A 144,179-nucleotide genomic window follows, 5' to 3' on the forward strand; every position below is an offset into this window, starting at 1 on the left:
TTCATTACTCTACTCATTGCTGCATTAATTTCCTAATTAGCTGGTGCCTATTGCTCTATGAATTGATTGACCCGTTATTGGCCAGTGCTGTTTTGCAGTATTCATTAGTAACCTCTCATTGTTGTCAGTGGTTTGTTATAAAAGTATTGTTTTCTGTGAGTAGGTGGCAGTCGGACGAGAGGGTTGTGGCTGGCGAGGTGACCAGGGTCAGGGACCTGCTCGATGGCGGAGGAGCGGGCTGGATGGCGCCAGACATGCTGACACGGCGCCTAAATTCGGCCACCGCACAGCTGATGCCATCGAGTCGCTAAAAACAGCTCTGGGCCCTGACTCCGTTAGGTGTGTGGAGGAGGCTCAAGCACGTGGGGAGATCCTGTCTGAACTGACCCCCGTCCGGACGGAATTCCTCATCGGCGCCAAACCCCGGAACCTCTCTCGGGAGCCGGTGCCTCACAACTTGAGCCGCCTCGGGGAAATCCCCTCCGTGCCTTTCAGTTCTGGCGTGGAGGGGTTTCCTGTACGGGCTGCTCCTGCACACTCTCAACCTTGCCATCCTCGTCTGCCGTCCGGACACGCCATGGCGTACCATCTTGCCGTCCGGAGGAGGCGGGGGTCCCCGATGGAGCGCACTCCATGCGGGAGTCCTCCCACTATTTATCGGGGACTTGGCCTGGAGGGTGGTGCATGGAGCAGTCCCGTGCAACAAATTTTTAAGCCGGTTCACGGGCTCCCAGGCCACCTGCAATTTCTGCGGTCTGGAGGAGTCCGTGTTCCATGTTTTTATTGAATGCACAAGGTTGCAGCCCCTGTTCCATTATTTAAAGGGGCTGCTCCTCAATTTCTGGCTGCACTTCAATCCCCTGATCTTTGGGCACCCTGTGTGGAGGGGAGCGGGTAGGTCCGAGGGCCTCCTTGTAGGACTGCTCATGGGCACGGCCAAGGGTGCCATCAGCCAGTCCAGGCAGCGGGCGGTCAAGGGGGTCATTCAGCCTGACTGCCTGCTTCTCTTCCGTGCTTACATCCGGGCCAGGGTGTCCCTAGAGATGGAGCACGCGGTGTCCACTGGTACGCTCGCGGCCTTCCGCGAGAGGTGGGCGCCGGAGGGACTGGAGTGCATTATCACCCCCGGCAACCAAATTTTAATTTGATTTTACATGTTTTAAAGTTTAATTTGTTTTAATTGCTGGGTTTTTAGTGTCCCCCTCCCCTTTTATAGGGGGCACTTGTAAAATATATAATTTTAATGCCCCCCAAAAAATCACAAAAAAACCCACAAAAAAACCCCAAAAATATTTAAAAAGAGGGCAGTTAAAAGTGTCTGGAGTGTCCCCCAGATCTAATGTTTATTTTGTTCCCCCTCCCCCCCAAAAAGAGTTGTTTTCTGTGAGTTGGGTTTTCTTCTTGTAATTATATAGTATCAAAAAAACAATAGCATCTTTTGTTGTAATTTAAGTTCTCAAGTTTATGCGATTCACTTTATTTTTATACAGTTGCTTTTGTTGCCCACTGTTTTAAGGTCTATGATCATCATACTCTTTGGGAACATCAAAATCAAACTTTCTAACACTGTACAAGTCATGTGCAATACTAGTGTGTAATTTTCACAGAATAACGGACGGAGTCAAAAAATTCAAACTCCAAAGCACTGCTAAAAATCTCAGAACATCATGTATTAAAAATGGGATTTGACAGATGGCCTAGCACAACGCCCTGAACCAGCTCTGGGCCTGGAAGGCCCAGCTGCTGACAGCCTCGCCTGAGAATGGATGGCAGCAGTGTGGGATGGCTGGGGTGCAGACCTCGGCAGGTGCAAAGACGAATGGCAGTGTTGGGAGACTGAAAGATGTCCTCCTGAGAGAGGAAGTCACATGTCATCTCGACCGACAGCCTGCCACACCCCAGGGCAGAACCTCAGCAGCCAGAGCAATCTGGGGTAGTACAGCTTGCTGGCCTACTTCGGCACCGTTAGCTCCCCGTTGGACTGATGGGGCCCCAGACACGATGGCAGCAATCAGTGCTTGTGTGGCATCAAGTTAACCCTGCTTTCCAGGTCCAGAGCTGGTTCAGGGCGCCGTGCTAGGCCATCTGTCCTGTCTCCCTCAGACACACAGCAGTTCTCAAGCGGCCTTGCTGCAGGCACTGAGGACCCATTGAGGAAGAGCAGTAGGCGAGGGAGGGAGAGTGGTGAGGAAGGCGGGTGGGAAATGCCTACGTAAGACCTATTGATGAAAGGTGTGGCCATGGGCCCTATGTAGAAAAGGTGTAAATGTTTTTCATCTGTTGTGTTATTTGAAGGGGCAGGTCCCCCTTTGAGGGGGGTGGGGTTTTGAGGATTGTTTGTGGGATGTGTTTCCAATAAAATGTAATATTGAATGTTTCTTTCAGCCTCTGGTGTATGACTGTTGACTTGTAACAGAGAGGTGGCATTATCGTGTCACAATACGCACTCATTATTAGCTGCAACCTCAGCTCACCACATTTAAGCGAAGCATTCCCTTATGAGACACTGAATCGCCCTCCCGCCGCCAACATTGGCACGCTGCCTCCTCCGTGGATGCCGCTGATCCTCGTCGTGTTGCTGTTCATTTGGGGCATTGGCAGGCTCCTGGTGCTTCTCCTCCTCCTCCTCCTCCTCCTCCCCCTCCTCCTTGTCCTCCTGAGGTGGGCCTGCGATTCCCCACTGGTAAGGCCTGGGCCCTCATGATGGCCAAGTTGTGCAGCATGCAGCACACCACAATGAATCAATGAATAGTGAGACCTATTGAGAGGAGTATTGAAGGCTGCCTCCAGAGTGGTCCAGCCATCGGAATCGCTGCTTCAGCAGCCCTCTTGTCTGCTCTATGATGTTGAGGGTGGCGGCATGGTTCTCATTGTAGCGTTCCTCCGGTTCTGGTAAGGCTGGGGGGGGGTGGGGAGGGTCATTAGCCAGGTGGCCAGGCCATATCCTTGTCCCTGAGCAGCCAGCCTCGGCCTTCCCGTGGTGGCTGAAACAGTCGTGGCACAGTGCTCTTCCGAAGGATAAATGCATCATGTGCGCTTTCAGGAGAGCATGCATTGACTGCGAGGATGCACTGCATGTGGTCGCACACCAGCTTCACATTAAGGGAGTTGTATCCCTTTCTGTTTCTGAATACCTCTGCATTCTGGAATGGTGCTCACAAGGCCACATGCGTGCAGTCAATTGCTCCTTGCACCCTCGGGAAGCCTGCTATCCTGGCAAACCCACATGCGCGCTTATCCTGTTTCTCCCTGGTCATCGGGAAGGTAATGAAGTCCATTCAACAGGTGTAGAGAGCCTGTGTAATGTCGTGGAAGCAGCAATGTGCTGCGAATTGTGAGATGCTGTATATGTCCCCTGATGCGGCCTGGAAGGAGCCAGAGGCATAGAAGGTGAGTGCCACCGTGACCTTCACTGCGATGGGCAGCGCAGTCCTGGTGCCGATGTGAGGCTGCAGGTCTTCCTGCTGGAGATGGCATATCTCTGTTACGACCTTCTTTCGGAAGCGCAGCCTTCTGACACACTGCTCCTCGGACAGTACGAGCATTGCCGTCAGTAAAGCCATGGGGGATAAGGCCTCCTGCCCTGACATCTAGGGGCTCTCCTCCTTCGGCTGCCAACATGGCCAACAGCCCTTTTCTCTTCACAACACCTTGCTAGAGCATGTAGAATGCGATGCTGGCGAACTACTAATGCCCCCATTAATGTTTTACAAATTACTTTCTCTCAATCTCAATTGGTATGTCTGTCTGCCGCTGCAAACTTGGAGGCTCACCACTGTGCTGAGTGTAAACGTTGCACTGCCTGTGACCTCTGAGGGAAATGCTTCCTCATACCTTTAAGTAGCCACCAGTTAACGACTCTATAAGCCTGTACCGAATGTTTTTCCAGACGTTTATCTTGGCCGTCGCTAAATGAGGCGGCCGCACCTAATTTACCGACTGGGGCGCAAGCGTGGGCGTTGCACCAGGACTGATGTTAGGATCGCACTGATTGTCAGAAGCCAGGCACTAATGGTTTGTGCCCCCGGCGAGCTTCGAATGAATTTCCTGTCAGGGCGCTGCGCTGCGCGCCCGGTCGATAGCCTCACGCTCCCATTAACACCCCCTCTGGCCGCTAACTGAAGCATTAGATGACCAAAAATCTAGCCCCAGGAGTTCTGCTAGTTATATTATTAAAATGATATTTTTAGACCTTTTCCTGTTTAGACTTGCCACACTTAAAGATTGCACTCAAATTTCTGTCACACTTCAAAAATGTATAAAGAAGCATGAGAACCACAAAATACCAATGCCAGAATGCCTGTAGCCTCTGTGGATCTCATTGAGTGTTTATTTAATCATCATAGGCAGTCCCTCGGGATTGAGGAAGATTTGCTTCCACTCTTAGCATGAGTTCTTACATGACTGTACAGTCCAATACAAGAACCACAGTTTTTGTCACAGGTGGGACAGATAGTCGTTGAGGGAAAGGGTGGGCAGGGAGCCTGGTTTGTTGCACGCTCCTTCCATTGCCTGCGCTGGATTTCTGCAAGCTCTTTGAAGTTTATTTAATAGGCCTAAAGGGAAGCACACCTACATTTCTGTAGCAGAATGATACATTGCGGTTTCCATCATATGATGTTCCTGTCCTTATAAAGTATCCTTTGACTCATCATGAGCAACACCATGGGAGATTTGCCAATAGTATTTTAAAAATGGCATATCTGGTTTGCATATGTCAAACTTGAATTATCACTCTCAAATTTAATTTAAAAAAATGTATAATGCAACAAAGGGAGTCATTTGACACAAGCATCAGAGGGGGCAAGAATGGACCTTGTCACGACCATTTTGTGGGCAGGAAATGGGTGCCTGAAATACATCTAACGCCTTTTTGATTCGGGTAATATTGAGGCATCCCTGTCGGCCACCTTAAACAGGCATTAATCCTCCATATGCCAATGAGGTACCAAAAGCCTGTTTAAGGACCCCTCTCAGAAACTGGTCAATGCTGCTCTGCTCAGGTTTCCTGTTCTTGCTGAGACCGCTGCAGGCCACCGACAAAAAGGTAACTTTCTTAATTTTAACTTACCTTTTATATAGAGCCAAGAGGAACACTGACAGCGTTAAGAATAGCAAGGGCACAAAATGTACTCCATATGGGGGACTTCACTGTCCATCACCAAGAATGGCTCAGTGGTACTATTACTGTTTGAGCTAGCCAAATCCTGGAGGTCATAGCTGTCAGACTGGGCTGAATCAACATAAGGGAATAACCTACTTGACTTCAACCTCACCAATCTACATGTTACAGATGCGTCTGTCCATGACAACATTGCTCAAAGTGATGATTGCACAGTCATTGTGGAGACCAAGTCCTGCTTTCACACTGAGGACGCCTCCATTGTATCATAGAATCATAGAACCATGGAAATTTACAGCACGAAAGGAAACCATTTCGGTCCATCAGGTTCAAGGCAGCCGACATAAAGCTATCCCCCCCCGAATCCCATTTCCAGCTCTTGGTCCGTAGCCTTGTAGGTTACGGTACTTCAAGTGCCCATCCAAGTACTTTTCAAAAGTGGTGAGGGTTTCTGCCTCTACCACCCTTTCAGGCAGTGAGTTCCAGACCCCCACCATCCTCTGGGTGAAAAAAATTCCCCTCAAATCCCCTCTAAACCTCCCACCAATTACTTTAAATCTACGTCCCTTGGTTGTTGACCCCTCTGCTAAGGGAAATAGGTCTAGCCTATCCACTCTATCTAGGCCCCTCATAATTTTATACACCTCACTTAGGTCTCCCCTCAGCCTCCTCTGTTCCAAAGAAAACAAACCCAGCCTATCCAATCTTTCCCCATATCTAAAATTCTCCAGTCCAGGCAACATCCTCGTAAATCTCCACTGTACCCTCTTTAGTGCAATCACATCTTTCCTGTAATATGGTGACCAGAACTGCACGAAGTATTCTAGCTGTGGCCTAATTAGTGTTTTATACAGTTCAAGCATAACCTCCCTGCTCTTGTATTCTAAGTCTTGACTAATAAAGGCAAATATCCTGCATGCCTTCTTAACCACCTTATCTACCTGGCCTGCTACCTTTAGGGATCTGTCCAGGGGTGGATTAACCATCGGGCGCATGGGGCTGCAGCCCCAGGCCCAACAAAGAACATAGGCCCACCAAATAAATGTAAGAAACAAAATATAAGACCTCCCAAATAGGCTGAATAGAATAGACAAAACAGATACACCGTTTTGGGTACTGTTGGGGGGGGGGGGGGGATGACTCATCAAGGAAGGGCAGCAGCAGCCAAGTTCATGGCACCATTGGTGACTCTGCTGCACAGGAGGGCAAGAAAAAGAGTGGGAGAGCTATAGTAGTAGGGGATTCTACTGCAAGGGGAATAGATAGGCGTTTCTGCGGTCGCAACCAAGACTCCAGGATGGTATGTTGCCTCCCTGGTGCAAGAGTCAAGGATGTCTCAGAGCAGCTGCAGGACATTTTGGAGGGGAAGGGTGAACAGCCAGTTGTCGTGGTGCATATAGGTACCAACGATATAGGTAAAAAACAGGATGAGGTCCCACAAGCTGAATTTAGGGAGCTAGGACTTAAATTAAAAAGCAGGACCTCAAAGGTAGTAATCTCAGGATTGCTACCAGTGCCACATGCTAGTCAGAGTAGGACTAGCAGGATAGCTAAGATGAATACGTGGCTTGAGGAGTGGTGCAGGAGGGAGGGATTCAAATTCCTGGGGCATTAGAACCGGTTCTGGGGGAGGTTGAACCAGTACAAATCGGATGGTCTGCACCTGGGCTGGACTGGAACCATTGTCCTCGGGGGAGTGTTTGCTAGTGCTGTTGGGGAGGATTTAAACCAATATGGCAGGGGGATGGGAACCTATGCAGGGAGACAGAGGGAAGTAAAATGGAGGCAGAAGCAAAAAATAGAAAGATGAAAAGTAAAAGTGGAGGGCAGAGAAACCCAAGGCAAAAATAAAAAAGGGCCACATTACAGCAAAAGTCTAAAGGGACAAAGTGTGTTTAAAAAAACAAGCCTGAAGGCTCTGTGCCTCAATGCGAGGAGTATTCGTAATAAGGTGGATGAATTAACTGCGCAGGCAGCTATTAACGAATATGATGTAATTGGGATTACGGAGACATGGCTGCAGGGTGATCAAGGCTGGGAACTCAAATCCAGAGATATTCAACATTCAGGAAGGATAGACAGAAAGGAAAAGGAGGTGGGGTAGCATTGCTGGTTAAAGAGGAAATTAATGTAATAGTAAAGAAGGACATTAGCTTGGATACTGTGGAATCTGTATGGGTAGAGCAGCAGAATACTAAAGAGCAGAAAATGCTAGTGGGAGTTGTATACAGATCACCAAACAGTAGTAGTGAGGTTGGGGACAGCATCAAACAAGAAATTAGGGATGCGTGCAATAAAGGTACAGCAGTTATCATGGGTGACTTTAATCTAGATATAGATTGGACTAACCAAACTGGTAGCAATACGGTGGAGGATGATTTCCTGGAGTGTATTAGGGATGGATTTCTAGACCAATATGTTGAGGAACCAACTAGAGGGCTGGCCATCCTAGACTGTGTGATGTGTAATGAGGAAAGACTAATTAGCAATCTTTTTGTGCGAGGCCTTTTGGGGAAGAGTGACTATAATATAGTAGAATTCTTTATTAAGATAAAGAGTGACACAGTTAATTCAGAGACTAGGATCCTGAACTTAAGGAAAGGTAACTTCGATGGTATGAAACTTAAATTGGCTAGAATAGACTGGCGAATGATATTTAAAGGGTTGACGGTGGATATGCAATGGCAAACATTAAAAGATCACATGGATGAACTTCAACAATTGTACATCCCTGTCTGAAGTAAAAATAAAATGGGAAAGGTGGCTCAACCGTGGCTTACAAGGGAAATTAGGGATAGTGTTACATCCAAGGAAGAGGCATATAAATTGGCCAGAAAAAGTAGCAAACCTGAGGACTGGGAGAAATTTAGAATCCAGCAGAGGAGGACAAAGTGTTTAATTAGGAGGGGGAAAATAGAGTACGAGAGGAAGCTTGCTGGGAACATAAAGACTGACTGCAAAAGCTTCTATAGATATGTGAATAGAAAAAGATTATTGAAGACAAACATAGGCCCCTTGCAGTCAGAATCAGGTGAATTTATAATGGGGAACAGAGAAATGGTGGACCAATTGAACAAATACTTTGGTTCTGTCTTCACAAAGGAAGACACGAATAACCTTTCAGAAATACTATGGGACCAAGGATCTAACGAGAAGGAGGAACTGAGAAAATCCTTATTAGTCAGGAAATTGTATTCGGGAAATTGATGGGATTGAAGGCCGATAAATCACCAGGACCTGATAGTCTGCATCCCAGAGTACTTAAGGAAGTGGCCCTAGAAATAGTGGATGCATTGGTGATCATTTTCCAACAGTCTATCGACTCTGGATCAGTTCCTATGGACTGGAGGGTAGCTAATGTAACACCACTTTTTAAAAAAGATGGGAGAGAGAAAATGGGTAATTATAGACTGGTTAGCCTGACATCAGTAGTGGTGAAAATGTTGGAATCAATTATTAAAGATGAAATAGCAACATATTTGGAAAGCAGTGACAGAATCGGTCCAAGTCAGCATGGATTTATGAAAGGGAAATCATGCTTGACAAATCTTCTAGAATTTTTTGAGGATGTAACTAGTAAAGTGGACAAGAGAGAGCCAGTGGATGTGGTGTATTTGGTCTTTCAAAAAGCTTTTGACAAGGTCCCACACAAGAGATTGTTGTGCAAAATTAAAACACATGGTATTGGGGGAAATATATTGACGTGGATAGAGAACTGGTTGGCAGATAGGAAGCAGAGAGTCGAGATAAACGGGTCCTTTTCAGAATGGCAGGTTAGATGCAGGAAGAATGTTCCCAATGTTGGGGAAGTCCAGAACCAGGGGTCACAGTCTAAGGACAAGGGTTAAGCCATTTAGGTCTGAAATGAGGAGAAACTTCTTCACTCAGAGAATTGTGAACCTGTGGAATTCTCAACCGCAGAGAGTTGTTGATGCCAGTTCGTTAGATATACTCAAAAGGAAGTTAGATATGGCCCTTATGGCTAAAGGGATCAAAGGGTATGGAGAGAAAGCAGGAAAGGGGTACTGAGGTGAATGATCAGCCATGATCTTATTGAATGGTGGTGCAGGCTCAAAGGACCGAATGGCCTACTACTGCACCTATTTTCTATGTTTCTATGTTTCTATGAGAGGAAAAACAAGACCTATATACACAAAAGGTTCCTACATACAGATCAGAATATGTACTAGCCTGTTTTATTTCACATGTTATTGAGAGAAATTTGCATATATGTATAGGAGTCTCGTATTGCAATGTTACCAGAACCAGAATATATACCTACTTGATACAGAATATATGCTTTCATTATTGAATATACTGGCCTATGTTTTCATACTCAGAATTAGAATCATATACATAATGTAATGAACATGAACAAGCAGAACTATAGGCCCATTTGGGTCAGTTTGCCCCAGGCCCATCAGGCCTTTAATCTGGCCCTGGATGTGTGGACATACATGCCAAGGTCCCTTTATTCCTTTACACTTCTCAGTGTGGTACCATTTAATGTGTATTCCCTTGCCTTGTTAGCCCTCCCCAAATGCATTACCTTACACTTCTCCACATTGAATTCCATTTGCCACTGTTCTGACCACTTGACCAGTACATTGATATCTTTCTGCAGTCTACAGTTTTCTTCTTCATTATCAACCACACAGCCAAATTGTGTATCATCTGCAAATTTCTTAATCATAACACCTCATCCATCATAGGCATTCCCTCGGAATCGAGGAAGACTTGCTTCCACTCCTAAGGTGAGTCCTTTGGTGGTTGAGCAGTCCAATACGAGAGCCACAGATCCTGTCACAGGTGGGACAATCATTCGTTGGGGGAAGGGGGGATGGGACTGATTTGTCGCACGCTCCTTCCGCTGCCTGCACCTGACCTCTTCTCGCTCGCAGCGTTGAGATTCGAAGAGCTCAACGCCCTCCCGGATGCACTTTCTCCACCTAGGGCGGTCTTCGGCCAGGAACTCCAGGTGTCAGTGGTGATGTCGCACTTTGCCAGGGAGGCTTTGAGGATGTCCTTATAATGTTTCCGCTGCCCACCTTTGGCTCGTTTGTCGTTACCACTTACATACAAGTCTAAATCATTGATAAGTCATGTAGCAGTACCACTGTGATAAGTAGCATAGATTAAGAACAAATCTAGCAGCTCAAAACTAGAGGAGCTGTCATCAGCAGCTGAATTTCATCCAACATAATCTCTAACCTCATAGCTTGGCATATCTCCCACCATCAAGCCAAGTGATCAACCCTGGTTCAATGAGGAGTGTAGAAAAGCATAAGAACATAAGAATTAGGAGCAGGAGTAGGCCATATGCCACTCAAGCCTGCTCTGCCATTCAATCAGATCATGGCTGATCTTCAACCTCAACTCCACTTTTCTGCCCAATCCCTATACCCCTTCATTTCCCCAGAGTCCAAAAATCTATCTATCTCAGCCTTGAATATACAGGTTCGACTTCCCAAATCCAGAAACAACATTTTGTTCACAATCTTAATCGGTTCGTTACATTGCCATGCATTCAATATCTCTTTAAGTTCAGTTGGTTGCAGGTCTCCTTTAAGAGAACCCTGCTGGCTTTACCCCAATCAAATCCTTTGTTAGACACCACGTGTTGGTCCCTCAGCGTTGCACCTCGTGATATGGCCGCGGCCATCTTTTTTTCAGCCACACTACACCTCGCTGCAGCAGGGATGCCATCTTGCCTCTATCCTCGCGGTCGACTGCCTTGATCCTTCTCTCCCGCAATTCTGTCACAAAAGCTGGAAGAGTGCCTGTGAATTCGATCTTCCTCCCCAGGAGTCCTGCCACTGGAGCCGGGAAGGTACTTTTAGGTTGTTCCAGTCGGATCATTGCCACGCAGTCATGATGGACGGTCTGTGCCTCAGGTGCTGCGCTGGTCTGTTCTCTCATGCCTGGCCCAAGCGAAGGTGAGGTTTTGCTCTGCCTCTGAGCATGGGGGACATTGATTGCTGGAGTGAAGAGGTCTTCCCATTTCCACTGGATCTTCTCCATCCACCTTCTTCCGAGTAGTGTTGGATCATCAACTACAACAATCCACAGAGGTAACTTGTGCACCAAGCCATTGTAAATTACACTTGCATCCGCAATACCAAGGACTGGGATCAGCTCCTTGGTGTAGATGCGCAACTTTTCCTGTACTGGAAAAGTTCAGGTTGTTTTTCATTCCATGGCCTTTCAAAGGCATCCTGGCTCATCATTAACTGGCTCGCTCCTGTGTCCATTTCCATGAAGACTGGAACGTCGTTTATCTCGACTTCAATCTTCACTGGAGGACAATCGGTGGTGCAGGTATACACTCCATACACTTTTTCTTGGGGCTGAGCTGCCTCTCTGGCCAAATCATCATACTCCCTGCTGGATTCAAAGTCATCTACCAACTCTTCTGCTAGACGGTGAGTCGTATTTCTTTTACACATATGCTGGAGGTGGCCCTTCGTGTTACAGGCTTTGTATATGTACTCAGCAAATCGACACTGGTGAGCCCTATGGTTTCCTCCGCAATGCCAGCATGGTGCTACTCGATTAGCACCCCTCGGCGGACTCTGAGTTCTGAAACCCTGAGGTCTTTCTTCTCTGCCCTGGGCAGAACCACGTTCTACAGTCTTGCCTGTGAAAGGCACCATTGTGTGTACAGTATTTGACGGATTTGAGTCCACAGGATGAATAATTTGCTTGGTGCTGCAGGTCAAGGTCATGAACGCATCATTGATGCTGATGGCCTTCTGCAGGTTAACTGTGGTGTCGGCAGATAATAGCTTGTGAAGGAGGCCCTCGTGGCCAATTTCCATAACGAAAATGTCTCGCAATGCTTTGTTGAGGTACGTGCCAAAATCACACGGTGCTGAAAGTCTCCTGAGGTCGACAGCATATTTTGCAATCTCCTGGCCCTCAGGTCTGCAGTGAGTGTAGAATCTTTGCCTGGCCGTAAGGATGATCTGTTTTGGTTTTAGTTGACCGCGAATTAGTTCAATCAGCTCATCGTATGTCTTATCCTTGGCCTTCGTGGGTGCCAGTAAGTCCCTGACGAGGCGATAGACCTCGGGCCCACAACTGGTCAGCAATATAGCCTTGCGCTTCTCTGCCAATATGTCCATCTCCCCTGCCGGGTCGTTTGCCACAAAATATTGCTCGAGCCTTTCCGTGAAGGCATCCCAATCATCACCCTCTGCGAAGTCTTTTAGTGTGCCAAAGGTAGCCATAATCGCATGAAAGTCCGTATTCTCATCGCCAGTTGTTATGTCTGTAATGCACTTACGAATGACTCCATGAGGCGATGTGTTGTACTCAAACTATAGTGACCTTGGTCCTTTATTCGTAACTCCAGAGTGAGGCACAAGCATGGTGGGCAGCCTTTTATACTGGGCCCTGCACACCCATGCAGGTGACCCTCAGGTCTCCCACCACAGTGCCCGCTAATGGACACCCAGGTCTCCACTAGTTGCGCCCTTTTGTGGTGCCAGCATAGTATATACACAGTGTAAACCTTATTGACAGTACATCAGGTAACATGTCTCCATCTTATGCAACTATACGGTGACTACACAGAGAGTATATCTATAATCTGCACATATAACATCATGGAGGTAGATCGCTGAGGAGGTCTCTGCCTCAGTTACAGTAATAATGACTGAAACACAGTGCAGGAAAAAGTTTCATGATCTTTCAAGTGTCATTAGAGTGAGTACAATTTTTATTCATGCATTCTTTTATTACTTAAATTATAAATCACACACACTATTCGTTCTGATGCTGTTGCTGTCTCTGAGCCCTCTGTGGATTGCCTCCTAAAATGCATGACACATAGGTAAACTTAGAGTGGCACCCTATTTGACATGAATGATCTTTACAAATTATTAAGATTGCTTTCTGAGATCTCAAAAGATGTTTCCGCACTTTGATGTGCTCCTGATGAACCATGTGCAACTTCCAAGGCCATTAAACAGAAGACTCTATTACATTCAGACAGTATGGTATAAGTGCTTTGGTGGCTGTGTGTGCCACAAGAGCAGATGGACCCTCTGGTAACCATCCCAATTGTTATCTTTGCAGGGAAAGAAGTCTCACAACCACCGGGAACAGCGGATGACAGGTGGCGGCCCGCCTCAGGCACTACCACTTACGGACCTGGAAGAGCGAGTGGCAGGCCTCATCGGGATCTCAGGTCGGGCAACTGCCACTGGTGGCGCTGACCCCCGCTTGCATCCTGAGGGTAAGTCCCGCACACTCCCTGGGCTGGGTTGGGGCAATGTGATGCAGTGTTTGTCGAATAGGGTTGGGGCAATGTGATGCAGTATCTCTGGACTAGATATAATGTAGTCACGGCGGTCCTTCAAATGAGTCTGTGCTAAGTGACCTTCCTCATGTCACCCTGCCCCCTCCCTTGCTGCTAACCACTCGTCTATTGCTTTCTACTTCCAGATGACCAGTCAGAGGTGCTGAATCCTTAGGATCAAGCCTCCACATCAGCCCAACATGTGGAGGAGGAGGACTTTGACGGAAAACAGTTGATGGAGACCAATCAGCTAACTGCGGGGGGTGGGGAGGGGAGTTGCAAATGTAGTCTACACCTCTTTTAACACTGGTAAAAGCGTCGTTCGAGGATGATCGAACATTTCCAAGCTTTGACATCTCTGAGGCGCCTGGGACTAGTAGTGTGCAGCAACGCAGTTCTGGGGTCGAATCGTGTAAATCGTCTCTCCGGAGGGTGAGTCGGCAAAGCCGGTCTCCTGACAGACAGACAGACAGATGCACAACTGGACAAGGGAGAGCATCAGGCTCACCTGTCAGCCTCTTGAAGTCCTGGGTAGGATTCCCGTGAGCGTTGACAGTCTGAAAGCGACCATAACGGAGGTAGGGTCACAAGAACACAAGAAATAGGAGCAGGAGTAGGCCATTTGACCCCTTGAGCCTGATCCGCCATTTAATAAATCATGGCTGATCTGATCATGGACTCAGTTCCACTTCCCTGCCCGCTCCCCATACCCTTATCGCTCAAAAATCTGTCTATCTCAGCCTTAAATATATTCAAGGACCCAGCCTCCACAACTCTCTGGGGCAGAGAATTCCACAGATTTACAAGTCCCTGAGAGAAGAAATTCCTCCTCATCTCAGTCCTAAATGGGTTAATCCTTATTCTGAAACTATGCCCCCTACTTCTAGTGGAAATATCCTCTCTACATCTACCTTGTCGAACCCCCTCATTATCTTATATGTTTCAATAAGATCACCTCTCATTCTTCTGAACTCCAATGAGTATAGTCCTAAACTACTCAACCTATCTTCATAAGTCAATCCCCTCATCTCCGGAATCAACCTAGTAAACTTTCTCTGAACAGCCTCCAATGCAAGTATATCCTTCCTTAAATACAGAGTCCAAAACTGTACGCAGTACTCCATGTGTGGCCTCACCAATACCCTGTACAGTTATAGCAGGACTTCTCTGCTTTTATATTCTATCTCCCTTGCAATAAAGGCCAACAATCCATTTTCCTTCCTGATTACTTGCTGTACCTGCAAACTAACTTTTTGTGTTTCATGCATAACAACCCCCAGGTCCCTCTGTACTGAAGCACTTTACAATTTTTCACCATTTAAATTATAATTTGCTTTTCTATTTTTTCTGCCAAAGTGGATAACCTCACATTTTCCTGCATTATATTCCATCTGCCAAATTTTTGCCTGGTTATATTCCTTTGCAGATTTTTTGTGTCCTCCTCATAATTTTCTTTCCCACCCATTTTGTATCATCAGCAAACTTGGCTACATTACATTCGGTCCCTTCATCCAAGTCATTAATATAGATTGTAAATAGTTGAGGCCCCAGCACCGATCCCCGTGGCATCCCATTAGTTAACTTTTGCAAACCGGAAAATGACCCATTTATCCCGACTCTCTGTTTTCTGTTAGTTAGCCAATTACCCACAACCCCGTGAACTTTTATCTTGTGCAATAACCTTTTATGTGGCACCTTATCGAGTGCCTTCTGGAAATCCAAATACACTACATCCACTGGTTCCCCCTTATTAACCCTACTCGTTACATCCTCAAAGAACTCCAGAAAATTTGTCAAACATGATTTCCCTTTTATAAAACCATGCTGACTCTGCTTGATTGAACTATGCTTTTCCAAATGTCCTGCTACTGCTTCCTTAATAATGGACTCCAGCATTTTCCCAACAACAGATGTTAGGCTAACCGGTCTATAGTTTCCTGCTTTCTGTCTGCCTCCTTTTTTAAATAGGGGCATTACATTTGTGGTTTTCCAATCCACTGGGACCTCCCCAGAGCCCAGGGAATTTTGTTAGATTACAACCAATGCATATACTATCTCTGCAGCCATTTGTTGGTGCGAGCCACGAAACCTGTGAGGCCATCAATGCCCACACGAGGCTGGTGGCCTCCACCAGTCACATTGGAGTCCCGGAAAGTGTTGGGAGCAGCCTTTCCGAGTTCCCCAGTGTGACATCCAGACACACCCCCACACCACCTGTGACTGACGACGCCGATTAAGACGCTTGCCAGTCACAAGCCAAGCATCCACGTCATGAGCTGGTCCAGTGTCTCCCCATGAGGAATCTCCAATGTCTCTCCCTCCAACACAGGCTTTTGCAGCGGTGAAATTTCCACAATTCCTCCCCTGTGGTTGTGGTGGGGGTGGTGGTGCCGCTGGTAGGCTATAGGTCTGCCTTTATAAGCTGGCATATCTCTGTGACCACCTCGCCTTCTAACGCACTGTGCCTCAGAGAGCTGCAGGTATGAGCGCTGTTCCCTGTAAAGCCATTGGTGGTAAGGCCTCCTCCCCATACACCTGCGAGCTCTTTGATTATGTTCAAAATGATCATCAATAAGCCTTCTTGCTGCTCGACGCCATAATAAATATAGCAGCCAGGAATAATGGCTGACATAGTAAAGGCCCCATCTTTTAAAATGTCCTTAAATCGCCTTTAAAACGAAATATAAACTCACATAAAACTTCAGACTGAAAAACGCAACCTACTTCTCTCAATCCTTTTATGCACTGAACTTCTGCTCCGTTTTCAAAATGGCGGCGTTAGCGCCGGGTGCGCCCTGGGTCCGACGTGGGTGCGATTACTTTTTGCTAGCGGGTTCCCGGGTGGCTGCTAAATCGGGCGATATAGCTGTAAGTTCCGTCCAGGGCGCTAGCGCAGCATTGCACGTGAATTGACGTCATCCAAACGATAAAAACATCGGCGGGAGCTAAGTTTTAGCATCACCGCAAAACCACTGCTGAAAGTTCCGCCCAGGCGCAAAATCTTGTGTGCCTCATTTCGCACTTAAAAAAACATTTTTGCGCGGCACCCAGGCGTTAAACGGGCACAAATTAGCTAAAAATCCAGCCCTTTGATTCCAAAGTCTAAATAGTTAATATAAATTGTGAACAACAGTGGTCCCAGCACTGATCCTTGTGGAACATCACTACCCACCTTCTGCCACTGTGAAAAGCTACCCTTTACCCCTCCTCTCTGCTTTATGTCTTGAAGCCAGCTAGCTATCCATTCTGCTATATGTCCCCTGACTCCGCATTTTCTGACCTTATTCATTAGGTACCTTATTGAAGGCCTTCGGAAAATCTAGATAAATTAATCTACAGCATTACTCTTGTCTAGTCTCTCTGTTACCTCTTCAAAAAATTCAATGAGGTTGGTCAAGCAAGACTTTCCCTTTTAAAATCCATGCTGACTATTGATTATGATATTTTTTGCTTCTAGATGTTCTTCTATTTTCTCCTTTAGTTGTGGTTCCATTATTTTTCCTACCACCGATGTTAAGCTGAGTGGTCCAAAGTTCACTGGATGTGTTCGAAGTTCCTTCTTAAATATAGAAGGGAGATATAACATGTCCAACAAACTATAGACCAGTGGTACGTTATTGAATGCCTTTTGGAAATAAGCATGCCAAGAGCAGCACCAGGTAAATCCAAAAATAAGGTGCCAAACCGGTGAAGCAACAACATAGGACAACATGCATGCTAAAAGCGGAAGCAACATGCTATAGAGAGAGTTAAGTGATCAACAACAATGGATCAGGTCAAAACTCTGCCTATCACATCCAGTCATGAATGGTGCTTGAGAATTAAGTAACTAAAGGGGCGGAGGATGGAGATGGCTGCCTCCCCCCTCAATGTTGTTGCAGCCTGTTATGTCAAAGGTGAATGCAAAAGATAAACTATAAGGGGATAAGGGGTTATGGGGAACAGGTGGGAAAGTGGAGCTGAGTACATGATCAGATCAGCCATCATCTTGTTGACTGGTGGAGCAGGCTCCAGGGACCGTATGGCCTACTCCTGTTCCTGTTTCTTATGTTCTTATAAATTTGTAGCTGTTGAAACCATCTTCAGCCAGAAGGGCCAAGTGGATAATTCTTCTTGGACTCCTCCTGAGTTCACCAACATCAGTGCGATTCACCCCATGTGACATCGAGAAACAGGTGAGTGCACTGGATATAGCAAAGGCTACAGGCCCCGATAATATTCCGGGTGTAGTACTGAAACCTGTGCTCAAGAAATAGCTGCACCTCTAGCCAAGCTGTTCCAGTACAGCTACAACACTAGTATCTACCCAACAATGTGGAAAATTTCCCAGGTATGTCCTGTCCCAAAAAAACAGGAGAATTCCAATCCGGCTAATTACCATTTAATCAGTCTACTCTCAATCATCATCAAAGTGATGGAAGATGTTATGTATGCAACACCATGTAACCAGCATTCTACCACCACCAGAGGGTGTATCTGTTGGAGTCCCAAGGGATCCCAGCATCCCTTGGGAGTACTGTATATAAGCAGGCCTCCCATGCTGTACTAGTACTCTGGAGTTAGAATAAAGAGACTAAGGTCACACTTACTCAGAAGGTCACACTTATGCAGAAGATAGAGGTACGCGGAGTCAGAGGAAATGTATTAGCATGGATAGAGAATTGGCTGGCGAACAGAAAGCAGAGAGTCTGGATAAATGGGTCCTTTTCGGGTTGGAAATCAGTGGTTAGTGGTGTGCCACAGGGATCGGTGCTGGGACCACAACTGATTACAATATACACAGATGACTTGGAAGAGGTGACAGAGTGTAGTGTAACAAAATTTGCAGATGACACAAAGATTAGTGGGAAAGCGGGTTGTGTAGAGGACACAGAGAGGCTGCAAAGAGATTTGGATAGGTTAAGCAAATGGACGAAGGTTTGGCAGATGGAATACAATGTCGGAAAGTGTGAGGTCATCTACCTTGGGAAAAAAAACAGTAAAAGGGAATATTATTTGAATGGGGAGAAATTACAACATTCTGCGGTGCAGAGGGACCTGGGGGTCCTTGTGCATGAATCCCAAAAAGTTAGTTTGCAGGTGCAGCAGGTAATCAGGAAGGCGAATGGAATGTTGGCCTTCATTGCGAGAGGGATGGAGTACAAAAGCAGGGAGGTCCTGCTGCAACTGTATAGGGTACTGGTAAGGCCGCACCTGGAGTACTGCATGCAGTTTTGGTCACCTTACTTAAGGAAGGATATACTAGCTTTGGAGGGGGTACAGAGACAATTCACTAGGCTGATTCCGGAGATGAGGGGGTTACCTTATGATGATAGATTGAGTAGACTGGGTCTTTACTTGTTGGAGTTCAGAAGGATGAGGGGTGATCTTATAGAAACATTTAAAATCATGAAAGGGATGGACAAGATAGAGGCAGAGAGGTTGTTTCCACTGGTAGGGAAGACTAGAACTAGGGGGCACAGCCTCAAAATACAGGGGAGCCAATTTAAAACCGAGTTGAGAAGGAATTTCTTCTCCCAGAGGGTTGTGAATCTGTGGAATTCTCTGCCCAAGGAAGCAGTTGAGGCTAGCTCATTGAATGTATTCAAGTCACAGATAGATAGATTTTTAACCAATAAGAGAATTAAGGGTTATGGGGAGAGGGCGGGTAAGTGGAGCTGAGTCCACAGCCAGATCAGCCATGATCTTATTGAATGGCGGAGCAGGCTCGGGGGGCTAGATGGCCTACTCCTGTTCCTAATTCTTATGTTCTTATGTTCTTATTACTCACGTCTACAGTACTCAGTCATATTGCTTTATTAGAGACATAACAGAAGGTGTCATCAGCAGTGCTATCAAGTGGCACTTACTCACCAATAACCTGCTCAGTTTGGGTTCTGCCAGGCCCACTTGGCTCGAAACTTCATTACAGGACAACATGACACAAGAGCTGAGTTCTAGAGTTGAGGTGAGAATGACTGCCCTTGACATCAACAACAACAACTTGCATTTATATAGCACCTTTAACGTAGTCAAGGTGCTTCACAGGAGCATTATCAAACAAAATTTGACTCCAAGCCACATAAGGAGATATTAGGACAGATGACCAAAAGCTTATTCAAAGAGGTAGGTATTAAGATGTGACTTAAAGGAGGAGAGAGAGCTAGATGGAGAGGCTTAGGGAAGGAATTCCAAAGCTTAGGGCCTTGGTAGCTGAAGGCACGGCCACCAATGGTGGATTGATGAACATCGGGGATGCATTCAAGGCAGCATTCGACTGAGTGTAGAACCATGGAGCCCTAGACAAACTTAAGTCAATGGAGATCAGAAGGAAAACTCTGAAGTGGTTGGTCATACCTGTACAAAGCAAGATAGTTGTGGTTGTTGGAGGCAAATTAATTCAGCCCCAGCTGCAAGAGTTCCTCAGTGCAACGTCTTCAGCCCATTTGTCTTCACTGCTGCATCAATGATCTTCCATCTGTCATTAAGTCAGAAGTGGGGTTGTCTCGTGATGATTGCATAGTGTTCATATCCATTCATAATTCTTCAGAATATGAAGCAGTCTGTGCCTGTATGCAGTAAAACCTGGACAACATCCAGGCTTGGGCTGATAAGTGGCAACTAACATTTGCGCCACATAAGTGCCAGGCAATGACCATCTTCAATAACAGGAAGTCTATCACCTCAACATTCGATGGCAGCTCGGTTTCTGCCTCTGTCACATTGCTCCAATCCCCATCTCTCTTCCATTCACATAATACCAGTTTCCCACCACTCTCTCCCACTGTTGCTTCCATGTAGCTCCAGTAACCCATTTCACTCCTGTTGCTCTTTACACCTTCTTCAACAGCACCCTAAAAAATACATTGCTAAAAATAGAAATACAATATATAGAATGCTACATATAAATCATGTAAAATAGTATATAGAAAGTATATAAAGGTATAAACTACTTTCCATAAGTAACAATATATAAATGCATTTTAAGGTATTTTAATTAATATATTTTAACCAATATTCCCTTTATTTGTAAACCTGTAAAGTTATACTTTAAATACAATGGAAAATAATGTTTCAATATTTTTTATTCCACGATTAATTCAATTTCAATTCATATACCATTTCTAAAAAACAATTTCATTTATTTATTTTTACTCTTCATTCATACTATTACCAACGGCATCAAAAGTATAACATCATGATAATACATTCTCCATTACATACCCTATCCTTATGAAAAGCCAGAAAACCTTTCCAATCACTCGGGCTGGCGATACAGGAGTGGAAATGTCCTGAGGGCCTGGAAAATCTGATTCTGCTCCGGAAAGTCAGATGTGCATCAAGCATGGTTTTCCTGACTGTTTTTGTTCTGCCTTCTGTTATTAATTTTTGTGGCAATTTTATGAAATATTATTTGACATTTATTTAAGTTTTCAAGTTTTTTTGTTCTCTCCCCTAACAGTACCTTATGCCTGTATGAAACATAAAATAGCCAAATATTAAGCTGTTAATTCACCAACAGACCAATTGTAATTAAAACATTTCCAAATCTTGAGCAGAACAGAAACAGTTGGAATAAAGGAAGAAACAAGAAAAAGGATTATAAACATTATAAACAGGAGCTCGGGGAATAACAAGGCATCTCAGTGGAATCTCGCATCAGTTGGGAAGTCAAGTTAAAATTAACCATGGTTTTGAAGAACACTCTTTCATAGTTGAAGTGATACACGGTGACAAAATACAGCCAGGGAGATCAGCAGGTACCAGAACCATACTTTCTGCACGCACCATTAAGCCATTAACCATGGCAAACTTAAGTGGCAATGATCATGTTGAACTAGCTCTGCAAGTTTCAGATTAGATGATGTCAATCAGATTTGTTTCATCTGAACTAAGGACATGTGTATCTAACCTATATCATTTGGGCAGTGCTGCTGGTCAATGTTCCCTCTAAGCTACGTTTTGTTCAGCGCAAACTGTTTCTTTCAATGCGCAGTCCCTTTAAATTTCTGTGCATGTGTCACATTTCCAATGTAAAAGCTTGTGAGCGGCCTGCGCCGGACCTTGCAGATTACTGTGCGGCCGCGCACATGCACAGCTGGTGAGAGTCAAAAACACCTCCTCCCCCAACCATTTTTGCTTCCCACCTCCTTCCAGGGATAATCTGCAGTATCGATCAATTTCCTAATCACAAATGCATCAAACTTGTGACTGATGTATAGGTTAACATAGTGTATACGTTCATCTCCATATGCATGATAACAGGAGCTTGGGGAATAACAAGGCATCTCAGTGGAATCTTGCATCAGTTGGGAAGTAAAGTTAAAATTGACCATGGTTTTGAAGTACAATCTTTCATAGTTGAAGCGATACATGGTGAAAAAATACAGCCAGGGAGATCAGCAGGTACGAGAACCATACTTTCTGCATGCACCATTAAGCCACTAACCATGGCAAACTTCTGTGGCAATGATCATGTTGAGCTAGTTCTGCAAGTTTCAGATCAGATGATGTCAATCAGATTTATTTCATCTGAACTAAGGACATGTGTATCTAACCTATATCATTTGATGACACAGGTACTCAAAGCCATTGACTGCTATATTTCCCAAAGTCACGGTGTCAGCGGTGTGGCAAATAGTCAACAATTTTTAACCCCACATGTGGATATTTACCTTTAAGTGACCACATGCCATTAAATTTTAGGAGGGTTGCTGTTGCATGCTATTTCCCACCCCTTGTTGGTGAGTTTCCAAACAAACCCAATTAGAATTTATTATCTGATTTATTATCTGAATGACGGCAGATTAGGAAAAGGGGAGGTGCAACGAGACCAGGGTGTCATGGTACATCAGTCACTGAAAGTGGGCACGCAGGTACAGCAGGCAGTAAAGAAGGCAAATGGTATGTTGGCCTTCATAGCTAGGGGATTTGAATATAGAAGCAGGGAGGTCTTACTGCAGTTGTACAGGGCCTTGGTGAGGCCTCACCTGGAATATTATGTTCAGTTTTGGTCTCCTAGTCTGAGGAAGGACGTTCTTGCTATTGAGGGAGTGTAGCGAAGGTTCACCAGACTGATTCCAGGGATGGCTGGGCTGTCATATGAGGAGAGACTAGATCAACTAGGCCTGTATTCACTGGAGTTTAGAAGGATGAGAGGGGATCTCATAGAAACATATAAGATTCTGACGGGACTGGACAGGTTAAATGCGGGAAGAATGTTCCTGATGTTGGGGAAGTCCAGAACCAGGGGACATTTAGGACTGAGATGAGGAGAAACTTCTTCACTCAGAGAGTTGTTAACCTGTGGAATTCCTTGCCGCAGAGAGTTGTTGATGCCAGTTCATTGGATATATTCAAGAGGGAGTTAGATATGGCTCTTACGGTTAAGGGGATCAAGGGGTGTGGAGAGAAAGCAGGAAAGGGGTGCTGAAGGAATGATCAGCCATGATCTTATTGAATGGCGGTGCAGGCTCGAAGGGCCGAATGGCCTACTCCTGCACCTACTTTTCTATGTTTCAATGGTTCGAGAATGACTGCAGAAATTCTTGGGATATCAATCTAGTGAGAAGCTTAACATTGGGACTGGAAAATATATCTTACCATTCCCTCTGAATTCCTGTGAGCAATGCTGTGGTAGATTCACTCATATTTTAAATTAAAAAAGGTTGCAATTTCAGTAGTCTTGTTCTGTATGATTGAAGAACATATTTGTACACACAAAATAGTTTTAGGCTAACAATGCACATGTTGAATAAATAATATTTTTTCTGTGTAATACATGGAATTTATTTCCTTTTTCTTGTCAAATAACGTGCCAAATTAAAAATGTTGCCTAGTCAGAATTTCATAAATATTTGAATGGCCTCTCATTCTGATTTATTTTTCTTCTTTCTGCTGTGTATTCTCTCTTCAGTCTTATGTTCTATAAGGATGAATCCCAACAGCTTGCCAAAACTTTTCATTCACAGGTTGACACAAGACCAGACATCATAACATGGAGCAATATTTGTGTAATGTATGCACCTGTGAGTATGTTCACAGATTTGTAGAGCTGCTGTGATTTACTCGGCCACATCCTCCATCAGGATCAACTGGGAGAAATGTGCCGGACTCCTGGTGGGTCAGTGGCGGGTGGACTCCCTGCCAGAGGAGCTCAGGCCTTTAGCCTGGAGCATGACCCATTTTCTCCATCTGGGAGTCTACCTTAGCCCAGATGAGGAAGCCTGGCCGGCGAACTGGCAGGAGCAGGAGGCCAAAGTCGCTGCTTGCCTAGGGCGCTGGACAAGACTGCTCCGAGGGTTCGAGTGCTAGTCATAAACCAGCTGGTGGCCGCTATGCTGTGGGTACCGGCTGGTCACTTTGATCCCACCCCCTGCGTTTGCTGCCAAGATACAGAAGAAGCTGGTGGACTTCTTCTGGAACAACAGGAAGCACTGGATCTCTGCAGCTGTTTTGAGTCTCCCGCTTAGGGAGGGCGGTTAGTCGTTGGTGTGCGTCAGCACCCAGCATGCGACTTTCCGTCTTCAGACCCTGCAGAGATACCTCTACGTCGAGACCCCTCCTAGGTGGTGTGCGCTGATGACGTATTTCTTCTGCCTGCAGTACAGCCTCAATTACGACACGCAGCTCCTGTTTGTGAGCCTGGGGGACGACAGGACCGCCGTGCGGGGGCTGCCTGTCTTTTACCAGGAACTCATCAGGGTCTGGAACAGAGTCCCACCAAGCACAGCTCTCCACCGTCTGGAGTGGCGGCTGTCCTGCAGGAGCTGCTGCTCAGGATTCCGTACCTCCACAACCACGGTTTTAGATGGCAGGCGGACGAGAGGGCTGTGGCTGGCAAGGTGACCAGGGTCAGGGACCTGCTCGATGGCGCCAGACGTGCTGGCACAGTGCCTAAACTGGGCCGACGTCTGCCGCGCGGCCGATGCCATCGAGTCGCTAAAAACAGCTCTGGGCGCTGACTCCACTAGGTGTGTCGAGGAGGCTCAAGCACGTGGGGAGATCCCGTCCGAACTGACCCCCATCCGGACGGAATTCCTTATCGGTGCCAAGCCCTGAACTCTCCCTCGCGAGCCGGCGCCTCACTACTTGAGCCGCCTCGGGGAAATCCCCTCCGTGCCTTTCAGTTCTGCGCGGAGGGATTTCCTGTACGGGCTGCTCCTGCACACTCTCCACCTTGCCATCCTCGTCTGTCGTCCGGACACGCCATGGCGCACCATCTTGCCGTCTGGAGGAGGCAGGGGTCCCCGATGGAGTGAACTCTATGCGGAGTCCTCCCACTATTTATTGGGGACTTGGCCTGGAGGGTGGTGCACGGAGCAGTCCCGTGCAACAAATTTTTAAGTCGGTTCACGGGCTCCCAGGCCGCTTGCAATTTCTGCGGTCTGGAAGAGTCCGTGTTCCATGTTTTTATTGAATGTGCGAGGTTGCAGCCCCTGTTCCACTATTTAAAGGGGCTGCTCCTCAAATTCTGGTTGTCCTTTAGTCCCACACTCCTGATCTTTGGGCACCCTGTGCGGAGGGGAGCAGGTAGGTCTGAAGGCCTCCTCGTAGGACTGCTCCTGGGCACAGCCAAGGGTGCCATCAGCCGGTCCAGGCAATGGGAGTTCGAGGGGGTCGTTCAGCCTGCCTGCCTGCCTCCCTTCCGCGCTTACATCCGGGCCAGGGTGTCCTTGGAGATGGAGCACGCGGTGTCCACCGGTACGCTCGTGGCCTTCCTCGTGAGGTGGGCGCCGGAGGGACTGGAGTGCATCATCACCCCCGGCAACCAAATTTTTATTTGATTTTATATGTTTTAAAGTTTAATTTGTTTTATTGCCGGGTTTTAATGTTCCCCTCCCATTTTAGCCAAGGGTCACTTGCATAATTTGTGGTTTTAGTGCCCCCAAAAAAAAACAAAAAATCACCAAAAAAATATCAAAAAAGGGCACGTAAACTGTTTGGAGTGTCCCCCCCCCGACCCCGGCCCTTTAATAAGGAGACACTTGATTTAATGTTTATTTTTGTTCTGCAACTAAAGAGTTGTAGAGCTGTTGTGATTTACTCGGCCGCATCCTCCGTCAGGATCAACTGGACGAAATGTTCCGGACTCCTGGTGGGTCAGTGGCGGGTGAACTCCCTGCCAGAGGAGCTCAGGCCTTTTGCCTGGAGCATGACCCATTTCCTCTATCTGGGAGTCTACCTTAGCACAGATGAGGAAGCCTGGCCGGCGAACTGGCAGGAGCGGGAGGCCAAAGTCGCTGCTCGCCTCGGGTGCTGGACAGGACTGCTCCGAGTGCTGTCCTACAAGGGTCGAGTGCTAGTCATAAACCAGCTGGTGGCCGCTATGCTGTGGTACCGGCTGGTCACTTTGACCCCTCCCCCTGCGTTTGTCGCCAAGATACAGAAGAAGCTGGTGGACTTCTTCTGGAACAACAGGAAGCACTGGGTCTCTGCCGCGGTCTTGAGTCTCCTGCTTAGGGAGGGCGGTCAGGCGTTGGTGCGCGTCAGCACCCAGCTAGCGACTTTCCGTCTTCAGACCCTGCAGAGATACCTTTACGTCAAGCCCCCTCCTAGGTGGGTTGCGCTGACGACGTATTTCTTCCGCCAGCAGTACAGCCTCAATTACGACACGCAGCTCCTGTTTGTGAACTTGGGGGGTGTCAGGACCGCCCTCCGGGAGCTGCCTGTCTTTTACCAGGAACTCATCAGGGTCTGGAACAGAGTCGCCACCAAGCGCAGCTCTTCCCCGTCTGGTGTGGCGGCTGTCCTGCAGGAGCCGCTGCTCAGGAATCCGTACCTCCACGACCGCGGTTTTAGGTGGCAGGCGGACGAGAAGGCTGTGGCTGGCGAGGTGACCTGGGTCAGGGACCTAGTCAATAGCGGAGGAGCGGGCTGGATGGAGCCAGACATGCTGGCACGGCGCCTATCCTGGGTCGACGTCCGGCGCGCGGCCAATGCCATCAAGTCGCTAAAAACAGCGCTGGGCCCTGACTCCGTTAGGTGTGTCGAGGAGGCTCAAGCACGTGGGGAGATCCCGTCCGAACTGACCCCTGTCCGGACGGAATTCCTCATCAGCGGCAAGCCCCAAAACCTCACTCGGGAGCCTGCGCCTCACAACTTGAGCCTCCTCGGAGAAATCCCCTCCATGCCTTTCAGTTCCGCACGGAGGGGATTCCTGTATGGGCTGCTCTTGCACACTCTCCATGTTGCCATCCTCGTCTGCCGTCCGGACACGCCATGTCGCACCATCTTGCCGTCCGGAAGAGGCGGTGGTCGCCAATGGAGTGCTCTCTATGCAGGAGTCCTCCACTTATTTATCGGGGCCGTGGCCTGGAGGGTGTTGCTCAGAGCAGTCCTGTGCAACAAGTTTTTAAGTCGGCTCACGGACTCCCAGGCCGCCTGCAATTTCTGCGGTCTAGAGGAATCTGTGTTCCACGTTTTTATTGAATGTGCGAGGTTGCAGCCCCTCTTCCAATGTTTGAAGGGGCTGTTCCTCAAATTCTGGTTGCACTTCAGTTCCACACTCCTGATCTTTGGGCAACCTGTACGGAGGGGAGCGGGCAGGTCGGAAGGCCTCCTCGTAGGACTGCTCCTGGACATGGCCAAGAGGGCCATCAGCCGGTCCAGGCAGCGGGTGGTCAAGGGAGTTGTTCAGCCCAACTGGCTGCCTCTCTTCTGCGGTTACATCTGGGCCAGGGTGACCCTGGAGATGGAGCACACGGTGTCCACCGGTACACTCGCGGCCTTCCGCGAGAGGTGGGTGCCGGAGGGACTGGAGTGCATCATCACCCCCGGCAACCAAATTTTAATTTGATTTTAATGTCTAAAGTTTAATTTGTTTAAGTTGTTGGTTTTAGTGCCCGCGCCCCCCCAAAAAAAACAAGGGGACACTTGAAAATGTTTTGGAGTGTGCCCCCCACCCCCCTTTAATTAGGGGGCACTTGATTACTGATACAACTCAAAATAGTTGTCGAGCTGTTGAGATTTACTCAGCCACATCCTCTGCCAGGATCAACTGGGAGAAATGATCCGGACTCCTGGTGGGTCAGTGGTGGGCAGACTCGCTGCCGGAGGAGCTCAGCCCTTTTGCCTGGAGCACGACCCATCTCCTCTACTTGGGAGTCTACCTTAGCCCTGATGAGGAAGCCTGGCCTGCGAATTGGCAGGAGCTGAAGGCCAAAGTCACAGCTCGCCTAGGGCGCTGGACAGGACTGCCCCGAGTTCTGTCCTACAGGGGTCGAGCGCTAGTTATAAACCAGCTGGTGGCCGCTATGCTGTGGTACCGGCTGGTCACTTTGACCCCTCCCCCTGTTGCCAAGATACAGAAGAAGCTGGTGGACTTCTTCTGGAACAACAGGAAGCACTGGGTCTCTGCTGCAGTTCTGAGTTCCGTTTAGTGAGGCCGGTCAGCACCCAGTATCAGGTATCCTACATGGCTACTCTTAGTACTATCACAAGGTATGCCACCAGAGGGCACAGCAGTGGGAGACTTGCAGGTTACCTGTACAGGTGTGCCTGGCCTAGTATAAAAGGCAGGCCACCAGATGTGGTCCTCACTCTGAAGTTAACAAATAAAGGACTAAGGTCACTACAGTTCAAGTACAACACATTGCCTCATGTAGTCATTACTAGAGCATCTAAGGACACAACAATTGGCGACGAGATTACGAACTTTCACCCGAAAATGGCTACCCTTGGTACGTTGCAGCAGTTCGCCGATAGTGATGATTGGGATGCCTTTGTGGAGAGGCTAGAACATTTCTTCACAGCAAACGACCTGGCAGGAGATGACCCGGCCACACTGACTGATAAGTGCAGAACTATCTTGCTAACCAGTTGTAGGCCCACCGTCTATGGCCTCGTCAGGGACTTGCTGGCACCAGTGAAGACAACGACCAAGATGTACAAGGAGCTCATAAACCTGATCCATGAGCAACTCAAGCCCAAGGAGAGCATCCTCACAGCCAGACATCGATTTTATACCCACCGATGGCTCGAAGGCCAGGGAATCGTGAATACGCCGCAGACCTCAGGAGGCTGGCGGCACCATGTGAGTTCGGCAACCAGCTCAAAGAAGCGCTGCAGGAAACTTTTGTCATAGGAATTGGCCATGAGGGCCTTCTTCACAAGCTACTGTCGGCGGATACCACAGTCACACTGCAGAAGGCCATCTCTGTGAGCCAGGCATTCAGGGACACTTCTGGTGTCCCTGACGACTACATGTCCGGGAAGTGTATCCGCCTCCAGCTCCTGACGGACCGCGTTGCGGATTTGGAGCTGAGGGTGGATTCACTCTGGAGCATCCACGATGCTGAGAATGACATGAGTAGCACGTGTAGCGAGTTGGTCTTACCGCAGGTGAAGGGTCCACAGCCAGCTAGGGAATGGAAGACCAGCAGGCAGAGCAGTGCAAGGAAGGTAGTGCAGGGGCCATCTGCGGTCATCCCCCTGCAAAACAGATACACTGCTTTGAGTACTGTTGAGGGGGATGACTCATCAGGGGAGGGCAGCAGCAGCCAAGTTCATGGCACCGTAGCTGGCTCTGTTGCATAGGGGGGCAGGAAAAAGAGTGGGAGAGCGATAGTGAAAGGGGATTCAATTGTAAGGGGAATAGATAGGCAACCGAGACTCCAGGATGGTATGTTGCCTCCCTGGTGCAAGGGTCAAGGATGTCTCGGAGCGGGTGCAGGACATTCTAAAAAGGGAGGGAAAACAGCCAATTGTCGTGGTGCACATTGGTACCAACGACATAGGTTAAAAAAAGGGATGAGGTCCTACGAGATTAATTTAAGGAGTTAGGAGCTAAATTAAAAAGTAGGACCTCAAAAGTAGTAATCTCGGGATTGCTACCAGTGCCACGTGCTAGTCAGAGTAAGAATCGCAGGATATCGCAGATGAATACGTGGCTTGAGCAGTGGTGCAGCAGGGAGGGATTCAAATTCCTGGGGCATTGGAACCGTTTCTGGGGGAGGTGGGACCAGTACGAACCGGACGGTCTGCACCTGGGCGGGACCGGAACCAATGTCTTAGGGGGAGTGTTTGCTAGTGCTGTTGGGGAGGAGTTAAACTAATATGGCAGGGGGATGGGAACCAATGCAGAGAGACAGAGGGAATCAAAATGGAGACAGAAGCAAAAGACAGAACGGAGATGAGTAAAAGTGGAGGGCAGAGAAACCCAAGGCAAAAAACAAAAAGGGCTAATGTACAGCAAAATTCTAAAGGGTCAAAGTGTAATAAAAAGGCAAGCCTGAAAGCTCGGTGCCTCAATGCGAGGCGTATTCGGAACCCAGGAGAGGGCTCTGAGCTAGTTAGAGTAGGTGAGAACGCAGATGAACAGGACCCCAAGAAAGAATGCAAAAGGCAGGAGGCAACAGAGCAGAGTAGCACTGGGGTAAGTGTAAACCACAAGGTGATAGGAAGGGACAATATGTATGAATATAAAAGGGCTGCAGGAGGGGTCAAAACTAAAAATCATGGTTTAAAAACTGGTATTAAAACACTCTACCTAAATGCACGCAGCATTCGAAATAAAGTAAATGAGTTGACGGTACAAATCATTACAAATGGATATGATTTGGTGGCCATTACAGAAACGTGGTTGCAGGGTGGCCAAGACTGAGAATTAAACATACAGGGGTATCTGATGATTTGGAAGGATAGACAAGAAGGCAAAGGAGGTGGGGTAGCTCTGTTAATAAAGGATGATATCAGGGCAGTTGTGAGAGATGATATTGGCTCTAATGAACAAAATGTTGAATCATTGTGGGTGGAGATTAGAGAGAGTAAGGGGAAAAAGTCACTGGTGGGCGTAGTTTATAGGCCCCCAAATAATAACGGTGGGGCGGACAATAATCAAGGGAATAATAGAGGCATGTGAAAAAGGAATGGCAGTAATCATGGGGGATTTTAACCTACATATCGATTGGTCAAATCAAATCGCACGGGGTAGCCTGGAGGAGGAATTCATAGAATGCATACGGGATTGTTTCTTAGAACAGTATGTTACAGAACCTACAAGGGAGCAAGCGATCTTAGATCTGGTCCTGTGTAATGAGACAGGAATAATAAACGATCTCCTAGTAAAAGATCCTCTCGGAATGAGTGATCACAGTATGGTTGAATTTGTAATACAGATTGAGGCTGAGGAAGTCGTGTCTCAAACGAGCGTACTATGCTTAAACAAAGGGGACTACAGTGGGATGAGGGCAGAGTTGGCTAAAGTAGACTGGGAACACAGACTAAACGGTGGCACAATTGAGGAACTTTTAAGGAGCTCTTTCATAGTGCTCAACAAAAATATATTCCAGTGAAAAAGAAGGGCTGTAAGAGAAGGGATAACCAGCCGTGAATAACCAAGGAAATAAAGGAGAGTATCAAATTAAAAACCAATGCGTATAAGGTGGCCAAGGTTAGTGGGAAACTAGAAGATTGGGAAAATTTTAAACGACAGCAAAGAATGACTAAGAAAGCAATAAAGAAAGGAAAGATAGATTACAAAAGTAAACTTGCACAAAACATAAAAACCGATAGTAAAAGCTTTTACCGATATATAAAACGGAAGAGAGTGACTAAAGTAAATGTTGGTCCCTTAGAAGATGAGAAGGGGGATTTAATAATGGGAAATGTGGAAATGGCTGAGACCTTAAACAATTATTTTGCTTCGGTCTTCACAGTGGAAGACACAAAAACCATGCCAAAAATTGCTGGTCACGGGAATGTGGAAAGGGAGGACCTTGAGACAATCACTATCACTAGTGGGGTAGTGCTGGACAGGCTAATGGGACTCAAGGTAGACAAGTCCCCTGGTCCTGATGAAATGCATCCCAGGGTATTAAAAGAGATGGCGGAAGTTATAGCAGATGCATTCGTTATAATCTACCAAAATTCTCTGGGGAGGTACCATCGGATTGGAAAGCAGTTAATGCAACGCCTCTGTTTAAAAAAGGGGGCAGACAAAAGGCAGGTAACTATAGGCCGGTTAGTTTAACATCTATAATGGGGAAAATGCTTGAAGCTATCATTAAGGAAGAAATAGCGGGACATCTACATAGGAATAGTGCAATCAAACAGACGCAACATGGATTCATGAAGGGGAAATCATGTTTAACTAATTTACTGGAATTCTTTGAGGATATAACGAGCATGGTGGATAGAGGTGTACCGATGGATGTGGTGTATTTAGATTTCCAAAAGGCATTCGATAAGGTGCCACACAAAAGGTTACTGCAGAAGATAAAGGTATGCGGAGTCAGAGGAAATGTATTAACATGGATCGAGAATTGGGTGGCGAACAGAAAGCAGAGTCGGGATAAATGGGTCCTTTTCGGGTTGGAAATTGGTGGTTAGTGGTGTGCCACAGGAATCGGTGCTGGGACCACAACTGTTTGCAATATACATAGATGATTTGGAGGAGGGCACAGAGTGTAGTGTAACAAAATTTGCAGATGACACAGTGCGAAAGCGGGTTGTGTAGAGGACACAGAGAGGCTGCAAAAAGATTTAGATAGGTTAAGCAAATGGGCTAAGGTTTGGCAGATGGAATACAATGTTGGAAAATGTGAGGTCATCCACCTTGGAAAAAACCCAGTAAAAGGGAATATTACTTGAATGGGGAGAAATTACAACGGTGCAGAGGGACCTGGGGGTCCTTGTGCATGAATCCCAAAAAGTTAGTTTGCAGGTGCAGCAGGTAATCAGGAAGGCGAATGGAATGTTGGCCTTCATTGCGAGAGGGATGGAGTACAAAAGCAGGGAGGTCCTGCTGCAACTGTACAGGGTATTGGTGAGGCCGCACCTGGAGTACTGCGTGCAGTTTTGGTCACCTTACTTAAGGAAGGATATACTAGCTTTGGAGGGGGTACAGAGACAATTCACTAGGCTGATTCCGGAGATGAGGGGGTTACCTTATGATGATAGATTGAGTAGACTGAGTCTTTACTCGTTGGAGTTCAGAAGGATGAGGGGTAATCTTATAGAAACATTTAAAATAATGAAAGGGATAGACAAGATAGAGGCAGAGAGGTTGTTTCCACTGGTCGGGGAGACTAGAACGAGGGGGCACAGCCTCAAAATACGGGGGAGCCAATTTAAAACCGAGTTGAGAAGGAATTTCTTCTCCCAGAGGGTTGTGAATCTGTGGAATTCTCTGCCCAAGGAAGCAGTTGAGGCTAGCTCATTGAATGTATTCAAATCACAGATAGATTTTTAACCAATAAGGGAATTAAGGGTTATGGGGAGCGGGCGGGTAAGTGGAGCTGATTCCACGGCCAGATCAGCCATGATCTTTTTGAATGGCGGAGCAGGCTCGAGGGACTAGATGGCCTACTCCTGTTCTTAATTCTTATGTTCTTATGTTCTAATGAACTAGACCTGCGGCTCAAAGCAGATGACTCACCGTCAGGACTCAAACCCGGCAGGTACTGTGTGGTGTATGTAGCACACAAATCACTGACTCCACACGGTCTGGTGTAAGTCTAACTGCTGTGACCTTCGTCCTTTATTGTTCAGCTCCAGAGTGCCTCCCAGGTGTGGTGGTCAGCCTTATATAGTCCTTGTTACAGGTGCTACCAGGGTTTCCCACCACAGCGCCCTCTGTGGTGTGGCATAGTACTTACATTACATTTAAGGTACTGGGACGATACACACATCATTACATAACATCACCTTCCCCCCCCCCCCCACCACTTGGACGCAGGACAACGATACACACATCATTACATAACATCACACTTGTCCAACGGAAGGCAGGTGGGCATAGAAGTGTGTTAGTATGGTACATATTATCTGGTACATTAACTGGTTATTGACTGGTAGCGGAACCTTGACTTCCTTGTTAGCCGTTATCATTAATTGTACTTCATCCATTATTTTACACAAATACAATGGCCATTCAGCATAAAAAAGGTAATTCTTATTATAAATTCACTATCTCACATTAACATAGCTCATTTTGGACTCGCTCTGCCACACAGAAGTCCTTTGTGGGGACCACCTCTTTGTAAGGCCCTTTTAAGACTCCCAGGTGCATTTCCTCTTTAAGGCGCCATCTTTGATGCAGGAGGATTCCACGAGGCTTCTCCTTGGGCGCCGCCATCTTGGATGCTCTGCAGCTCTGACATGATGCCGCCGCCATCTTCTTCTCCGCCGCTCCGAATGCCCTCCGCCGTCGCAGCCTCTGCTCCCCTCCGTGACTTGCCGCCTCTCCTGCGGCCGTCGTGGCCTCTCCAGCGGCCGCACTTGCCGCGTCCCCCATGGCCTCTGTAGCGGCCTCCCCTGCGGCTGCCATGGCCGCCCGCCGCTAACAGCTCCTCGGCGGGGCCCGCCCAACGGCCTCTTCCTCTGCGGGGCTCTTCCGAACCGCCGGTCCCTGGATCCCTCAGCACCCCGCCCGCAGCGCCCTGCTGGCTCAACCCCCACCCCCCACTAGGCCCCTCTGTGCAGGGCTGCTTGCCTGTGGGGGCTGGGGCTGCAGGGTCTCTGTGTGAGATCCGGGCCTGGGACTTGCCTGTGGGGGCTGGGGCTGCAGGGTCTCTGTGTGAGATCCGGGCCTGGGACTTGCCTGTGGGGGCTGGGGCTGCAGGGTCTCTGTGTGAGATCCGGGCCTGGGACTTGCCTGTGGGGGCTGGGGCTGCAGGGTCTCTGTGTGAGATCCGGGCCTGGGGCTTGCCTGTGGGTGGATTGAGGCTGCAGCTCCAGCTCGGTCGGTGCTGCTCTCTGGGGACCCGGGGCACGGCAGCACCCTGGGGAGCAGCAGCCTGTGGAGGAATGAAGTCTTCCCAGCTCCCACGGACCTTCCCCATCCACCTCCGGCCGAGGAGTGTCGGCCCATCGCCTGCAATGATCCACAGAGGTAAAGCGTGCATCTCGTCCCCGTGGGATACCTGCACCATCGCTCTGCCAAGAACAGGTATCAGTTCCCTGGTGTAGGTATGCAGCTTCGCCGTGACCAGGACCAGCTTGGGTCGTGCAGCTGGGTTAATCCACAGTTTATCAAAAGTTCTCCGACTCATCAACGACGGACCCGAGCCCGTGTCCACTTCCATACTCACTGGGACTCCGTTGATTTTTACTTCACTTATCACTGGGGGCGAATCGTCGGTGCATGTATACAGTCCAAGCACCTCATCTTCTTCAACCTGCTCCTCGCTGAACAGTGGATCATCCCCCATCTCCTCAGCCACATGGTGAGTCTGATTTCTTTTACACATACGCTGAAGGTGGCCTTTAACGTGGCAGGTATTGCACGTGTACTCCGCAAACCTGCACCGGTGAGCCCCATGGCTTCCTCCACAGCGCCAGCATGGTGCTGCTTGATTGGCCCCCCTCGGTGGACTCTGAGTTCCAGGACCCCGAGGTCCGTGCTCTCTGCCCCGGGCAGAGCCACGTTCTGCAGTTTTGTCCGTGGTGGGCGCTATCCTGTGGACAGTGCCTGTCGGGTTCGAGATTGTGTGGATCATTTGCTTGGTGCTGCAAGTCGAGGTCATATGTGCCCGGCTGATGGTGATGGCCTTTGTCAGAGTGACTGTGAGTTCTGTGGCTAACAGCTTGTGAAGGAGGCCCTCATGGCCAATCCCCATAACGAAAGCGTCCCGTAACGCCTCGTCAAGGTGTGCGCCAAAATCACACAGCGCCGCGAGTCTCCTGAGGTGACATCCTGGCCCTCAGATCTGCAGTGATGGTAAAATTTGTATCTGGCCGTGATGATGCTCTCCTTCGGTTTCAACTGGTCACGAATGAGTTCAGTCAGCTCCTCGTATGACTTGTCCCTGGCGCTCCCAGGTGCCAGCAAATCCCTGACGAGACAGTAAACCTCATCTCCACAACTGGAGAGCAATATCGCCTTACGCTTCTCTCTCATTGCGTATGTGTCCTCCGTCAGGTCATTTGCTGTGAAGTAGTACTCGAGCCTTTCCGTAAAGGCCTCCCAATCATTGCCCACGGTAAAATCCTTTAGCGAGCCCAGAGTAGCCATGGTTGCGTGGAGTTCATCCGCTTCCTCGTTGCCAATGTGGTGTATGTAGCACACAAATCACTGACTCCACACGGTCTGGTGTAAGTCTAACTGCTGTGACCTTCGTCCTTTATTGTTCAGCTCCAGAGTGCCTCCCAGGTGTGGTGGTCACCCTTATATAGTTCTTGTTACAGGCACTACCAGGGTTTCCCACCGCAGCGCCCTCTGTGGTGTGGCATAGTACTTACATTACATTTAAGATACTGGGACAATACACACATCATTACATAACATACTGTGCACAGAGTGGTGCTGTTTAGAGGCTGGACTTTGGAGCGCGAACCCTCTCGGGGAAGAGAGAACAGGCCCACGAGTCCCTTAACTCAGTGTCCGCCGAGGGGGGCTAAACGAGTAGCACCATGCTGGCATTGTGGACGGAATCACAGGGCTCACCAGTGCCGTTTTAAAGACTATGTATGTAAAGGCTGCAGCACAAAGGACCACCTCCAGTGAACGTGTAAGAGAAATATGACTCACTATGTCGATGAAGAGTCTGTAGATGGCCATGAATCCAGCACGGATTATGAAACCATAGGCAGAGAGGCCACCCAGCCCCACGATGAGGTACATAGCATCTTTACCTGCACCACTGAGTGTTCCCCGCTGAAGATGGAAGTCGAGATAGATGGCGTTCCAGTCTTCATGGAAGTGGACACGGGGGTGAGCCAGTCAGTGATGAATCAAGAAGCCTTAGAGAGGCTATGGGACAATCAAGCTGAACGACCCAAGTTGGTCCTGGTTCAGGCAAAGCTGCGCACCTACGCTCATGAACTTATCCCAGTCGTTGGTAGCACGAATGTAAAGATACTCCATGATGGCCCGGTGCACAAGTTACCTCTGTGGATTGTTGTAGGTGATGAACCAACGCTGCTCGGCAGAAGGTGGATGGAGAAGATCCATTGGAGCTGGGAAGACTTCATCCCTTCAGTGATCGACATCCTCCGCGCTCAGAGGCAAAGCAAGCCCTCACTTGCGGGTGGACCCGGCACCGGAGAGCAGACCAGCACAGCACCCGAGACACAGACCGCTCAGTATGACTGCGTGGAGATGATCCAGCTGAGACGACCCGAACGCACCTCCCAGGCTCCAGTGGCAGGACTCAGGAGGAAGAAAATCAGATCAAAAGGCCACTTCCCAGCTTCGGTGGCAGAACCCAGGGAGAAGAGGATCACTGCAGTCGACATCGTGGATGGAAGAAAGATGGCACCCAAACCACGAGGTGAGACGCTGAAGAAAAAGATGGCCGCAGCCAGACCACGAGGTGCAGCGCTGATGGAGCAACACATGGCACCAAACATCATCCCCGGCAACCAAATTTTAATTTGATTTTAATGTCTAAAATTTAAATTGTTTAAGTTGTTGGTTTTAGTGCCACCCCCCACTCCTCCCTTTTAGCCAGGGGGCACTTGTATAATTTGTGTTTTAGTGCCCTCAAAAAAAAAAGGGGCACTTGAAATGTTTTTATAGTGTGCCCCCCCCCGCCCCCCCCACTTCAATCAGGGGGACACGATTACTGATACAGCTCAAAATAGTTGTAGAGTTGTTCAATTATGAGTGGTTTAGCCAGTCACGTGATGTTAACAAGAGTCAATAAAACCCCAGTCAGTTGGGTCTAGGTCATCCACGATGAGGTGTGCAGTTGTGAGCCTAGTGGATGAACTGGTAATGTGTAATGCGATTGTTAAGCCTTTGTTAATAAACCAACTACTTCTTAATAGCAATGTGTTCTCATGAATTCTTAAACAAAGAATCCATGAAGCAAATATATTACACTTGGGGTCCTTGGTTTCATGGTATTAGCTATTCCCATCCTAATGCTGGGCATTTGCTCACTGTATTTATGTGTAGGTTCCTGATGTAGCCAAGTATAGGCACTTTCACCTTCTGTACAGCTTTCAGCACTGCTGGCCTGAAATTGGCCCTATTTGGAATAGATGATGTGGAGAACTCAGCATGTGGCAACCATATGAAAAAGAAACATATGTTTGATCTTGAAGCATTTCAACAAGATTCACTGCTGTGCTTTCAGTCAGCCAAAAGTGGCCTCTGCCACCAACCTTGCACTGTGCAGATGATTGTTGAATGCTTCTTCATTGGCGAAGGAATATGTTAAAATCCCCTTGGGAAAGAGTTTAATCAGCCAGGGCAGTAATGGATAGGCAATATCATCAATCAGGAAAACACAAAAGGAAAAGTATGGAAATAATGAAATCACATATTTTGCTAAGTAGTAAAGAAATACAATATGCGAAATGTGTCTCAAATACATAAACTTGTGATATTAATTGAATGCAGGATACAGTTTGTGGCACATTTGGACTTTGTAAACACAAAGTAGCATTTTGGAAACCTATGGTTAATGAAAGCCTTAAATCCTATATGCACTTGCAGCACTATGAAGCCCGCCAAACTGGACCTTTTGGCGGGCTTCATAGTGCTGCAAGTGCATATAGGATTTAAGGCTTTCATTAACCATAGGTTTCCAAAATACCTGAAAAACGGGCACAATGCGATCAAATTTCTAAGCCATACTGTGTGTCACTTCCCTGATACATGTGTGAAATGGAGACTACGCTATGTGACAGATGTCTCCAAGAATGGCTTGAAGGATCTGATAGCATGATAGCTTCATGTTTGGCAAACCTCTATCAGAAGAGCCATCAAGATCACAAGAGAGGTAGGGATGAGGAAGACTATTTGGCCCATCTAAGATCCTAAAATCCACCCATTGCAGCATCCAATTGTTTCTTAAATCATGCCGGGTGTTATGTCTCAAATAAAGCAATGTGACTGAGTACAGTAGACTTGAGTAAGTGTGACTTTAGTCTCTTTATCCTGACTCCAGAGTGCTGGCACAGCATGGGAGGCCTGCTTATATGCAGTGCTCCCAAGGGATGCTGGGATCCCTTGGGACTCCAACAGATGCGCACTCTGATGGCGATAGAATGCAGGTTACAAGGTGTTGCATACATAACATCACTCCCCCTTAAAGTCAATAGTACACTTATTTACAGGGTGAGACGATCTGGGGCTTTCCGCTCCCTAGTCGATCGTCTCGGTACAAACACAGGTGCAGGTGAGTTGGTTGGGCCTTCGCTGGGCTGCTGCACAGCTGGCCTTGCTGGGCTGCTGGGGATGATGAGTTCAGCTTCGTGGTCAACCGTGATGTCGGTTACCACTTGTGTGTGTATCGGAGGGTTGAAGTTGGTGGTGTCCTCTTCAGGTTGCTCGTGGCTGTCTGTGAATTGCAGTTTGGTTTGGTCCAAATGCTTTCTGCAAGTTAGTCCATTTGCAAGTTTGACCTCAAACACCCTACTCCCTTCTTTGGCTATGACAGTGCCAGCAAGCCATTTGGGACCATGTCCATAGCTGAGTACAAATACAGGGTCATTGACTTCAATAGCGTGTGACAAATTTGCGCGATCATGGTACATGCTTTGTTGATGCCGCCTGCCCTCGACATGATCATGGAGATCAGGGTGGACTAGAGAGAGCCTTGTTTTGTGTGCCCTTTTCATGAGCAGTTTGGCAGGGGAAACCCCGGTGAGCGAGTGGGGTCTGGTGCAGTAGCTGAGCAGGACTCGGGACAGGCGGGTCTGCAGGGAGCCTTCCGACACGTGTTTCAAGCTTTGCTTGATGGTTTGGACTGCCCGTTCTGCCTGGCCACTAGATGCGGGCTTGAACGGGGCAGATGTGACGTGTTGATACCATTGCGGGTCATGAATTCCTTGAATTCAGCGCTGGTGAAGCATGGCCCATTGTCGCTGACAAGGACAGCAGGCAGGCCAAGCGTGGCAAACATGGCTCATAGGCTTTCGATGGTGGCAGTGGACGTGCTTACAGACATTATTACACATGCAATCCATTTTGAATAAGCATCCACAACAACCAAAAACATTTTGCCTAGAAAAGAAAAGGACCAGCGAAGTCACCGTGGATACTAGACCATGGTTTGGAGGGCCATGACAACAAACTTAGCAGTGCCACCCTAGGTGCATTGCTCAGTTGAGAGCAAGTGTTGCATTGGCGCACGCATGACTCCAAATCTGAGTCGATGCCGGGCCACCACACATGGGATCTGGCTATAGCTTTCATCATTACTATGTCTGAGTGGGTACTGTGTAGGTCACGTATGAACGTTTTCCTGCCTTTCTTAGGCAAAACCATGTGATTACCCTTCAAAAGACAGTCCGACTGTATGGACATTTCATCTTTGCGCCGTGCCTCTCATCACATCACCATCACTCTGCCTTCCCTACTCTACTCCTGCTCATCCTTACTCACACCAACTTACCTTGGATCTCCACCCAGCCCTCCCTATAAATGTTTTCACATCCCCATCGAAAAAGCGACCCCTCACACTCATCCTCATCCTAGTGCAATCATACCAACCAACAACACACAAGGATAGGCACTTGAGTGTTTTGTGCAATGTTCATATAAGATTTCTGTTAATGTGGTGTCAAACATTGAAACCTTTATTTTCAACACTTTTGCGTTCTTAGACAGATTTGTGTGCACCTTTGGAAGTGGCTTAGTGAGTTGCAGTGAATGGTGAGACATAGAGGTGCCCCCCACAATGGTGATGAGTGTGAAATAAATGGCTTGGGAATTGTAGGGATGCTTTATGGTGTTGGTGTGGGGTAGTGCCAACCTGGCGCATCATGTGAAAGCCAGGGTGTACAGCGTCAAGAGAAGTAAATGTGGCCATGGTGAGGCCATCTCTGGCCTTCTAGACAGAAATGTGGTCGAGTGTTAATATCCTGTGTCCTCTGCAGCATCAGTTGATTGTGGAGAAGGTTGGTGTTGTTGGTGCTGCTGGTGTGCCTGGTGCTACTGGTGTTGGGGCTGATCATGGTGGAATTCTGAGGACCAAGATGTGAGAGCTTCACAGGCACCCATGTTGATGGAATAGATGGCAGGTGAAGTAGAGATGACTGAAGTGACCTGTCAATGGTAGGAGAGGTAATGAGATCAGACTGGATGGAGACTTGTATAAAGACATACAGCATCCTGAATCTGTAGTGGAAATGCAGTTTAGAGAAATTCGTGGTTAAGAGAACATGTCTCAATAAGCTGGAGCTTTGACATTTGAAGCTGTCAGCTGATTCAATGGCCATTGACCTTCTGCCTCAGCTTCACAGACGAGGTCTAGGCACAGCAGAAAACTGGTTAGCGACCTGTCAAATCCAAAAAACTGGCAAAAAAACATTGATAAGTGGCTGTAAACAAGCCTCTAATGATTTTAATTGCTTCCCCTGCCACTGCACAATGGGTCTGCTCAATGCTGACAGACACGACAGTTCGTAAAGGCGTATGGTGGTGGGTTCACAGTTGGGTCCCGACGGGCTGAGGGAAAAAAAATACACTTTCCTACCCAATCTGCCACCAATCACACCCACTGACCCCCCCGCAAAATCCAGCCCAACGTTTCAGGTCGCTATTCTGAAATCCATCCCACATTTCAAAAGCGACTGCACTTCAAAAGTACTTCCTCGGCTGTGAAGCTCTTTAGGTTGTCCTGAGGTTGTATAGATGTTATATAAATGCAAGTTGTTTCTTTCATTTTACTGTTCTTTAGTCCATCCAATATTTGGTTCCAATCCTCTGAATGCTTCCAATTTCTCTCATGCTTGTCACCTAGCCAGAATACAGCATGAAGAACAAGAGATTGAGAACAAGTTCCTCCAGAACTTTGCTAAGCCGTTTCTCTGACCCCAAATTCAGTGTTTTATAACCACTTATTTTTCTATTACTGAGACATTTCAACTCAATTAGCTAGTCATGAATTGTATAAAGATTGTATTCTTAAAGAATAGCCTGTATTTTTTGTTTGTACCGTGATTGAATCTGTGAAGTAAAATATTAAATCTCCAAAGTTATCCTCAAATATAATTTTTCATCATTACTGTTAAAGAACTGAACACAGAATGATTTTAATTTGACACAGTTTTACCACTGGAATTATTTTGAACATTAGGAATTGTATTAATTCTTTCTGCCAAGAAGATTTTGAAAAACATGTAAGTATATCAGTCACTATATTTCCATCCATTCTTTCTCACGCTATATTTGTTAAGGGACTTTCTTCAAATATATCAGGATTCCCAAATATACTTTTGGCAGATCATAGTGAAAACACTTTTTGAGGCTGCTTCGGCTGGATTAGAACTTCCTAGATTGAAATCTGTGTTGCAGATGGAGGCAAAGTTTAAATATTCTAAGTAGCATCGTTAATCAAGCCCGACCGGCAGGAATGAGGCAGGTGGGGGGTTAAATTCGCATCTGGGGGCTGTCTGCATTCTTTCTGCAGTATTCTCGCCCTACCATTTTAACTCACCAGTGTCTGGCTGTGCAGCAGGCGAGGAAATAATTGGACGCTCAAAGTCGTGCTCCGATTATGTCCTCCTGTCCCCACTATATTTTAGCACCAAATTACGGATCTCCAGCCCAATTTCAGACCCACCAACAGGATTGGTGTCTGAGTATCCTGAAGCAATGTAAAAACAACTGGGAGGATCACAGGATCTTTTGCTGTCTAGTTTTCCAGGAGAGTTTCCAGCTTCCAGATCATTACTTGTGCACTTTTGTAATCTTATAACCCTTCAGCCAGCTTTTTATATGTATTATGGGAGCTATTCTTGTTTCTTTGTTCTGCATGGAGTAAGACCTGGAGGAGGAGCAGCAGCAGCAGAAGTAGCCTCAAAAACCACTACCACCACCACTTGGGTCTATCAGAAGACAATAGGTGATGAAGTGGGCTGTGTGTAGGAGGCCGTACCCAACACACAGGGTCGACAGGCCTTCTTGGACCTATCTGAGAAGCAGTGCAAGAGGAGGCTGCGCTTCTCTAGCCAGGTTATCGCAAACCTCTTCAACCAACAAACCTTCCATAGCTGTTGAGTGAAAAATGCAAGCATCGCCACTTTAAGTGCAGTTGGGAAATGCACTGGAAATTACATTGATTATATGGATTTTGTACGCAATGGGGAGGACAGACCAACCGTCAAATTTTAATGAGGCCTGGGAAGTTTTTTAATTCATTCACGGAATGTAGTGAAGTTACTCCCACAGTTGTGTTAGGTGGGGAGTTCCAGGATTTTGACAACAACGACGATGAAGGAATGGCGATATACGTCCAAGTCAGGATCGTGTGTGACTAGAAGGGGAACTTGCAAGTGCTGTTTACCCATGCACCTGTTGCTCTTGTCCTTCTAGGTCGTAGAGGTTGCGGGTTTGGGAGGTGCTGTCGAAGAAGCCTTGGCTAGTTGTTGTAGTGCATCTTGTACACACTGCTGCCACAGTGCGCCGGTGGTGGAGGGAGTGAATGTTTAAGGTGGTGGATGGGTTGCCAATCAAGCGGGCTTCTTTTTTCCTGTATGGTGTTTAAAGCTTTTTACATAGACACATTTAAAATAGTTGCAGGAGTAGGCCATTCGGCCCTTCGAACCTGCACCACCATTCAATATGATCATGGCTGATCATTCCTTCAGTACCCCTTTCCTGCTTTCTCTCCATACCCCTTGATCCCTTTAGCCGTAAGGGCCATATTTAACTCCCTCTTGAATATATCCAATGAACTGGCATCAACAACTCTCTACGGTAGGGAATTCCACAGGTTAACAACTCTCTGAATGAAGAAGTTTCTCCTCATTTCAGTCCTAAATGGCCTACCCTTTATCCTAAGACTGTGTCCCCTGGTTCTGGACTTCCCCATCATCGGGAACATTCTTCCCGCATCTAACCTGTCCAGTCCCGTCAGAATCTTGTAAGTTTCTATGAGAGCCCCTCTCATCCTTCTAAACTCCAGTGTATAAAGGCCCAGTTGATCCAGTCTCTCCTCATATGTCAGTCCTGCCATCCCGGGAATCAGTCTGGTGAACCTTCGCTGCACTCCCTCAATAGCAAGAACGTACTTCCTCAGATAAGGAGACCAAAACCGAACACAATATTCCAGGTGAGGCCTCACCAAGGCCCTGTACAACTGCAGTAAGACCTCCCTGCTCCTATACTCAAATCCCTTACCTATGAAGGCCAACATACCATTTGCCTTCTTCACCGCCTGCTGTACCTGCATGCCAGCTTTCAAGGACTGATGAACCATGACACCCAGGTCTTGTTGTACCTCCCCCTATCCTAATCTGCCGCCATTCAGATAATATGCTGCCTTCCTGTTTTTGCCCCCAAAGTGGATAACCTCACATTTATCCACATTATACTGCATCTGCCATGCAATTGCCCACTCACCTAACCTGTCCAAGGCACCCTGCAGCCTCTTAACATCCTCCTCACAGCTCACACTGCCACCCAGTTTAATGTCATCTGCAAACTTGGAGATGTTACACTCAATTCCTTTATCTAAATCATTAATGTATATTGTAAAGAGCTGGGGTCCCAGTACTGAACCCTGCGGTACTCCACTGCACTGTCTAACAAGGCTAACAAGGGAAATTAAGGATAGTGTTAAATCCAAGGAAGAGGCATATAAATTGGCCAGAAAAAGCAGCAAACCTGAAGATTGGGAGAATTGGGAGAAAGGGCACTGCCTGCCATTCTGAAAAGGACCCGTTTATCCTGACTCTCTGTTTCCTGTCTGTCAACCAGTTCTCCATCCACGTCAGTACATTACCCCCAATACCATGTGCTTTGATTTTGCATACCAATCTCTTGTGTGGGACTTTGTCAAAAGCCTTTTGAAAGTCCAAATACACCACATCCACTGGTTCTCCCTTGTCCACTCTACTAGTTACATCCTCAAAAAATTCCAAAAGATTTGTCAAGCATGATTTCCCTTTCATAAATCCATGGTGACTTGGACCGATCCTGTCACTGCTTTCCAAATGCGCTGCTATTTCATTTTAATAATTGATTCCAACATTTTCCCCACGACTGATGTCAGGCTAACCAGTCTATAATTACCTGTTTTCTCTCTCCCTTTTGTAAACAGTGGTGTTACATTAGCTACCCTCCAGTCCATAGGAGCTGATCCAGAGTCGATAGACTGTTGGAAAATGATCACCAATGCATCCACTATTTCTATGGCCACTTTCTTAAGTACTCTGGGATGCAGACTATCAGGGCCCGGGGATTCATTGGCCTTCAATCCCATCAATTTCCCTAACACAATTTCCCGCTTTATAAGGATATCCTTCAGTTCCTCCTTCTCACTAGACCCTCGGTCCCCTAGTATTTCCGGAAGGTTATTTATGCCTTCCTTCGTGAAAACAGAATCAAAGTATTTGTTTAACTGGTTTGCCATTTCTTTATTCCCCATTATAAATTCACCTGAATCTGACTGCAAGGGACCTACGTTTGTTTTCACTAATCTTTTTCTCTTCACATATCTATAGAAGCTTTTGCAGTCAGTTTTTATGTTCCCAGTAAGCTTCCCCTCATACTCTATTTTCCCCTTCCTAATTAAACCCTTTGTCCTCCTCTGGTGTATTACAAAATTCTCCCAATCCTCAGGTTTGCTGCTTTTTCTGGCCAATTTATATGCCTCTTCCTTGGATTTAACACTATCCTTAATTTCCCTTGTTAGCCATGGTTGAGCCACCTTCCCCATTTTATTTTTACTCCAACAGGGATGTACAATTGTTGAAGTTCATCCATGTGATCCTTAAATGTTTGCCATTGCCTATCCACCATCAACCCTTTAAGTATCACTCGCCAGTCTATTCCAGCCAATTCACATCTCATACCATCGAAGTTACCTTTCCCCAAGTTCAGGACCCTAGTCTCTAAATTAACTCTGTCACTCTCCATCTTAATAAAGAATTCTACTATATTATGGCCTCGCACAACAAGATTTTTAATTAGTCCTTTCTCATTACACATCACCCAGTCTAGGATGGCCAGCCCTCTAGTTGGTTCCTTGACATTTTGGTCCAGAAAACCATCCCTAATACACTCCAAGAAATCCTCCTCCACCGCATTGCTACCAGTTTGATTAGCCCAGTCAATATGTAGATTAAAGTCTCCCATGATAACTGCTGTCCCTTTTATTGCACGCATCCCTAATTTCTTGTTTGATGCTGTCCCCATCCTCATTACTACTGGTTGGTGTTCTGTACACAGCTGTTGGAGTTGCACTCATTCAGGCAAGTGGAGAATATTCCATCACACTCCTGAATTGTGCCTTGTCGAGGATGGAACGGCTTTGGAGAGTCAGGAAGTGAGAACTCACCACAGAATACCCAGCCTCTGACTATTCTTGTAGCCACAATCGACAATCAGCCTTCATGTCGACAACATCCAGGTGGGTTGCCGTTCATCCATCACATGAATCGTACCTCAAGTTAAAATCAAGGCTATACAATTTACTAGGCTATATTTTTAGGCATATATAAAATTTCAACTGCTATACTGAATTATGGATGTGTATTTGCAATATATTCAACAAAATACATGAGAATTCATAATATATGTTGACAAAATATGTATCAAGTGACTTTGCTTTTTGATAATAGTTATAATAAATTTCAATATTTTGAGCAATTTTTATTTTAGGCTATCGTCAAAACTACTTGAGAATACAAACTTGTAAATTCATTAACAATGTGCGCTCATGCACGGAAAATCAATAAGGGTCTCTGGCCGAGTAAGATATTCTTAAATTTGATATATTCTAATTTGAGAACATGTAAGTGGTATAAAGATGTCTTTTTAAAAGTTTCATTGAATTAGTTAATTTCTATGTTGTAAAGGCAAATTTGGTTGGTAGTAAAGGAAGTTGTTTTTGAATCTTCTCAAATACAGCATAAATGTTGTCAGCATTTCTTATATAACCAGCAACGTTCAACAAAAATTACAATGCTAAAAACAATCTGCACATAATTATAAATTGAGTAGATCAAAAATATATTACCATTGGCCATATATGGTTAAGATTAAGTCGAAACATTTTTTCATTTGTTCAGCCATATTTCAAAAGACACTTGAAGCATTTAGGATACACTTTTTAGCATGAATCCAGATAAGCTTGTCAAACATTTCTAGCAACTGCTAAAAATGTGATGCAAAAGTAATTTTGCATTTATAGGCCAATGAAATATTATCAATCACTGCTTTCAAAAATACTGAATTGTTTCCAAAAAAATTCCCAGGGAACAGCTGGGCTGTAGATTGGAATAAATTCTCAGTTCCCTCCATTTATTTAAAGAATTCCAGTGCATGATTCAAATTGAAGGGATAAAGGAAATGATTTTGAAAAGAAGGTGTACCGATATTATACATTAGTCACATCATGATAAGTGTTGGTGTTCCTTAGGCAATTAAATGAGCATCATTATAATAACTATGGAAACTTTTAAGAGCAATTACAGATTGAGTAATATCAATTAATATATAACCTTGTCTGTAAAATAAAATATATGGTTGATGTAATCTATACAGGGATAAAGGAAATTGCCAGAAAAGTAATTGAAATAAAGACTTGGATTTATATAGCACCTTTCACAATCACCGGACGTCTCAAAGCGTTTTACAGCCAATGAAGTACTTTCGGAGTGTAGTCACTGTTGTAATGTGGGAAACACGGCAGCCAATTTGCGCACAAGCATGACGATGAACGGCACATTTGATCATTGCGTATCCCCACTATGTTGACTATTTCCAATTCTGTGAATAAAATGAGACACTACCTAAGTTTGGTTTAGTTGAAAAAAATAACGTAAATAATTTTGGTTTAGTTGAAAATATAATGTAAATAATTTTGTTTTAGTTGAAAAAATAATGTATATAATTTTGGTTTCGTTGAAAAAATAATTTGCAGTTTATTAAATATTTGTACACTTGGCACTTAACTTTAATTTAAAAAATTATATTAAACTTTAAACTTTTCAGTTAACATCACTTAAATAACAATAAAAGAACAAAAGAAGAGCAAAGCAACAACAACAACAACAACAGCAGCAGCAAACTTCAGCTGCAGCCATCTCTCCCACCCCCTTATTTAAACACCGCCGTGCCCCCGCTGTCCTTCTTGTCCCTTAGCCCTATTCCCGGTGATCCCAAGGTTTTTGATAGTGGCCCTGAAATTCCAGCCTCCCGGCTCCGTACGGAGTGTGTACAGACCTGGGACGGCATCGCAAAAGCTGTTTTTTGGCGCGCAATGTTAATGCACCGAAAACTAGCTTTTCCGATCTGTCAGAGTTCGGGAGAAGGACATTCACATGGGCGAGATTGAGCTATTTGCCCATCTCTTGCACAGTGAATGTCCTTCAAACTCTTGCGCCTGGTAAAAGCAGGTGCATAGCCTACTTTTACCGGCATAAGTTTTAAAACCTATAAAAAACATATAAAAATAAAATTTAAAAACACATTTTTATGTTAAAACCCTATCTACGAAGGTAAGTTTATTTTAAACCCTAATTACAACACTTAGAAAAAAAACATTTTTTGGGATTTTTTTTAACATATTTCATTAACTTTAATTTAAACTAATGTTAAATATGTGAGGTGTTTTTTAAAAATGTTTTACAATTGTTTGGGTGTTTGGCGGGGGGACTTCTCATTCATAATAATGAGAACTCGTACATACGGAGTTCTCATTATTATGAATGAGAATACTATACCTTCATTGGCTGTCCAGTGCCACGTGACTCCAGCTTCTCCCTCCGCAGCTCCAAGACGTGAATGCGCTCCGATGTGCAGGAAGAGGCGGCCTCCGACGGGAATCGCTAGAAGGCGCAGGGGCAAAAGGTAGGTGCGAATCTTTTTTCTTATTTTCAGGCGAGCACCCGCGGGAAGCCCAGAATCGGGATTTCAGGCCCATTGTCTTGAGTAGGGCGCTGCACTTGTTGGGGGGGGGGGGGGGGAAGAGGGGATAGACCCAGGAGATGGCAATGGAAACCCTTGAAAACCTGTGGCTGTGCAAGGCCCAGCTTGGGACTCCTCAGCCTGTAGATCAACCTGCACACTGACACTGACTGTTGAGGTTGGTCTGGGGACTGGAGTGGAAGTGACATCACTTGATGCCGTCAATTGCCGCTGGGCAATGATAGCCTGGGTGTACTCTCACATTGCAGCAGCCATCTCCGACATGCCCTCCCTAATCTGTGTAGATATTGCTGCTATTCCCTCCGACATGCCCTCCCTAATCTGTGTAGATATTGCTGCTATTCCCTCCGACATGTCCTCCCTAATGTCAGCAGAGTTTGCTGCCATTCCTCCAGACAGTGCTGCTATTTTTCCCTAAATCTCACTCATGGCCTCCAAGAGCAATCTGGTAAGCTCAACGCTCTCCCCACTCGTTCCCATGAGCTCTAATACTTCCCGTGTAGCCTCCATTTCAGGAGAGCACTGTTCAGGTCTCCTCCTCCTTCTCCTCACCTGTGCAGACTGGCCTGCTGCTGCCGCCCTGGGTGTGCTTTGCTGCAACCCATTCGGACCTGCCGCGATCTCAGATGGTCATCATCATCATCATAGGCGGTCCCTCGAAACGAGGATGACTTGCTTCCATGCCAAAAAAAGGACGAGTTCACAGGTGTTTCAATGAAGGACCCGAACTACATCCTGAAGGGTGGAAGATGGCTGTGCGTGCAGTTTTGAAAGGGGAGTGGCCGTTGCACACCAGCCACCGCACGGGCTTGACAGTCTTAGCCCAGTGGCAAGGATTACCCAAGGCAACTGGAGACCAGCTCTGCTGCATGGACCTAGTGCGCACATATCACAGTGTGGGCTGGTCCGTGCTGCCCCTGGCCCCAAACTCGCGCCATAAAATGTCCCCTTGTACGTACAGCTGCCAAAAGTGCTTGGCACACGCGTGTCGTGCACCACCTCCAATTGCAATGTTACCGTCTCATCCTCCTCCCACAACCCCAACCCACCGCCCTCCTCGACCCCCACCACGCCCGCCCCCCCGCCCCCCGCCCCCCATCCCGGAATAAAAATATTTTTGTCTTCCAGCTCCTCCTCATTGTCCTCCTTGACCTGATTGGCTGCCTTTATAACTTCTTCAGTATAGCTGAAGTCGGCAAGCTCATCCAATTCTGGTAGTGTCAGGGTAGCAGGGCCCGCTGCTTCATTATTGGATGTCTGTGCAATATCTGCAAAATATAACAGAACAGACGAATGAGTAGCAGCAGCGGAGGGGGCAGGGTGACATGAGGATGCTCACATAGTGCAGGCTCATTTGAAGGACCACGACGAATGATAGTATGTTGCATAAACCGAAGCGTGGCCGACGGACAGTACATCGCATAAACCGAAGCGTAGCAGCACTTAACATTGAGCCAACCCAGACTGTGGATTTTGCAGGACTTACCCTCTCTCTGTAACATGGGCCCAGCTTCTGCATGGGTGGTCAATCTTCTGGCGGGACCAATAATACTTGCGATCCTCATTTCCAGGGGTATTAGTGGCTGCAGTCTTGCCGGACCTCCACCAGTTTTCATCCGCTCTCGGTGGTTGTCGAACAACTTCTTCTGCAAAGAGGGCAATAGAATTTTTTAAGAGAGAGACCTTCTGCTGTCGTGGCACACACAGATAATCATATTTACAATTCAAGTAATTGTAGTGCATAAATAAAAATATTATTTGCTCCAACTATTTGGCAAAAGTCCTGCCACTTCTTCCGGCGCTGCTTGCCGTCCCTCTGAATGGACCCCACTGCTGAAACATGTTCTGCAACATGATCCCAAGTGTTGTGTTCCTAACACAGATGAGGCTGCACACAGGGAGGTTAAAGTAACAGTGACCTCAGTCTTTATTAAGACACTCCAGAGTGAGTGACAGGCCTTAGGGGCCGGCTTATGGACAGTTCTCCCAAGGGATGCTGGGATCCCTTGGGACTTCAGGGGATGTGCACCCTGGTGGCGGAACATGGGAGTGCATGCTTTACAGATACACAACATCATTCCCCCTCCCAAAGTCAAAGTGAAAACTATTTACAAGGTGAGGCGGTCGGGAGCCTTTCTTTCCCTGATGGACCACCTCGGCACAAATGTCTGTTCTGGTGTGTTGGCTGTGCCCTCGCTGGGCTGGCATGTTGTTGGCCCTGCAGGGCTGCTGTGTGAGCCTGGCCTTGCTGGGCTGTTGAGTGTGATGGGTTCGATTTCCTGGTCCGGGGTGGTGTCGTTGATCCTTTGGGTGTGTGTTGTGGGCTCAAAAAAGGTGGTGTCTGTTGTGGGTTGTTCAGGGCAGTCTGTGAACCGCAGCCTCGTTTGGTCCAGGTGCTTTCTGCAAATTTGTCCATTGTCTAGTTTGACTACAAACACCCTATTCCCTTCTTTAGCTATCACCGTGCCCGCAATCCACTTAGGACCATGTCCATAGTTTAGCACATAAACAGGGTCATTCAGATCAATTTCCTGTAACACAGTGGTGCGACCATCGTTTACATTTTGTTGCTGCCGCCTGCTCTCTACCTGATCATGCAGGTTGGGGTGAACCAGCGAGACTCTGGTTTTAAGTGTTCTTTTCATGAATAGCTCAGCCGGGGGCACCCCTGTGAGCGAGTGGAGTCTCGTGCGGTAGCTGAGCAGTACTCGGGACAGGCGGGTTTGGAGTGAGCCTTCTGTGACTCGTTTAAGGCTCTGTTTGATGGTTTGCACTGCCCGCTCTGCCTGCCCATTGGAGGCTGGTTTAAACAGGGCTGAGGTGACATGTTTGATCCCATTGCGGGTCATGAATTCTTTAAATTCGGCACTGGTGAAACATGGCCCGTTGTCACTGACCAGTATGTCAGGCAGGCCGTGGGTGGCAAACATGGCCCTCAGGCTTTCAATGGTGGCAGTGCCACTGCTTCCCGACATTATTTCACATTCAATCCATTTTGAAAAAGCATCCACCACCACCAGGAACATTTTACCGAGAAATGGGCCCCCATAGTCGACATGGATCCTCGACCATGGCCTGGAGGGCCAGGACCACAAACTTAGTGGTGCCTCTCTGGGCGCATTGCTCAACTGAGCACATATGTGGCATTGCCGTACACAGGACTCTAAGTCAGAGCCGAAACCAGGCCCCCACACGTGGGATCTGGCTATCGCTTTCATCATTACTATACGCGAGTGTGTGCTGTGGAGATCCGAGATGAACGTCTCCCTGCCTTTTTTGGGTAGCACTACGCGGTTACCCCACAACAGGCAGTCTGCCTGAATGGACAGCTCGTCCTTTCGCCGCTGGAACGGCTTGATTAGCTCTTGCATTTCAACGGGGATGCTGGCCCAGCTCCCATGCAGTATACAGTTTTTTACTAGGGACAGCAGAGGATCTTGGCTGGTCCAAGTCCTAATCTGGCGGGCCGTGACAGGTGATTTATCATTTTCAAACACTTCCATGACCATCAACATATCTGCGGGCTGCGCCACCATCAACAAGTTTGCAGGCTGCACCATTTCCATCCCCGTGGTGGGCAATGGTAGCCGACTGAGAGCATCCACATAGTTCTCGGTGCCTGGCCTGTGGCGGATGGTATAGTTATACGCTGATAGCGCGAGTGCCCACCTTTGTATGCGGGATGAGGCATTAGTATTTATCCCCTTGTTTTCAGCGAACAGGGATATGAGGGGCTTGCGATCGGTTTCCAGCTCAAATTTGAGGCCAAACAGGTACTGATGCATGTTCTTTACCCCGAACACACACGCTAATGCCTCTTTCTCAATCATGCTGTAGGCCCTCTTGGCCTTAGTCAAGATCCTGGAAGCATAGGCAACAGGTTGCAACTTCCCCTCAAAGTTAGCTTGTTGTAATACACACCTGACTCCGTACGACGACGCATCACATGCTAGCACAAGTCTTTTACACGGGTTATACAATACAAGCAGCTTGTTGGAGCATAAAATGTTTCTGGCTTTCTCAAAAGCAATTACTTGTTTTTTTCCCCATACCCAGTTCTCACCTTTGCGCAATAACACATGTGGGGGCTCTAAGAGGGTGCTTAATCCCGGTAGGAAGTTACCAAAATAGTTGAGGAGTCCCAGGAACAACTGCTGCTCTGTGACATTCTGTGGCCTGGGCGTGTTCCTGATAGCCTCTGTCTTGGCGTCTGTGGGCCGAATGCCGTCCGCCGCGATCTTTCTCTCCAAAAACTCCACTTCTGTTGCCATGAAGACGCATTTCGACCTCTTCAGCCGCAGTCCTACGCGATCCAGTCGCTGGAGGACTTCCTCCAGGTATTGTAGGTGCTCGACGGTGTCCCAACCTGTGACCAATATGTCGTCCTGAAAAACCACTGTGCATGGTACCGACTTGAGTAGGCTTTCCATGTTTCTCTGGAAGATCGCTGCAGCCGACTGAATTCCAAACGGGCATCTGTTGTAGATGAACAGTCCCTTGTGCGTGTTGATGCAGGTGAGGCCCTTCGAAGACTCCTCCAGCACCTGCGTCATGTAGGCCGAAGTCAGGTCGAGCTTGATAAACATCTTGCCTCCTGCCAGCGTCGCAAATAGATCGTCTGCCTTAGGTAGCGGGTATTGGTTCTGTAGCAAGAAACGATTAATAGTTATTTATAATCGCCACAAATCCTGACCATGCCATCACCTTTGAGTACTGGAACAATCGGGCTGGCCCACTCGCTGAATTCCACTGGGGAGATGATGCCCTCACTTTGCAGCCTGTCCAGCTCGATTTCCACTCTTTCCCTCATCATGTGAGGTACCACTCGCGCCTTGTGGTGAATGGGTCATGCCTCTGGGACCAAGTGGATCAGCACCTTCGCCCCGGAAATGTTTTCAATGCCTGGTTCAAAAAGGGAAGGAAATTTGTTAAGAACCTGGGTACATGAGGCCTCATCGACATGTGATAGCGCTCGGATGTCATCCCAGTTCCAGCGGATTTTGCCCAGCCAGCTCCTTCCAAGCAGTGTGGGGCCATCGCCCGGGACAATCCAGAGTGGCAGTTCATGCACCATGCCCTCGTAGGTGACCTTGACCATGGCGCTGCCCGGGACAGTGATAAGCTCTTTGGTGTACGTTCTCAGTTTCATGTGGATGGGGCTCAGGGCTGGTCTGAATGCCTTGTTGCACCACGTCTCTCAAACATCTTTTTACTCATGATGGATTGGCTTGTGCCAGTGTCCAGTTCCATGGGTACAGGTAAACCATTCAATTTTACATTTAGCATTATAAGTCGACATTTCGTCGAAAATATGTGCACACCGTGTACTTCAGCATCTGCCTCCTCTCTCTGAGGCTCGAAATTGCTTTAGTCCACCATGGACCGATTTTCCTCTGCAGGTTTTGCAGAAACTTGGTTCTTATTTTTTCTGCATTAACAAAATCAGCCATTACTCGGAAATAGTGCCAAAAAATTGAGCTATTTTTCAATGTGGAAGTTCTAGCCCTAAAATCGGCCATGTGGTTGATAATGAAGAAAGCTGTAGATGGCAGGAAGATATCAATGAACTGATCAGGTGGGCAGAACAGTGGCAAATGGAATTCAGTTGGAGAAGTGTGAGGGCTAACAAGGCAAGCAAATACACATTAAATGGTAGGACACTAAGAAATGTAGAGAAATAAAGGGACCATGGAGTGCAGGTCCACAGATCCCTGACAGTAGCAGGCCAGGTAGATAAGCTGGTAAAGAAGGCATACGGAATACTTGTCTTTATTAGCCAAGGCATAGAATACAATAGCAGGGAGATTATGCTTGAACTGTATAAAACACTAGTTAGGCCGCAGCTGGAGTACTGCATGCAGTTCTGGTCAACACATTACAGGAAAATGTGATTGTACTAAAGAGAGTAGAGGAGATTTACGAGGATGTTGCCTGGACTGGAGAATTTTAGCTATGAGGAAAGATTGGATAGGCTGTGTTTGTTTTCTTTGGAACAGAGGAGGCTGATGGGCGACCTTATTGAGGTGTATAAAATTATCAGGGGCCGAGATAGAGTTGATAGGACGGACTTATTTCCCTTAGTAGAGGCGTCAACAACCAGGGGGCATAGATTTAAATTAATTGGTAGGAGGTTTAGAGGAGATATGAGGGGAAATTTCTTCACCCAGAGGGTGGTGGGGGACTGGAACTCACTGCCTGAAAGGGTGGTAGAGTCAGAAACACTCACCACATTTAAAAAGTACTTGGATGTGCACTTGAAATGCCGTAACCTACAGGGTTATGGACCAAGAGCTGGAAAGTGGGATTAGGGGAGATAGCTCTTTGTCGGCCGCCACAGACACGATAGGCTGAAATGGTCTCCTGTGCTGTAAAGTTAAAGCACATGGGATTGAGGGTAGTGTGCTGACGTGGATTGAGAACTGGTTGGCAGTCAGGAAGCTATGGCCCCAAGTTTCCACATGATTTGCTCCTGATTTTTAGGAGCAACTGGTGTAGAACGGAGTATCTTAGAAATCGGAATTCTCCACATTTAGTTTTCTGCAGTTCTAGTCAGGTAGAACAGTTTCACTTTGGAACTGAATTTTTTTTTCAAAAGGGGGCATGTCTGGCCACTGACGCCTGATTTCAAAGTTTCCACAGTGAAAACGTACTCCAAACTAACTTAGAATGGAGCAAGTGAAGATTTGAAAAACCTTGTCTACACTTTAAAAAATCAGGCGCAGGTTACAAATTAGGCGTCGGGAACGAGGTGGGGGGGGGGAGGGGGGGAAGGGAAGTCATTAAATTCTACAATCAATCCTTAGTTATACTGATACAAATATTATACAAATAAATCCAACCTGAATAAACATTTACAAGCAAAGAAAAGATTAAATAAACCATGTTCCTACCTGTGTGAAAGTGCTTCCGGCAGGCCTTTCAGGCAGCGGTGTGACGTCGGTCTCGGGGGCAGGGGCAGGCAGCAAGCAGCCTTGGTGCTTGAGGCAGGCCTTCATTCCCCGCGAAGATGCAGCACCCGGACGGACTTGAGGCCATTCGGCCATGGGATTGCAGCGGCGTCAGTGGCTGGTCGGGAGCAGCAGCAGCCTTCGAGCTGTGAGGGGGACAGACTGCTAAAAGCACTCCCTCACACACAGAAATATCAAGAAAATTAAAATGCAAGCCTTTGCAAGGGTTCAATAAACAAATTTTCACTTTTTCTGCAGCACTTTTAAAAATGGCCGAGTGCCAATGTTTACTTCAGAATGCGCGTGCGCGAACGCTCCGACGCGCACGCGCAGGGTTACCGGCACCAAAAAAACTCATTTAAATTGTACCCGCCCCCTCCTACTTACAAAATCGGCGCGAGTGGTAGGCTCCGCCCCCTGTGCGCCGCGCCAAGCAGACATCGAGCTGCAAGGAGCTCGAGAATACCGCGTTTCTTTTCAGGCGCCGTTTTCGGCGCGAAAAACAGGCGCCCAGCTCTGAGGGGCGCCTTTTTCGCCGCGTGTGGAAACTTGGGGCCAGAGAGTAGGAGTAAATGGGTACTTTTCAGAATGGCAGGCAGTGACTAGTGGGGTACCACAAGGTTCTGTGCTGGGGCCCCAGCTGTTTACATTGTACATTAATGATTTAGACGAGGGGATTAAATGTAGTATCTCCAAATTTGCGGATGACACTAAGTTGGGTGGCAGTGTGAGCTGCGAGGAGGATGCTATGAGGCTGCAGAGTGACTTGGATAGGTTAGGTGAGTGGGCAAATGCATGACCGATGAAGTATAATGTGGATAAATGTGAGGTTATCCACTTTGGTGGTAAAAACAGAGAGACAGACTATTATCTGAATGGTGACAGATTAGGAAAAGGGGAGTTGCAACGAGACCTGGGTGTTATGGTACATCAGTCATTGAAGGTTGGTATGCAGGTACAGCAGGTGGTTTGGAAAGCAAATGGCATGTTGGCCTTCATAGCGAGAGGATTTGAGTACAGGGGCAGGGCGGTGTTATTACAGTTGTACAGGGCCCTGGTGAGGCCACACCTGGAGTATTGTGTACAGTTTTTGGTCTCCTAACTTGAGGAAGGACATTCTTGCTATTGAGGGAGTGCAGCGAAGATTCACCAGACTGATTCCCGGGATGGCGGGACTGACATATCAAGAAAGACTGGATCAACTGGGCTTGTATTCACTGGAGTTCAGAAGAATGAGAGGGGATCTCATAGAAACGTTTAAAATTCTGACGGGTTTAGACATGTTAGATGCAGGAAGAATTTCCCCAATGTTGTGGAATTCCAGAACCAGGGGTCACAGTCTCAGGATAAGGGATAAGCCATTTAGGACCGAGATGAGGAGAAACTTCTTCACCCAGAGAGTGGTGAACCTTTGGAATTCTCTACTTCAGAAAGTTCACTAAATATATTCAAAAAGGAGTTAGATGTAGTCCTTACTACTAGGGGGGGATCAAGGGGTATGGCGAGAAAGCAGGAATGGGGTACTGAAGTTGCATGTTCTGCCATGAACTTATTGAATGGCAGTGCAGGCTCGATGGGCCGAATGGCCTACTCCTGCACCTATTTTCTATGTTTCTATGTTTCTATGTAAATTTCTATGATTCTATGGAAACATTCTCCTGCTGCTTGCACTCGCATAATGCTCTCACCGGCTAATGCTCTCAAAACTGGCACAAACATTATTCTGCTTTTATTTGGTTAGGACTTGGATTAATTCTCACATTTCTGTTAAGGTCTATAACTCTTCACACTGCATATACTTTATTTCATCCAATGACATCCACACTCACTTCTTCCTCTCAGTGTATGCACTATGCTAAGCTGCCTCACGCATCTCCAGCTGTCTCACGCATTTCCACACTGCCACTGTTCTTGGAGGAGAAATTGGCACACAACAGAAAGGAGTATGAAAGAACCGGCAAAGCTGCAGCCACATTCCAAACTCTCAGTCCTGTGGATGATGCTACTATTGATATCATTGGCAGAGAGGAGTAAACACATTGTTAGAGGTGACGAGCCTGGAAGTGTAAGGGGTGGTCCCGGAGGTCAGGTTCAGCTCTGACCTACTTGAGCGGTTCGAATCGTTCCAACTCCCTTGGGTACTAGACTCTGGATTTATTTTGGGGGGTGTGATAAAGTGTAAAAGACCACTGGTTTGGTGCAAAAGAACTTGGATTTTATTAAGGATCAGAAAATACAATGTCACACTTATAATTACACGAATAAAGAACAGTACATCACACATTCAAAGGGGTTGCAGTGAAAATTACACTTCCCACCTCCCAAATACCTAATGCTGGCTAGATTAGACTCCAGGGCAGACAGGAACTATGCTTACCAATCCTTTCTGGTCAGTTAGCAGTAGTTCGCGATTTCGGGGTTCGTTGGATTCTGTACGTTCTGCTTGCCGTACCTCGAGCATTGGAGAGGACTTCTTACTGTGCAATCTCCAGCTGGGTTGAGTCCGCTGATGCGGTAGGGCGCGTTTTGGATTTGTGGGGTAAGTATCTGTTTTCTTTCGTTAGAAATAGGTTTCAAAAGTCCTTTTAGGTAACATTTTCACCTGTTGGTAGTCAGGCCTAGATTGTAGAGTGGAAACTTTCGATTCTTCGGTTTCTTCCTTGTGAAGTTTTGTTTCGAGGTTGGTCGATCGCGGTGGTTTTAGTGGTACCACGCTGGCTGTGGTCGGTTGCTGCCATGATGGTGATGTTCTTCCTTCCTTTTTGATTTCAGGACGTCAAGGCTGGAGAAATTAGTTTACAACTGTCGTATTGGTTCTCTCCCTTCTTGATAGCATAGGCGTAGTATGGCACTAGCACTAGCACAAGCAGTGTCTCTTGAGGCAGTAGCATAAGCAGCAGCATACCCTTTGTTAAAACAGGGCCCAGTTATACTGTAGGAGCTGTCCTAATCTTCGCGTCAAATCAGACCAAAATTCTTTGTTTAATTTTGACAGGCTCGACATTTCTTTGTAATATTTTGGCAGGCTTGTTAAAAGTTAATATGTCATGGTTGGGTTGATCTTCTAATTCTGTTTCTTGATGGAAATATTAGCTTGGTAATCGCAATGTTCTTTGTGCTTGGTTTTTGCATGCAGGCTGTAGTGGGCCTTTTGTTTTTATGCATAGGCTGAAAATGGCTTTCCAGGTTCAGGTTGATGGCTGGCCATCTCTGAGTTAATTGTTGCAATGTTAATGTCTTTTGTGGAGCAGGGTTTTTGAGTATCCATTTTCCAGACAATTTACTTTAGTCTCAATGCCCCAGGCAGTTTCAATAATCAAACTGGCTTCTTTGAGTGATAGTTCGCCCTGCCCACGCAGGTTCAATCTGCTTTGTAAAATCCCAAATTCGATTAAAGTTCATAGTTTCTTCCATGTGCACTTTAGGATTTCGAACTTTCTGATGGATAGTTCCAAATTAAATTTCCTTTCCAATGAGCCCAAACACGGGGGTGGGGGTGTTCCCATGAATTTTGACCTTCTACAGAAGCTACACCACATGGCTGGGTGTTTGATCAATTTCCCTTCATTTACTTTTGCAACTTAACACTCTATTGCTACCATTCATTTGCCATTGCTTATCCTTGTCATTGCATTCTAATCTTCACCCCTCCACCCTCCGCACCAGCACAGTGACCAGTGTGCATGGAATATATAATGAGATGTCTGCACAGGGTGCACACAAGTGAGCAGGAGCAGTGGGAAGTAGAAAGGACAGCCCAGGAAACAGCTCACTGGAGGACAAACCTAGCCCTATGAAAGAGGATAACAATGCAGACTTTAGGGACCTGGGGCCTAGAAATTCTGGTATTATGCACCATTCACATGAAATAGCGAAGCAATGGTGGCCGGCACGCTTCCGTCAGCTGGTGGTGGGTCCCGAGGCAGCTGTCATTTTTGGGAGGTTGGCAGCGCTGCCGTTGCCTGCTATCAGCGAGAGTATTTTAATGAGGTGGAGTGTGTTGTAAATCAGCGAGCAAGGCTGAGTTGACGCCAACTCATCCATTTTGAAATTCTCCGCTCACATTGCCGCCCACACTAGATCACGCCATTGAATGCTGCCCCTATAAGATCTTTCATCAGCATTAATGCCCATTAGGAATCTGGCAGGCCTTACGAAGATGTTCGGAGGAGCTTCAAATGCCTCCTTTTCCAAGGCTCTTCTTTTAAACTTTCATTTTTTGCCCATCAGTGGCGGGGTTGACGGGGGTGATTGCATTTTCTGGCTACTTTCCGGGAGGCCTACATTGTTTGTGTGTCAGTAAATCAATGGGTGAGTTCCATTGCAATGATTGAATATGATCTGCGATAAGATCTCTTTTATCTGCATTCATGTCATAAACAAACTAAAAATCACCAAACATCGGATGGCAGCTAATATTTTTGGAGCACAGGCAGCAAATGTTCAGGTCGCTCCTTCCTTCCCCGCCCCCCTACACTGCGAGCGAGAGACTGAGGCGACCTTTGGCCTCCTTCTGAGATCAGCGCTGCAAAGAGCGCATTGCAGTAGAAAATCACTGCCGCGCTGATGATAATGAGCAGGCAGTATCTGTCTGCGCTCTCTTGGCCGACGGGCGTTATCCTTGGCCGCCAATGTTAACGGCAAGTTTTCCGCGTTCCCCATTTTCCAAACCCCAGTTTTTGTTTTCTGTGCACCAGCAATTGCTCAATGTATTGGACAGCCTGCCATGGAGCTACCGCCATATGTCAAAGATTGTGGAAGGAGCCCACTTCCAACTTACGCAGGTTTTAATTAGGGCTGCCAATTAATCCTAGTTAATGTCTGCAATTAGAACATTCATTCTTTTGGAGTTCTGGGATTTTGGAGAATTTTTTAACATGGTAATCATGGAAGTTACGCAGAACGTACTAATTACTGGTAAGTATTAGCTGAAGTAGCGGAATTGTATTATGTTTTGAACATACTGTAATTAACAATTCTAGGTAGAAAATCCATTTTCAAAAAGGGGAAAACTAAATATTCCACAAACAGAGGCTTTATTTAGCCTTGGTGTTTTCAATGTAGTCCATTGTTTGCACCAAGGACTCTTGCAGATGGAAATCTCTAAGTTTGCCTGGTAAAAGTCCAAGTTATGATTAGTGTCTCATTTATGTGAAGCCAACAATTCTAATATTAAGTCACAATCATGTGTCATGGCATTTACTGCTGGGCAGTCCACATAAAGCTGTCAATGATCACAGCACAAGAGCAAATTCGTTACATAGAAAAATGAAACTATATTGGTAACTTCAACAAGAACACAGAATTTTCCATGTCAATTCACTAACATTCTGTTCGACTGGTAAAAGACAGGTTTTCCTGGCAATTATCAAGGGTATGTACACAAGGCAATGAATAGAGACAAAGCAGAGAGATTTCAGAGAGTGACTCAACGTGTAGCTTTTATCAATGGCTATAAAAGGGATTAAGGAAGAGACCATATGGGGCTAATCTTTTGCATTCTTATTGTTCAATTACCACCCAATTTAGTGCCCGCTTTAGCGTTTTCATTGCCTTACCGCCTGATTTTAGAGCGATATGCAAATTTTCGTCCATACATCGCCCGATTACTGGTAGCGGTATTTTTGGGTTCAAATGATCCAGCCTCCTGCCCAGTAGATGCCATCAATTTTCCCTCCTGGATGTCGTGCACCGTCAGTTTACCGCCCGCAAGACCGCCCAGCGCTATTTTCAGACTTTTTAAACAAAATGGTCCAGAATACTGCCCGCTATCAATACGCTATGAAAAGGTGCACTTAAGTGCCCTGGCCCAGCGATGTGGACGCCATTTTGTAATCGGAGCTACAGCTGGATTAAATTGCAGGTTAAACTTAAATCGTTTTTTAGAGCATTTTATTGTTGTTTTACAGGAATACTTTTAATTTCAGGGCGTTTTTAAAAATATATGCTTTCATTTGAGGAGAGATTATTGACATTTGATTAATTTTTGAACAATTTACAGTAAATTTACCTTTAAAAAAAAATGGGACCTGTAATTTCTCAACCAATGCTGGCTACTAATTACATGCTGCAGAGTGCAGCTGGAAGAAGGTTTATGCCCATTCAAAGAGGTGGCAGACTGCTGAGGAGGAGGAGACCTTACCCACAGCGCATTTACAGGGATAAGCGATCATACCTGGACTTATCTGAGAACACGTGCATTAGAAGGCTGCGCTTCCGAAAGGAGACTGTCAGTGAGTTATGCCAGTTCATTAAGGGAGACCTGCAGCCTACCAGCACCATCAAAACCGCACTACCTGTTGAGGTTAAGGTAACTGCAGCACTTTCCTTCTACGCATCGGGCTCCTTTCAGGTATCAGCTGGCGACATATGCTGCATCTGTCAGCAATCCACACATTGCTGCAATCGGCAGGTGACACAAGCATTTTACGCACAAAGTTTTGACTGTATAAACTTCCCTATGACCAGGGAGGCACAGAGTGAAAGGACTGTTGGATTCTCAAGAATAGCAAACTTCCCTAAAGTCGGGTGCAATAGACTGTATGCACATTGCCCTGCGAGCACCCTTCGAGGATGCAGAGATGTATCGTAACCGAAAGGGATTCCACTCCCTGAGCGTGCGGGGAATGTGGAGAGGCGGTAGGGTCTGACGACCCGTCCTCGGAGTCAGAAGAATCGGCATTCTCCTGACTCCCATATGCTGTAGGCATGATTAGTACGACACCTTGGGGTTCAGTGTCGTTCCCCGATTCCACTGGCCGCCTCAAGGCATCCACGGAATCAGCTATTCGCTGCATCACCGCAGTCCGTGCCGCCACCTCCTCTGAATGGCGCGCTGATTGCGATGCTACCACTTGTCTCGAGGAGCTGTCGACCTACGTCGACGTTTACCCTAGTCAGCGCAACCATGTCCATCTCTGCGTCTGCTTGTCTTGCAGCACGGATCTCATTCCGAAGCAGCCTCCTCGGATTATGCACGGGGACTACGACACTCGGTGTGCACTGCTGCACAACGCTTGGTCCGGCCACTTCTTCAGAGCCGAATCCGTGAAAAATGGATTTGACTGAGGAAGAGGACATCGCAGGCATGATTGCAGCACCACCTCAAGTTCTGCGGTGGGTCGAGCATTAGCTGTACTTGAACAAGTTCATCCTCCTGCTCCTGCTCCTCTGTAAACACTACGTGCTCCTCTTCAGCTATAAAACAAGACAGAATAGGTAAGCAGAAGGGCGAGGAAGTGAAGGAAGGAGGGGTGGGATGGGGAGAAGGAGGATGAAGGTTACATTTTATAGCTTACATTGTGCATGAATATGAGGAGGCGCAACATTACAGCATTATATTGCACCAAGATACACTACTTGAAATGAACATGTACAGAATTTACTGAGATTACATGGCATTCTCATAATATTTCATAATGGTGCTAGCTTTACAGTACAGTATAATTTATGCATTATGCACATCCCAGGGATTATGCGTTACTCACGTAGCACCAGCACTGGATCAGTACCACCACGAGTGGCCAAGTGATCAAGCGCCACAGTGAGGGCTGCGGCCTGCTCCTCTAGGTCGCTCAGCTCCTGCAGCTCTGCTGGCCCTTCCCCAGTACGGCGACATTCGCCTCGGTTGAAAGCGATTTTTTTTCTGAAAATACGACAAAACCATGGTTTAATATAATTGCACAAGTACTAGTAAGCACCCCCAATGCTGTTCAACAATGTCTCATTAATACACCATCACCTTCCAAGTTATGCATGATGAACACATCTTATTAAGTAAAGCAAGACAATATAAAAACATCGTTTATAGTAACTCCAAATTTAGCGATATTAAGAAATGTACGGTATGGCACTTTCACATTTTAACTAATGAATCATTGAATGATTAAATTTATTAGAGTTTTTACTTACTCTTGTGACCAAAACAATATCTGCACTGGACTGGCCCCCGACTGATCTGGGCAACTGAGGACACTGCCTCGGCAATTTCTGCCCATATTCACTGATATACTTGCGGGCTGGGCTTGCCACAACAACCCCAGGTAAATCGTTCCCAGTGTGCTTCCACCTTGTGGACCAGAACAGCTTACGCTTCCATTGAAAAACGTTTAGCCCTTTTCCTCCCTCACATGTTCGCCTCGGGCTCCACCTCCATCGCAACTGTTAAATCTTCTTCCATTTTATTTTTAGTTAGAATAATTGTCAATTGTACTCAACTTTCCTACTCTCTCTTTTTCCTTACCCCTCCCTTACTCAATTGCACATGCGTGGGATGACCCCTGACTCCCGAAACATGGCTAAAAAAAATATCCATTGCGCATACACGAAAAAAACGCGCATGCGCATTGTGGGGGGGGGGGCGGATTAAAAAAATGCACATGCGCATTGTGGGTTGGGGGGGAATTAAAAAATCACACATGCGCATAAAGAGAGGGAAAAAAACTTTGCTCATGCTCAGTAAAGCTGGTCTGGATCAAGCCGGCCTTACACGAGGACTATGACCGCCCGCTGTCGCAGACTGCCGCCCCCGCCAGTGTAGGGATATTTTCAGGTGAAAATTAAGGCATTAATTCTCGGCACTGATCAGGCGGTATGGATGAATCCTAACTGCGCAAGTACCGCCGAGATATGGGCGGTGGTGACGCAAAGTGCAAAGTCTAGTCCCATTTGTCCATTTTCAGAATTTGAAAAAAAGAATACTTTTATTAGAAAATGGAAAATTACCAAAACCCTGTAAGATGCTCAGAAAGACTCAAAAAAGTAAAATCGACCAAAGAATACTGAAGGAACGGTCATTTTTATTTATATATGTGTGCGTATGTTTGTTCGTGTGTGGATATATTTGCGTGCACTTCTGCTTCCTTTGAAGTGCATATACTTAGGGCTCTTTTCTTCAACCACTGTGACAGAGATTGTAATTCCTGTATTGGACTGTACAGTCACCTGAGAACTCACTTTTAGAGTGGAAGCAAGTCTTCCTCAATTTCGAGGGATTGCCTATGATGATGACTGAGGGCTCTAACCAACTTTTTCAAATTCGATGACAGCACTGAAATTGGATTCTCCTGAGCCTTACAAAGCTCTGAAACCTGTCCTATACATTCCTCATGAATTAAATCCAGTCTGTTCCTTTCTGATTACTCCTGTGGGCCTGCAGAAGATCCATATACCCCGTGACAACTCAAAGAACCAGCTTCAGAGCCCCTGGGATCCGAAATGCCCCTGGGAAGCATACAATCAGAGCCCCAATCACTTTACTACTGGTTCAAATCACCTATAATTGAATAAATTTTTGATCAATACAAGCAGTCTTGTTCCTGTATATGAGCTAACACTAGATGTAGCCTTGAAGCCTTGAAAAGGCACAGACTACACTTTGAAATTTTGAGCTGCTATTGTTTTTAAATCTCTTGGTTAGACTGAATACAAAACTATCCTGGCTGAGCTGAAGATAACCATTGACATTAGGCTAAAATGCAATCTTAAATACAAAATGTCTGGCCTAGTAGGTATGCCACAGACTGCACCCACATAATCTTAAATAGTTTTATGCTAAACCATCCTCACAATTAACAGAATTAAATCCTGTGCAGCACTGTTACGAGAAATAGCTCACTGCATGCTTCCATTGCAGCATGAGAGAAGTCCAAGTAGTAACTTATTACTCAAGTTATAAGCACCCAGAAATCTTAAAGGGCTTGATACAAGACATCTTCGTAAATCCACCTAGCTGCATGCTCACATGACAATATAGCATATAACAAAAGGGAACAGAGCAGAACTAGAAGGGATCTGTAGCATAACTAGCACTTGATTCCATTTGAGGAGGCCTCACTGGACATCATAGCATCAAGGGAGTAGAGGAGGGTAAAACCAGATGACTCCTCAAAGTTCAGAGCTAGTACCATAATATTCTTATTATATCTTGTCCCCCTTACTCAATCACTGACACACAGGCATACACTGAACCTCAAAAATATCTCATCATCATCATAGGCAGTCCCTCGGAATCGAGGAAGACTTGCTTCCACTCTTAGCATGAGTTCTTAGATGGCTGTACAGTCCAATATGAGAACCACAGCCTCTGTCACAGGTGGGACAGACAGTGGTTGAGGGGAAGGGTGGGCGGGGAGCCTGGTTTGCCGCACGCTCCTTCCGCTGCCTGCGCTTGATTTCTGCATGCTCTCGGCGACGATACTTGAGGAGATCAGCGCCCTCCTGGATGCACTTCCTCCACTTAGGGCGGTCTTTGGCCCCAGGGACTCCCAGGTGTCAGTGGGGACTGAACACACTTGATCAGCTCTGCTGGGCAGGCCACTTTATCAGGGAGGCTTTGAGGGTGTCCTTGAAATGTTTCCTCTGTTCACCTTTGGCTCGTTTGCCGTGGATGAGTTCCGAGTAGAGAGCTTACTTTGGGAGTCTCGTGTCTGGCATGCGAATTATGTGGCCTGCCCAGCGGAGCTGATCAAGTGTGGTCAGTGCTTCAATGTCGCACTTTATCAAGGAAGCTTTGAGGGTGTCCTTGTAACGTTTCCGCTGCCCACCTTTAGCTCGTTTGCCATGGACGAGTCCGAGTAGAGCGCTTGCTTTGGGAGTCTCGTGTCTGGCATGCGAACTATGTGGCCTGTCCAGCAGAGCTAATCAAGTGTGGTCAGTGCTTCAATGCTGGGGATGTTGGCCTGGACGAGGATATTAATGTTGGTGCGTCTGTCCTCCCACTGGGATTTATAGGATCTTGTGGAGATATCGCTGGTGGTTTTTCTCCAGCGACTTGAGGTGTCTACTGTACATGGTCCACGTCTCTGAGCCATACAGGAGGGTGGGTATTACTGTGGCCCTGTAGACCATGAACTTGGTGACAGTTTTGAGGGCCTGGTCTTCAAACATTCTTTTCCTCAGGCTGCCGAAGGCTGCACTGGCGCACTGGAGGCGGTGTTGGATCTCGTCGTCAATGCCTTGTTGATAGGAGGCTCCCGAGATTAGGGAAGTGGTCCACGTGGTCCAGGGCTGCGCCGTGGATCTTGATGTCTGGGGGGCAGTGCTGTGCGGCGAGGACAGGTTGGTGGAGGACCTTTGTCTTACTGATGTTTAGCGTCAGGCCCATGCTTTCATACGCCTCGGTAAATACGTCGACCATGTCCTGGAGTTCAGCCTTTGTGTGTGCACAGACACAGGCGTCATCCGCGTACTGTAGCTCGACGACAGAGGTTGGAGTGGTCTTGGACCTGGCCTGGAGACGGCGAAGGTTGAACAGCTTCCCACTGGTTCTGTAGTTTAGTTCCAATCCAGCGAGGAGTTTGTTGACTGTGAGGTGGAGCATGGCAGCGAGGAAGATTGAGAAGAAGGTTGGGGCTATGATGCAGCCCTGCTTGACCCTGATCCGGACGTGGATTGGGTCTGTGATGGATCCATTGGTAAGAATCATGGCCTGCATGTCGTCGTGGAGCAGGCGGAGGATGGTGACATAGTTTTGGGGGCATCCGAAACGGAGGATGACGGTCCATGGACCCTTGCGGTTGACAGTATCAAAGGCCTTTGTAAGGTGGAAGAAGGCCATGTATAAGGGCTGGCACTGCTCCCTGCATATTTCCTGCAGCTATCGTGCTGAAAAAATATCTACCACATTAATGGAAAGACTACTTGAAGACAGTTCTTGCTGCATTTTGATAAAGATTGCTCTTCTATTTTAATAGACCAGAATAAACATACTAATGGCACAACCAATGTCCATAAGCAACCCAGCACCTCACACACCAATGCCATTCTGGAGGATTTTCTTTTAGGCATGGGTATTAAGGGTAGACGGAGTTAAGAAAAAGATCCACCATGATCTCATTGAATGGCGGAACAGGTTCAAGGGGCTGAATGATCTAATCCTGTTCCTATATTTCTCGGTTCCTAAGTAGTTAGCTTGAGGAAGTAGCAATGGGTCAGCCTTAGTACTGTACTGAGAAGGATTAAGCTGAATAATAAGCAGTTGTTGCTGGAAGACCAGAAACACTCATGCCTCTTCTGCATCACCTAGGGATTCTGACTTCACTGGGCCTGCTTATGAACGAGAATGCTGACTGAGCAGGATCATCCACAGGCGTCACTCGAATTTGTGCAAAATCCATGCAAGGTATGGTGAAGTATACGGAAGTCACAACTAGCAGTCTACAATCGGGCATTTACCAACTCCAGAGGCATCTGTAGTGAAGCTCCCAGTGGTACAGGCCTTAAATAAAATCTCTCATGAATGCTCACATTGCTCCTAAATTTGCATTAAATGTTCTACTACTGAGCTACACCCACTGACGAATGCTGGAGCAGGAAGTACACACTGACTCAGAGAATGCAGCTCCTGAAACACCAGTGCAGCTGGAAGACTGGTACACCAGGTGCTCATGAACAATGTGTCATGTATGTATGCTTGAGGTTACTAGCCACCAGGTGGCGCCACTGTCGGAGGTCATTGGGCTGTACGCACGTGTGTGCGGCCCAGGTATACATGACGACGGACAAAAACTTAAAGCAGATATCATCGAAAAATTGGAACTCGGCAAGTACTTGTAAACAAAATTGTATCGCCGTTTGGCAGAGCTGCATATGGCAGGCCTACTCGACTGCAAAAACGAAATCTGTGGCTGCCCAAAGTCTGCCAACAGAAATTAATCTGATTTCACCGTGTTGGCGTTGTGGGGGCAATCATCAGCCTCATCGGTGTCAGTTTAAACAGTACATTTTTAAAGGCTGTTTGAGACTGGGGCATCTCCAGCGCATGTGTCAGCAACTGAACAAGCGTGCTGCGACACACCATGTGGAGGATGATGACCAGTATAGCGCGGATCCGGATATGCAATCCGAGATACCAGAGGAGGAAGTGTATGGACTGTATTCGTTCCTAACAAAGAGCCAACCGATAATGATTAATGTGAAACTTAACGGTGTGCCGGTACCAATGGAATTGGACACGGGTGCAAGTCAATCAATAATGAGCCAGAGGACATTCGACAAGCTGTGGGATACTAAGGCTGTTAGGCCCAAGCTGAGTCCAGTCAATGCCAAGTTGCGTACGTACACTAAAGAACTCATAACGGTGATTGGCAGTGCGTAGTCAAGGTGTCATATGATGGTGCGGTTCATGATTTACCATTGTGGATTGTTCCAGGCAATGGTCCAACGCTGTTCGGCAGGAATTGGCTAGAAAAAATCAAATGGAATTGGAACAATATCAAAGCATTGTCGGAGGAGGATGATGCTCAAGTGCTGAGCAAGTTCCCCTGGCTGTTTGAACCAGGCATTGGCAATTTCACCGGAGCCAAGGTGCAGATCCACGTGGACTCAAATCATAAAGTTTGGGCGGTTCCGTACATGATGAGGGAGAGGGTCAAAATCGAACTGGACAGACTCCAGCATGAAGGGGTCATATCACCGGTCGAATTTAATGAATGGGCCAGCCCCATTGTACCTGTGTTGAAAAGTGATGGCATTGTCAGGATTTGTGGAGACTACAAGGTTACGATCAACCGAGTTTCGAAACAGGATCAATACCCATTACCGAAGACTGATGACCTGTTTGCAACGCTAGCCGGGGGGGGGGGGGGGGGGGAGTCGTTCACTAAGTTGGATCTGACGTCAGCCTACATGACATAGGAGCTGATCGAGACGTCGAAGAAACTTACTTGCATCAACACTCATAAACGATTGTTTATCTACAACAGGTGTCCTTTTGGAATTTGCTCGGTGGCAGCCATATTTCAGAGGAACATGGAGATTCTACTGAAGTCTGTCCTTAAAACCATCGTGTTCCAAGATGACATCCTGGTCACAGGTCGTGACACCGCCGAACATCTGAACAACCTCGAAGAGGTTCTACATCGTCTGGACAAAGTGGGACTCAGACTGAAATGCTCGAAGTGTGTCTCCATGACACTGGAAATCGAATTCCTGAGGAGGAAAATTGCTGCTGATGGCATCAGGCCTACGGACTCAAAAACCAAGACCATCAAAAATGCACCCAAGCCTCAGAATGTGACAGAGCTGCGTTCGTTCCATGGTCTACTCAACTACTTCGGTAATTTCCTACCTAGATTGAGCACTTCATTAGAGCCACTGCACATGCTGCTAAGAAAAGGCGACAACTGGGTTTGGGATGCGTCTCAAGATAGAGCTTTTGAGAAAGCTACAAATCTGCTTTGCTCTAACAAGCTGCTGGTACATTATGATCCGTGTAAGCGTCTAATATTGGCCTATGATGCTTCGTCATATGGAGTTGGCTGCGTGCTCCAACAAGCTAATGAAGTCGGGTAAACTACAACCTGTTGTGTATGCTTCTAAAAATTTGTCAAAGGCGGAAAGAGCCAATAGCATGGTAGAGAAAGAAGCATTAGCCTGCGGCTATGGATTAAAAAGATGCATCAGTACATGTTTGGTCTTCGGTTTGAACTGGAAACAGATCACAAACCACTCATTTCATTGTTTTCCGAAAACAAAGATATAAATACCAATGTATCGTCCCGCATCCAGAGTTGGGCGCTGACATTACCTGCCTATGATTATGTCATTTGCCATAGAACAGGCACCGAGAATTGTGCGGATGCACTGAGCCGTCTGCCGTTGCCCACACCGGAGGTGGAAACGCCACAACCTGCATACCTACTGTTAGTTATGGATGCTTTTGAAAATGAAGGCACCCCTGTCACGGCTCAACAAGCTAAGACCTGGACCAGCCAGGACCCGATATTATCGGTTGTGAAACATTGTGTCCTGAGTGGTGATTGGTCTGCCATACCCAAGCAAATGGGTGATAAGACCAAACCTTACATCCGTCGCAAAGACAAACTATCCATTCAATCAGATTGTTTACTGTGGGGTAATCGTGTTGTTATGCCTAAGAAAGGCAGAGAGAAATTTGTTCATGATGGACATAGCACTCATCCTGGATGAAAGCCATTGCCAGATCTCATGTATGGTGGCCTGGAATTGACTCTGATCTGGAATCATGTGTGCAGCAGTGCAACGCTTGCATGCAGCTAAGTAAAGCACCAGCGGAATCACCGGTGAGTCTATGGTCGTGGCCATCTAAACCATGGTCCAGGATCCATATCGACTTTGCAGGTCCCTTCCTGGGAAAGATGTTTTTAGTTGTGGTGGATGCATATTCCAAGTGGGTAGAGTGTATAATCATGTCATCCAGCACATCCACAGCTACCATTGAGAGCCTTCGTGTCATGTTTGCCACTCATGGTCTGTCTGACATCGTTGTAAGCGACAACAGACCTTGCTTCATTAGTCTGGAGTTTCAAGAGTTCATGAAACTCAATGGTATCAATCCTGTGAGGTCAGCACCATTCAAACCCGCATCTAATGGTCAAGCAGAGTGTGCTGTTCAAACCATCAAGCAATGTATGAAGCGTGTAACTCAAGGTTTACTGCAGACTCGCTTGTCATGCATATTGCTTAGTTACAGGTCAAGACCCCACATGCTTGCCGGGGTCCCCCATGCTGAACTATTGATGAAGAGAGGTCTCAAGACACCCTGACTTCAACTATCATGTTGAATACAGATGTCAAAGTCAGCAGTGGTATCATGATCGTGCTGCTGTGTCACGTGACATTTCTGATAACGATCCTGTGTATGTACTAAATTATGGTCAAGGTCCCAAGTGGATCGCTGGTACTGTTACGGTCAAGGAGGGTAACAGAGTGTTTATCTTCAAGTTCAAGAATTGGCAAACATGCAGGAAACATGTTGAACAGATAAAGCTGTGGCACAGGGATGAACCGGAACAGTCTGAAGAAGACACAATCAGTGACCAACTAACCTACCCTCAGTCATCAGAGGACTCCGCTGCCATCGGTGAATCTGGACTTTCAATCCCTGACATGGTCATTGCCACTCCCATCAGATCGGCTACCCAACCCCCGGTTATAACAGACTCAGAACGCTCGCCCAAGGCTGGAGTTGAACTGAGACGATCAATTTGGGAACGGAAAGCCCCAGACCATCTCAATTTGTAAAAAGACTGTTACTAATATCTTAAAGGGGGATAATGCCATGTATGTATGCTTGGGGTTACTAGCCACCAGGTGGCGCCACTGTCGGAGGTCATTGAAACATAGAAAATAGGTGCAGGAGTAGGCCATTCGGCCCTTCGAGCCTGCACCACCATTCAATATGATCATGGCTGATCATTCACCTCTGTACCCCTTTCCTGCTTTCTCTCCATACCCTTTGATCCCTTTAGCCATAAGGGCCATATCTAACTCCCTCTTGAATATATCCAGTGAACTGGCATCAACAACGCTCTGCGGCAGGGAATTCCACAGGTTAACAACTCTCTGAGTGAAGAAGTTTCTCCTCATCTCAGTCCTAAATGGCCTACCCTTTATCCTAAGACTGTGTCCCCTGGTTCTGGACTTCCCCAACATTCTTCCCGCATCTAACCTGTCCCGTCCCGTCAGAATCTTATACGTTTCTATGAGATCCCCTCTCATCCTTCTAAACCCCAGTGAATAAAGGTCCAGTTGATCCAGTCTCTCCTCATATGCCAGTCCAGCCATCCCTGGAATCAGTCTGGTGAACCTTCGCTGCACTCCCTCAATAGCAAGAACGTCCTTCCTCAGATTAGGAGACCAAAACTGGACACAATATTCCAGGTGAGACCTCACCAAGGCCCTGTACAATTGCAGTAAGACCTCCCTGCTCCTATACTCAAATCCCCAAGCTATGAAGGCCAACATGCCATTTGCCTTCTTCACTGCCTGCTGTACCTGCATGCCAACTTTCAGTGACTGATGAACCATGACACCCAGGTCTCGTTGCACCTCCCCTTTACCTAATCTGCAGACATTCAGATAATATTCGTGTTTTTGCCACCAAAATGGATAATCTCACATTTATCCACATTATACTGCATCTGGAATGCATTTGCCCACTCACCTAACCTGTCCAAATCACCCTGCAGCCTCTTAGCATCCTCCTCACAGCTCACACCGCCACCCACTTTAGTGTCATCTGCAAGCTTGGAGATATTACACTCAATTCCTTCATCCAAATCATTAATGTATATTGTAAAGAGCTGGGGTCCAGGCACTGAGCCCTGCGGTACTCCACTAGTCACTTTCTGAAAAGGATCCATTTATCCCGACTCTCTGCTTCTTGCCTGTCAACCAATTCTCTATCCACGCCAGTACATTACCCCCAATACCATGTGCCTTGATCTTGCACACCAATCTCTTATGTGGGACCTTGTCAAAGGCCATTTGAAAGTTCAAATACACCACATCCACTGGTTCTCCCTTGTCCACTCTACTAGTTACATCCTCAAAAAATTCCAGAAGATTGGTCAAGCATGATTTCCCTTTCATAAATCCATGCTGACTCGGTCCGATCCTGTCACCACTTTCCAAATGTGCTGCTATTTCATCTTTAATAATTGATTCCAACATTTTCCCCACTACTAATGTCAGGCTAACCAGTCTATAATTACCCGTTTTCTCTCTCCCTCATTTTTTTAAAAGTGGTGTTACATTAGCTACCCTCCAGTCCATAGGAACTGACCCAGAGTCGATAGACTGTTGGAAAATGATCACCAATGCATCCACTATTTCTAGGGCCACCTCCTTAAGTACTCTGGGATGCAGACAATCAGGCCCCAGGGATTTATCGGCCTTCAATCCCATCAATTTCCCCAACACAGTTTCCCGCCTAATAAGGATATCCTTCAGTTCCTCCTTCTCACTAGACCCTCGGTCCCCTAGTACATCTGGAAGGTCATTTGTGTCTTCCTTCGTGAAGACAGAACCAAAGTATTTGTTCAATTGGTCTGCCATTTTTTTGTTCCCCATTATTAATTCACCTGAGTCCGACTGCAAGGGATCTACGTTTGTCTTCATTAATCTTTTTCTCTTCACATAGCTATAAAAGCTTTTGCAGTTAGTTTTTATGTTCCCAGCAAGCTTCCTCTCATACTCTATTTTCCCCCTCCTAATTAAACCCTTTGTCCTCCTCTGCTGAATTCTAAATTTCTCCCAGTCCTCAGGTTTGCGGCTTTTTCTGGCCAGTTTATATGCCTCTTCCTTGGATCGAACACTATCCTAAATTTCACTTGTTAGGCACGGTTGAGCCACCTTCACTGTTTTATTTTTACTCCAGACAGGGATGTACAACTGTTGAAGTTCATCCATGTGATCTATAAATGTTTGCCATTGCCTATCCACCGTCAACCCTTTAAGTATCATTTGCCAGTCTATTCTAGCCAATTCACGCGTCAACGCACGCAGCATTCGAAATAAAGTAAATGAATTGACGGCACAAATCATTACAAATGGGTATGATTTGGTGGCCATTACAGAAACGTGGTTGCAGGGTGGCCAAGACTAGGAATTAAACATACAGGGGTATCTGACGATTCGGAAAGATAGACAAGAAGGGAAAGGAGGTAGGGTAGCTCTGTTAATAAAGGATGATATCAGGGCAGTTGTGAGAGACCATATTGGCTCTAATGAACAAAATGTTGAATCATTGTGGGTGGAGATTAGAGATAGTTAGGGGAAAAAGTCACTGGTGGGCGTAGTTTATAGGCCCCCAAATAATAACTTCACGGTGGGGCGGGCAATAATCAAGGGAATAATGGAGGCATGTGAAAAAGGAACGGCAGTAATCATGGGGGATTTTAACCTACATATCGATTGGTCAAATCAAATCGCACGGGGTAGCCTGGAGGAGGAATTCATAGAATGCATACGGGATTGTTTCTTAGAACAGTATGTTACAGAACCTACAAGGGAGCAAGCTATCTTAGATCTGGTCCTGTGTAATGAGACAGGAATAATAAACAATCTCCGAGTAAAAGATCCTCTCGGAATGAGTGATCACAGTATGGTTGAATTTGTAATACAGATTGAGGCTGAGGAAGTAGTGTCTCAAACGAGCGTACTATGCTTAAACAAAGGGGACTACAGTGGGATGAGGGCAGAGTTGGCTAAAGTAGACTGGAAACACAGACTAAACGGTGGCACAATTGAGGAACAGTGGAGGACTTTTAAGGAGCTCTTTCAGAGTGCTCAACAAAAATATATTCCAGTGAAAAAGAAGGGCGGTAAGAGAAAGGATAACCAGCCGTGGATAACCAAGGAAATAAAGGAGAGTATCAAATTAAAAACTAATGCGTATAAGGTGGCCAAGGTTAGTGGGAAAATTTTAAATGACAGCAAAGAATGACTAAGAAAGCAATAAAGAAAGGAAAGGAAAGATAGATTACGAAGGTAAACTTGCGCAAAACATAAAAACGGATAGTAAAAGCTTTTACAGATATATAAAACGGAAAAGAGTGACTAAAGTAAATGTTGGTCCCTTAGAAGATGAGAAGGGGAAATGTGGAAGACACAAAAACCATGCCAAAAATTGCTGGTCACAGGAATGTGGGAGGGGAGGACCTTGAGACAATCACTATCACTAGGGGGGTAGTGCTGGACAGGCTAATGGGACGCAAGGTAGACAAGTCCCCTGGTCCTGATGAAATGCATCCCAGGGTATTAAAAGAGATGGTGGAAGTTATAGCAGATGCATTCGTTATAATCTACGAAAATTCTCTGGACTCTGTGGAGGTACCAGCGGATTGGAAAGCAGCTAATGTAACGCCTCTGTTTAAAAAAGGGGGCAGACAAAAGGCAGGTAACTATAGGCCGGTTAGTTTAACATCTGAAGTGGGGAAAATGCTTGAAACTATCATTAAGGAAGAAATAGCGGGACATCTAGATAGGAATAGTGCAATCAAGCAGACGCAGCATGGATTCATGAAGGGGAAATCATGTTTAACTAATTTACTGGAATTCTTTGAGGATATAACGAGCATGGTGGATAGAGGTGTACCGATGGATGTGGTGTATTTAGATTTCCAAAAGGCATTCGATAAGGTGCCACACAAAAGGTTACTGCAGAAGATAAAGGTACGCAGAGTCAGAGGAAATGTATTAGCATGGATCGAGAATTGGCTGGCTAACAGAAAGCAGAGAGTCGGGATAAATGGGTCCTTTTCGGGTTGGAAAACGGTGGTTAGTGGTGTGCCACAGGGATCGGTGCTGGGACCACAACTGTTTACAATATACATAGATGACCTGGAAGAGGGGACAGACTGTAGTGTAACAAAATTTGCAGATGACACAAAGATTAGTGGGAAAGCGGGTTGTGTAGAGGACACAGGGAGGCTGCAAAGAGATCGAGATAGGTTAAGCAAATGGGCTAAGGTTTGGCAGATGGAATACAATGTAGGAAAGTGTGAGGTCATTCACATTGGGAAAAAAAACAGTAAAAGGGAATATTATTTGAATGGGGAGAAATTACAACATGCTGCGGTGCAGAGGGACCTGGGGGTCCTTGTGCATGAATATCAAAAAGTTAGTTTGCAGGTGCAGCAGGTAATCAGGAAGGCGAATGGAATGTTGGCCTTCATTGCGAGAGGGATGGAGTACAAAAGCAGGGAGGTCCTTCTGCAACTGTATAGGGTATTGGTGAGGCCGCACCTGGAGTACTGCATGCAGTTTTGGTCACCTTACTTAAGGAAGGATATACTGGCTTTGGAGGGGGTACAGAGACGATTCACAAGGCTGATTCCAGAGATGAGGGGGTTACCTTATGATGATAGATTGAGTAGACTGGGTCTTTACTCGTTGGAGTTCAGAAGGATGAGGGGTGATCTTATAGAAACATTTAAAATAATGAAAGGGATAGACAAGATAGAGGCAGAGAGGTTGTTTCCACTGGTCGGGGAGACTAGAACTAGGGGGCACAGCCTCAAAATACGGGGGAGCCAATTTAAAACCGAGTTGAGAAGGAATTTCTTTTCCCAGAGGGTTGTGAATCTGTGGAATTCTCTGCCCAAGGAAGCAGTTGAGGCTAACTCATTGAATGTATTCAAATCACAGATAGATAGATTTTTAACCAATAAGGGAATTAAGGGTTATGGGGAGCAGGCGGGTAAGTGGAGCTGAGTCCACGGCCAGATCAGCCATGATCTTTTTGAATGGCGGAGCATGCTCGAGGTGCTGAATGGCATACTCCTGTTCCTAATTCTTATGTTCTTATGTTCTTATGTTTATGTTATGTCATGCTGTCGAAGTTAGCTTTCCTTAAGTTTAGGACCCTAGTTTCTGAATTAACTGTGTCACTCTCAATCTTAATAAAGAATTCTACCATATTATGGTCACTCTTCCCCAAGGGGCCTTGCACAACAAGATTGCTAATTAGTCCCTTCTCATTAAACATCACCCAGTCTAGGATGGCCAGCTCTCTAATTGGTTCCTTGACATATTGGTCAAGAAAACCATCCCTAATGCATTCCAGGAAATCCTCCTCTACCGCATTGCTACCAGTTTGGTTAGCCCAATCAATATGTAAATTAAAGTCGCTCATGATAAATGCTGTACCTTTATTGCATACATCCCTTATTTCTTGTTTGATGCTGTCCCCAACCTCACTACTACTGTTTGGTGGCCGGTACACAATTCCCACCAGCGTTTTCTGCCCTTTGGTATTCCGCAGCTCCACCCATATAGATTCCACATCATCCAAGCCAATGTCCTTCCTTACTATTGCATTAATTTTCTCTTTAACCAGCAACGCCACCCCGCCTCCTTTTCCTCGCAGTCTATCCTTCCTAAATGTTGAATACCCCTCTATGTTGAGTTCCCAGCCTTGGTTACCCTGGAGCCATGTCTCTGTGATGCCAATTACATCATATCCATTAACTGCTATCTGCACAGTTAATTCGTCCGCCTTATTCCAAATACTCCTCGCATTGAGGCACAGAGCCTTCAGGCTTGTCTTTTTAACACACCTTGCCCCTTTAGAATTTTGCTGTAATGTGGCCCTTTTTGTTTTTTGCCTTGGGATTCTCTGCCCTTCACTTTTACTATTCTCCTTTCAATCTTTTGCCTCTGTCTCCCTTTTATTTCCCTCTGCCTCCCTGCATAGGTTCCCATCCCCCTGCCATATTAGTTTAACTCCTCCCCAACAGCACTAGCAAACACTCCCCCAAGGACATTGGTTCCGTCCTGCCCACTTGCAGACCGTGGTTCCGGTTCTGCCCAGGTGCATACCGCTGTACGCACGTGTGTGCAGCCCAGTATAAAAGGCAAGCCATCATGTAGCGAGAGGCGGCGGCAGTCCGAGAGGCGGGAGTTCCTGGCATTGGTGAGGCCTATAAAGGCTCAGCGGCAGCGAGAGGCGGCGGCAGTCCGAGAGGCGGGAGTTCCTGGTGTTGGAGAGGCCTATAAAGGCTCAGCGGCAGCGAGAGGTGTACCTGTGCAGCTGCAGCGGGAGAGAAGGCAAAAAAGAAGTAGAAAGAAATCAAAAGGTGACGTCACAGCCAAGGGGGTAAGTGATTGGCTGCTGATTGGTGAGTAGTTTTTCTTTTTTCTCTTCGATAACAGTGAGTAAACTTTAGCATTGTTGTTGCCTATCTAAGGGTTAAGTCATGGCAGGACAGCTCGGTCACATGTTATGCTCCTCCTGTACCATGTGGGAACTCAGGGACGACTCCAGTGTTCCTGACGACTACGTGTGCGGGAAGTGTATCCTCCTCCAGCTCCTGACGGACCGCGTTGCGGAGTTGGAGCTGAGGGTGGATTCACTCTGGAGCATCCACGATGCTGAGAATGACGTGAGTAGCACGTGTAGCGAGTTGGTCGTACCGCAGGGAAAGGGTCCACAGCCAGATAGGGAATGGAAGACCAGCAGGAAAAGCAGTGCAAGGAAGGTAGTGCAGGAGTCCCCTGTGGTCATCCCCCTGCAAAACAGATACACTGCTTTGGGTACTGTTGAGGGGGATGACTCATCAGGGGAGGGGAGCAGCAGCCAAGTTCATGGCACCGTGGCTGGCTCTGTTGCACAGGAGGGCAGGAAAAAGAGTGGGAGAGCGATAGTGATAGGGGATTCAATTGTAAGGGGAATAGATACGCGTTTCTGCGGCCGCAACCGAAACTCCAGGATGGTATGTTGCCTCCCTGGTGCAAAGGTCAAGGATGTCTCGGAGCGGGTGCAGGACATTCTAAAAAGGGAGGGAGATCAGCCAGTTGTCGTGGTGCACATTGGTACCAACGACATAGGTAAAAAAAGGGATAAGGTCCTACGAAATGAATTTAAGGAGCTCGGAGCTAAATTAAAAATTAGGACCTTAAAAGTAGTAATCTCGGGATTGCTACCAGTGCCACGTGCTAGTCAGAGTCGGAATCGCAGGATAGCGCAGATGAATACGTGGCTTGAGCAGTGGTGCAGCAGGGAAGGATTCAAATTCCTGGGGCATTGGAACCGGTTCTGGGGAGGTGGGACCAGTACAAACCGGACGGTCTGCACCTGGGCAGGACCAGAACCAATGTCCTAGGGGAGTGTTTGCTAGTGCTGTTGGGGAGGAGTTAAACTAATATGGCAGGGGGATGGGAACCAATGCAGGGAGACAGAGAGAAACAAAAAGGAGGCAAAAGCAAAAGACAGAAAGGAGATAAGGAAAAGTGGAGGGCAGAGAAACCCAAGGCAAAGAACAAAAAGGGCCATTGTACAGCAAAATTCTAAAAGGACAAAGGGTGTTAAAAAAACAAGCCTGAAGGCTTTGTGTCTTAATGCAAGGAGTATCCGCAATAAGGTGGATGAATTAACTGTGCAAATAGATGTTAACAAATATGATGTGATTGGGATTACGGAGACGTGGCTCCAGGATGATCAGGGCTGGGAACTCAACATCCAGGGGTATTCAACATTCAGGAAGGATAGAATAAAAGGAAAAGGAGGTGGGGTAGCATTGCTGGTTAAGGAGGAGGTTAAGGCAATAGTTAGGAAGGACATTAGCTTGGATGATGTGGAATCTATATGGGTAGAGCTGCAGAACACCAAAGGGCAAAAAATGTTAGTGGGAGATGTGTACAGACCTCCAAACAGTAGTAGTGATGTTGGGGAGGGCATCAAACAGGAAATTAGGGGTGCATGCAATAAAGGTGCAGCAGTTATAATGGGTGACTTTAATATGCACATAGATTGGGCTAACCAAACTGGAAGCAATACGGTGGAGGAGGATTTCCTGGAGTGCATAAGGGATGGTTTTTTAGACCAATATGTCGAGGAACCAACTAGGGGGGAGGCCATCTTAGATTGGGTGTTGTGTAATGAGAGAGGATTAATTAGCGAGGCCCCTTGGGGAAGAGTGACCATAATATGGTGGAATTCTGCATTAGGATGGAGAATGAAACAGTTCATTCAGAGACCATGGTCCAGAACTTAAAGAAGGCTAACTTTGAAGGTATGAGGCATGAATTGGCTAGGATAGATTGGCGAATGATACTTAAGGGATTGAGTGTGGATGGGCAATGGCAGACATTTAGAGACCGCATGGATGAACTACAACAATTGTACATTCCTGTCTGACGTAAAAATAAAAAAGGGAAGGCGGCTCAACCGTGGCTATCAAGGGAAATCAGGGATAGTATTAAAGCCAAGGAAGTGGCATACAAATTGGCCAGAAATAGCAGCGAATCCGGGGACTGGGAGAAATTTAGAACTCAGCAGAAGAGGACAAAGGGTTTGATTAGGGCAGGGAAAATGGAGTACGAGAAGAAGCTTGCAGGGAACATTAAGACGGATTGCAAAAGTTTCTATAGATATGTAAAGAGAAAAAGGTTAGTAAAGACAAACGTAGGTCCCCTGCAGTCAGAATCAGGGGAAGTCATAACGGGGAACAAAGAAATGGCGGACCAATTGAACAAGTACTTTGGTTCGGTATTCACTAAGGAGGACACAAACAACCTTCCGGATATAAAAGGGGTCAGAGGGTCTAGTAAGGAGGAGGAACTGAGGGAAATCCTTATTAGTCAGGAAATTGTGTTGGGGAAATTGATGGGATTGAAGGCCGATAAATCCCCAGGGCCTGATGGACTGCATCCCAGAGTACTTAAGGAGGTGGCCTTGGAAATAGTGGATGAATTGACAGTCATTTTCCAACATTCCATTGACTCTGGATCAGTTCCTATGGAGTGGAGGGTAGCCAATGTAACCCCACTTTTTAAAAAAGGAGGGAGAGAGATAACAGGGGATTATAGACTGGTCAGCCTGACATCGGTAGTGGGTAAAATGATGGAATCAATTATTAAAGATGTCATAGCAGTGCATTTGGAAAGAGGTGACATGATAGGTCCATGTCAGCATGGATTTGTGAAAGGGAAATCATGCTTGACAAATCTTCTGGAATTTTTTGAGGATGTTTCCAGTAGAGTGAACAAGGGAGAACCAGTTGATGTGGTATATTTGGACTTTCAGAAGGCTTTCGACAAGGTCCCACACAAGAGATTAATGTGCAAAGTTAAAGCACATGGGATTGGGGGTAGGGTGCTGACATGGATTGAGAACTGGTTGTCAGACAGAAGCAAAGAGTAGGAGTAAATGGGGACTTTTCAGAATGGCAGGCAGTGACTAGTGGGGTATCGCAAGGTTCTGTGCTGGGGCCCCAGCTGTTTACACTGTGCATTAATGATTTAGACGAGGGGATTAAATGTAGTATTTCCAAATTTGCGGATGACACTAAGTTGGGTGGCAGTGTGAGCTGCGAGGAGGATGCTATGAGGCTGCAGAGCGACTTGGATAGGTTAGGTGAGTGGGCAAATGCATGGCAGATGAAGTATAATGTGGATAAATGTGAGGTTATCCACTTTGGTGGTAAAAACAGAGAGACAGACTATTATCTGAATGGTGACAGATTAGGAAAAGGGGAGGTGCAAAGAGACCTGGGTGTCATGGTACATCAGTCATTGAAGGTTGGCATGCAGGTACAGCAGGCGGTTAAGAAAGCAAATGACATGTTGGCCTTCATAGCGAGGGGATTTGAGTACAGGGGCAGGGAGGTGCTGCTACAGTTGTACAGGGCCTTGGTGAGGCCACACCTGGAGTATTGTGTACAGTTTTGGTCTCCTAACCTGAGGAAGGACATTCTTGCTATTGAGGGAGTGCAGCGAAGGTTCACCAGACTGATTCCCAGGATGGCGGGACTGACCTATCAAGAAAGACTGGATCAACTGGGCTTGTATTCACTGGAGTTCAGAAGAATGAGAGGGGACCTCATAGAAACGTTTAAAATTCTGACGGGGTTAGACAGGTTAGATGCAGGAAGAATGTTCCCAATGTTGGGGAAGTCCAGAACCAGGGGACACAGTCTAAGGATAAGGGGTAAGCCATTTAGGATCGAGATGAGGAGGAACTTCTTCACCCAGAGAGTGGTGAACCTGTGGAATTCTCTACCACAGAAAGTTGTTGAGGCCAATTCACTAAATATAATCAAAAAGGAGTTAGATGAAGTCCTTACTACTAGGGGGATCAAGGGGTATGGCGAGAAAGCAGGAATGGGGTACTGAAGTTGCATGTTCAGCCATGAACTCATTGAATGGCGGTGCAGGCTAGAAGTCCGAATGGCCTACTCCTGCACCTATTTTCAATGTTTCTATGTTTCTATGTAATCACTTTGGGCCCTAATAAAGCAGAGCCAGGTTTGTACCTGTGTTAGTTTACAGTATTCAGTCTATCGAGTTATTACATACATAACACAATGGATTTAAGGGATCTTCCTGGACACGTGCACACTTTAAAATGTAACTTTAGGGAGGGTTTTACACTCAATATTTTGTCAGGTTCAGTGTTACTGGCCACTCTGTTAAACAATGGCTGTGCCCCCATGATCCCGAATGCACCTTTTTCTGCCCAATATCTAGTTAAACGATAGCAAGGCCCAGGAATTATAACAAAGAACTTGTGGTCTGTACACCAGCTACTGGAATGTATCACGTGTCATCAAATGATTTTCTTCTCTTTGAAAACAGACTAAATGCACACTCTTACCAGATCAGGCCTCAGGCTCTGAACCAACAAATGTTGTTATTTAGATAAGACGGGTAAATGCTACCAAACAATGAATCAAACATTCCTCTATCCTCCTCAGTACATAAAATAATTAAAATGATATTAACTTTTTGGGCTGCTGACCAAGGGCCATGTGGCTCTTTGTCGGCCGGCACGGACACGGTGGGCCGGAATGGCCTCCTTCTGTGCTGTAAATTTATATGTTATATATATGTTCCTCTCTCAATATAGACATTAAACCGAAGTTATCTTCTTATAGCCTCAATCAGTCCTATTTCCTCTGCTGGTTGGCATAAACTTGAAAAATACACAGTTCTTTACTGCAGGCTAAAGACTGATTGTTGAACTATGCATTCTGCCCAATACAGTCCATAATGGACCTCTGGCCACCGAGCCATCCATCAAACAGATCTACAGCTAATCAATGGTTCAATGACCTTCTTAAAATTCTGAGACATAGATGTCAATCAAACACACTACCCCAGACTGGACTTGATTCTTTTGAAGTTATATTGACATAAAAGGCTGCATTTGCCTTAATAATGTTTAATGGAGCACTAATACTTGCCAATGACATGGTGGTTTGACCCTATTATTTGATCTGTCTGTGGTAACTGGAACTAAAGGTCTTTGCACTCAGCCAGCATTAATATGAGAACATTTCTATTTCATAGAGACCACCGACCTCATGCATATTAATTAATCATCTGATATAATATATTGCATATTTCCTCTGCAATGCAATACAAACCACAATTAGCCTCTGCTTTTAGTAAGAAGACTATATAAGCTGAAAATTCAACGCAGACAGAAAAGTACTTTTTGGTTAAAATGGACTGTCGCGATGGAGCACATGGTCCACGTGTTTACATGGGAATGTTTGGCTGGGCGGAAACCGGAGAAAAGTTGTGTAATATAAAGATTCCCAACATTCAGTATTGCTCAATTGCTGTTGGTATAATGCTTTATGCTGAGAGCAATTTCTAAGCTTCTGTGTTGACCTAGTTTGGTTAAAGAAATGAAGAAGTACAGTTTTTTATATTAAAAATATCTAAAGCTAGAGTACAAATTCATTTCTCCTACCCCACAGACTGAGCTTCAAAATGACTGGCAGATTCATTTCACACAGAAACACTTTATATATCTTTGCATTTTTTTTTCCCTCTTGTGACCTTATTCTTCCTGCCTAAACCCAAGTGGGAATGGGAAGTAAAGATGGTTAATAATGGCAGATGGGAGCATGGGCTTATGTTCTGCAGGAAGATTTTTTATCACATTAAAATATTCAGCTATCTTTAAAACTGTAAAATGGGACAGACTGTGTTAGATGTGATTACAAAGATTAAGCTTTTGGACGGTACACAATATCAATTTGCATACTCATCATAAGCAGTCCCTCGGAATCAAGGGAGACTTGCTTCCACTCTTAGCATGAGTTCTTAGGGGGCTGTACAGTCCAATACGAGAACCACAGTCTCTGTCACAGGTGGGACAGATAGTAGTTGAGGGGAAGGGTGGGTGGGACTGGTTTTCTGCGCGCTCTTTCCGCTGCCTGTGCTTGATTTCTGCATGCTCTCAGCGACGAGACTCAAGGAGCTCAGTGCCCACCCGATGCACTTCCTCCACTTAGGGTGGTCATTGGCCAGGGACTCCCAGGTGTCAGTGGGGATGTTGTACTTTACCAGGGAGGCTTTGAGGGTGTCCTTGTAACGTTTCCGCTGCCTACCTTTGGCTCGTTTGCTGTGAAGGTGTTCTGAGTAGGACGCTTGCTTTGGGAGTCTCGTGTCTGGCATGCGAACTATGTGGCCTGTCCAGCGGAGCTGATCAAGTGTAGTCAGTGCTGCAATGCTGGGGATGTTGGTCTGGACGAGGACGCTAACGTTGGTGCGTCTGTCCTCCCAGGGGATTTGTAGGATCTTGCGGAGATATCGTTGGTGGTATTTCTCCAGCGACTTGAGGTGTCTGCTATACATGGTCCATGTTTCTGAGCCATACAGCAGGGCTGGTATTACTACAACCCTGTAGACCATGAGCTTGGTGACAGTTTTGAGGGCCTGGTCTTCAAACACTCTTTTCCTCAGATGGCCAAAGGCTGCACTGGTGCACTGGAGGCGGTGTTGGATCTCGTCGTCAATGCCTGCTCTTGTTGATAGGAGGCTCTCAAGATAAGGGAAGTGGTCCACGTTGTCCAGGGCCACGCCATGGATCTTGATGACTAGGGGGCAGTACTGTGCGGCGAGGACAGGTGGGTGGAGGACCTTTGTCTTATGGATGTTTAGTGTTTTGAGTATAGGAGCAGGGAGGTCTTACTGCAGTTGTACAGGGCCTTGGTGAGGCCACACCTTGAATATTGTGTTCAGTTTTGGTCTCTTAATCTGAGGAAGGACATTCTTGCTATTGAGGGAGTGCAGCGAAGGTTCACCAGACTGATTCCCGGGATGGCAGGACTGACATATGAAGAAAGACTAGGCTTATATTCACTGGAATTTAGAAGAATGAGAGGAGATCTCATAGAAACATATAAAATTCTAACGGGATTGGACAAGTTAGATGCAGGAAGAATGTTCCCGTTGTTGGGGAAGTCCAGAACTAGGGGTCACAGTCTAAGGATAAGGGGTAAGCCATTTAGGACCGAGATGAGGAGAAACTTCTTCACTCAGAGAATTGTGAACATGTGGAATTCTCTACCACAGAAAGTTGTTGAGGCCAGTTCGTTAGATATATTCAAAAGGGAGTTAGATGTGGCCCTTACGGCTAAAGGGATCAAGGGTTTTGGAAAGAAAGCAGGAATGGGGTACTGAAGTTGCATGATCATATTGAATGGTGGTGCAGGCTCGAAGGGCCGAATGCACCTATTTTCTATGTTTCTATGTAAGGCCCATGCTTTCGTATGCCTCAGTAAATACATCGACTATGTCTTGGAGTTCAGCCTCTGTGAGTGCACAGATGCAGGCGTCGTCCGCATACTGTAACTCGACGACAGAGGTTGGAGCAGCCTTGGGGTATCAATTTGGAGTATCAATTTGCATACATAATACAGTTCAAAGAATCATTCAGTTGAGTTGATGGGCTGAAAATCTTACAGACATGCTAGAATTATACCTGAAAGGTAGTTTAATAGTCCAGTGGAATTTAATGATGTACTGAATTACAGGTATATGATGTCTGGAGGACAGCATGGATACAGGTAGCATTAAATATAATCAAAGCAATGCAGAGAACACATACAATTCACAATCTGATGTAACATACAAATAAGGCATTTAATTACAGAAAATGCTGGAAAACACTCAGTTGGTCAGGCAGCATCTGTAGAGAGAGAAACAGAGTTAGTTGATCACCTTTCATCAGATTCTGTCTGACCTGCTGAGTGTTTCCAGCATTTCTGTATTTAGTTCATATTTCCAGTATCTGCAGTATTTTACTTTTGTTTTAAGGCATTTAATTACTTGATATAGTAAGCACTGTTTTCACAAAACGGGGTAGATTTTGGCTTTGCACGATAGTGTAACATGGGTGATAGTGAATCACCATTCTATTTTACATCTCTCCCCGATTTTTATTTCCAGACTTCAATGCAAATAAAAATCATGAGAGATGTAAAACAAGGTGCTGATTCGCTATCACCTATTTTACACTATCACACAAAGTCAAAATCTACACCACTGAGTTTCCAATGGCACTTACAACCTGGGATTCCTTTATAGAAATTGTTATTACAAACTTACGTAAAATCCTTATTGGTAATAGCACAATGGCACTTAATGTAGAATGTGCATGTTCAGTGCCTCAGACTGGGGACAGGTGTTGGTTCCTAGTCTGCACAGTTTCAAATCTAAGGCCAAAGTTATATTTCCAGTTCTGCATTATTGCAAAGTGATTTTGGGTGCATGTTAACCCACAAATTGCATTATAACTCAGGAGACTGCCAACCACTTCCCTGTGCTTCTTTAAAAACCTTTTCATACCCCAACTCTTAGACCAAGCTGAGTACTGCTGCTGGAGTTCCTCAGGGAAGCATTCTTGACTCAACCATCTAATCATCTTCACTTACTTAATCAGTGATCTTCCCTCCGTCATAAGGTCAGGAGTGGGACTGTTCACTGATGATTCTACACATTCAACACCATTCACAACTCCTCCAATAATGAAGCTGATCAAGCCAGCCTACAAGCAAACCAAGACAACATTCTGGCTTGGCAGGACAAGTGGCAGGTAAAATTTCTGAAAATCTAATTATCAGGCAGTTACCAATTTGAATAAGAAAAGGCCCAACCGGCTCCCCCTGACATTCAACAGCATCACCATTACTGGCGAGGGGGACACCATTGACCAGAAGCTTAACTGGACCAGTCATATCAATATGTGGCTATAAGAGAAGTGCAGAAGTTGTGTACTTTGCAACAAGGTAATCATCATCAGCAAAGTGATGGACGGAGTCATCAACTGTGCCATCAAGCAGCACTTACTCACCGATAACCTGCTCACTGATGCTCAACTTGGGTTCTGCTAAACCACTCCGCTCCAGACTTCAGTACAGTCTTGGTGCAAACATGGACAAAAGAGCTGAATTCCAGAGGTGAGGTGAGAGCGACTGCCCTTGGCATCAAGGCAGCATTCGATATCATCAAGGAGCCCTAGTAAAACTTAAGCACATGAGGAACATGGGAAAAAAAACCTCCACTGGCGGGAGTTGAACCTAGCACAAGGGAAGATGGTTGTGGTTGTTACAGGTCAATCATCTCAGCCCCAGGACATCACTGTAACAAGTCCTCAGAGCAGCATCCTAGCCCAACTGTCTTCAGTTGCTTCATCAATGACCTTCCCTCAATCATAGGATCAGAAGTGGGGTGTTCGCTAATGATTGCATAGTGTTCAGCTTCATTCACAACTCCTCAGACAATGAAGCAGTCCATGGCTGCATGCAGCAAGACCTGGATGACATTCAAGCTTGGGCTGATTAGTGGCAAGTAACATTTACGCCACACAAGTGCCACGCGATGACCATTTCCAACAAAAGAGAATCTAACCACCTCCCCATGACATTCAACGATATTACCATCGGCATAATGCCCCACCATCAACAGTCTGGGGATTGCCATGGACCAGAAATTCAACTGGAGCAGCCACATACATAAGTGCCATGACGACTAGAGCAAGTCAGAGTCTGGGCATTCTGCAGCGAGTGGCTCACTTTCTGACTCCCCAAAGTGATTTAGTGGTGAACAGTGCTCTATACATTTAGTAATTTTCTGGTGCCTGATTAGCTATATTTCAATGTTGATTGGAAACCTTTCAGAATGCTAAATGTGAACTGGAGGTAATATTAGCAAATAAAGCATCCAAATTATAATTTCACTCGAATGTTAATAGCACATAAAGATCCTGCACATATTTTAAAATATTTAACTTTTTGCCTCTCTCTTTTCGGTGACCTACTATTGTATCCTACTGTTGGGGTTCTTTTATTGGATGGGAAGATTTATAGATGTCTTCCTCCTTCAAATTTCATACTTGTGGCATAAACTAAATTCTGAAAACTCAAGCAAGTGCCTCCTCTTTTTAGGTTATCAAAATTAAGACAATCTGATCTATCTGACTCTTCACCCAGGTTAGCATTTCTACTGAAGCTTACACACATACTTATCCTAATAACTTTCACATGTAATGTTAAAATTGAACATTTAATACTCTGCTAATAACTTGCGTCCAAGCTTCTGCTGTTAAGGACTCTTTAATTGTTCAAATCCTTGCTCATCAGGGTTCCTCCAAAGTCAACAATTTATCTGAGGATTACCAAAATATTTATATATAAGCTAACCCTATAGTGCTGGGATTACTACAGCTTTTCCTATACCATCTTGTAGAATTGCTTCCATTCTTCAAGTGGAAGCAACTCTCCATATCACAAGAATACGCCGAAGATGTCAACACTAGCCCGGATGTTATGGTAGGAATAAAAGTGAGGCCATCAGCGCTCACCGTTATTATCAAGTAAATCAGACAGCAACCTCCAGCTTCCGCACATTTGCAGTAAAAGATGGAAATGTGGAAGTTGCTGTCCAATTTACTCTGCTCTTCCACAGGCTTCATACAGTGGTGCTTTGCCAATAGCCTCGTGAAGTGCGTGAAGTTGCAGTGCTTATCCACTCGTTACATAGAAACATAGAAAATAGGGCAGGAGTAGGCCATTCGGCCCTTCAAGCCTGCACCACCATTCAATAAGATCATGGCTCATCATTCACCTCAGTACCCCTTTCCTACTTTCTCTCCATACCCCTTGATCCCTTTAGTCATAAGGGCCATATCTAACTCTATCTTGAATATATCCAACGTACTGGCATCAACAACTCTCTGCGGTAGGGAATTCCACAGGGTAACAACTCTCTGAGTGAAGAAGTTTCTCCTCATCTCATTCCTAAATGGCTTACCCCTTATCCTTAGACTGTGTTCTCTGGTTCTGGACTTCCCCAACATCGGGAACATTCCTCCTGCATCTAACCTGTCCAGTCCCGTCAGAATTTTATATGTTTCTATGAGATCCCCTCTCATCCTTCTAAACTCCAGTGAATATAGGCCCAGTCGATCCTCATATGTCAGTACTGCCATCCCGGGAATCAATCTGGTGAACCTTCGCTGCACTACCTCAATAGCAAGAACGTCCTTCCTCAGATTAGGAGACCAAAACTGAACACAATATTCCAGGTGAGGCCTCACCAAGGCCCTGTACAACTGCAGTAAGACCTCCCTGCTCTTATACTCAAATCCCCTAGCTATGAAGGCCAACATACCATTTGCCTTCTTCACCGCCTGCTGTACCTGCATGACAATTTTCAATGACTGATGTACCATGACACCCAGCTCTCGTTGCAACTCCCCTTTTCCTAATCTGTCGCCATTCAGATAATATTCTGCCTTCCTCTTTTTGACCCCAAAGTGGATAACCTCACATTTATCCACATTATACTGCATCTGCCATGCATTTGCCCACTCACTTAACCTGTCCAAGTCACCCTGCAGCCTCTTAGCGTCCTCTTCACAGCTCACACCACCACCCAGCTTAGTGTCATCTGCAAACATGGAGAATTCCTTCGTCTAAATCATTAATGTATATTGTAAATAGCTGGGGTCCCAGCACTGAGCCCTGCAGCACTCCACTAGTCACTGCCTGCCATTCTGAAAAGGACCCGTTTATCCCGACTCTTTGCTTCCTGTCTGCCAACCAGTTCTCTATCCACGTCAGTACGTTACCCCAATACCATGTGCTTTAATTTTGCACACCAATCTCTTGTGTGGGACCTTGTCAAAAGCCTTTTGAAAGTCCAAATACACCACATCCACTGGCTCTCCCTTGTCCGCTCTACTAGTTACATCCTCAAAAAATTCTAGAAGATTTGTCAAGCATGATTTCCCTTTCATAAATCCATGCTGACTTGGACCGATCCTGCCACTGCTTTCCAAATGCGCTGCTATTTCATCTTTAATAATTGATTCCAACATTTTCCCCACTACTGATGTCAGGCTAACCAGTGTATAATTACCCATTTTCTCTCTAACTCCTTTTTTAAAAAGTGGTGTTACATTAGCTACCCTTCAGTCCATAGGAACTGATCCAGAGTCGATAGACTATTGGAAAATGATCACCAATGCATCCACTATTTCTAGGGCCACTTCCTTAAGTACTCTGGGATGCAGACTATCAGGCCCCGGGGATTTATCGCCCTTCAATCCCATCAATTTTCCTAACACAATTTCCTGCCTAATAAGGATTTCCTTCTGTTCCTCCTTCTCACTAGACCCTCAGTCCCCTAGTATTTCCAGAAGGTTATTTGTGTCTTCCTTCGTGAAGAGAGAACCAAAGTATTTGTTCAACTGGTCTGCCATTTCTTTGTTCCCCATTATAAATTCACCTGAAAAAGATTAGTGAAGACAAACGTAGGTCCCTTGCAGTCAGATTCAGATGAATTTATAATGGGGAACAAAGAAACGGCAGACCAGTTGAACAAATACTTTGGTTCTGTCTTCACGAAGGAAGACACAACTAACCTTCTGGAAATACTAGGGGACCGAGGGTCTTGTGAGAAGGAGGAACGGAAGGAAATCCTTATGAGGCGGGAAACTATGTTAGGGAAATTGACGGAATTGAAGTCAGTTTTTATGTTTCCAGCAAGCTTTCTCTCATATTCTACTTTCCCCCTCCTAATTGAACCCTTTGTCCTCCTCTGCTGAATTCTAAATTTCTCCCAGTCCTCAGGTTTGCTGCTTTTTCTGGTCAATTTATATGCCTCTTCCTTGGATTTAACACTATCCCTAATTTTCCTTGTTAGCCACGGTTGAGCCAACCTCCCCATTTTATTTTTACTCCAGACAGGGATGTACAATTGTTGAAGTTCATCCATGTGATCCTTAAATGTTTGCCATTGCCTATCCACCGTCAACCCTTCGCCAGTCTATACTAGCCAATTCACGTCTCATACCATTGAAGTTATCTTTCCTTAAGTTCAGGACCCTAGTCTCTGAATTAATTGTGTCACTCTCAATCTCAATAAAGAATTCTACCATATTATGGCCACTCTTCCCCAAGGGGCCTTGCACAACAAGATTGCTAATTAGTCCTTTCTCATTACACATCACCCAATCTAGGATGGCCAGCCCTCTCGTTGGTTCCTTGCCATATTGGTCTCGAAAACCATCCTTAATACACTCCAGGAAATCCTCCTCCACCACATTGCTACCAGTTTGGTTCGCCCAATCTATATGTAGATTAAAGTCGCCCATGATAACTGCTGTACCTTTATTGCACGCATTCCTAATTTCTTGTTTGATGCTGTCCCCAACCTCACTACTACTGTTTGGTGGTATGTATACAACTCCCACTAGCGTTTTCTGCCCTTTGGTATTCCGCAGCTCCACCCATACAGATTCCACATCATCCAAGTTAATGTCCTTCCTTACTATTGCGTTAATTTCCTCTTTCACCAGCAACGCCACCCCACCTCCTTTTCCTTTCTGTCTATCCTTCCTGAATGTTGAATACCCCTGTATGTTGAGTTCCCTGCCCTGGTCACCCTGGAGCCATGTCTCCGTGATGCCAATTATATTATATTCATTAATTGCTGCCTGCGCAGTTAATTCGCCTACCTTATTACGAATACTCCTCGCAATGAGGCACAGAGCCTTCAGGCTTGTCTTTTTAACACACTTTGCCCCTTTAGAATTTTGCTGTAATGTGGCCCTTTTTGATTTTTGCCTTGGGGTTTCTCTGCCCTCCACTTTTACTTTTCTTCTTTCTGTCTTTTGCTTCTGCCCCCATTCTACTTCCCTCTGTCTCCCTGCGTAGGTTCCCATCCCCCTGCCATATTAGTTTAACCCCTCCCCAACAGCACTAGCAAACACTCCCCCTAGGACATTGGTTCTGGTCCTACCCAGGTGCAGACCGTAGGGTTTGCATTGGTCCCACCTTCCCTAGAAGCGGTTCCAATGTCCCAGGAATTTGAATCCCTCCCTTTTGCACCACTCCTCAAGCCACGTATTCATCTGAGCTATCCTGCAATTCCTACTCTGACTAGCATGTGGCACTGGTCAGAATCCTGAGATTACTACCTTTGAGGTCCTACTTTTTAATTTAACTCCTAGCTCCCTAAATTCACCTTGTAGGACCTCATCCCGTTGTTTATCTATATCGTTGGTACCTATATGCACCACGACAACTGGCTGTTCACCCTCCCCCTCCAAAATGTCCTGCAACCGCTCCGAGGCATCAGTGACCCTTGCACCAGGAAGGCAACATACCATCCTGGAGTCTCGATTGTGGCCGCAGAAACGTCTATCTATTCCCCTTACACTAGAATCCCCTACCACTATAGCTCTCCCACTCTTTTTTCTGCCCACTAAACACACTAGAAAATGTTAGGACTGGTTCATTCAGGTGTAAAGTGAAATTTTAACGACAAGATAAATCTTAATTACTGCCAAACAACTTCCTTTAATTTTATAAGTGTGGAGTCTCATTCCTTCAGGTTTTAAATATTATTGGAGGTATAAAAAGTGAAGTTTTAAAAAACGTTTTCTTTCTGTCTCTTTTATCTCTCTCTTAATTCCATTGTTCATTCACTCTTTATTTTCTTTCAGTACATGATTTTGCATTGAATGTAATATACAAATTTATACTTCCTGGTTTAGACTCTGTGTGGCTCAGTGCGGATTCTTCGATCTGATTGGTTAAAGAGTAACACAGTTGTTTGTGCTGCTCACACATGCCACAGATCCTCTGTAGTTGGCACTGTACTGTGCTGAAAAGAATCTCTATAAACTGTGGGGCTGAAATTGCTCCCTGACCAGAAAGTAAGCGCACTCACTGGGCTCAAGTTTTTTCGCGTCACAAAGTGCGCCTAAAAAAAACTTACTTATTTTCCGGCTCCCTGCAGGTCCTCTGGAGCTGGGCGCAGCGCAGCACGAGCTGTTGGGGGCGGAGCCAGGTCCCTGCGCTGAAAACAATGCCGGGACCTCTGCACATGCGCGCTACATGCCCTGGCCGAATGGCCTCACTGGAGTTGCGTGGATAAGGCTTCTCCCACCCGACCGGACCTGACCCGACCCCCGCTATCCCCCCTATGACTCGACCTCTGCTTCCCCCCACCCTCCCCTGGTGACCCGACCTCAGCTCACCATCCCTCCCGACCCGACCTCTGCCCCCCCCCTCCCCGGACCTCAGCGACTCTCTCTCTCCACCCGCCCCCCGACCCCCAACATCCGCGACTCTCCCACCACCAACCCCCCCGACCTCCGCGACTCTCCCAACCCAGACCTCCGCTACTCTCCCCCCCCCCCTCCGGACCTCCGCGACTCTCCCACCCTGCCCCCCCCCCCACGTCCTCTGCGACTCTCCCACCCCGGACCTCCGCGACTCGCCCCCCCCACCCCCCCGGACCTCCAATACTCTACCCCCCCCCCCCCAGCCCGCCCCCGACCTCTGTGACTCTCCCCCCCCCCCCCGCCCCCGGACGTCCGCGACTCTTCCCCCCGTCCCCCCCCGACCTCCGCGACTCTCCCACCCCCCCCGACCTCCGCAACTCCCCCCCCCCACCAGACCTCCGCGACTCTTCCCCCCCCCCCCCCCGGACCTCCACGACCCCCCCCCCCCCCCGAGACCCGACGCCACCTATCTGTAAATCCAGCCCGAAGTCTTGGGCCCGGCCGTTCAGCTTCCTTCTCTCTCTCCCCCCTCACCTTCCCCCCCCCTCTCTCCTTCCTTCCCCCCTCTCTCCTTCCCTCCCTCCCTTCTCTCTCCTCTCTCCTCCCCTCCCTCCCTCCTCTCTCCTCCCTCCCTCCTCTCTCCCTCCCACCTCCTATCTCCTCCCTCCCTCCCTCCCTCCTCTCTCCTCCCTCCTTCCTCTCTCGTTCCCTCCCTCCCTGCTCTCTCCTTCCCTCCCTCCCTCCTCTCTCCTTCCCTCCCTCCCTCCCTCCTCTCTCCTTCCCTCCCTCCATCCTCTCTCCCTTCTCCCCCTCTCCCCCCTTCTCTCCCTTGCCCCCCTTCTCCTCCTCTCCCTCTTCTCCCCCTCTCTCCCCCCTTCTCCCCCTCTCCCCCCTCTCCCCCTCTCTCCTCCCCCTCTCCCCCCCTCTCCCCCCCTCCTTCTCCTCTCCTCTCCCCCTCTCCCCGCCCTCTCCCCGCCCCTCCTCTCCTCCTCCAACCCCCCTTCTCCCCCTCCCCCTCCCACCCCCCTTATCCCCCTCCCCCTCCCACCCCCCTTCTCCCCCTCCTCTCGCTGTCAGAAACATAGACACTGACAGACAGAGAGTGAGAGACACACACACAGACAGACAGGGAGATAGAGACACTGACAGAGACACACTGGGGGTGGGGGGAGGGGCCTTCCCAGCATGCTGCTGGAGGACTCCCAGTGCTGCAGTCGGTAAGTAGAAAATGTTTTATTTATTGATTTTTTTAAAAAAAAATGTATTAATTTTTTTTGATTGATTTATTGGTTGATTTATTGATGTATTTATCATTTATTATTGATGATGGCTCTTTATTTGTAAAACTGAAATGTTTGTAAACTTCCCTTTAAACCCTCCCCCCCCATTCCCTACGCCTGATTTGTAACCTACGCCTGATTTTCTAAAGTGTAGACAAGGTTTTTTCGAACGTACAAAAATCTTCCCTTACTCCATTCTAAGTTAGTTTGGAGTAAGTTTTCACTGCCTAAACTTTGAAAACAGGCGTAAGTGGCCGGACATGCCCCCTTTTGAAAAAAAAATTCCGTTCCAAAGTGAAACTGTTCTGACTGACTAGAACTGGAGCAAACTAAATGCCGAGAATTCAAATTTCTAAGATACTCCATTCTAAACCAGTTGCTCCAAAAAAACAGGAGCAACTCAGGCCGAAACTTGACCCCACTGATTCCTTAGGTCTATCTCTGTCCCAATCCATGGGGCAGAGATTTGACAGATATTCACCTCTTTGCTGTTTGTTTCCAGTCGGGGCGGTGTTGAGGGGTGATGTTGAGGGGTGGTGTTGAGGGGTGGAAGTGCCATTGCAATGGGGCGGCGGTAGCTCTGGGTCATCAGCGCCGCGCTGACGTGTCACAATGTCCCTTCCCTTCAATTAAAGGGGAGGGCCACTGCGAACTCTGCATGGTGTTTAGTTAGGCCAACTAGGCAACCAGAGAGGGTTTCGACCAGGAAAGTTGCACGGTACCCAAAGAGTAGGTGCTGGGCTGCCTGTTGGTGGCCCAACCGGACCCATGGGCACCCTTGGCGGGCCAACCTGGCAGTCGGCTGATAATTAATATAAGATGGCGACCGCAGCAGAGCTCCTTCCCCTCTAAGAATGGACGCGCTGCCCAGCCACTAGCTGCTTTCAGCAGGGGAAACCTATCAGTGGCACCAACTGACAGTGGCGCCACTCCCGCGGAGCAATTTCCCGTGCGGGGCAGAAAGGGAGTTGCCGCTGGTCGGAAAGGGTACGGCGCGTGCCCGACAGGTGGCGCGGAACCCATTCCTGCTGCTCCCAGCCTAGGGGCAATATAGGAAGGGTCAGCCCATCCATCTACCCCTGTCGGTAAGGCCTCTCTGCTCCATTACCGCCTCTTAGAGGAGGTAATGCAGCTTAAGGAGGTGGGCAACTTTGGCCCCTGCAAGTTCCTGCTCAAAAGCCCACAATAAGTCTGTGGGCAGCTGTAAGCATAATGAACAGCAAGCACCATTCCTTCACTGCTGTCTGCAAAATCTGGGCCACTATAACACCTGGATATTGTCATTTCAGTATGATATTATGTCCATCCTCCACCTGCTTCACGATGACATGCAAACCGAGATTCTTACCAACGGATCCACCACAGACCCAAGTGCAGACTGGGGTCAAGCAAGGCTGTGTCATTGCACCAACGCTCTTCTCAATCTTCCTCACTGCAATGCTTCATCTCATCTTCAACAAGCTCCCCGCTGGAGTGGAATTAATTTACAGGACAAGCAGGAAATTGTTCAACCACCGACGCCTCCAGTCCAGATCCAACATTGTTCCAACCTCTGTCATTGAATTACAATATGCAGATGATGCTTGCGTTTGGACTCCAAACTCCAAACCATCGTTGATACCTTCACTGAAGTGTACGAGCATCTGGGCCTTACATTAAACATCCATAAAACGAAGGTTATCGAAAGTACCACCAATGCCCCTCAATTTTCAAGATCCATGACGAGACCTTGGATAATGTGGACCACTTCCCATACCTTGGGAGCCTACTATCAGCAAGGACAGACATCGATGCCTTCAGTGTGCCAGTATAGCATTCGTCTGCCTGAGGTAAAGAGTGTTCAAAGACCAGGATCTCAAACCTGGCACCAAGCTCATGGTCTACAGAGCAATAGTGATACCCGCCCTCCTATATGCTTCAGAGACATGGATTATGTACAGTAGACACCACAAAGCACTGGAAAAGTACCAACAATGCTGCCTCCGCAAAATCCTGCAAATTAATTGGCAGGATAGACACACCAATGTCAGCGTTCTCTCTCAGGCCAACATCCCCAGCATTAAGGCATCGACCACGCTCGATCAGCTCCGATGGATGGGCCACATTGTCCGCATGCCTGACACTAGACTCCCAAAACAAGCGCTCTACTCTGAGCAACATCACTGCAGGCGAGTCCCAGGAGGGCAGAGAAAGCACTTCAAGGACACCCTCAAAGCCTCTTTGAAAAACTGTAACATCCCCACCGACTCTTGGGAATCCCTGGCCCAAGTCCACTCAAAGTGGAGGAGAAGCATGTGAGAAGTCGCCAAACACTGAGTCTCTTCGCCGGGATCACATAGAAGCCAAGTACAAACAGCGAAAGGAGCGTACGACAAATCACCCCACCCACCTGTCCCTCCAGCCACCATATGCTCCACCTGTGACAGAGACTGTAGATCCCGCATTGGTCTCATTGGTCACCTTAGAACTCGTTTTAGTGTGGAAGCAAGTCATCCTCGACTCTGGGGGACTACCTAAGAAGAAGATGTCCATATAACCTTCACGTGTATGGTATTAAATGATGTCTCTGATGACATGATTTAGTTCTTTGCTTTCTGGTTGTAGGCTTCCTCACTTATTATTCCTGTATTCATTGCACAGATTAAACTTCACAGTTCTTTTTAGCACTATTGTAGTTTGGATGGCTGTCATCTGCTCTCGTGTTTACAACACAAAAAGATGTGGCAGTTTGATTTCCTCTATGCTCTAATTTTAGTTCGCTAATTAATGCATTCATATTAAATTCCTGTCAATCCTGTGTCAAGAGTTGTGAACAGTTTAAAATAAAGCAGGCCTCAACAATGACTTATGATACGAGCCTGCAGGAAGGCTTACAAATATATGAAAATGATGGACAGGAAAAGACCCACTGGTCCATCTGGCCTGTCCTATGATGCCCTAAGCATCACAATACAAACACTCGCTACCCACCCAGACCCATGTGATCTCCTGCAAGAGGCTAAAATCCAGGTAAAAACCTAAGACAATTAAGGAAATCTGGAAAATTCCTCTCTCTGACCCCTTCAGGCAATCAAAACTAGTCTAGATCGCACTGACCCTGATACCTACCTCTTGTATGAGGTGATCTCCACCTCAGACAGAAACAAGTCCAGCTTTTTCTTAAAGGAATTCAGCAAATCCGTGTTCATCGTACGAGCCAGCAACCTGTTCCATCAGTCAACTATTCTCTGGGAAAAGAACAATCACCTGACATCCAACCAAGCTTGGCCCTTGCATAACTTGTAAGCATGATCCCTAACCTATCTAGTTGAAATAATTTTTTTAAATTATTTATTCGTTCCAAGATGTGGGCATCGCTGGCAAAGCTAGCATTAATTGTCCATCCCAAATTGCGCTTGAGAAAGTGGTGGTGAGCCGCCTTCTTGAACCGCTGCAGTCCTAGTGGTGAAGGTACTCCCACAGGGCTATTAGGGAGGGAGTTCCAGGATTTTGACCCAGCGATGATAAAGGAACGGCAATATATTTCCAAGTCAGGATGGTGTGTAACTTGGAGGGGAACTTGCAGGTGATGGTGTTCCCACGCGTCTGCTGCCCTTGTCCTTCTAGGTGATAGAGGTTGCAGGTTTGGGAGGTACCGCCAAAGAAGCCATGGCAAGTTGCTGCAGTGCATCTTGGTAGATGGTACACACTGCAGCCACGGTGCACCGGTGGTGGAGGGAGTGAATGTTTAAAGTGGTGGATGGGGTGCCAATCAAGTGGGCTGCTTTGTCCTGGATGGTATAGAGCTTCTTGAGTGTTGTTGAAGCTGCACTCATCCAGGCAAGTGGAGAGTATTCCATCACACTACTGACTTGTGCCTTGTAGATGGTGGAAAGGCTTTGGAGAGTCAGGATGTGAGACACTCGCTGCAGAATACCCAGCCTCTGACCCGCTCTTGCTGCCACAGTATTTATCTGGCTGGTCCAGTTTAGTTTCTGGTCAATGGTGACTCCCAGCATGTTGATGATGGGGAATTCGGCAATGGTAATTGTATTGAATATCAAGGAGAGGTGGTTAGACTCTCGCTTGTTGGAGATGGTCTTGCTGCATAGACTGCTTCATTTTCTGAGGAGTTGTAAATGGAACTGAACATTGTGTAATCATCAGCGAACATCCCCGCTTATGACTTTATGATGGAGGGAAGGTCATTGATGAAGCAGCTGTAGATAGTTGGGCCTCGGACACTGCCCTGAGGAACTCCTGCCGCGATGTCATGGGGCTGGTATGATTGACCTCCAACAACCACAAACATCTTACACGCAACCTCCTTATGACTTTGGAGACATACATTACTTTTATGCACTTTAATTCCCACCTAAAAATATACTATTTATATTCAGCACCAGCTGCGTCCCCATACAGTAGGGTTGACCAATTGATTTGCTCCAAATCCTCTGTCATTTTAATAAAGTTAGCCATTTTGAAATCTGGAATTATTTGTTGATTTTCAGTAGCTTTGGTCGCTTAGCCAATTGAAACACAATATTATTGTCACTTTTCTCCAGGTTTTCTCCCGCATGAAGCTTTGATACCAAGTTAGGCTCACTACTAAACAGTAGTATATGATTACCCCTGCTCTTCAAAAGCATCATTGGAGCAAGCAGTAGCACCAACCAAAATATTTCCAACTTCCCTACATAAATACATTTATAAACAATGTAACTACTGGTAGTTCCTTAACTTCTTGTGTGCACATGTTGACAACTCTTTCTTCTCACTTTGCTTTCTCACCCAGCCAATGCTCCCTCTAATTTTTTTGGGTGCGTGGTCCCTTTAAATTGCGGCCCGCATGCGCGCTATCTCTTCCAGCAGCAGCGGCCAGTGAGCGGCCTACATGGGAGTTCTCAAATGGTGTACGGCTGTGCACCTTAGGGGGAACATTGCTCCTATCTCACTGCTGTTCATACATCCCCTCCCCAATTCACTGCTCCTTGTGCTTTTCAGTCTTCTACGTCAGTCACTGCTGCCGCTCTGAACTCCTCTTCTCCCGCCATAGCAGGTCCTCTCTAGGAGAGTCACGAGGCTCTTCCTGCTATAATCTGAGTGTACTCGATTGCTGTGCATGCTGTTCTCTCTATCGAACTAGCTGAATTCCCTTCTCCCAGCACTTACTGATCCACTGCAATTCTTTCCAATCTGGTCCCTATCTCTCTTTCCATTGAAACCCCCCGTCTATTAACCTGCAAAATATTCAGGCTCTCATGTAGAAGGCCTTCTTCGTGCATGTTCTCAAAGTGTCATCTTTCGGATATGACATTAAAATGAGGCCCAGTCTACTTGTTCAGATGGATGTAAAAGATCACAAGACATTTTTTTTGAATAAAAGCAGGGAATTCTAATGGTGGCCTTACCAACATTTATCCCTGAAGCAACATGACCAATTAGAACATGGATGATCTGTACCTTAATTCAATTTATCCACCTTTATTCCATATCCCTTGATACCCTTACTGAACAAAAAATTATCTATCTCCATCTTGTAAGATCCAATTGTCCTAGCATCCACAACCTTCTGGGAGACAGCTCCACATTTCATCTACCCTTTGTGTGGAAAAAGTGCTTCCTGATTTCGCTCCTGAATGACCTAGTTCCATTTCTAAGACTATGTCCCATTGTTCTCGATTCCCCTGTCAGAGGAAATAGTTTCTCCGCACCTACCTCATCAAATCATTTTAACATTTTGAAACACCTCGCTTAGATCACCCCTCAATCTTCTATTCTCCTTATAATTTAACCATCTAAGCCCGGTATAATTCTTCTGAATCTGTGCTGCACCCCTTTCAAGGCCAATATATCTTTCCTAAGGTGCAGTGCCCAAAACTGAACACACTACACCAAATGGGGTCTGACCAAGGCTCTATATAACTGAAATGTAAGGAAAGTGGAAGGACCACCTGACCTAATGGATACAGCATCTGACTGCAATGTTAGGGGCCAGAAATATAAAATAGTCACTAATAAATCCAATAGGGAATTCTAGAGGAACTTCTTTACCCAAAGAGTGAGTATTGCTAAGTCATACAAAAAATGTGGAACTAGCTACCACAAGGGGTTGTTGAGGCGACTAGCATAGATGCATTTAAGGAAAAGCTATATAAACACCTGAGGAAGAAAGGAATAATACGATATGTTGATGGAGTTAGATGAAGAAGGTTGGGAGGAGTCTCATTTGGAGCATATGAACTTGTTGGGATGAATGGCCTGTTTCTGTGTTGTAAATACTATGCAATACTATGTAAAACGAGGTCCTTTATTTAGGGTAGTAACACCATCACTTCCCATAAGTATTACTAAGTCATACAAAGATGTTCTGATTTCCTGTGATGGTTACCAGACACTTTTCTAACTCTCTCTAGCTTAACTGATTCTTTTCCCAAGACCTCCCTCAGTCTTCCCTTTCTCTATAATCCACAAGCTTTTAAAACTAAAGCTTAGCATCCTCTGAGTACTGCTTCTTGATTAATCTTGCATTCAACCTTATTGGCATCTTACACTATCGGCTTTGGTTCTGCATCCATGTTTCTCAATTAATTAAAATCTCCTTTGCCACTGCCCGGTAACCAAACCATAGAAATGATATTCTTTCTCATGTAAGATAAAAAGATTCACTACTTGGCCAGAAATTGATTAAACTCTCTCAATCAGAGCTCCTCAATTGCTAGATAAGGCCAAGATTTGGGCTGTGGTTGCCAGGCATTGTGCCTAATGACTTACTATACCATCAGTTGGGTGGCAGTGTGAGCTGCGAGGAGGATGCTGTGAGGCTGCAGAGCGACTTGGATAGGTTAGGTGAGTGGGCAAATGCATGGCAGATGAAGTATAATGTGGATAAATGTGAGGTTATCCACTTTGGTGGTAAAAACAGAGAGACAGACTATTATCTGAATGGTGACAGATTAGGAAAAGGGGAGGTGCAAAGAGACCTGGGTGTCATGGTACATCAGTCATTGAAGGTTGGCATGCAGGTGCAGCAGGCGGTTAAGAAAGCAAATGGTATGTTGGCCTTCATAGTAAGGGGATTTGAGTACAGGGGCAGGGAGGTGTTGCTACAGTTGTACAGGGCATTGGTGAGGCCACACCTGGAGTATTGTGTACAGTTTTGGTCTCCTAACCTGAGGAAGGACATTCTTGCTATTGAGGGAGTGCAGCGAAGGTTCACCAGACTGATTCCCGGGATGGCGGGACTGACCTATCAAGAAAGACTGGATCAACTGGGCTTGTATTCACTGGAGTTCAGAAGAATGAGAGGGGACCTCATAGAAACATTTAAAATTCTGACGGGGTTAGACAGGTTAGATGCAAGAAGAATGTTCCCAATGTTGGGGAAGTCCAGAACCAGAGGTCACAGTCTAAGGATAAGGGGTAAGCCATTTAGGACCGAGATGCGGAGGAACTTCTTCACCCAGAGAGTGGTGAACCTGTGGAATTCTCTACCACAGAAAGTTGTTGAGGCCAATTCACTAAATATATTCAAAAAGGAGTTAGATGAGGTCCTTACTACTAGGGGGATCAAGGGATATGGCGAGAAAGCAGGAATGGGGTACTGAAGTTGAATGTTCAGCCATGAACTCATTGAATGGCGGTGCAGGCTAGAAGGGCCGAATGGCCTACTCCTGCACCTATTTTCTATGTTTCTATGTTTTCTATCACCTTTCCAGCTATAAAAACTGCAGATTTCACCAAAATGTGGGGCAATTGGTCAAAAGGATCAATTATCCCTCCTCCCACCTCCAAAAATATCTATATTGGTAACAGGGTATTTGGAAAATCACAATATGATGAGAAAGAGTCAACATGGTTTTATGAAAGGGAAATTGTACTTGACACATCTGTTAGAGTTTTTTGAGGGTGTAACTAGCAGCGTAGATGAGGGGAACCAGTGGATGTGGTGTTATATATGTAAGCACTCTAGTAATGACTCCATGAGGTAGGGTATTGTACTTGAACTGTTGTGACCTTAGTCCATTTATTGTAGCTCCCTGAGTGAGGACACAATGAGGTGAGCTCCCTTTTATACTTCATTACCTGCAGTGTGCTGGTGATCCTTGAGTCTCCATCAGTAGCACCCTCTGGTATGGTGTATGCAGTGTGAAGATACATTCAGTGGTCTAATGTTACAGTACATACATTATACATACACAACATGTGGTATATTTGGATTTTCAGAAGAAATTCAATCAGATGTGAAATAAGAGGTTGTTACATAAGATTAGGGCTCATGGGATTGGGAGTAATATATTAGCATGGATTGAGAATTGGTTAATGGACAGAAGTCCAAGAGTAGGGATAAACAGGTCATTTTTGGGATGGCAGGCTGTAACTTGTGGAGTGCCTCCAGCATCAGTGCTCAAGTCTCAGATATTTACAATCTATATCAATGACTTAGATGAAGGGACAAAGTGTAATATATCCAAGTTTGCTGATGTAACAAAGCTAGGTGGGAAAGTAAGCTGTGAGGAAGATGCAAAGAGACTGCAAAGGGATTGGACTGGTTAAGTGAGTGGACAAGAAGTTGGCAGATGGAGTATAATCTGGGGAAGTGTGAAATTATCCAGTTTGATAAGAAGAATGAGAAAACAGAATATAGGGCTTTGATAAGACCACACCTGGAGTACTGTGTACAGTTTTGGTCTCTGTGCCTAAGGAAGGATATACTTGTCCTTGATGGGGTGCAATGAAGGTTCACTAGATTGATTCCTGGGATGAGAGATTGAGTAGAATGGGCCTATACTCTCTGGTGTTTAGATGAATGAGAGTTGATCACATGTATAGGATTCTTGCAGGGCTTGACAGGGTAGGTGTTGAGAGGTTGTTTCCCCTGACTGGAGAGTCTAGAACTAGCGCTCATAGTCTCAGTATAAGGGGTTGGCCATTAAGACTGAGATGAAAAAAAACATCTTCGCTCAGATGTTGTGAATCTTTGGAATTCTCTGTCCCAGAGGGCTGTGGATGCTCAGTCGATGAGTGTATTCAAGACTGAAATCAATAGAATTTTGGGCACTAAGAGAATCAAGGGATATAGTGCTAGAACCTCCACTTTTGAGCTTAGCGCCCAAAAATGAGCATTATTTCCGGCATGGTTTTCAGATCGCCGACTTCTCGCCCATTCTCAAAGCCCCTAGTTTACATTTTTGAAAATGGGTGTTACCGCGAGCGATATCAAATGGGCGGTAGTGTTAAATTTTTCTGACCTTCTGCCGTAAAGTGTGGCCGTCCTTAGCAACGGTATGGCAACACTCCATTCCCGTGATTCTGGAGGTCAAGGGTCACCATGCGCCGAAGAGGAGACAGAGAGAGAGGGAGCTCAGAGGCACTGAAAGTGTGTATGGCTGTGATGTGTGCTTGTTTGACTGTTGTCGGAGGAACGACGGAGATTCACCAGCAGCAAAAAGCCCACTAAGCACCAAGAACATAGTTGGCACCGGGTTTTTGTCCAACAAATAACATATAAAATGGAAGAGGTGAAGGAGGCCCTGGAGCTGGTAGCCAGGAACACTGGTGGCAGAGGGCTCCCAGTGGTCCTGAAGTGCTGCACTGCACCCCAAGGTGTCGCACCCCCATTGCCAACCACACGAGAGCCAGCAGCAACATCTTGCTTCTGGCTCGGAGCGCGTTCCCACATTGGGACCGTCCTCTCCCGTATCCATCCAAGCAGCGCTTCGGCCGTCATTTCCTCCCCCCCATGAAGCATTGCCTGAGGACCTCCTCGGCCAGGCGACTTGGAGTCAGGAGGGTACGGGTAAGGGGTAGAGGTGGGGAGCAAAAGCGGGGGGTGGGGGGCAGGGGGCTGGTTTGTACAAAAATACTGATGATTTCAGACTAATGTTCAGTTTAAATGTTTTTTTATTTAACAAAACCTTGCAGCACATTGGCTCAAATAGCTGCACTATTACACGCTGGTGATTGCTTAACATCAAAGGGTATAATCACACTTAACTTCAATCAATTTAAACTTTAACTGTCACCAAGGCGATTCTCACCATTGATGTATGATCTGCACACACAGCAGTGTGTCAGCCTTGTAAATAACACCAACGTTCTTTCAGGAAAAGCGATCATTGATGAGCTCCTGACGTAAGGCTCTTGCAGCTATCATGTCAACATGCGCCCTTTCATGCAGTCTACAGGGGGGCGGGGGCATGGCTTCAGTGTCAGCCTGATTGTCTGGCCCGATGTCAACATCTGCCTCCTCGTCCTCCTCTTCCTTTCTCTGGTGAGGTGGACTGTCAGGCTCATCAGGCAATTTTGGTCCCCGCCTGATAGCCAAGTTGTGTAGCTTGGAGCACACCACCACGAATTGAGCTACCTGCTCACGGTGGTTAGGAGCTCACCTCCTGAGTGGTCCAGGCATCTGAAGTGCTGCTTCAGCACTCAAATGTTTTTTCCACGATATTGCGAGTTGCTCTGTGGCTCTCGGTGTATCGCCTCTCAGCCTTGGTGTGGGTATCACGCAGTGGGGGGGGGGGTCATCAGCCAGGTGGTGAGGCCATATCCTTTATCCCCAAGCATCTAGCATTGACCTTATGGCTCATTGTTAAACAAGTCAGATACAATGCTCTCACGCAGGATGTGCGCATCATGGATGCTGCCCGGAAATTGAGCATTCACAGCCAGTATAATTTGCTGATGGTCAACAACCAGCTGAATATTCGGGGAGTGGAATCACTTGCGGTTCCTGAAAACCTCAGCATCCTGAAAAGGTGCCCGCATCGCGATGTGCGTACAGTCTATTGCTCCCTGCACCTTGGGGAAGTTTGCAATTCTGGAGAAACCTAGAGCCCTCTCACTCTGTGCCTCCCTGGTCATAGAGAAGCTGAACAAGTTCCTCCTGCATGCGTACAGGGCTTCAGTGACCTGTATAATGCAGCGATGTGTGGCATGCTGAGAAAGTCCGCAAATGTCGCCAGCTGTGACCTGAAAAGAACCCGAGACATAGAACGACAGTGCCACGGTGACTTTTCTTAGACGGACAGTGCAGTTCTGATAGTGCTGGCAGGCTGCAGATCTGCCCTTATCAGCTGGCATACCTCAGTGATAACCTCTTTGTGGAAGCGCAGTCTCCGAAGGCAGGTGGTGTCGGGCAAGTCGAGGTAAGAATGCTTCTCCTTGTACTTGCGGGGGGTGTAATGTCTAGTCCTCCTCATCTGTCTGTCATTCGTACATTGGGCACATAATGCAATGCAGCTTTCCTTCGGCGATGTTAAGTCTGCTGCATGTATTTGGTCACCAAGAGAGGGTAAGAAAGGACCGGCCCCATTCCAGTAGTTCTCTGTTTTCCACCGATTGGTCACAAACAAGGAATGTCCCGACGAACACACCTCTTCAATTCCAATCGGTCACAGTGTGGTCAAGATGTTTTTAGAGATGTTCACATCAACTACAACGACCTGCAGAGTACATCCGAACTCCGCCGAGGTTGAAGCACAGCAGCCTTTCAATGGACGCAACATGTGATCTACAACATGGCATCCATAACATGATTCGTCCCGGTTAGTTCCACTTTTTGTGGGCGGTTTTTTGAGCAACCGATATCGTGGGCGAAATGTGTGCGAAGTGGTGAAATTGACGATGAGCAATGAGCTAGTTTGGATAAATATGCTCTTTGCGACAAAAAACAGTCGCCGGACGTTAATATCGAATCTCGGCGTTAATTCCGCGTGGAAAGTAACGCTGGACGATATTATGGGCATTGAATTCGCCCATCCTGCTGATTGCTCCCAAAAAAAGTGGGCGAGCGGTAATAATTTTTCTTGGCGTTAAGCACATGGTGAAAGTAATGCTCGCTGATAAGTTTCCGAAAAATGACCGCCAGTTTCCATTTTGTGCCAAAATGAGCAATATATGGGCGTTATACGTCATTTCAGCGTATAATGGGCGTTAAGTGGGCTTTAGGCAGGCAAAAAAAGTGGAGGTTCTATCCCATAGAACAGGAAAGTAGAGCTGATGTAGAAGTTCAGCCATGATCTTATTGAATAACGGATCAGGCTCGACGGGCCATATGGTCTATACCTGCGCCTATTTCTTATATTCTTATGTCCTTCTGTTCTTATTCAATTTTGACAGCAATTTGACTAAAGATAATTTTATGTTTGGTATACACCACATCCATTGGTTCCCCTTTATCCACCCTGTTCGTTACATCCTGAAAGAACTCCAGCAAATTTGTCAAACATGACTTCCCCTTCATAAATTCATGCTGACTCTGCCTGACCGAATTTTGCTTTTCTAAATGTCCTGTTACTGCTTCTTTAATAATGGACTCCAACATTTTCCCAACCACAGATGTTAGGCTAACTGGTCTATAGTTTCCTGCTTTTTGTTTGCCTCCTTTTTTAAATAGGGGCATTGCATTTGCAGTTTTCCAATCTGCTGGGACTTCCCCAGAATCCAAGGAATTTTGGTAAATTACAACCAATGCATCCACAATCCCTGCCACTACTTCTCTTAAGACCCTAGGATGCAAGCCATCAGGTCTAGGTGATTTATCTGCCTTTAGTCCCATTGTCTTACTGAGTACCACCTCCTTAGTGATTGTGATTATGTTAAGTTCCTCCCCGCCTATAGCCCCTTGATTATCCACTGTCGGAATATTGTTAGTGTCCTCTACCGTAAAGACTGATACAAAATATTTGTTCAGAGTTTCTGCCATCTCCATGTTCCCCATTACTAATTCCCCGGTCTCGTCCTCTAAGGGACCAACATTTACTTTAGCCACTCTTTTCATTTTTATATACCTATAGAAACTATTGCTATCTGTTTTTATATTTTGTGCCAGTTTACTTTCATAGTCTATCTTCCCTTTCTTAATCATTTTTCTAGTCATTCTTTGCTGGTTTTTAAAAGCTTCCCAGTCTTCTGTCCTCCCACTAGTTTTGGTCACTTTGTATGCCCTTGTTTTTAATTGGTTACCGTCCTTTATTTCTTTAGTAGCCACGGATGGCTATCTTTTCTCTTACACCCTTTCCTCCTCACTGGAATATATTTTTCTTGAGAGTTGTGAAATATCTCCTTAAATGTACACCACTGTTCATCAACCGTCCTACACTTTAATCTATTTTCCCAGTCCACTTTACCCAACTCTGCCCTCATACCTTCATAGTCTCCTTTATTTAAGCTTAGTACGCTGGTTAGAGATCCAACTTTCTCACCCTCCATCTGAATTTGAAATTCAATCATGCTATGATCACTCATTCCGAGGGGATCCTTTACTAGGACCAGATTACACAGGACCAGATCTAAGCTAGCCTGCCCCCTGGTTGGTTCCGTTACATACTGCTGAAGGAACCCGTCCCTTATGCACTCTATGAACTCCTCCTCAAGGCTACCCTGACCAATTTGATTTGTCCAATCAATATGGAGGTTAAAATTATCCATGATTATTGCTGTTCCCTTTTTACAAGCCCCCACTATTTCCTGGTTTATGCTCCGACCAACAGAGTTGCTATTGTTAGGGGGCCTATAGACTACGCCCACCAGTGACTTTTTCCTCTTATTGTTCCTTATCTCCATCTAAATTGTTTCAACATCCTTATCATTTGAGCCAATATTGTTTCTTACTATTGCAGTGATTCCATCCTTTATCAATAGAGCTACCCCACCTCCTTTTCCTTTTTGTCTGTCCTTCCAGATTGTCAAGTATCCCTGAATATTTAATTCCCAGTCCTGGTCACCTTGCAACCATGTCTCTGCAATGGCTATCAGATATACCCATTTGTCTCAATTTGTGCCGTCAACTCATCTACTTTGTTATAAATGCTATGTGCATTTAGACAAAGTGTTTTTAAGTTTGTTTTTTTAGCTTTTTTTTCCTGCTTGTTTCCTCTCTCCTTCAAACTCACTTTCTTTATTTTTGCTTGCTAATTTCAGCCTTACTCCCCTCCCTACTGAATCTATTTTCAGGTTCCCATCCCCCTGCCAAGCTAGTTTAAACCCTCCCCAACAGCACTAGCAAACTCCCCCGCGAGGATATTGGTCCCGGCTCATTTGAGGTGCAATCCGTCCGGCTTGTATAGGTCCCACCTCCCCCAGAAGCGGTCCCAATGTCTCAGGAAACTAAAGCCCTCCTGCCTGCACCATCTCTCCTATTCATCTGCTCTATCCATCTATTTCAGTACTCACTAGCTCGTGGCACTGGGAGTAATCCGGAGATTACTACCTTTGAAGTCCTGCTTTTTAATCTCTCTCCTAGCTCCCTAAACTCTGCCTGCAGGACCTCATCCCCCTTCCTATCTATGTCATTGGTACCGATGTGGACCACGACCTCTGGCTGTTCACTCTCTTCCCCCAGAATGCCCTGCAGCCGCTCTGTGACATCCTTGACCCTAGCACCAGGGAGGCAATATACCATCCTGGAGTCACATCTGCGGCCGCAGAAACACCTGTCTGCTCCCCTGACCATTGAATCCCCTACCACTATAGCTCTTCCATTCTTCTTCCTCCCCCCCCCCCCCCCCTGTGCAGCTGAGCCACCCATGGTGGCGTGGACTTGGCTCTGGCTGCACTCTCCAGAGCCACCATCACCCCCACCGGTACTCAGAACAGAGTACCGGTTGGAGAGTGAGATGGACTCAGTGGACTCCTGCACTACCAGCCTAGTCCTCCTGTTCTGTCCGGCGGTCACCCACTCCCTCTCTGCCTGCACACTTTTAAGCTGTGGGGTGACCACGTCTAGAAATGTGCTATCCATGTTGCTCTCAGTCTCACGGATGCACCGCAGTGCCCCCAGCTGCCGTTCAAGCTCCAAAACATGGAGCTCGAGTTGGTGGAGCTGGAGACACCTCCCGCAAACGTGGTCGCCCCGGCTGCGCGAAGCACCCGGGACTTCCCACATGTCACAGGATGTGCAATCCATGGGGCTGAGCTGCCCTCCCATCCCTCTAGTTACACTCGCAACTATCGAGTAGAACTAAACTCTAGACCTTAGCACAACACACCCTGCCGCTACTCAGCAAACAGCCAATTTAATTAACTAGCTCTCCTTGGATAATAAAGATCACATATATTTACTGGCAGACCCTACCTACTGTTGTATATGAATAAAGAGTCTGACCAGATACTGTGAGCTCAAAGTAAAGTGTGACCTTGGCCTTTTATTGCAGGTCTCCAGAGTGCCTCTCCAGCCTGTGAGGCCTCCTTAAGTACCTTTGCTCCCAAGGGATTGTGGGATCTCTTGGGACTCCAGGGGATGAGCCCTCAGGTGGCTATACAAGGTATATACAAGTTTACATACATAACAACACTCACCCACAAAGTCAACAGTGTAACTATTTACAAGGTGAGTCGATCTGGAGCCTTTCTTTCCCTGGTTGATTGTCTCGGTGCAAATGTTGGTTTTGGTGAATCATTTGTTGGGCCCTCGCTGGGCTGCTGTGCAGCTGGCCTTGCTGGACTGCCTGGTGTGGTGAGTCCTGCTGGGCTGCTGTGGGTGATGGGTTCTGCTTCGTGGCCAACCACGGTGTCGGTTGCCACTTCTGTATGTTGGGGGGTCAAAGAAGATAGGGTCCAAAGTGGGTTGCTCAAGATAGTCCATGAATCTGAGTTTGATTTGGTCCAAGTGTTTCCAGTGAATGAGTCTAATTGAAAGTTTGACCCGAAACACCCTGCTCCCCTCTTTGGCCACAATAGTGCCAGGAAGCCACTTGGGACCTTGTCCATAATTCAATACAAATACAGGATCATTGATTTCAATTTCGCGTGACATAATTCTGCTATCATGATATGTACTTTGTTGAAGCAGCCTGCTCTCTACCTGTTCATGTAGATCAGGGTGAACTAACGAGAGCCTTGTCTTGAGTGCCCTTTTCATGAGCAGTTCAGCAGGTGGAATCCCAGTGAGTGAGTGGGGTCTCGTGCGGTAACTAAGCAGAACTCGGGATAGGTGAGTCTGCAGTGAGCCTTCAGTTACCCTCTTCAAGCACTGCTTGACAGTTTGCACCGCTCTCTCTGCCAGACCGTTGGATGCTGGTTTGAATGGGGCAGATGTAACATGTTTGATCCCGTTACGGGTCATGAGCTTTTTGAACTCAGCGCTGGTAAAACATGGCCTGTTGTTGCTCACAAGGACATCAGTAGTCCGTGCATGGCAAACATGGCTCGCAGGTTTTCAGTGGTGGCAGCGGACATGCTTGCCGACATTATCTCACATTCAATCCATTTGGAGTACGCATCTACAACTAAAAGGAACATTTTACCCAAAAATGGGCCTGCATAGTCAACATGGACCATGGACCACGGTTTGGAGGGCCAAGACCATAAGCTTAGTGGTGTCTCCCTGGGTGCATTGCTTAATTGCGAGTATGTGTTACATCTGTGCATGCAGGACTCTAAGTCCGCATTGATACCGGGCCACCACACATGGGATCTGGCTATCGCTTTAATCATTATGATGTCTGGGTAGACTGCCACAGAGGCAGTCTGCCTGTATAGAGATTTCATCTTTGCGCTGCTGGTACGGCTTTATCTCTTCCTGCATTTCCACTGGGACACTTGACCAGCTCCTGTGAAGCACACAATTTTTTACTAGGGACAGTAAGGGTTCCTGGCCCGTCCAGGTTCGAATCTGTCGGGCTATGACGGGTGATTGCTCACTCTCAAATGCTTCCATAACCATGACTAACTCTGCGGGCTGCGCCATTTCCACCCCCGAGGTGGGCAATGGCAGCCTACTGAGAGCATCGGCGCAGTTTTCTGTGCCTGGCCTGTGGCGGATGGCGTAGTTGTATGCGGACAACGTGAGCGCCCATCTCTGGATGCGGGCAGATGCATTCGCATTTACCTCCTTACTCGCGGAAAACAGGGATATTAGTGGTTTATGGTCCATTTCCAATTCAAATTTTAGCCCAAACAGATATTGATGCATTTTCTTTACCCCATAGACAAATGCTAACGCTTCATTTTCAATCATGCTGTAGGCTCTCTCAGCCTTAGACAGACTTCTGGATGCATAAGCAACCGGTTGCAATTTCCCAGATTCATTAGCTTGTTGCAATACACACCCGACGCTGTACGACGACGCATCACATGCTAGTACCAAACACTTACATGAATCATACAACACAAGCAATTTGTTTGAGCATAACAATTTTCTCGCTTTTACAAATGCATTTTCTTGGCTTTTGCCCCATACCCATTCGTCACCTTTACACAGTAAGGCGTACAGTGGTTCTAACAGTGTGCTGAGATCCGGTAAGAAGTTACCAAAGTAGTCCAGGAGTCCGAGAAACGACCGCAGTTCCATCACGTTCCGTGGCCTCGGTGAGTTCTCGATTGCCTCCGTCTTCGAATCAGTGGGCCTGATGCCGACCGCCGCAATTCTCCTCCCCAGGAACTCCACTTCAGGCGCCAGGAAAACGCACTTCGAGCATTGTAACCTGAGCCCCATGCAGTTGAGTCGATTAAGAACCTCATCCAGGTTCTGCAGATGTTCGACTGTGTGCCGACCTGTAACCAAGATGTCGTCCTGGAAGACCACCATGCATGGGACCGACTTCAGTAAGCTTTCCATGTTTCTCTGGAATATCGCCGCGGCTGATCGAATTCCAAACGGGCATCTGTTATAAATGAAGAGCCCTACATGAAGAGTCATGTAGGCCGAGGTCAAGTCCAGCTTGATCTCCACCCTTTCTCTCATCATGTACGGTACTGTTCTCGCTTTGTGATGGATGGGTCACGCCCCCGGAATTAGGTGGATCTGCACTTTTGCTCCTTGGAATTTCCCGATGCCTGGTTCGAAGGGAACTTGTTTAAGACCTGGGCACACAAAGTTTCGTCAGTGGGCGAGAGCGCTCGGACGTCGTCCCAGTTCCAGCATATCTTTCCCAGCCAGCTCCTGCCGAGCAGCATGGTACCATTGCCCGATATCACTCAGCGTGGTAACTTGTGCACCGCTCCATCGTAGGAGACCTCTACAGTAGCACTGCCGATTACGGGAATCAGTTCCTTTGTGTAAGTTCTCAGTTTCATGCAAATGGGAGTCAAGACTGGTTTTGAGGCCTTGCTGCACCACAATTTTTCGAAAGTCTTTTTGCTCATAATGGACTGGCTCACGCCCGTGTCCAGCTCCATTGACACCGGGAGTCCACTTAATTCAACCTTCAGCATTATCGGGGGACACTTTGTGGTAAATGTGTGCACCCCATATACTTCTGCCTCCTCGGTCTGAGGCTCTGGTTCGTCATGATCTGCTGTGGATCTGTCCTCCTCTGCAACATGGTGGTTTGCAGGATTAACAGGGTTTGCAGCTCGCCTACACATACGTTGGAAGTGTCCCATTATTCCACGGCTCTTGCAAACATACCCTTTGAAGTGCCATAAATGGAAACGATGATTACCCCCGCCACGCCAACAAAGTGTTAATGGCCTTGCATTTATCACCCTTGATGGTGGACTCTGAGACATCTGCGGACATATAGCTGAAGGCAAGTGGGGCCTGCCCTGATCGTTGCGATTTGAAAACAACATCACTTTGTTCACAGTATTTGTAGCAGCACTTGTGTGCTGAGAGATTTGCTTAGTATTGTCACTGGTGGCAATGAACGCCTGGGCTATCGCTATGGCCTTACTCAAGGTTGGGGTCTCTAGAGTCAAAAGTTTGTGAAGTATCACTTCATGGCCAATGCCAAGTACGAAAAAGTCTCTGAGCATGTGCTCCAAATGTCCTTCAAATTCGCAATCTCCTGCAAGGCATCTTAGCTCGGCGACATAACTCGCCACTTCCTGGCCTTCAGACCTTTTGTAGGTGTAGAACCGGTACCTCGCCATCAAAACGCTTTCCTTCGGGTTCAGATGCTCCCGGACCAGTGTGTACAAATCATCATATGATTTCTCTGTGGGTTTCGCTGGAGCAAGCAGATTTTTCATGAGGCCATACGTTGGTGACCCGCAGACGGTGAGGAGAATCGCCCTTCGTTTGGCAGCATTCGTTTCTCCTTCCAGCTCATTGTCCACAAAGTATTGGTCGAGTCGCTCCACGAAGGTTTCCCAATCATCTCTCTCTGAAAATTTCTCCAGGATGCCCACTGTTCTCTGTATCGTTGGGTTCGTCATCTGTGTCTCATCGCCAGTTGTTACATATGATTAAAGAGTCTGATTGGATACTGTGAACTCAAAGTAAAGTGTGACCTTAGTCTTTTATTGCAGATCTCCAGAGTGCCTCTCCAGCCTGTGAGGCCTCCTTAAGTACCTGTGCTCCCAAGGGATTGTGAGATCCCTTGGGACTCCAGGGGATGAGCCCTCTGGTGGCTGTACAAGGTATATACAAGTTTACATACATAACACTTACAACAATGGCAAAGGTTTCCTACTGAAAAGAAAAAGAAAAAGAAAAAGAAAAGAAAAGAAAAATACTCACCAGTCCACAAGCCAATCACTTAACCGCTTGGCTGTGATGTCACACTTCGATTTTGAATTTTTTTTCCTTCTTTTTAAAAACATTTTTTGTCCCTGCACCAGCTGGCTTCTCACGAACTGCTGCTGGCCTTTTTATAGGCCTCGACCTCCCGTTCCCGCTCCTGTGGCTCCTCCAACTGCTGCTGGCCTTTTTATAGGCCTCGACCTCCCGTTCCCGCTCCTGTGGCTCCTCCAACTGCCGCTGGCCTTTTTATAGGCCTCGACCTCCCGTTCCCGCTCTTGCTGCAGCCACAACTGGAAGCTCAAACCAAGGCATGGATAGTATTGCCTATGGCTGTCAAGGTCACTGTGGCCCTTAACTTTCACATGACAGGATCCTTGCAGGTTGCACCAGGTGACATCAGTGACATCTCCCAGTTTTCCATGGACCACTATATTATGGAGATTACCTAGGCTCGCTATGCCAGGAGGAACATCTATATCACGTTCCCAATGGACAGAGTGAAGCAGCAAGCTTCCCCTGGATCCAAGGTACCATAGACTGCACCCACATTGCCTTGCATGCACCATCCTGCCAACTTTTTTGATTTAATAGTAACATCCATAAGAGAACTGGATAAATATTAGGGCGGAAAAAAATTACAGGGTTATGGGGAAAGAGCAAGGGAGTGGGATTAATTGGATAGCTCTGCCATAGAGTCGGCACAGGCACGATGGGCCGAATGACCTCCTCATTCTAAAGGGATGTCACTCTCTGAATGTCCAGCTTGTTTGTGACCACAGGCAGCACATCATGCAGGTCTGTGCACCAATCCTCTGTGCTGCCTTTAGGAGTGCATGAGTGAAGTGAAGTTCTGGAAGCGTTGTCAACACTGGCCCCCAGAGGCAAGATGGAAGCTGTCAGAGCTGTCAGCAAGGGCCCCATGGTGGTGGGTAGCCCTGTCATGTTTATGGAACTGACTATTCACTCCATAATGGTCTCATAGTTTGTATGAAGCCCTGACACATGTTGAATCTGGGTTCCTCCATGCTCTCAGACATTCTGCACAAGTTCGTTAGCAGACTGCCCAGTAAACATAGTATTTTCTGGTGTATGTCCATCAACCATTTCCGTAGACTGAGCTCGCCAATTGAGTCCTCTGCAACAGAACTATTATGTGCTCTCACCCTCCAGCAAGCTGGCACCTGTGGCGTCCTATTCCCCTGCCCTAGCTCCTGCTCACTTGTGGTCAGTGTTTCATTACGTAAAATCTACTCCTCTAACTTACCCTCGAAAGTACATGTGGTGCCAGTCTCTGAGCTGGTGCTTGCTATGGTCAGGTCAAATGATGCTACATCTTCAGGATGGCTCACATCCTCTTCCTGAAGTAATACAGGGGCCTCGACATTTTCATTACCTGAAATAAAAGAGAGGGACAAGGGTTAGTGTGAAGAGAGAGGAAATAGATGTGAGTGGCTGCAGTTAACCAGGAAAATAGTTTGTCATGCAAAGTATGTAGGGTGACATAAATGTAAGAAGAGAAAAAGAGGATAAGATGTGAAGAAACCCTGCATGTTGTCACCTCCAGCATTGCCACTCGCCATAGACATGACTATCCCTTTGCCCGCAGGGGAGAGAATATTCAGGCAGGCTCGGCCTCCTCTGGCCGAGGCCTCCTGTCACAGGTTGTGCATGACCTTGTCCTGCAAGAAAGATGGGATTGTGGAGACATCCTTGTGAGGGGTATTGGGAATGTGGCTTTCATGGTGAATAATTGCATGATTTATGATAGATATGAGGTGTGAGGAGTTGAGTGTTGCAATAGTGGTGAGTGTAATAAGTACAGAGTATATGGGCTAGAAATTCAGGTTTTCGCGATTTCGCCTGCTTTTGGGCGATAATCGCGGCGGACATTTAGTGCTGGGATTCCGTTATCACCGACCTAGCAAAATTCACCAAATGGTGACCGGCAATAGCGATAGTGATAAATCCGGCATTACATGACTGAATTTGTACACCGGAGTCAAAATTTGCGATCGAAAAAAATCGGACCTTCTGTATATGCGCAAATTTTTTTTCCCCGTTTTTTTTTGTCTTTTTTTTTATTCCCATGTTTCTGGTCAGTTGTCAGGGAGCACCTGCGCATGCACAGTACACCCAGGGCTGAATCAGCCATTTACCGATAGTAGGCACGATGAAAGAAGGAGAGGAGAGCAGGCAGAGAGCGAGGAAGTTCAGCAATGAGGCGAACGAGACCCTTATCTCAACTGTGGAGAGGAGATGGGGTGAATTAAATAGGAGCAGTGCAAGTAAACCCCTCCCAGCGGTTCTTAGGCATCTTTGGACCAGCATTTCTGAGGAGGTGCCTTTCGTGGACATCAGAAGGACCCACACCCAGTGGGGTCGTCAGAGTAAATAATATTTTTATTGATGCATTCCTTCATTACTTAAATTATAAATTTGACATATGTTGGTATAGGTAGGCTTAGTGTTGCACCTTATTTGCCATGAATGATCGTTACACATTATTAAGACTGCTTTCTGAGATCTTCCTCATGAATCACGTGCAACTTCCAGGGCCATTAAACAGAGGACTGTATTAAATGCAGACAGTATGGTATAAGTGCTTTGATGGCTATCTGTGTGTGCCACAAGAGCAGAAGGGCCCTCTGGTAACCATTCCAATTGCCATCTTCGCAGAGAAAGTTGTCCCACAACCGTCGAAAGCAGCGACGGACAGGCGGCGGTCCACCCAGAACAATGCCTCTGACAGACCTGGAGGAACGTATGGCAGGTCTGATCGCTGCCTCAGAGAGGTCAACTACCTGTGGGGGTGCTGAGCCCCCATTCGAAACTGGGGGTAAGTCCTGCAAAATCCCCGGGCTGTGTTGGGGCAATGTGATATAGTATATGTCGGCTAGGGTTCGGGCAATGTGATGTAGTGTCTGTGGACTAGGGTTGGGGCAACGTGATGCAGTGTCTCTCAATTCCATCCATCATAGGTGGCCCCTCGAACGAGGATGACTTGCTTCCACATGAGTTCACAGATGTTTCAATGAAAGACCCGATATTCCAGTCCTGAACTCCAATTGAGGGGGTGGAAGATGCCTGTGCGTGGATTTTTTTAACGTGTTGCACACCAGCCACCACACGGGCTTGACAAAGCTAGGCCTTTATCCAGTGACAAGGGCTAACCAGGACGACTGGAGACCTGCTCTGCTGCTGGGACATAGTGCGCACACATATTGCAGTGTGGGCTGGCCCGTGCTGACCCTGGGCCCTGGGTTCTTCTGGGCCCCGTACCCTCATTCGCTGCTCCTCCGCCACAAACATTTGCCACACCTCCACCACGATCCCTCACTGCTCCTCTGCCACAAAAACACTCGCTGCACCTCTGCCCCGATCACTCGTCCACCATAACCTTCCAGCTCCTCTGCTGTACCCGGGCCCCACCGATGCTCCTGTCCACGCTCCAAACAGCGACCTAGGTCCTGATGACGTCACCCAGTCGCCCACCTCGAAGCCGTCGCACATTTGTGTCAGCTCGCGCCGGAAGCTGCAGTGGTATGCTCCAGCTCTATAGCCCCGACCTGCGGAGATGTTCTCTCAACTACACCCTCAACTCTCAACTACATATAAATATAAAGCTGGTCCCGGTTCAGGCAAAGCTGCGCACCTACAGCAAGGAACTGTTATCAGTTGTTGGTAGTGCAGATGTAAGTGTATCCCATGAGGCACGGTGCACAATTTACCATTGTGGATTGTTTCAGGTGATGGACCAACGCTACTTGGAAGAAGATGGATGGGGAAGATTCATTGGAACTGGGAAGACTTCATCCCTCCAGCGATCAATGCCCCCCTGTGCTCAGAGGCAGAGCAAGCCCCCACCTTCGGTTGGACCAGGCACCGGAGAGCAGATCCAGGGGATGAACCCTCTGGTGGCTGTACAGAGTAAATACAAGTTTACATATATAACAACACTCCCCACCCCCCCCCAAAGTCAATAGTGTAACTATTTACAATGTGAGTCGATCTGGGGCCCTACGTGCCCTGGTTGATCGTCTCGGTGTGAAAGCTGGTGTTGTTGAATCATTTGTTGGGCCCTCGCTGGGCTGCTGTGCAGCTGGCCTTGCTGTGCTGCCTGGTGTGTTGAGCCCTACTGGGCTGCTGGGGATGATGGGGTCTGCTTCGTGGTCAATTGTGGTGCCGGTTGCCACTGGTGTGTATGTTGGGGGATCAAAAAAGGTAGGGTCCAAGGTGGGTTGCTCAGGATAGTCCATGAATCTGAGTTTGATTTGGTCCAAGTGTTTCCGGTGAATGAGTCCATTTGAAAGTTTGACTCGAAACACCCTGCTCCCCTCTTTGGCCACGACAGTGCCGGGAAGCCACTTGGGACCTTGTCCATAATTTAATACAAATACAGGATCTTTGATTTCAATCTCGCGTGACACATTTGCGCTATCATGGTATGCACTTTGTTGAAGCCACCTGCTCTCTACCTGTTCATGTAGATCAGGGTGAACTAACAAGAGCCTTGTCTTAAGTGTTCTTTTCATGAGCAGTTCAGCAGGTGGGATCCCAGTGAGTGAGTGGGGTCTCGTGCGGTAGCTAAGCAGGACTCAGGATAGGCGAGTCTGCAGTGAGCCTTCAGTTACCCTCTTCAAGCCTTGCTTGATGGTTTGCACTGCTCTCTCTGCCTGACCATTGGACGCTGGTTTGAACGGGACAGATGTAACATGTTTGATCCCGTTACGGGCCATGAATTCTTTGAACTCAGCACTGGTAAAACATGGCCCGTTATCGCTCACCAGGACATCGGGTAGACCATGTGTGGCAAACATGGCCCGCAGGCTTTCAGTAGTGGCAGCGGACGTGCTAGCCGACATTATCTCACATTCAATCCACTTGGAGTACGCGTCTACAACCACAAGGAACATTTTACCCAAGAACAGGCCTGCATACTCGACGTGTACCTTAGACCACGGTTTGGAAGGCCAAGACCATTAACTTAGCGGCGCTTCCCTGGGTACATTGCTTAACTATGAGCATGTATTACATCTGTGAACGCAAAACTCTAAGTCCACATCGATACCGGGCCACCACACGTAGGATCTGGCTATCGCTTTCATCATTACAATGCCTCGGTGGGTACTGTGGAGGTCATTTATTAAGGTGTCTCTGCCCTTCTTGGGGACCACTACTTGATTGCCCTACAGAAGGCAGTCTGCCTGCAAAAATATTTCATTTTTGCGCCGCTGGAACGGCTTTATCTCTTCCTGCATTTTCACTGGGACACTGGACCAGCTCTGTGAAGCACACAGCTTTTGACTAGAGATAATAAGGGGTCCTGGCTTGTCCAGGTTTTGATCTGCCGGGCAGTGACGGGTGATTGCTCACTCTCAAATGCTTCCATAACCATGGTTAGATCTGCGGGCTGCGCCATTTCCACCCCTGTGGTGGGCAATGGCAGCCTACTGAGAGCATCGACGCAGTTTTCTGTGCCTGGCCTGTGGCGGATGGCGTAATTGTATGCGGACAACGTGAGCGCCCATCTCTGGATGCGGGCCGATGCGTTGGTATTTATCCCTTTATGCTCGGAGAACAGGGATATAAGTGGCTTATGGTCAGTTTACAATTCGAATTTTAGCCCAAACAAGTATTGATGCATTTTCTTTATCTCATAGACACATACTAACGCTTCTTTCTCAATCATGCTGTGGACTCTCTCAGCCTTAGACAGACTCCGGGATGCATAAGCAACCGGTTGCAGTTTCCCGAAATCATTAGCTTGTTGCAATACACACCCAACGCCATATGACGACGCATCACATGCTAGTACTAAATGTTTACATGGATCATACAACACAAGCAATTTGTTTGAGCATAACAATTTTCTCGCTTTTACAAAGGCATTTTCTTGGCTTTTGCCCCAAACCCATTCATCCCCTTTTCGTAGTAAGACATGCAGTGGTTCTAACAGTGTGCTGAGACCCGGTAAGAAGTTACCAAAGTAGTTCAAGAGTCCCAGAAACAACCGCAGCTCCGTCACATTCTGTGGCCTCAGTGCTTTCTCGATTGCCTCCGTCTTCACGTTGGTGGGCCTGATGCCATCTGCCGCAATCCTCCTTCGCAGGCACTCCACTTCAGGCGCCGGGAAAACGCAATTTGTGCATTTTAACCTGAGCCCCACGCGGTTGAGTCGACTAAGAACCTCCTCCAGGTTCTGCAGATGCTCGACTGTGTTCCGACCTGTGACCAAGATGTCATCCTGGAAGACCACTGTGTGCGGGACCGACTTCAGAAAGCTTTCCATGTTTCTCTGCAATATTGCTGCAGCTGATCAGATTCCAAACAGGCATTTGTTATAAACAAAAAGACCTTTGTGCGTGTTGATGCAGGTGAAGGCCTTCAATGATTCCTCCAGTTCCTGCTTCATGTAGGCTGAAGTCAGATCCAGCTTCGTGAATGTCTTTCCTCCTGTCAGTGTTGCAAAGCGGTCGTCGGCCTTTGGTAGTGGATATTGGTCCTGCAGGGAGAAACGATTGATAGTTACTTTGTAATCGTCACAGATTCTGACGGTGATGGTGCCATCTCTCTTGAGGACTGGGAGGATAGGACTGGCCCACTCGTTTAACTCGATCGGTGAAATGATGCCCTCTCTTTGTAGCCGGTCTAGCTTGATCTCTATCCTTTCTCTCATCATGTACGGTACTGCTCTCGCCTTGTGATGGATGGGTCGCGCCCCTGGAATTAGGTGGATCTGCACTTTTGCTCCTTGGAATTTCCCGATGCCTGGTTCGAACAGCGAAGGTAATTTGTTTAAGACCTGGGCACACAAAGTGTCGTCAGCGGGCGATAACACTCGGACGTCGTCCCAGTTTCAGCTTATCTTTCCCAGCCAGCTTCTACCGAGCAGCATGGGACCATCGCCCGGTATCACCCAGAGTGGTAGCATGTGCACCACTCCATCGTAGGAGACCTTTACAGTAGCACTGCCGATTACAGGAATCAGTTCTTTCCTGTAAGTTCTTAGTTTTGTGCGAACTGGAGTTAAGACTGGCCTTGAGGCCTTGTTGCACCACAACCTTTCAAAAGTCTTTTTGCCCATGATGGACTGGCTCGTGCCCGTGTCCAGCTCCATTGACACTGGGAGTCCATTTAGTTCAACATTCAGCATTATCGGGGGACAATTCGTGGTGAATGTGTGCACCCCATGTACCTCTGACTCCTCCATCTGAGGCTCTGGTTTGTCGTGATCCTCTGTGGATCTGTCCTCCTCTGCAACATGGTGGTTTGCAGGTTTAACAGGCTTTGCAGCTTGCCTGCACACTCGTTGGAGGTGTCCCATTGTTCCACAGCCCTTGCAAACGTATTCTTCGAATCGGCATGAATGGAAACGATGATCACCCCTGCAGGGCCAACAAGGTGTTAATGGCCTTGCATTCATCACCCTTGATGGTGGACTCTGAGACATCTGTGGACATGCAGCTGCAGGTATGTGTGACCTGCCTTGTATGTTACGATTCAAAAACAACATCACTTTGTTCACAGTACTTATAGCAGCAATTGTGTGCTTAGAGATTTGCTTTGTATTGTCACTGGTGACAATGAACGTCTGGGCAATCGCTGTGGCCTTACTCAAGGTTGTGGTCCCTACAGTCAAAAGTTTGCAAAGTATGGTTTCGTGGCCAATGCCAAGTACGAAAAAGTCTCTGAGCATGTGCTCCAAATGTCCTTCAAATTCGCAATGTCCTGCAAGGCGCCTTTGCTCGGCGACATAACTCGCCACTTCCTGGCATTTCAGACCTTTTGTCGGTGTAGAACCGGTACCTCGCCATCAGAACGCTTTCCTTCGGGTTCAAATGCTCTCAGACCTGTGTGCACAAATCATCGTATGATTTCTCCGTGGGATTCGCTGGAGTGAGCAGATTCTTCATGAGGCCATACGTTGGTGCCCCACAGACGGTGAGGAGGATCACCCTTCGTTTGGCAGCGCTCTCTTCCCCATCTAGCTCATTGGCCACGAAATATTGGTCGAGTCGCTCCACAAAAGTTTCCCAATCATCTCCCTCTGAGAATTTCTCCAGGATGCCCACTGTTCTCTGCATCTTTGGGTTCGCTATCTGTATCGCGTCACCAGTTATTGTGTATGGAGAAAGAGTCAGACTGAACATTATGAGCTCAAATAAAAGTGTGACCTTAGTCTTTAAATGCAGGTCTCCAACCTGTGAAGCCTCCTTAAATACCTGTGCTCCCAAGGGATTATGGGATCCCTTGGGATTCCAGGGAATGAGCCCTCTGGTGGCTGTGCAGAGTAAATACAAGTTTACATATATAACAACCTTCATCTCGACGGGCAGTGCAGTCCTGTTGCCGCTGGTATGCTGTAGGTCTGCCTTTATGAGCTGGCATATCTCTGTGAGCACCTATTTTCAGAAGGACAGCCTTCGAATGCACTGTGCCTCAGAGAGCTGCTGGTATGAGCGCTGTTCCCTGTAAGCTTGTGGGGAGTAAGGCCTCCTCCTCATGAGCTCGAACCTCCACTTTTGTTGCTTGCTTAACGCCCACTTAATGCCCATTTTACCGCTGCAATGATGTATAACGCCCAGATAGTGCCCATTTTGGCACAAAATGGAAACTGACTGGCTTATTTAGGAGACTTATCATCGAGCGTTATTTTTCCAATGGGCTTAACGCCGGGAAAAAATATTACCGTCCGCCCACTTTGTTTGGGCGGTATCAGCAGAATGGGCGAATTCAACGCTCATATTGTCGCCCAGCGTTACTCTCCTCATGGAATTAACGCCGAGATTCAATATTAATGCCCGACGACTGTTTTTTGTCGTAAAGAGCATATTTACCCAAACTAGCGGCCATGGAAATCGCCCATCGGCAATTTCACCACCTCGCACACATATCGGCCACAATATCGCTCGTTCAAAAAACTGCCCAGAAAAAGCGGAACTAACCGGGACAAATCACAGCGTTATGGACGCTATGTTCTAGATCACATGTCGCGTCCTTTAAAAGGCTGCTGTGCTTCAACCTCAGCGGAGTTAGGATGTACTCTGCAGGTAGTTGGAGTTGATGTGAACATCTCTGAAAACATCTTGACCCAGCTGTGACCGATTGGAATTGAAGAGGTGTGCTCGTCGATGTTATATATGCTGACAATGGATGTACTCTATGGTAGTCACTGTGAGATTGTATAATATGGAGACTTGTTTACCTGATGTACTATCAATTAGGTTCACATTGTGTACATGCATGCTGGCACCCTTAGAAGGTGCAACTGGTGGAGACTGGTGGTTTCCTGCCCTGGTGGCAGGGTCCTGTATAAAAGGCTGCACACCATGCGTGCACAGCCCTCTGGAGTTTGGAGTAAAGGACCAAGGTCACTACAGTTCAAGTAGAACACATTGCCTTGTGGAGTCATTTATAAGTACACTATAGACATAACAACTGGTGATGAGAATAAGGACTTTCACGCGATCATGGCTACTTTTGGCACACTAAAAGACTTCGCAGAGGGTGATGATTGGGATGCCTTCACGGAAAGGCTCGAGCAATAGTTCATGGCAAACGACCTGGCAGGGGAGACACATTGGCGGAGAAGCGCAAGGCTATACTGCTGACCAGTTGTGGGCCCGAGGTCTACCGCCTCATCAGGGACTTGCTGGCACCCATGAAGGCCAAGCATAAGACATACGATGAGCTGACTGAACTAATTTGTGACCAAATTAAACCAAAGGAGAGCATCCCCATGGCTGGGCACAGATTCTACACGCACCGCAGACCTGAGGGCCAGGAGATTGCAAAATATGCTGCCGACCACAGGAGACTTGCGGCACCATGTGATTTTGGCATGTACCTCAACGAAGCATTGCGAGATATATTCATTATAGGAATTGGGCATGTGGGCCTCCTTCACAAGCTACTATCTGCCGACGCCACAGTGAACTTGCAGAAAGCCATCGGCATTAGTCAGGTATTCATGACCTCGAAATGCAGCACCAAGCAAATCATTCAGCCTGTGGACTAAAACACGGCAAGTACTGTACACAGAATGGTGCCTTTCACAGGCCCAGGGCAGAGAACACAGACCTCAGGGTTGCAGAACTCAGAGTCCGCCGAGGGGTGCTAATCGAGTAACACCATGCTGGCGTTGCGGAGGAAACCATAGGACTCACCAGTATCAGTTTGCGGAGTATGTATACAAAGCCTGCAACACGAAGGGGCACCTCCAGCGCATGTGTAAAAGAAATACAACTCACCGTCTAGCAGAGGAGTCGGTAGATGACTTTGAATCCAGCGGGGATTATGATGATTTGGACAGTGAGCAGCTCAGCCCCAAGAAGAAGTGTATGGAGTGTATACCTGCACCACCGATTGTCCTCCAGTGAAGATGGAAGTCGAGCTAAACGGCGTTCCAGTCTTCATGGAAGTGGACACGGGAGCGAGCCAGTCAGTGATGAGCCAGGATGCCTTTGAGAGGCTGTGGAACGAAAAACGACCTGAGTTGGTTCCAGGACAGGAAAAGTTGTGCACCTACACCAAGGAGCCAATCCCAGTCCTTGGTAGTGCAGATATAAGTGTAATCCATTATGGTGTGATGCATAATTTACCTCTGTGGATTGTTGCAGGTGATGGCTCAACGCTCCTCGGAAGAAGGTGGATGGGGAAGATCCAGTGGAAATGGGAAGACCTCTTCACTCCAGCAATTGATGTCCCCCGTGCTCAGAGGCAGAACAAAATCTCACCTTCGCTTGGGCCAGGCCCCAGAGAACAGACCAGCGCAGTACCTGAGGCACAGACCATCCATCACGACTGCATGGCAATGATCCAACCGGAATAAGCCAAAAATACCTTCCCGTCTCCAGTGGCAGGACTCCGAGGGAGGAAGATCAAATTCACAAGTACCCTTCCAGCGTTTGTGGCAGAATCGTGGGAGAGAAAGATCAAGGCAGTCGACCTCGAGGACAGAGGCAAGATGGCATCCCTGCTGCAGCGAGGAGCAGCGTGGCTGAAAACAAAGATGGCCACGGCCATATCACGAGGTGTAACGCTGAGGGACCAACAAAGGATCGGATTGGGGTAAAGCCAATAGAGTTCTTTTAAAGGAGGCCTGCAACCAACTGAGCTAAAGAGACATTGCATGCATGGCGATCAATGTAACGAACCAATTATGATTGTGAACAGAATGTTGTTGCTAGATGTCGGCACTGTAAAGAACCGAATGTTGTTGCGAGATGTCGGTACCAGTCCCAATGTAAAGAACCAAATGTTGTTGTGAGATATCGGGAATAGAGTGTCCCCGAGAGCAGCAAGCGAGCGAATTCGGGAGGGTAAAGGTGCGGAGCCTGATACCCTGCCCCAGGTCTATCCCATGCTGCAGACACCCGATGGCACCATTTGCCACGGACGTGGAAATGAAAACGGCACCAATACGCACAGTCGGCCGCCGTGGCCCACCACCCGGGTGGAGACGGTGCAGCCCCCAGACCCAGTCACTACCTCGGCCATGTCCGGGAGTGAAAGGTCAGGACTAACAAGTTCCCCAAATGGGATCTGGAACAGCCAGGTTCCCAACACCGTGAGTGAGCAGGCAGAAGACTCTGCAGCCCTCAATGGAGGACAGGGAGGCCACACACATCTGTGGCTCTGTCCACTACCAGGCAATGGCAAAGGCCCCGAGTCCTGGCTCGGTGACCGAACCAAGCCCACCCTGCTAGCAGGGGGCACAGCTCCACCATCAGATGACTAGGACCCCATCCGGTTGCTCTGGAACCAGCGTCCTCGCATACCTGTACTGCTACCTCAGTACCGACCATGACTGAACCATGAATGCAATCTACCCAATCCTGACGCACGACCGTAAAAGGTAACGAATCTAAGTCACGGAACCTAGGTGCCACAATACAAACTGAAAAAAAATGTTTTTTTCTTCCTTTCTTTGTGCTTGCACTGTGCCTGATCCTGTATGTTAATGTAAGGGGCCAGCTGCATGATCTCGCTGTGGCGGGGTGGGGGGGGAAATTGATGTATGTAGCCATGGACACACATGGATCACACCCAGAACCCACTGGAACCTCCACCGCATCATCGAACCATCCAATCTGATAACCACCACCCAACGTTGTGGCAAAAGGACTTGGGGGTTAACAGGGAGAGGGCCAAGCCAACCACAGCCAAGATGCAAGGGCTATTGGCACTTAAGTCTGGGGAGAGCTAAGCCTGAGCACATAGTGCAAAGGTAATGGGCACAAAGGACTTGGGGGAGAGTGATGTTGTATATGCTGACTATGGATGTACACTATGTGTAGTCACTGTGAGATTGTATAAGATGGAGATTTGTTTACCTAATGTACTTTCAATAAGGCTCACACCATGTACATACATGCTGGCACCACTAGAGGGTGCAACTGGTGGAGACCAGGGGTTTCCTGCCCTAGTGGCAGGGCCCTGTATAAAAGGCTGCACACCATGCTTGCACAGCACTCTGGAGTTTAGAATAAAGGACCAAGGTCACTACAGTTCAAGTAGAACACATTGCCTTGTGGAGTCATTTATAAGTACACTATAGACATAACAGTCGGCACATTCCTTGTTTGTGTGCAAGCGGTGGCAGACAGAGAGCTACTACAATGGGGCCTGTCCTTTCTCACCCTCTCTTGGTGACCAAATACATGCAGCAGACTCGACATCACCGAAGGAACGCTGCACTGCATTATGTGCCCAATGAACGAAGTGACAGATAGATTAGGAGGACCAGATGTTACACCCCCCGCAAGTAAAAGGAGAAGCATTCTTACCTCGACTTGCCCGATACCACCTGCCTTCGGAGACTGCGCTTCCACAAAGAGGTTATCACTGATTTATGTCAGCTGATAAGAGCAGACCTGCAGCCTGCCAGGACCATCAGAACTGCACTGTCCATCGAGGTCAAAGTCACCGCGGCACTGTCATTCTATGCCTCGGGTTCTTTTCAGGCCTCAGCTGGCGACATTTGCAGACTTTCTCAGCATGCCACACAATCGCTGTATTAGACAGGTCACTGAAGCCCTGTACACATGCAGGAGGGACTTGATCAGCTTCCCTATGACCAGGGAGGCACAGTGTTAGAGGGCTCTAGGTTTCTCCAAAATTGCAAACTTTCCCAAGGTGCAGAGAGCAATGCAGGCACCTTTTCACGATGCAAAGGTTTTCAGGAACTGCAAGGGATTCCACTCCCTGAATGTCCAGCTGGTTGTCGACCACCAGCAAATTATACTGGCAGTGAATGCTCAATTTCCGGGCAGCATCCATGATGCGCACATCCTGCATGAGAGCACTGTATCTGACTTGTTTAACAATGAGCCACAAGGTCAATGCTGGATGCTTGGGGACAAAGGATATGGCCTCGCCACCTGGCTGATGACCCCCTTGCGTGACACCCACACCGAGGCCGAGAGATGATACAATGAGAGCCACAGAGCAACTCGCAATATCGTGGAAAAAACCATTGGAGTGCTGAAGCAGCGCTTCAGATGTGTGGACCACTCAGGAGGCGAGCTCCAATACCACCCTGAGCAGGTAGCTCAATTTGACAATTGGTCTGCTCCATGCTACACAACTTGGCTATCAGGAGGGTCAAGAATTGTCTGATGAGTTTGAGAGTCCACCTCACCAGAGAGAGGAAGAGGAGGATGAGGAGGCAGACGTTGACATCAGGCCAGACAATCAGGCTGGTGCTGAAGCCATGCCCCCGCCCCCGTTGTAGACCGCATGAAAGGGCCTATGGTGGCATGATAGCTGCAAGAGCCTTACGTCAGGAGCTCATCAATGATCGCTTTGCTTGAAAGAACGTTGGTGCTATTTCCATGGCTGACACACTGCTGGATGTGCAGATCATACATCAATGGTGGGCATCACCATTAAAGTTTACGTTGATTGAAGTTAAGTGTGATTATACCCTTTGATGTTAAGCAATCACCAGCGTGTAATGGTGCAGCTATCTGAGCCAATGTGCTGCAAGGTTTTGTTAAATAAAGAACATTTAAACCGAACATTAGTCTGAAATCATCAGTATTTCTGTACAAACCAACCCTTCCTCCCTCCCCCCCGCCCACTTCTTATCCCCACCTCTCCCCTTACCCTTACCCTCCTGACTCCACGTCGCCTGGCTGAGGAGGTCCTCAGGCAATGCTTCATTGGCAAGGGAGGAGTGATGGCCGAAGTGCTGCTTGGACGGATACGGGAGAGGGCGGTCCCAAGGTGGGAACGTGCTCCAAGCCAGAAGCAAGATGTTGCTGCTGGCTCTCTTGTGTGGCTGGCAATGGGGGTGCATCACCCTAGTGCAGTGTGGCGATCTGGGACCACTGGGAGCCCTCTGCCACCAGTGTTCTTGGCTACCAGCTCCAGGGCCTCCTCCATCCCTTCCATTTTATATATTATTTGTTGGACAAAAACTCAGTGCCTAATATCTTCTTGGTGCTTAGTGGGCTTTTTGCTGCTGGTGAATCTCCCTCGTGCCTCCCACACCAGCCAAACAAGCACACATCACAGTCACACACACTTTCAGTGCCTCTGAGCTCCCTCTCTCTCTGTCTCCTCTTTTGCGCATGTCATGGTGACCCTTGACCTCCAGAATTGGGAGAATGGAGCGTTGCCATGCCGTTGCTGAGGACGGTCACATTTTACGGCTGAAGGTCAGAAAAATTTAACGCTACCGCCCATTTGATATCGCTCGCAGTAATGCCCATTTGCAAAAATGTAAACTAGGTGTTTTGAGAATGGGTGAGAAGCCGGCGATCTGAAAACCCTTTTTTAATGTCCACACCGGAAATAAAACCCATTTTGGGCGATAAGCTCAAAAGTGGAGGTTCTAGCCCCATATGTCTGTGAGTGATCAATAAGCCTTCTTCCAGCTCAGAGCTGCATACAAAAAGCAGCCATGAATAATGGCTGACATAATATAGACCCCATTTTTTAAAATGTTCTTTAAAACGAACTTAACTCACATAAAACTTCACTGGATAAAACGCAGCCTTCCTTCTTCAAATCCTTTTCTGCACTGAACTTGTGCTCCATTTTCAAGATGGTGCGTTATCGCCGGGTGCCCCCTGGGTCCGACCTTGGTCCGACTTTTTTTTCCGGGCAGGTTTTTGGGCGGGCGATATCGTCATATTTACCTCCCGCGGCGATAGCGCAGCATTGCACAGCGATTGACATCATAAAAATGCTTTAAAAGTCGGGTGGCCGATAATTTTTAGTGCCGCCACAAAACCACTGCGGAATTTTCCACCAGGGCACAAAATGTTGTGCGACTCGTTTAACGCCCCAAAAAATATATATCGCTTCGCCCTGGCAGTAAATGGGCGCAAACCTGTCAAATTTCTAGCCCTATGAGAATGAGGAGAAGGAGGTGGAGGGAAGTGCGTTGCTAGTGATTGTAGGAGAGTGAAGGGAAGCGGGCGAGGAGCATGTTGTGTCTTGTGTGTAGTGTGCAGCCACAGTGCACCTCCTCTTTAAGAGGTGCAGGATGTTTTCATGTGGCATCAGAGACACCTGATTTCACAACAACCGCCAAACAGGCATTTAGCCAATAAGCATTGTGAGTAGTGCTGGCTGCATGCTTGACTCATGATAATGAGATCCCAGCAAAAATGTCATCGTGGTCCCTGCACGTTTTCAGATGTGATTGAATTTCTAGGTCTCTAGCACCCAAACCAGCTATTCGGAGGCATGAGAGAGTGGTGCAGTGTGAAGCAACTGTTTGCTATTACCGTCCTTCGACTTGACTTATGAATGAATGAACTTGGCAATCACAATGTGGTGCAGTAGATCAGTATAATAAAGGATGCCACCAGATGGCCATCTTTCAAATTAATTTTAATTGCAAATATTAAATACAATTATTACAATTATAGATTAAATAGCCAAAATATAGGGATATGATATTTTTAATTCATTCTGAATTAAAGTCTTACTCAGTTGTTGTAAAAGGTCTGTCACAAACATCCCATTGAGACAATAACACCCTTTTAATGAAAAGATTACAAATGCACATTTACCTTGTCAAAGATACATAATGGAAAGGATTAAATGAACTTCAACTGGAAAAAATATATCTATCTCTGAAACTTTGAAAAAGATATACTTGGCGTTTAAATCTGAGAGCATAATGGAAACTAGTCACTGCATAGAAATATTTTCTTTGCTACAATAGTTGAAGACCCATGATTAAACTACTAATCGAATGTATTATTAAAGTGGCATGATATATATTTCAATTAAATATTTTGCAATGTACATTCATTTTACACATTATTTCCATTATTGTGCCTTTGAGGATGTTCTTGCATTTAATAAAATTTGCCAAAGTGGTGAACCAGTATATTTCGATTAGGTACCAGTGAAACCCATTACTAACTGCATTTCATTTTAACATTTCTATTAAATTAGTATATATATATACTTTGTTTTGAGTATTCGTATATACAGAATGGGGTACTTTTACATTACTCCATTACACAGAAGTTGGCAGTTTCCATCCTTGAAATAGAATCTCCATGTTACGGTAAATTATTTACACAAAGTCTTGCAGTGGTCGGTGCTGCCAAGCCAGATTGACTCTCTTACTGTAACTCAAGACCTTTTCTTCAATGTCTCTGGAGAGAATTGAAGTTCACTGGAGGTACATGGACTGCAACAAACAAGAGTAAAACGTTGAGCTGGGTTTCCATTACAGATTTTTATTTTTTTTATTTTTCAGTTTACCCTTTCCTTGCCACGATAGTACCCTAGAACTGTTTGAAAGGCTTGGGCTTCCTGTTCTTTGCATTTCACACGATAGATTGGAGTTGTGAACTGAATTAAAGTGGTGAATCACTAAAACTGTAAATCAATCCAATCTGGACAATCCAGTTAAATCCAAGTAAATATGAATTTCTTACATTTAGTTTCAGAATAGTTTTACATTAAAAAAAATTGTGTTTTTTTTAATTCAAAGTTATATAAAAGGAAGAATAATGAGATAGTAATGTTGGAGGGATTCAGAAGGTGGGTGGATTTAATTTGTCAAATGGTGGGATTGTTGCCATGCAGGGAGGGAGAGGGAGGGTTTGCTTAGGAGAATCTCGCCTCAATAATTTGTTGCCTTCCAAGTCTGGCAACTGGCAGCACTGCTCAGCCTTGGTCTTCCTCTTCATCCTTTTCCTCCTCATCCCCTTCTTCATTGTTCTCCTGCACTTGTTCTCCTGTAGTGGTTTTAAGGTTTGGCCCCTCTGAATGGCATAGTTGTGTAGCCTGCAGCAAACAACTACAAATCTGGAGACTCGCTCGGGGCTATAATGCAGGACTCCTTCGGATCAGTCGAGGCACTGGAATCTTTACTTTAGGATGACTATGGGTTGCTCAAGAGAGAGATCTGGTTTGAGTACTGCTCTCATTGTATTGGCGCTTAGCATCTGTGCCCAGGTTCCTGAGGAGACATGAGTCAGGTGTAGAGGGGATACGCACTGTCTGCATGTCACTAGCCCGACACCTGTTGATTTGAGTCGAAGATAGGGAGGTTTGTGAATTGGCACAGTATGAAGGCATCATGATTACTGGGTACAAATCTGCATTATTTTCCGTCTTTTGTCACAGACCAGTTAAACATTCAGGGAGTGGAACTCATTCCTGTTATAAAACATGGCTGGTTCGTGATGGGGAGAATGCAGGGCAGCATGTGTGCAGTCAATGAGACCGATCTTGGTTAACCCTTGCCACTGGATCAAGATCGAGCTCTGTCAAGCCCATGTGGTGGCTGGTGTGCAACGGCCAACTCATGTTAAAAGAATCCACACACAGGCATCTTCCACCCTTCAATATGTAGTTTAGGACCTGGAATGTCAGGTCCCTCTTTGAAACACCTGTGAACTCATCCTTTTTTGGTGTGGAAGTGGGTCATACTCGACACGAGTGATTGCCTAATACTATACTATGCACCAGGGGAAATCCAGCGTTGCAGGTAAATCTTGTCCTAATCAGCAGCCTAAAAACGTCATGCATTACTGTCTCTTTGCGAACAAGGCACCTATCACCCTGCTTGATGGTCATATAGACAGCAAACTGACTGATGTTGCTTATGTTATGCATTGTATAGATGTTGAAGGACACTATAACCGTAATCTACACAGGTGTTGCCGCTGCTGTGGTAGTCTGAATGGTAATCCCACGACAACAATAACTTGTATTTATATACTGCTTTTAACATAGTAAAACATCACAAGGCACTTCACAGGAGTATTGTAAGACAAAGAAATTTGATACTGAGCCACATAAGGAGAAATTAGGGCAGGTGACAAAAAGCTTGGTCAAGGAGGTGGGTTTTAAGGAGCACCTTAAAGGAGGAGGGAGGCCATGGAGGATTTGAAATCAAGGCTGAGAATTTTGAAATCGAGGTGTTGTTTAACCGGGAGCTAATGTAGATCGGCGAGCATAGGGGTGATGGGTGACCGGGACTTCATAGTATCATAGAATGGTTACAGCAAGGAAGAAAGCATTTTGGCCCATCAAGCCCATGCCAGTTCTCTGCAAGAACACCCCAGCTAGTCTCACTCCCCTGCCCTTTCCCCGTAGCCCGACAATTTTTTTTCTTTCAGGTACTTATCCAACTCCCTTTTGAAAGCACTGATTGAGTCTGCCTCTTCCAGCCTTTCAGGCTGTACATTCCAGATCCCAACCACTCACTGCATAAAAAAGTATTTTCTTACGTCGCCTTTGGTTGTTTTGTCAATCACCTTAAATCTGTGTCCTCTGGTTCTTGACACTTCTGCCAAAGGAGAACAGTTTCCCTCAATCTACTTTGTCCAGACGCCTCAAGATTTTGAACACCTCTATCAAATCTCCTCTCAATCTTCTCTCCTCTAAGGAGAACAACCCCAGCTTCTCTAGTCTATCCATGTAACTGAAGTCCCTCATCCCTAGAATCATTGAATTTTACAGCACAGAAGGAGTCCATTCAGCCTTTCGTGTCCGTGCCGGCCAACAAAGAGCTATCCAGCCTAATCCCACTTTCCAGCTCTTGGTCCATAGCCTTGGATATGCACTTGAAGTGCCGTAACCTACAAGTACTTTTTAAATACTATGAGGGTTTCTGCCTCTACCACCCTTTTAGACAGTCAGTTCCTGACCCCCACCACCCTCTCGGTGAAAAGTTTTCTCCTCAAATCCCCTACCAATTATTGACCCCTCTGCTAAGGGAAATAGGTCTTTCCTATCCGCTCATAATTTTATACACCTCAATTAGTTCTCTGTTCCAAAGAAAACAACCCCAGCCTATCCAAGCTTTCCTCATAGCTAAAATTCTCCAGTCCAGGCAACATCTTTGTAAATCTCCTCTGTTCCCTCGCTAGTGCAATCACATCTTTCCTGTAATGCGCGCAGTACTCCAGCTGTGGCCTAACTAGTGATTTATACAGTTCAAGCATAACCTCCCTGCTCTTATATTCTATGCCTCAGCTAATAAAGGCAAGTATCCTATATGCCTTCTTAACCATCTTATCTACATGTCCTGCTACCTTCAGGGATCTATGTACATGCACTCAAGGTCCCTCTGTTCCTCTACACTTCTCAATGTCCTACCATTTTTAGTGTAGCCCCTTGCCTTGTTAGCCCTCCCCAAATGCATTAACTCACACTTCTCCAGATTGAATTCCATTTGCCCACCTGACCAGCCCATTGATATCTTCCTGCAGTCTACAGCTTTCTTCTTCATTATCAACTGCATGGTCAATTTTTGTATCATCTGCAAATTTCTTAATCATACCCCTTACATTCAAGTCTATACCATTGTTATATACCACAAAAAGCAAGGGAATTAGTACTGAGCCCTGCGGAACCCCACTGGAAACAGTCTTCCAGCCACAAAAATGGTCAGATGGTCAGAGCCTCTGCTATTTCCTCTTTTGTTTCTTTTAACAGCCTGGGATACATTTTTTCCAGGCCTGGGGATTTATCCATGTTCAAAGATGCTAAACCCCTTAATACTTTCTTTCTCACTATGTTTATTTCACATTACTCCTCCCTAATTGCAGTGTCTGCATTGTCCCTCTCTTTTGTGAAAACAGACGCAAAATGTTCATTAAGAACCATGCCCATGTTTTCCGCCTTCACACACAGGTTACCTTTATGGTCTCAAATAGGTCCTACTCTTTCTTTAGTTATCTTCTTGCTCTTAATGTATTTATAAAACATCTTTGGGTTTTCTTGATTTTACTTGCCAATAATTTTTTCATGCCCTCTCTTTGCTTTCCTAATTTCATTTTTTATTTCACCCCTGCACTTTTTATACTCCTTTATGATTTCTGTAGTATTGATCCTTCAGTATCTGTCATAAGCTTCCCGTTTTTCTTTATCCTAACCTGAATGCCCTTTGACATCCAGGGGGCACTAGATTTGTTAGTCCCATCCTTTTTCTTTAAGGGAACATACTTTCTCTGAATCCTCACTATCTCCTCCTTGAATGCCTCCCACTGCTCTGACACTGATTTACCTTTAAGTAGCTGTTTCCAGTCCACTTTGGCTAAATCACATCTCAGCTTAGTAAAATTGGCTTTCCTCCTATTGAGAACTTTTATTCCTGGTCTATCTCTGTCCTTTGCCATAACTACCCTAAATCGTAATGAATTATGATCACTAGCATCAAAATGCTTTCCCACTGTTACCCCTTCCAACTTCCCAGCTTCATTCCATAAAACTAAGTCCAGAACCACCCCCTCTCTTGTTGGACTTGCTATGTATTGGCTAAAAAGGTTCTCCTGAATGCATTTTAAGAATTTTGTTTCCTCTATACCTTTCACACTAGTATAGTAGTATAGTATTAGGCAATCCCTTGTATCAAGGGTGACCTGCTTCCACACCAAAAAGGTGTTTCAATGAGGGACCTGACATTCTAGGTCCTGAACTACATACTGAAGGGTGGAAGATGCCTGTGCATGGATTCTTTTAACGTGGGGTGGCCGTTGCACACCAGCCACCACACGGGCTTGACAGAGCTAGGTCTTGATCCAGTGGCAAGGGTTAACCAAGACGACTAGAGACCTATCCCAGTTAACATTAGGATAGTTGAAATCCCCTACTATACTGCCATATTGTTTTTGCACTTCTCAGAAATGTGACTACATATTTGCTCTTCTATCTTCCTCTGACTGTTTGGGGGTCTATAGTACACTCTCAGCAGTGACCCTTTTTTATTCTTCAGTTCAACCCATATGGCCTCATTTGATGATCCTTCTAGCATATCATCCCTCCTCACAGCTGTAATTGTTTTTTTTAAACAATACTGCAATCCCGCCCCCACCCCCACTCCTTTTTTTATCCCCCTCTCTATGCTGCTTGAAAACCCTGTAACCAGGAATGTTGAGCTGCCCTTCCTGCCCTTCTTTCAGCTATGTCTCAGTAATAGCTATAATATCATACTCCCACGTGTCTATCTGTGCCATCAGCTCATCTGCCTTATTTACTAGACTCCTTGCATTGAAGTATATACCATTTAGCACTGCCAAACTCCCTTGTTGTCCATTTTCTAGCCTTTGTTTCCTCTGCCTTCCAAACTCACTTACTAATTTTCTGCCTTCCATTTCCAGCTTTGCTTCTCTCCCTTCTGAATCTACTCTCACGTTCCCATCCCCCTGCCAAGCTAGTTTAATCCATCCCTAACAGCATTAGCACTGTTAGGGATGGCTTGTACAAGTTATGTTTCTTATCTCCATGAGAATTCAAGCTGGAAGTTGAAAACATTTTCAAAAAATATTTGGATGACTAGATTGGCTCCCCTTTTTTATTAGAAACTTTTGATGTCTGCTCATTGTTGCTAGGTTTTTCATAATATTTCATTGGAAATTTATGTATTCACTTTGCCCAGTTCTGATTGTAATGTTCCCTACCAGTTCAGTTGTGATTGTAGTGTATGTCGGCACCTTTAGTAATGAATCCACGAGGCAAGATATGATACTTAAACTGTGCAGACCTGTAGTCCTTTATTTGCAGCTCCTGAGTGACGACAACAAGCTGTGAGTTCCCTTTTATACTGGGTTACCTGCCGTGTGCAGGCAACCCTTAGGTCTCCAGCAGCAGCACCCTCTGATGTACAGTACAAGGGTACATTCAGTGTTGCATAATAGTGTTACAGACATCACACAGTAAATAGGCATGCATACACAACAATACTCCCCCCTGAGCATTTTTCATATCCTAGTTGTCATGACCAGGGGAGATGATCAGTGATGGGCTATGGGAGGTTGTGGTGAGGGTTGTGTGGTTGCCAGGTGTGACCCCTGTGCTTGAGGCTGGCCTCGTACGTTTCCCCTCCCTCACACACAAACCAATTGGGTGTCACTGTTGTGGGATCCCTCGGGGAGGTAGCCACGGCAGCAGTGGGTGGTGTGTATACACTGTGATGTGGGTAGTTGTGGGGTGGTGGGCAGGGCCACAAGACTGGATGGGCTCCTTGTCCACCAATTGGGATGAGGGGCAAGTCATCCCAGGGTTTGCCAGGGAAGCTGGAGGGTATTGGCCTCATGCTCCTGGTGTTGGCCCTGGTGGCCAGGGGCTGTAGGGCTGGTCTGGTGCATGTTGCCATTGGTGGTGGCTGGGCTGCCATTGATCACTGTCCCTGTAGTGGGTCTGCTCCCACTGCCTGTGTATGTGTCCTGCAAGGGGCATCACATTCGTTCCAAAGGTCCAGGCTACATGGTCAGGTAGCCTGCTGGACCTGGGGATCTCCCACAGGGTGATTCCATTGGCATCAGCATGGTTCCTGTAGGACCCAATGTCCTTTGGCAGTGTCCTACCGGTATACATAACACCTTAACTCTGATCACACATAGTCGAGCCTGCATTATACATTCTAGCATTTGCATCACTTTTGCATGTCCTGGTTTCAACAGACATGGTTACATTAGGCATTTCACAATCTCTATCATTACTGTTAAGCATAATAAACTTGTTCTTAACCTTACTGACACCTGCATTCATATCATTAGTCACATTAGTTAAACCAGCATCACAATTCATTGTTACCTTACATACATTTTCATACTTGTACCCTTTAATCGCATCTTTAGCTTTAAAGTCCATATACTCAAATAGTTGAAACTTCCCCTTTAAATTTTTTTGGTTACCTGTCATTGGCTGCTCGGTGTCATGTGATGCTCCTCCATGCTCACTGGTGGCATGGCGGCGGCCATTTTGATTACAAGTATTTCTCCTTGTGCTGCTGGTGCTGCAGTCATTTCCTGGCTTTCCTGCAGGAGGGCTGTGGTGATCTTTTCTTCCACAGGGCCACTTCACCTGATGTGGACCCGGTTCATCCAATTCCTGCCCAGCAGCGTGGGACCATCGCCGGCTACAATCCACAGGGGGGGTTTGTTCAACACGCCACCCTGGGAGACCTGGACATCTACACTGCCAACGATTTGGATTTTACCTTTGGTATAGGTGAGCAGCATTGCCTGAACAGGAGACAGTTTTGGTCGAGTGGCAGGATTCATCGAAATTTTTTCAAAGGTCATTTGGCTCATCATAGACTGGCTCACCCCTGTGTTGATCTCTATGGAGACTGGGACCCTGTCAATGTCCACTTCCATCGTCCACGGAGAACTTTCGGTGGAGCAGGTAAAGATTCCATACTCTTCTTCCAGGGTTTGAGCAGCTTCATCTGTGTCAGAGCCCCAGTGATCAGCTAACTCATCAGGGATGCGGTGAGTACAGCCTTTTCTGCACATTCTCTGAAGGTGCCCTTTCTCTTTGCAGCCTTTGCATGCATAGTCTTTGTAACGGCACTGGTGGGCCCTGTGGTTTCCTCCACAGCGCCAGCATGGGGCCATCCTGTTTACCCCATGTGGCGGATTCAGGGCTGTGGGACTCGGGGCAGCATTTCTGCCTTTTGAAGTATCCATGCGATGCACTGTGCTCGCCGGTTTAGAGTCCTGGGTCAGTATTTGCCTAGAGTCGCTGGCCGAAACCATGTAGGCCTGGCTCACTTGAATTGCTTTCTGCAGGGTGACCGTGATGTCAGCAGAGAGCAATTTGTGTAGGAGGCCTTTGTGGCCGATTCTGATGACAAATATGTCCCTTAGTGCTTCATTAAGGTGGTCACCAAAATCACACGGTGCAGCTAGTCTTCTTAAGTGTGCAGCATACTTGGCAATTTCTTGGCCCTCAGGTAAGTGTAGAACCGGTGCCTGGCTGAGAGGATGCTTTCTTTCGGTTTTAGTTGTTCCTATATTATTGTTACAAGTTGCTCATAGCTCTTGGTGGTTGTCTTCTCCAGGGCTAGTAAGTCCCTGATGAGACCGTAGATGGTGGGCCCACGACTGCTAAGCAGGATGGCCCTGCGTTTGTTCTGTAGTGTAGCTGGTGTGTCCCCGTCCAGGTCATTGGCAATAAAGAAGTGTTCCAATCTTTCCAGAAAAGCGTCCCAATCTTCCCCCTCTGTAAATTGCTGAAAGTTGCTGGGGTTAGACATGTTGAGCGTGTAGTTCGTGACCTTGTATTCCTGTCGCCTGTTGTAGTGTATGTAGGCACCTTTAGTAATGATTCCACGAGGCAGGGTATGATATCTAAACTGTGCAGACCTGTAGTCTTTTATTTGCAGCTCCTGAGTGATGACAACAAGCTCTGAGTTCCCTCTTATACTGGATTACCTGCCGTGTGCAGGCAACCCTTAGGTCTCCAGCAGCAGCACCCTCTGGTGTACAGGCAAGGTGTGTACAGTGTAAGGGTACATTCAGTGTGGCATAACAGTGTTACAGACATCACACAGTAAACAGGCATGCATACACAACAGTGATCATACTGACAGCCGTGGCTCAGTGGTAGCACTCTTGCCTCTGACCAGCCTTGAGAGCAGACATTGATGAGGAAATTCAACACCACCTCCAGTGTGCCAGTGCAGCCTTCGGCCGCCTGCGGAAAAGAATGTTCGAAGACCAGGCCCTCAAATCTACCACCAAACTCATGGTCTACAGGACTGTAGTAATACCCGCCCTCCTGTTTGGCTCAGAGACATGGACCATGTACAGTAGACACCTCAAGTCGCTGGAGAAATACCACCAAAGATGTCTCCACAAGATCCTACAAATCTCCTGGGAGGACTGAAGCACCAACATTAGCATCCTCGACCAGTCCAACATCCCCAGCATTGAAGCACTGACCACACTTGATCAGCTCCGCTGGGCAGGCCACATTGTCTGCATGCCAGACACGAGACTCCCAAAGCAAGCACTCTACTCAAAACTCCTTCTCGGCAAATGTGCCAACGGTGGGCAGAGAAAACATTACAAGGATACCCTCAAATCCTCCCTGATAAAGTGCAACATCCCCACCGACACCTGGGAGTCCCTGCCCAAAGATCGCCCTAAGTGGAGGAAGTGCATCCAGGAGAGCACTGAGCACCTTGAATCTCATCGCCGAGAGCATGCAGAAATCAAGCGCAGGCAGCAGAAAGAGCATGTGATAAATCTGTCCCACGCTTCCTTACCCTCAACAACTATCTGTCCCACCTGTGACAGGGACTGTGGCTCTCGTATCGAACTGTTCAGCCACCTAAGGACTCATTCTAAGAGTGGAAGCAAGTCTTTGTCGATTCCGAGGGACTGCCTATTGTTGTGTATCTGTAAAGCATGCACTCCCATGTTCTGCCACGAGGGAGCTCATCCCCTGAAGTCCCAAGGGATCCCAGCATCCCTTGGGAGCACTGTATGTAAGCCGGCCCCTAAGGCCTGTTCCTCACTCTGGAGTGTCTTATTAAAGACTGAGGTCACTGTTACTTTAACCTCCCTGTGTGCAGCCTCATCTGTGTTAGGAACACAATAACTGGCGACGAGAATACGAATCCAACGCAAAGATGCAGCAAACTGTGGGCATCCTGGAGAAGTTCTCGGAGGGTGAGGACTGGGAAGCCTATGTCAAATGGCTAGACCAGTACTTTGTAGCCAACGAGCTGGATGGAGAAGGAAGTGCTGCAAAAAGGAGAGCGGTCCTCCTCACAGTCTGCGGGGGATCGACCTACAGCCTCATGATGAATCTTCTGGCTCCGGTGAAACCCACAGATAAGTTGTATGAGGAGCATCTTAACCCAAGGGAGAGCGTGCTGATGGCGAAGTATCGGTTCTACACGTGCCAGCGATCTGAAGGTCAGGAAGTGGCGAGCTACGACGCCGAGCTAAGGCGACTTGCAGGACAATATGAATTTGATGGCTACCTGGAGCAAATGCTCAGAGACTTTTTTGTACTGGGCATTAGCCACGAGATAATCCTACGAAAACTTTTGACTGTAGAGACACCAACCCTCAGTAAGGCCATTGCGATAGCACAGGCGTTTATGTCCACCAGTGATATCACCAAACAAATCTCTCAGCACACAAGTGCTAGAAATGTTCATAAATGAACTGGAACTGTGTTTGCGAGCAGAAATGTACAGGGCAGAACCCACGAGTCTGCAACTGCCAGCAGGCCTCAGGTGACCCAGATGATTCAGAGTCCCCAACAAAGGATGAATGCAAGGCAATTCACACCTTGTTGGCGTTGTGGAGGCTTCCATTCAGCCTATTCATGCCGCTTCAAAGGGTATGTTTGCAAGAGCTGTGGAACAATGGGGCACCTCCAACGTGCTTGCAAACCACCACGTGGCAAAGGAAGATCGGTCCATGGTTGGTCAAAGCAATTTCGAGTCTCAGAGAGAGGAGGCAGATGCTGAAATACACAGGGTGCACACATTTTCAACGAAACGTCCACCTATAATGCGAAACGTAAAATTGAATGGCTTACCCGTAGCCATGGAACTGGACACTGGCGCTAGCCAATCCATCATGAAATAAAAAGACGATTGAGAGACTGTGGTGTAACAATACATTCAGACCAGCCCTGAGCCCCATCCACACGAAACTAAGAACGTACACCAAAGAGCTTATCACTGTCCTGGGCAGCGCCATGGTCAAGGTCACCTACGAGGGCACGGTGCACAAACTGCCACTCTGGATTGTCACAGGCAATGGCCCCACACTGCTTGGAAGGAGCTGGCTGGGCAAAATCCGCTGGAACTGGGATGACATTCGAGTGCTACCACATGTCGATGAGGCCTCATGTACCCAGGTTCTTAACAAATTTCCTTCCCTTTTTGAGCCAGGCATTGGAAACTTTTCCGGGGCGAAGGTGCTGATCCACTTGGTCCCAGAGGCACGACCCATTCACCACAAGGCCGAGCAGTACCTCACATGATGAGGGAGAGAGTGGAAATCGGGCTGGACAGGCTGCAACGCGAGGGCATCATCTCCCCAGTGGAATTCAGCGAGTGGACCAGCCCGATTGTTCCAGTACTCAAAAGTGATGACACGGTCAGGATTTGCGGCGATTATAAAGTAACTATCAATCGTTTCTCGCTACAGGACCAATGCCCACTACCTAAGGCAGACGACCTATTTGCGACGCTGGCAGGAGGAAAGACATTCACCAAGCTCGACCTGACTTCGGCCTACATGACGCAGGAGCTAGAGGAGTCTTCGAAGGGCCTCACCTGTATCAACACGCAGAAGGGACTGTTCATCGACAACAGATGACCGTTTGGAATTCGGTCGGCTGCAGCAATCTTCCAGAGAAACATGGAGAGCCTACTCGAGTCGGTACCACGCACGGTGGTCTTTCAGGACAACATATTAGTCACGGGTCGAGACACCGCCAAGCACCTATAAAACCTAGAGGAGGTCCTCCAGCGACTGGATCGCGTAGGGCTGCGGCTGAAGAGGTCGAAATGCGTCTTCATGGCAACAGAAGTGGAGTTTTTGGGGAGAAAGATCACGGCGGACGGCATTCGGCCCACAGACGCCAAGACAGAGGCAATCAGGAACGCACCCAGGCCACAGAACGTCACAGAGCTGCAGTTGTTCCTGGGACTCCTCAACTATTTTGGTAACTTCCTAAAGGGGTTAAGCACCCTTTTAGAGCCCCCACATGTGTTATTGCGCAAAGGTGAGAACTGGGTATAGAGAAAAAAAACAAGTAATTGCTTTTGAGAAAGCCAGAAACATTTTATGCTCCAACAAGCTGCTTGTATTGTAAAAGACTTGTGCTAGCATGTGACGCGTCGTCGTACGGAGTCGGGTGTGTATTACAACAAGCTAACGTTGCGGGGAAGTTGCAACCTGTCGCCTATGCCTCCAGGAGCTTGTCTAAGTTCGAGAGGGCCTACGACATGATTGAGAAAGAGGCATTAGCGTGTGTGTCGGGGTAAAGAAAATGCATCAGTACCTGTTTGGCCTCAAATTTGAGCTGGAAACCGATCACAAGTCCCTCACATCCCTGTTCGCTGAAAACAAGGGGATAAATACTAATGCCTCATCCCGCATACAAAGGTGGGCACTCGCGCTATCAGCGTATAACTATACCATCCGCCACAGGCCAGGCACCGAGAACTGTGCGGATGCTCTCAGTCAGCTACTATTGCCCACCACGGGGATGGAAATGGCGCAGCTTGCAAACTTGTTGATGGTGGCGCAGCCCGCAGACTTGTTGATGGTCATGGAAGTGTTTGAAAATGATAAATCGTTTGTCACGGCCTGCCAGATTAGGACTTGGACCAGCCAATATCCTCTGCTGTCCCTAGTAAAAAAAACTATATACTGCATGGGAGCTGGGCCAGCATCCCCGTTGAAATGCAAGAGCCAATCAAGCCGTTCCAGCAGCGAAAGGATGAGCTGTCCATTCAGGCAGACTGCCTGTTGTGGGATAACTACGTACTGCTACCAAAAAAGGGCAGGGAGACGTTCATCTCGGATCTCCACAGCACACACCCGGGTATAGTAATGATGAAAGCAATAGCCAGATCCCACGTGTGGTGGCCCAGTATCAACTCTGACTTAGAGTCCTGTGTACGGCAAAGCAGCGTATGTGCTCAGTTGAGCAACACGCCCAGAGAAGCACCACTAAGTTTGTGGTCCTGGCCCTCCAGACCATGGTCGAGGATCCATGTCGACTATGTGGGCCTGTTTCTCGGTAAAATGTTCCTGGTGGTGGTGGATGCTTTTTCAAAATGGATTGAATGTGAAATAATGTCGGGAAGCACCGCCACCGCCACCATTGAAAGCCTGAGGGCCATGTTTGCCACCCACGGCCTGCCTGACATACTGGTCAGTGACAACGGACCATGTTTCACCAGTGCCGAATTTAAAGAATTCATGACCCGCAATGGGATCAAACATGTCACCTCGGCCCCGTTTAAACCAGCCTCCAATGGGCAAGCAGAGCGGGCAGTACAAACCATCAAACAGAGCCCTAAACGAGTCACAGAAGGCTCACTCCAAACCTGCCTGTCCGAGTACTGCTCAGCTACCGCACGAGACCACACTCACTCACAGGGGTGCCCCCGGCTGAGCTACTCATGAAAAGGACACTTAATACAGACTCTCGCTGGTTCACCCCAACCTGCATGATCAGGTAGAGAGCAGGCGGCAGCAACAAAATGTAAACGATAGTCGCGCCACTGTGTCACGGGAAATTGATTTGAATGACCCTGTATATGTGCTAAACTATGGACATGGTCCCAAGTGGATCGTGGGCACGGTATTAGGTAAAGAAGGGAGTAGGGTGTTTGTAGTCAAATTAGACAATGGACAAATTTGCAGAAAGCACCTGGACCAAACGAGGCTGCGGTTCACAGACTGCCCTGAACAACCCACAGCAGACACCACCTTTTGAGCCCACAACACACACCCAAAGGAACAACGACACCACCCCGGACCAGGAAATCGAACCCATCATGCCCAACAGCCCAGCAAGGCCAGGCTCACGCAGCAGCCCTGCAGGGCCAACAACACGCCAGCCCAGTGAGGGCACAGCCAACACACCAGAACAGACATTTGTACTGAGGCGGTTCACCAGGGAAAGAAAGGCTCCCAACCGCCTCGCCTTGTAAATAGTTTTCACTTTGACTTTTGGGGGTGGGGCGGGGGGGTGGGGGGATGGGGGGGAGTGATGTTGTGTATCTGTAAAGCATGTACTCCCATGTTCTGCCACCAGGGAGCTCATACCCTGAAATCCCAAGGGATCCCAGCATCCCTTGGGAGCACTGTATATAATCCAGCCCCTTAGGCCTGTTCCTCATTCTGGAGTGTCTTATTAAAGACTGAGGTCACTGTTACTTTAACCTCCCTGTGTGCGGCCTCACCTGTGTTAGGAACACAATACCTATGATGATGATGATGATCTTGCCTCTGAGTCAGAAGATTGTGGGTTCAAGTCCCAATCCAAATAGTTGAGCACAAAAATCTAGGCTGACACTCCAGTGCGGTACTGAGGGAGTGCTGCACAGTCAGAGGTGCTTTTGGATGAGATGTTAAACTGAAGCCCTGTCTGCTCTCTCGGGTGGACGTAAAAGATCCCACGGCACTATTTCAAAGAAGAGCAGAGGAGTTAACCCCGGCGTCCTGGTGTTTATCCCTCAATGAGCATAACTAAAACAAAAGATAATCTGGTCTTTATCACATTGCTGTTTGTGGGAGTGTGCTATGTGCAAATTGGCTGATGTGTTTCCTACATTACAGCATTTGCCTGATACCAATGGGGTCAGAGATGGATCCCTGAAAAGACATGGCCCCACCAAGTGCCTGCGTCACTAAGGGCACCTCTAGTATGCCTGCCCATCCCAGTACACCAAAGGGGACTGAAATAATATTATCTTCCCTCCATATAGCCTTTGCAAAGGTTGACAACCTGGATACACCATCTTTGAGTCCTCTTTTATCCTCTTTAAACAGTTGCATTCCTTTAATCTTAATCAGCAGCTCTTTAAAGGCTGCATATTCGTAATTTGATAA

At 46.9% G+C, this 144,179-nt stretch overlaps 1 long non-coding RNA gene across 1 annotated transcript; it reads left to right on the top strand.

The window, feature by feature from the left end:
• Window positions 1–36,289: 36,289 nt before the first annotated feature.
• Window positions 36,290–117,712, top strand: LOC139268574 (uncharacterized). Its single transcript, XR_011594063.1, has 5 exons — window positions 36,290–36,616; window positions 45,475–45,655; window positions 48,021–48,099; window positions 116,044–116,203; window positions 117,114–117,712. It is a non-coding gene; the product is annotated as an uncharacterized lncRNA (long non-coding RNA).
• Window positions 117,713–144,179: the final 26,467 nt, after the last annotated feature.

The sequence above is a fragment of the Pristiophorus japonicus genome, chromosome 8 (assembly GCF_044704955.1).
Source record: "Pristiophorus japonicus isolate sPriJap1 chromosome 8, sPriJap1.hap1, whole genome shotgun sequence".
In the NCBI taxonomy this organism is placed as follows: Eukaryota; Metazoa; Chordata; class Chondrichthyes; family Pristiophoridae; genus Pristiophorus; species Pristiophorus japonicus.